Below are 144179 nucleotides of genomic sequence, written 5' to 3'. Positions count from 1 at the left end.
TCAAATTTTATGAGTTCCCCCTCTATCCCCTCATCCAAATTATTGATGAAGATGTTGAAGAGCACTGGGCCCAGAACAGAGCCCTGGGATACCCCACTACACAGTTCCCACCATGTAGATGCAGTTCCATTGAGGACCATACGCTGAGTACGACCACACGCTGAGTACGGCTGAGTACAGCTATGAATCCATCTGATCCCTCTTACAGTTGCTACTATTGAGTGAGGTACCCCCTATACCAGCGGTTCTCAACCTATGGGTCGCAACCCCATTTGGGGTCGATCGACCATTTCACGGGGGTCGCCAAACCCCGCTGTCCGCCATTTTTTTCCCCTTTCTAACTGTTCTACTTCCTTATTTGGCTATATAGAAAGTGCCGTTCCTGCCTCCCTCCTCCTTGCACATGCGCAGCTTTTTTCTATTTAAAGTTAGGAAGTTTCGGTTTTGGAGCACGTGGAGGAAAGCAATACAGAGGACAAGCGAGAGAGAGCAAGCAGCGGAAAGCAAGAGAAAAAACAACTAAAAACAGTAAGTTTCCTCTCTGGCCTGCCGCTGAGCTTCCTCTGCTTGGCAGAGGAATATATGTACTGTATTTTCCGGCGTATACGGGTACTCTCTAATTATTTTGTTTGCCTCTAGGTGTTCGCTGATTCGTTTTTGGTATCTTCTTTTAATATCCTTTTTAGAAATCCTCTTCTGTTTTCCTTTCCATTAGACTCTCCTGCCCTAGAATTCCTTGTTCCGAGTTCATAAAAAATATGGTATTTTTACTTATGCATTTTACTAACTTTGTTTTCAGTTTTCCTGAAAATCAAGAACATGATCATTTTTCCATAATGTTCCTGTTACTTCCACTTTCATGACTAATTCTGCTCTATAATTTATTTCCTATTAGTTAAGATACTGATCTTCTTCCACATTCTTCTGAGAAGGAGCGTTGGCTTACCTGAACGCCTTTTCTCAGCATGATGATGAAGAATCCACCAATGGGTTATTTCAGTCCTCCTGCCCAATCAGACTAAGTTGTCAAGTTGTCATGCCCCTCTTTGTCTGGGACCTCCCAGTTTCATCGACGGCGTAGCCAATGACAACAGTTCAACGTGATGACTCTCAAGCAGGTATCCAGAAAAAAACAAGAAGAAGAACAGGCTCCCAACCCAGTCCTAACTAACCACTAGGGCGTGGATTCTTCATCATCATGCTGAGAAAAGGCGTTCAGGTAAGCCAACGCTCCTTCTCCAGCATGATGACTGAAGAATCCACCAATGGGACGTACCAAAGCTTCCCAAGTCCCTATGGGTGGGGTTCAGTTGGGGCCGGTCCCTCTGATGGTGTGACTACTTGTTGTAAAACACGTCTACCAAAAGTGGCCTCAGCCAACGCAAATTTGTCCAGACAGTAATGTCTAATGAAGGGGGAAGGTGAAGACCATGTCGCTGCCCTGCAAATTTCTTCAATGGATGCCTGGGTTGCCCACGCCGCCGTTGTGGCAGCACTGCGGGTTGAGTGATCCATCACATGAGTAGGAACCGGCAGGGCAAGTGAGCCGTACACACTTGCAATACAGGCCCTGATCCACCTACCTATGGTGGAAGCTGACACCTTTTGGCCCATTGAGGAAGGCTGAAAGGAAACAGGGCTTCCGACTTACGGAAAGGTGCCATGCGCTTGATATAACAGCATAAGGCTCTCCTTACGTCAAGTGAGTGCCATTGCTGTTCCAAGTCATGCAACGGATTAGGACAGAAGTCTGGAAGAATGACCTTCTGTGCCCTATGGAATACTGTATTTATTTTTGGAATAAATGAAGGTCTAGCCTAAGAACCACTCTGTCCCCATGAAACGTGCACAGATCCTTTCTGATCGATAAGGCAGCCAATTCCAATATGCGCTTGGCCGAAGTAATTGCAATCAGGAAGGAGACCTTGAGTGACAAGTGCCGTAAGGAACATATTCTAAGTGGTTCAAATGGCGATGAGGTTAGTGCCTGAAGAACCCGAGGTAAGTTCCAAGAAGAATACCTATGAACCACAGGGGGTCTACTATTAGTGACTCCCTTGAGGAAGGACCGGATGGTGGGGTGCCTTGATAAGGACTCTGAGGAGTCCCATGAGAGAACAGAGGAAAGTGTTGCTAATTGTCTGCAGATAGTGTTGGGCGCCAACCCCTTTTTGATGCCCTCCATTAAATATTCTAGCATCCTGGGAATGGTTACCTGTGACAGACTCACGTGATACCTGTCACACCAGCGACAGAAGTTCCTTCACGTATGGTCGTAAATACGATTAGTCGCCGGTCTCCTGGCAGCCTGGATCATATCTATCACCTCCGCCGAATACGATTCCCCAGTCAGGGTGCGGCGTTCAAGTGCCAGGCGGTCAATTGAAGCCACTGGGGGTCTGGATGCTGAAGATCCCCCTGCATCAACCGTACTCGGTTGTCGGGAATCCTCCACGGGGTTGAGACTGAAAGGCTCACCAGGTCTGCGAACCATGGTCTCCTGGGCCAGTGAGGAGCTATAAAGATCACTTCCACCTGCTCCTCCAGGATCTTCCTGATAACTGCTGGAAGCAGAGGCAGTGGGGGAAAAGCGTACAACAGGCCTTGCAGCCACCGGCTGCGCAGGGCATCCACCCCCTCTGCTCCCCGGGAGGGGAACCGAGAAAAGAATCTGGGCAGCTGGGTGTTCCCCGGCGAGGCGAACAACTCCACAATCGGATGACCAAATCTCTCCGAGATCTCCCTGAAGATATCTGGATGTAACATCCACTCCAAATGATCCACTATCGACCTGCTGAGGAAGTCTGCCTGCTGATTTGCCTCTCCCGAGATATGCTCGGCCCTGATGGAGAGCAGGTGTTTCTCTGCCCAGGAGCTCAATGCTCGAGCCTCTGTCATGAGGGACTTGGACCGGGTACCCCCTTGCCGATTCACGTGAGCTTTTGCAGCCACGTTGTCCGTCAGGACCAACACACGTTGCCTCCTGATTACTGTGTGAAACTATTTGAGAGCTAAGTGGATTGCTCTGAGCTCCAACCAATTTATGCTGTGCCTCAGGTCTGTCTGTGACCACTGACCCTGAGCCATCTGGGATTGGAGATGTGCACCCCAATTGAAGAGACTTGCGTCCATGGTCACCCTGACTCGACTGGGCTCTTTGAATAGAGTCCCCTGTGAATGGCCAATGAAGTCCACCAGCCGAGAGACACACCTGATGAAGAACACTCACAAACTGGTTGTACGTACTGGTGTGCTGTCTCTGGTACAGGAGCAGGAACCACTGAAGGTCCCGCGCATGTAACCGGGCCCACGGCACTATTGCTATGCATGATATTAACTTCCTCAGGAGTTGAGAAAGTGTGGCCAATGACACAGCCCTGCTTCTGCGCACCCTGAGTGCCAGGTCTCTGATGTTCCTGCGCTGCTCCTCTGATAAGTACACGTGACAGGAGTCCGTGTCTATCACTGCACCCAGATGTAGCAGGCAGGTGGAGGGAGTCATCTGGCTCTTTTTGAAATTTATCAAGAACCCGTGGTTCTGTAGGGTCCTTATTGTGAGGGCCAAATCCGACTGGGCGGCTGAGACTGACAGGAACTGGATCAGAATGTCGTCCAGATAACACTGGACCTACAGGGACCAACCTTAAATGAGCTGCCAGCACTGCCAGGATCTTGGTAAAGACCCTGGAGGCTGAGGAGAGGCCAAATGGTAGAGCCCTGTGTTGAAAGTGGCGGTTGAGGTAACAGAATCGCAGATACCTGCGATGGTCCAGGAGAATAGGAATGTGAAGATATGCCTCCTTTAGATCTATTGAAGTCAATAGATCCCCCCTCCTGATACTGGTTAATATGGAATGCAACGTCTGCATTTTGAACCTCCGGTATTGAAGGTGAAGGTTCAGCCCTTTGAGATCAAGGATTGCCCTCCATCTCCCTGAAGATTTTGGAACTACAAATAGAGTGGAGTAATACCCCAGTCCCACCTGGTTCAGGGTACCTCCTCTATGGCCTTGATGGTGAGTAAGTGTTGGATGGTGTCTTCCATGAGCCCTCTTTTTACAGAGTTTCTCATGGCTGGGCAAGACACGAAATGATCTACTGGCATGGATTTGAACTCCAGGGACGGGCCTTCTCTTATGGTGCGCAAAACCCAGGAGTCTGTGATCATGTTTTCCCATTGGCGGATAAAGAGAGTAAGTCTGCCGCCAATGGGAGGAGTCCCCTCTGAGTCACTTGGTGCGACGGAAAGGGTGACCCCCTCTGCCACGAAAGGAATGTTTATTTTGGGGCTGGTACCAGGTTCTGTTCCTATAGCTTGCCCTCTCAAAGGAGTGCTCAGTCTTAGGGGCTGGGGGTCAGTATGGTTGTCCAGGCTCCATCGCGGGCCCAGTCCGAAAGGACTGTCGGCGACTGTAAGGGAGGAAACGTCTGTTAGTTCTCCTTGCCAAATGAGAAATAACCTTTTGTTTTTGTTTGTTTTCGATGAGATATGGCGTTAGGGCCTCCCCAAATAATCTGCCACCCGTGAAGGGGCAGTGGCCGCACACCACTTATGTTTGCTCTCAGCTCTCCAGTTTTTGAGCCATAGAAGCCTCCTAGTGACCACGCTGGAAGCCATTGCTCGGGCTGAGTGCTTGGCCGAGTATAGGGAGACATCCGCCATATACTCAGATGTGGCTATTAGTTTGGTTAAATCCTGATGGATCCTGACCTCTTCCAACGGAATTCTATCCTGCAACTGTCGAAGCCAGGTAATTGAAATCTTGGCAAAGAAAGAAGTGGTAGTTGCCACCTTTGCTGCCCATGCAGATGCCAAGTGGACCTTGTGTAAGGCCATTTCAGATTTTTTATCTTCCGCCTTAAGGGCGTCCGAGACATCTGCCAGGAGACTGGCAGTCGAAAAAAGCGGAGCCAGTGATTCATCTACTTTGGGCACCTCCAATAAATCTGCCAAATTCTTTGCCATGTCCACTATCTTGCGCTCAGCCACTCCCTGGATCGGCTGAGCTGCCGGTGACTCCCACTGTCCTTGAATATTTTTGAGGAATAATGGGGGACAGGGAATTTGGAGGTGTTTGTCTACAGGCTCAGCAAACAGGCTGTGGGGTTGGGGCCAGATGGGAGGAAAGCTTACCCACTGCACAAGCCCTGCACAGCAAGGAAGGAAATAGCGAAGCATTAAAGAGCTCTGCCATGGGCTGAGATTCATGGGTAGGTTCCTCACAATCAGACCAATGATCCATACCTCCCTCATAATTCGAAACGTTGGAAGAGTCGGATTCAGGAGAATGGGATGGGGAAACCATACCTGAACGATCCAGTGAAGGTCGTGCAGAGGTGGCTGGTGCAGAAGAAGGCCCCGGAATGGGAGACGTCTGATGGTGACCCGATGATGCCATGGCTTGGAACACAGCCTGCGATTTCTACACTTGGAGCTGGTCAGAGAAGGACTGCTCTAGTGGAGGCCATAACCCCGCAGCAGTTGGTGTGATGGCAGCGGTGGGTGCCGTTGATGGGCCGGGCAGATCAAGGTCCTCCCCGAACAGAGGTGGTCCTCCCTGACCAAAGGTCTGTGTTGAGACCTGCTGATGTACATTCTCAGGTGACCAAGCTCTCGATGTGGACGGTAGATGCGCCCCCGTGTCAGGTGGTGTGGAGGTTGGCAGCGTATGACCTCTTTCAGCAGTCAAGCGTTGGGCCCGGGAGAATTGCTTCTCCAAGTCTCTGTGTGTTCAGTCAGCTTGCCTATCGCTTGCCTTGCCAGCCTTCATGCCGTACTTTGATTTGGCTTTGGCCTTACCTCTAGGCACCTCGGATGCTGGCTCAGCTTGGACAGAGGTGTTGTCTGTGTCCAAAGGCTGTGGCTCAGTGGTTTCTGCCATATCGATTGAGATGCAACCAAGAGGCGACTCTGGAACTGACTCACTCTGCAAGGGACGTCAGGAGGCCCCCCTGAAGAGGGACTGACTGCACATGGATTAGCATGAGCCGGCCCACTGGCTAACCTGGGCTCATGCTTGGCGCTCGAAGCACTCATCACCAGGGCAATGTAGTGGACCTGAGGCCAAGTTGGTGATGAAATCACATGTGTCCCACAATAGTGGCAATGGTCAGGATCTTGAAGCAACCATTAGATGCAGAGTGGCAGATATAGGCAATGTGGTGAGCAGGGCCTGAAGGACCGTCGCTGCAGCAATGATTCCACACTTTTGTTGAGATGAGATGTCTTCAATAGGAGTAATAGGTTCTGAAACACTTAAGCTCAATGATAAAGTGAACATAGGTAATGCAAGAGCGTATGTAGAAATATATGTAACTATACCTGTTAAAACTATGCAGAACAAAATATAACTGCAGAAAGTTATGTGAACAAGCTCACAAAATGGCGTCCTAGCCTGGGTGTTAAATGGGTGTTTCCCTGTGGAAATGTGCCTCAAAATGGCAGACACCCTGAGCTCAGATGAGGAAGGAAGGGGGGGAGGGAAAATGACTCTTAAAACAGTCAAAGGTACACAGAAGTTAATAAGGTAAAATTCAAGGCTTTTCCGAAAAGCAGAAAATCAGTTTAGCAAATCGCGCCTAACAGTTGTTAGGCTCGCTCACCACTGTAAAGTGAAGCTTCGTCCTCTTCAGCAGCAGCCAGAGAGAAATGAAAAAATTTTAGGCAATATTCCCCCGTCGCCCACTCCAAACGATCAACTCAGCTGCTCTTCAGCCGGAGAAAACTTCGGTGAAAGCTGAGCTCCGCGGATTCAAAATGGCGACGGTTATGGGGAATCATTAACCGGGCCTGGTCAGAGAAGAAGCCACGTGGCCTCAAAATGACGGCCACTAGCCAGAAAACATGTGCACTTGCCAGGAGAGTGGGAATACTCAATCCCCCTCTAACTATAATGAAGGGAACACTCCCCCCACTCCTATTTAGCAAGGCTTTGGGAACAACTACGCAGATTGCTGAATTCAGGGAAAAGACACCCCCCCCCCCATCCTGGAGAGGAATGTTACTCTAGCCCTTAAGGGAAAGGGAAAAAGGATTCAGATCTCCCAGAGAAGGGAATAATCACCACTAATTCTCCCAATCTCAAGAAGAATCCACCAATGGATTGATAATATCTAGTCTGACTTGCTATCCAATGAACTGAGAGTCAGATTATCATGTCCTCATGGGCGAAAGACTAAGATGAAACTGGGAGGTCCCAGACAAAGAGGGGTGTGACAACTTGACAACTTAGTCTGATTGGGCAGGAGGACTGAAATAATCCATTGGTGGATTCTTCAGTCATCATGCTGGAGAATTAGTGAATCAACAAAATTCTAGGATTTCCTAGAAGGACTATACTTGGTAGTTTGAGTCACAACTGATGTCAAGATAGTTAAAGCCCACCCAACTAAAACTGCCTGAAATATCTTTCAGCTGTTTCTGGAAAGCATCATCCAGATTTTCTGCTTGGATGGGTAACAGTAGACAATAAAACAACAGTACTGCTTTTATTCACTCATCCAGGCTTTTTCACCCTGATGTTCTCTCTATAATATAGCCTCAGATTTCAAAACATGTTCAAAAACTTTTGGCACAGAATACAATCTCTCTCTCTTTCTCTCTCTCTCTCTCTCTCTCTCTCTCTCTCTCTCTCTCTCTCTCTCTCTCTCTCTCTCTCTCACACACACACACACACACACACAGAGTCTAACATCTGCCTTCTTTTACTAAGAATTCAAACTCACTTTGCTTATTTCCTACATTGTGAATACTAGGAAATGAATGGCATGAATCTTATGAGCCACTACTTCTCCCACACTCCAGAACTTCAATTTCAAAGAAGATGGATTTGGTTCAGCCAGAGCTTCAGCAAATCCTTCAGTTCTCTACAATGTAACCCATGTGATCCTGGAGATTTGAACTAATTCGAGATCAGTAGATATTCCTCCACTGTGGATTGTTTTTTTTTTATTAAACATGTTGGAATCCTGTGCTTTCCATTAGGTCTTCACAATTATGTTTTCTCTTTCCTTTGCCACTGAGCTATTTTTCTTTTTACTTTCATCATATTTGAAAAAAACTATTTTCTTTTGCTTGCCATCCTTCTCCAACCTCATTATAAGTTTCAGCTTTCCTAACCCCTACAATATATGCTTCTTATATATACTTTTCCTTAATTGTTTCTCCTTTCCTTCATCATTTTAGATTTTCACTAAGATTTTCTAGAAATCATATTGGTACTTATTGTCCTCCCAGCATTACAGTTATGGTACATTCCCCCAACGTTTCCATTACTATTCCTTTTTTTAAACTAATTCTTCCAGAACAGCTAAGATCAAGTAAAGGATAGTTGCTTTTCCTGTTACTCCATCCTTTGCAGGTTAAAGTAATAATCGAGAGAGATCAGGAATTTCCCGAAGGACATTGCTTGCTAAAGTTTGTCTCCCAGGAGATAATTGGAACTGGAAAGTGAGGCAGAAGGCCACAAAAGGTGAGGTCATGGACACAGGGTTGTTGGAGAGGGATTAAAAATAAGAATAAAGACAGAAGCTATGTGGTTGGAGTTTTGGAGAGTCAGGTGGGCTGAATGCAGAAGCTGTGGTGAGGAATAGCAGCAATGGAATATGTGCAGTGTCATGTGACTGAGTCATGTTAAACATTTGTCTTACTGGGTGAAGATTTTGGTCACTCTTTATGCATTTGATGTGCTCTTTGATCTGTGTGGTAATATTGAACTCACATGCCTTAAAAAAAAAATCCACTGATCTTGCAATTCCAGAGAGAACATAATATTGATGTCATCCAAGTATTAAAATAATTAAGGCGTATTCATGGATGCATGGCAAATCAAGGATGTTATTTTCTTTGGATAATGAATTGACGTACACTCAGCCATGAAGACATTGAAGCTTTTATGCTCAGCTGTGTAGTCCCAGTTCTGGTGCACCTGCAGTATTTGTGGTTTTGTTTTCTGATCAGAATTTCCCACAGTGATAGCATGTCAAAAGCAACACCCTCTGAAATTTGTAAGCTGCATTTTACTTTTCGTATGGGCTGATTGAGTTCCTTGAGTTATCCAGAAGCTTTGAGTTTTTAAAAAACAGCCTACCTAAAAATTTATTCCCAAACTTACCATTTTGAGCCCACTTTAGATGTTCAGATTCAGCTGAAAAAACATCACTTGAAATTGGATATTTTAGCCATCATCCATGTTATATTATAACTATTAGCCTTTAGCTCTGGGCAATGTTTCAAAGGGGCTACACCGATTCACTGAATTCTTGGTAGAATGACCCCATTGGGAAAAATTCATAAAATATAGTAGGGATCCATATATAATATTTTATTAATAATACTATTTTATTAATTTTATTTTATTTATTATTTTATTAATTTTCCAATTTTACATGTAAGTATTTAAAAAGCAACTGGTGGCTGGATTACTCAATAGTCAGATAACAAAATCTTTAGTACAAATCTCAAGTTATAACATCAAATATTTCCCCTCTTTTTCCTTTAATATTTACTGTCTCGTATTTAAGCTAATACAGTTCTTATTATACTAAGTTCTTGATATATCTTATTATATCAAGGCAGGACAAGAAGCAACGGATGGAAACTAATCAAGGAAAGAAGCAACCTAGAACTAAGGAGAAACTTCCTGACAGTGAGAACAATTAATCAGTGGAACAGCCTGCCTCCAGAAGCAGTAAATGCTCCAACACTGGAAGTTTTTAAGAAGAGACTGGACAGCCATTTGTCCAAAATGGTGTAGGGTTTCCTGCCTGAGCAGGGGGTTGGACTAGATGACCTCCAAGATCCCTTCCAACTTTACTACTATTACTATTACTAACTCAGTAAAAACAGCATTATTACATTTATCAATAAATTTTTAGCTTATACGTATCTTAATTATTTTTTACATTCAATCTTCATAAACAATCCATATCCTGTTATTAATTTTTCCCAATTTTTAGTTTCCCATCAATATTCCAATTTAACCTTTGATATTTATAATTTTCAGGCTTTAGGTAACCAAGATTTCCCTTATCTCAATTCATAACAGAATCTAATATCCAAAATACACATTTTATTTATTTGAATATAATCTTGTTCTATTTCCTAAAGTTATCTATTTCTCACCACATTAAATCATCTACTTAATAATACAATATCCCCTTTAATAAATCAAAACCATTATATATATTATCTGGGTTAATCAATAAATCAAACATATTCATAATTATTTTTTTTCTTTTAGGTATAATTTTTAAGTATTAAACAAATAAAATCCTTATTTTCAACTAATTTCCAAATATTTTTAAATCTAATGACCAAAATTCCCCTTATCTCAACTTCTCCCTTTAACTCCCTAATTAATAATATGAAATCCCCTCTAATAAATCAAAACCCCAATTTTCTTCAGCCTTATTCTGGCTTTCTTCCTTTGCCAACTAGGCTTCCATATCAGTGCTTTTAGATCATCAAATAGATCTCCCTCTATTATTATATATGTTATTTGAAATAAAGGAGACCATTTACTTACCATTTTTTGGAAGGAAGCCCATTTGTATTCATTAAGTTGTCTCTCTATTATTCCAATTCTCCATGATTGCCCTGATATGTTTATCTTCCATTCAATCTGTTCTTCTTCTTTCTCAAATTTCTTCTGATTTATATAGAAAGATTTTTCCATTTTCAGTGTTGTCATTCCCTTTTCTGGATTTTCCATTAACTGTATGTGTTGGTCAGTTGAGTCCTCTGTCTTAATATTTGATTCTTCCACTTCTCTGTTATCTTCTGCATTGTTATTTCTTTGGTTGTAATCAAAGTTTGGGTTTGTGTATCTAGGCTGGCATCTTGATCTTTTATGTTAGGTTTTATTTTACCAGAAGCTGAAAGAATGGTTTCATGTATTGCTTTCAACATGGAAAGGATCTTTTCCTGGTCTTCATCCATCTCTTTCATGTGTTTATAAATAGTCTTTATGGTAGAAGTAGCTTGTCAAGCAAGATTTTATAGTCCAAGGTATTTCATCATCTCATATAGTAACCAATATTCCTCAAATAAAGAGATAGGAAGGCAATTCCCCACATATAACTCTGAAAGTCAGTAAAAGTTTACATTCACAGTTCAAGTAGGCCAGTTATGCCGCCCAGCTGTTCTCTTACAGCTGAGTTTCTCACAGGTGGTACCAAGGTCAAAAGAGTCTTATCTAAGGTCTGGGCTTTGAGCCAAGTCTCTTTTAGGAAATAACAAGTTGTAATACCAAACATCACCAAAAAATGTCACCGATGCCGTTTAAGGTTTTTTAAGTCCAAAATGTTTATAATCCTTTTTCCAATTTTCTTTCTTTTTGTAGATAAAAGCAAAAGTCTCCAATAAAAATAGGAAAAAATTTGGTCCCCAAGTTTCAGGAACATATAAATCCAATTAGATTAAAGTTGTTATTTTAATGCTTTATTTCCCCTGGGTAGTCAGTCGCCACTATTCTTAGAGGGTGAGATAGAAATTCCCTTCCCTCTCTTCTCACAGGAGGAAAGATACTTCAGGCAGCTTTTACAGGAAAAGAAAGAACTTAGGGTAAAGAGAAGATTGGATCTCACCCATTTTCATCCGCATTGCTTTTGAAGTGTTTGGTGGTAAGTTTGACTTCGCCTGTCTGCAGCCTAGTGATGGGCCATATTACTATGGCCGGTCTTTCCTCCGCTGGTTTCGAGGGCTGCCCCGGATCGAGTGGAAGGGCTGCTGCCCTCCTGTGATCAAGCGGGGTCCCCTCCTTGCTGGTCGTCCCTACAGGGCGACTTTCAACCCTTTCCAGGGTCCCCCACCAGAGCGAAACTGAATGCGGAAGACGGAGCTCGCCGTCCAGTGTCCGCGGCAGCCACAATGGCAAACTGGAAGTCTAATCACATATTTTCTATATAATTTACCTGGTTTGCATCATAATGTCACGAAACACATTTTGATTTTTGTCCTTTTTTCCTCCTTGCTCCTCCAGATACCTCTAATCCCAGGAGAAAATAATGCATAGACCTGCAATATGACTTTCTTGGCTGCAAGAAAATTTTATGGATTGTATCTACACCAGAAGTCGAACTCAAAGGAGACTTGATCTCTTAGGATGATGTTTTGCTGTAGCCTTCTTCATTCTGCTGCCTTCTATGAGTGTTGGGACCAACTCTGTTGGGAATGCTGAACCGTAGGTTGTACACTATTTTGTGTCACCAGAACTAATAGACAGAAGAAATGCGCTTCACAGATTTATTCTCTCTGGCATCCATAAACAAGATACATTCAGAAAATAAACTCTTTTTACTCTCTTCTCTGTTTTTCTGCTATTCTAATTTGTACTCCTAGATTACTCTTGTGTTGTGTTTCTCTAAAATCTGCAGCTTCTCCATCTCCAGATTTCTACATTTCCTGTACTGACAAAAGCTGCAATTCTGGCTTTTGTACCTATCACGTGCTTTCAAGATTGGAAGGCAGGCAGTACTTAAGTTTGACATGTTAACAGTAAGTAAATCAAGGCATAGTTTAAGGGAAATCCCCAATTATGTACAATAATACCCTTATTATGATCAATCCAACTGACATAAAATATGAAAATCTGATGATCTGATGCTTTCATTAATTCTAATAAAAGTGCTATACAGCAGTGAAGTTGTTTTTCTAATGAATCAACAAAATTACAATTACTTTGTAATTTTTTCACTTCCTAATTCCCTAATCATTATATTTCAGTTTCCATTTCATTTCAATGAAGAATCCTTATAATCCAGCCCTTAGTTTGCCTCATTCACCCAGTTTCTTGTAATTATAATCCCTAATTATAAAGCAGGGTGGTTTATAAAGTACAAGAAGACAAGTTTCTGACCACAAAGTATACACAATCCAAATATCTCTGGAGAAGCAAAGATAAACACAGAAAAGGTTTACCTTTCTTTCAGTTAGGCACCAAGCCTGTGAAACAGAATTGTCATCTCTTATTCTTTCAAGGCTTTTTATTTCTAAACTCTAAAGTGATCTCTGTATGAAGTAATAGCCATCCTATGGCTTCATGGTCCACTTATAGGTTGTGGAGGGAAGAATGGGAAGAATGGGAATTGGAAGAATGGGAATCTTTCATAATTCCTGCTTTATGTATAACTACATCCACAATCCACAAAGTTCTAGCAATTTTCATAGTTTCTCATAGCAGTGCTATGAGAACATATCCTAAGCTATTCCACAGGTTAATAGTTTGTTCTCCGCTTATGCATTTGAAAGGAGAGCTTTTCCTTGTTTAAACAAGTACATTTTTAATTAAGTACATTCATTCCATGAATAATGTGTAATTTCCTATGGAGAGAAGCAAGTACTGACCTTTTTATATGCCAAGAGCAACCCCTACTTACTATTGTAAATCTCCTGAGCACCACTGACTTCTGTGGAGCTATCCTAAATCACAGCAGCTCAAAATCTGCCTCCCAGTATGCCATCTGGGGCCATTCTGGCCTTTAAAGTCAGCAAAGGAAGATTAATGTTGCCCCTAAGGAACCATGTTACCAAATCTCTCAATGCTGATGGCTAACTTTCTATTGGCTTTGCTAAGGTTAGGACTGTCTTGTAAATCTATAAGTGACAACAGCAACGTTTTTTCCAAGAACCTGTGGAGGCTCTGAAGATTTGCTTCATCTGTCATGTTGCTCTTTTCGTCTTTCCCATTCCAAAGATTTAAAAAAGGAAAATGTCCTTCTTTCCTAATTATTTCAGTATGTTAGAACATGAAAGCTTACACAGCTTAGCCAGCTATTTTGGGGCCAACTTGGCCAGCTTTCAAAAAAGGAAAAAAATATTGGGGGACAAATAGGGTGGAAATAGGGATTTTTAAAAAGCAATCCATGTACAGAAACTATTTGTATTAAAGATGCTAAATACCCCACCTGCCTGCAACTGTTATTTTACATGCCAGTTTTTTGGGATAGAGTCTGTGAATTATCTTCATCATGTACAATTTGCTCTGTCTTTCTAAGGAACTCTCTGTCCAAAATTATGTACTTAATTGACATCCTTAAGCAGAGTTTTAGGTTTTTCTTCTAGGTAAGCAATTATTTTGAGGCAGGGCATGTGCAGAACTTTGAGAATCCTCACAAAATAGGTAAGAAATTACTGAGACAACACAACACCAAGTAATTCAATTCCCCTGGACCAGATCGATTGCATTCCCAGAATGTTAAACGAACTGGTGAATGTCATCTCAGTGCCCATGACTGAAATCTTTGAGAAATCCTGGGGCACAGGGCAAAAAAATTAGAGAACAGCTAATGTTATTTCAATATTTAAAAAAGAGAAAAAAAGGAAACTTGGAAAACTATAAGCTTGACACGAATACCTGGAAAAATTCTAGCAAAGAAAATTAAGAAGGGTACTTAGAAATGAACAGTGATTATCAGAAACCAATATGTATTTGTTAAGAACAGGTTATACAATAAGACAAATCTTATTGTTTTCTTTGAAAATGTGCCTCGATTAGAGGACAATGCTCTAGTTGTTATGTACTCAGCCTTAGTAAGACTTTTAATAAAGCAGACCATAGTCTCCTTCTTGACAAATTGGAACAATGTGGGATGGATAGTGCCACTACCAGATGGATTCACAGTTGACTGAACAACCATAGCCAATGCAAAGTCCATAATGGGCCATATGTCCCCATGGAGGGAGGTATACAGTGGAAATTTCAGGGTTTTACCTTTTTTCGAAGTTGCATATGATCCTCTGGATTTAAGGAGATCATTCTTTAATGATAATGCAAAGTAGTATCATGGGTGGTAGAGAAGGATTGTGTTTCTTGCTCTTGTGAAAGTAGAAATATTTGTTCTGATCATTTTCAAAGCACGACCAATATTATCTGATGTATATTGATTGACTATCAATTTACAGATTTTGTCAGGGTGACATGCTGGTGAGGATGATGGGAGTTATACTTTATAGCTAGAGAGTGCCAGGATGCAGAAACCCACTTTATACAGTATGGCTTCCAATAAGAGCTGTTTATAGACTGATAAATTTCAAGTGACTATTATGAAAACAACTACTTGCAGATTTCCTCATTATGGAAACAGTTGTCTATTTTATGATGTACTGAAAGGCCTTGAGAAAGGCATTCAAAATCTCTTCTTTAAGGTACATTTAAATATATTGGCTCTAAATTGAAAACAACTGACAAGCTGGAATTCTTGTAGCATCACTCCTTTAATCTTAATCTTGTTAAAGAGGACCCTGTGAGCACTGTGCTTGGGGAAAAAAATCACCTTCATTTCAAGCAACTGCCAAAGAGATCTCACCCTGCTTGAGTTCATTAACTTGGAGACCTGGAAGAATGAGAGCATTTTCTTTCTTTACAGTTACCCATTTAATGCTATGGACTGAGTCTCATGTAATCATCTTGGCCTAAGAAAACATAATTTGTTAGTAAAGAAGAAACAAGCCTGTGTATTTCCTATTCTGCCCATTAGATTTGTGTTCCTACCATAGTTTGATTACACAATAGTTACCTGTTACATTATACTTTTGGATTACACATCAGGATATGAAATCACCCAATCTTATCAGTCATTACATTATTCTTATCTCATGGACTAAGGGGGGAAAGAAAATTAAAAATCCCACCAAATATTGCCTATGACTTCACGATATGTCAGCAGTAGTAATCTACTTCATTCGCTCATAGAAATAAGTTTCCCCAGTTCTGAGAGCCAAAACAATTTCATTTCAAACAGCTGGGTTTACTGAGAACATTATTTATTTTTACTTGAGGAAAGTAGATAATCATTTTATAGGATATCACATGCAGTAGGTTCCTATCTACTTAAAAATTGATTCTGCCAAATAAGAATTATATCTTATTATACCTCATCATTAGTTGAGGTACCCTAACAAGTAAAATCACTTAATTTTATTACTGCTTATTTTTACAAATGATCTGCTCATTTACTTGGTATTGCTTCACAACAGTTTAAAATTACTATTAGTAGACATGTGTCTTCCATCTTGACCTTGATAATCCATACTCTTTCAAGAAAGTTCCAGTTATCTTCTCAATCCAGGGCATTACCCTTATATTATGCCTTCTCTTTTCTGTATTTTCATGAACCCTGTCAAGTACAATTGCTTTTTATTGTGCATCTTATAACACATTGCTTTCTGATCCTCATCTCAAGAGAACAGCCAGATTTTGTTTTTATAGGGCTAATTGATTTTACTTTTAGCCCATGGTACTCTTTGTGATCATGTCCAAATCCAAATGTGAACCCATTTATTTTAGTTTGTTTGTTCTTCCTCAATATCTTATTTTTATAGATACAACTGGGAAAAACATTGTATTATCTATTCCATTCTTTGTTGTCACAGAATTATCTTTATATTTCATTATCTTATCTAAGTTTTCATTGTGTTCCTCTCTATGATTAACTCCATCTTTTCTTTTCCAGCAAACTGTCCATCTTTATCTGCTGTTGAGCTCAAGAAAATAAAACTATCACTTCTTCAACTGTGAGTTTGGGAAGTACATTTCCAAACGTACTTGGTTATTTCACACTAACCATGATTTTTCACTGAATATATAAATCATGTTTTAATCTCCAATCCTGATGCCAGATGTTAGCTCTTCAGCATTGTTGTACTTAAAAATATATTTGTTGCATTTATTAACGATACAGGATAACATACATCTTTTCTCACTCCCTTCTGTTCTGAACCACAGATTTTCCACAGTTACCGCAGTACCTTCTCAGAGGAGAAATCAGGTGTTCTGGCAAATCCATTTTTAATATAGTCCATATTTCAGCATGACCAAAATCCCTTACTGAAATCAGTAAAGCAATTGTAAGCTTCTTTCTTGAATTCTCTTGCTGTTCGTTCTGTTCTTGTGCCCCTTCACCTTTTCTAAATCCCATCAGTTTATTTGGCTTTTCTTTCCACATAGATAGCTCTATTCTTTTTTTCCTAAGATCTTACCTTAAATTATACTTACAATTTGGTAACTGGCATATTCTCTTCATCTCCCTTCTTTATTATAGCAATATACGCTGATATTTTTCCACATTTAGGCCACATAGTATTATCCCTGCTAGCACACCAGCTTTCTTTTCTCCTACAGCTTTCAACAGATTAATTTTATCTGCAACTGGAAATTTCCAATTTGACTGTCCCAAAGGTGCTTTTTCAAAAGGCAGCTGGATTTTGTTTTTCCTTGAAGACTTTTTGCTTCACATCCAAGAATCTTCTTCAGTTTTCAGCTTCTTGGATAAGAAGTGAAACGTCTTCAAGGAAAAACAAAGTCCAGTTGTCCTTTTGAAAAAGCACCTTTGGGACAATCATGACCCAGATGATTGAGAATCTCTACAGACATTCCAATATGACTGTTGTACATCTCTTGCACCTCAGAAATGGGACGTTGTCTTACCTGAACGCCTTTTCTCAGCAGGATGATGTAGAGTCCAAATGGATGGGTTCTATGACGGCCTTCCTGCCTGGCAGACTGGGTAAAAACTTCGGCCACACCCCTTCCTTTGGGCGTGACCCCAGTTTTGACTTAGGCGAGAAACTTTGTTGGAATTAACATTGCAGCTCTTTATTATATCATTATTACATCCCTGCCTAGACCTATCCTCTGGGTGGGCTTGGACTCTACATCATCCTGCTGAGAAAAGGCGTTCAGGTAAGACAACGCCCCTTCTCCAGCAGGATGGCTGTAGAGTCCAAATGGATGGGACATACCAAAGCCCTCATGTCCCCCTGGGAGGGAATGTCTAGGCTACCGAACTCTGAGCAGATACGACTTGTTGAAGAACTCTTCTGCCAAAAGCCGCGTCTGCTGCTGCTAGGGAGTCTAAACGGTAATGTCGGATGAAAACCGAAGGTGAGGACCAGGTTGCGGCCCTGCAAATCTCTTCCACCGGAGCTTGCGTTAGCCACGCCGCAGATGTGGCTGCGCTCTGAGTTGAGTGGGCAGTCACCTGAGTGGGTGCTGGCAAATCCTGTGAGACGTATGCCTGTGCTATGCAGGCTCTGATCCACCTGCCTATGGTGGAAGGAGATACCTTCTTTCCCATAGTTGATGGTTGAAAGGACACAAATAATGCTTCAGTCTTTCGGAAAGCCGATGTGCGTTTCACGTAGAAACACAGCGCTCTCCGCACGTCTAGCTTGTGCCATCTGTGTTCTAGCCTATGTTTGGGTCTTGGACAGAAATCAGGAAGCGTAAGTTCCTGAGATCTGTGAAAAATGCTATTTACTTTCGGAATGAAGGTCGGGTCTGGTCTAAGAACGACCCTGTCTTTGAAAAAGGTACACAGATCCTTCCTTACTGACAGTGCTGCTAGTTCTGAAATCCTCCTTGCTGAAGTAATTGCCACAAGGAAAGCTACCTTCAGTGATAGGTGATGGAGTGAGCATGTTTCAAGAGGTTCGAAGGGTGCTGATGTCAAGGCTAGAAGGACCTTAGGCAGGTTCCAGGACGGGTACCTGTGTATGACTGGGGGCTTTGTGTTAGATGCCCCTTTTAAAAAGGCACTAATCGCTGGATGTTGTGCTAGGGAAGTTAAGTTGTCGCAGGAGAGTACAGTTGAGAGGGCCGCTATCTGTCTGCAGATAGTATTGACTGACAGGCCCTTATTAAGACCCTCCAATAGGTAATCTAGGATATTAGGGATAGATACTGCGGTCGGGTCTAGGTGAAGCGAAGCGCACCACCTACAAAATCCCTTCCATGTAGCGTCGTAAATCCTATTAGTGGACGCTCTTCGTGATGCCTGTATGATCGATATCACCCCTGCCGAATAAGATTGTTTTGTTAAGCTTTGCCGCTCAAATGCCAAGCGGCTAGATGTAGCCACTGGGGATCTGGGTGTACAAGCTTGCCCTGACTGAGTTTTACCCTGTCCGGGGGAATACTCCACGGAGGTGATATCGAAAGGTCCACGAGGTCGGCAAACCACGGGCGCCGTGGCCAGTGAGGGGCAATGCAGACCATCTCTGCGCCCTCCAGGATCATCTTGCGTATGGTCGCCGGTATTAATGGCAGCGGTGGGAAGGCGTACAGGAGTTGCGCCGGCCACCGGCACCTGAGAGCATCCGTTCCCTCCGATCCCGGGGACGGGAATCTGGAGAAGAACCTGGGGAGTTGTGTGTTCTTGTGGTTGGCAAATAGATCTAGGTGCGGTTGTCCGAACCTCCGGGAGATCTCCTCGAAGAGAACCGGGTCCAGACGCCATTCCGACTGGTCCACCTTGGCTCTGCTCAGGGAGTCTGCCTGGGTGTTTGTCTCCCCTGAGATGTGTTCCGCTCTGATGGAACTCACATTGGTTTCTGCCCACCGAGCCAGAGCCAATGCTTCCTTCATTAGTTCCACTGATCTCGTTCCTCCCTCCTTGTTTACATGTGCCTTGGCTGCTACATTGTCTGTTAGCACGAGGACGTGCCTCCTCGTTACTAGGTGAGAAAAATGACGGAGGGCCAGGTGTATGGCCCGGAGCTCCAGCCAGTTGATGCTGTGTGACAGGTCCTTCTGTCCCCACTGGCCCTGTGCTATCTGGGCTCCCAAGTGGGCTCCCCATCCGAACAGGCTCGCGTCTGTCGTGAGTGTGACCCTGTTCGGTTCCCTGAATATGCTCCCCTTGAGTGTCGTGGGGGATAGCCACCATTTTAGTGATTTCCTCATCTGTGCTGGTACCAGCACTCTCCTGTTGGAGGTGCTGAGGTTCCTCCTCTGGTAGGGTAGGAGGAACCACTGCAACTCCCTCGAGTGGAGCCTTGCCCATGGGATGATGCCCATGCAAGATATCATCTTTCCCAGGAGCTTCGAGAGTTGTAGCAAGGGCACTCTCCTGATCTTTTGAATTTGGTGAATTAACTTGGATATGCTGATCAGTCGCTCCTGGGAAAGGTATACCCTGCACTGTGACGTGTCTATCACCGCGCCCAGGTGTTGCAGTCTCCTTGAGGGAATGAGGTGGCTCTTGTTTAGATTGACCGAGAATCCGTGTCCCTGGAGGGTTCGGATGGTGGTCTCGAGATCTGCCCTTGCTTGTTCCCGAGATCTGGACTGAATCAAGATGTCGTCCAGATAAAACTGAACGCGAACCGGGATCAACCTGAGATGGGCCGCTATTACAGCTAGGATCTTGGTGAATACCCTTGGTGCTGATGATAGTCCGAAGGGTAATGCCCTGTATTGGTAATGCCGACCCGCGTAGGTAAATCTGAGGAATTTCCGGTAGCTGGGATGGATGGAGATGTGTAGGTACGCCTCTGTGAGATCTATTGAGGATAATAGGTCGTCTTCCCTGACGCTGGCTAGGATGGATTTCAAGGAGTGCATCTTGAACCTCCTGTACTTTATGAAATAGTTCAGGCCCTTCAGGTCCAAGATTGCTCTCCACCCTCCTGATGTCTTTGGGATAACGAAGAGGATAGAATAAAATCCTCTTCCCTCCTCTTCCTTTGGTACCCTCTCTATGGCCTGAATTGACAGGAGGTGGGCTATGGCCGAAGTTATCAGCCTCGTCTTGTGTACTCTTCTGGAGATGGGACATCTGATGAACCGGTTTGGTGGGGGAGAACAGAAATCTAAGGTCAGGCCATGCCTGATCGTTTCCAGAACCCAGGCGTCGGTCGTGGTCTGCTCCGAGACCTCGATGAAATTTCCTAACCGACCCCCAATGGGAGTATCCTGTTTGGCGTCACTTGGTACGCTTAAAGGATCTGCCTCCCGCTCCCCTATATGGGCGTCTGGACTGGAACTGGCCCCTGGCTCCCGGGCTCTGGCGATCCTGGGTTCGATCCTGCCTCGGGTAGAAGGATCGTGAGCCTCTGGGCCAGTCCCAGGATTGCCTTGATCGAAAGGGCTGTCTCCATTCCCAGGGGCTTCCTGGGCGGGAGCCCTGTCTCCAGAAGTCCTGACTGCCTCTCCTGTCTAACTTCTTTGATGGATGTACTAGGATTTTTTTCTTGTCTCTGCCTTCGCTGACATGTGGGTCCAGAATGGAACCAAATAGGGCTACTCCACTGTATTTGGACGTCGAAAGACGCCATTTGGACCTCAGGTCTGTCTTCCAATTTTTGAGCCACAGTAGCCTACGCGAGGCCACTGTGGCCGCAATGGATCTTGCCGCATACTTTGTTGCGTACAGGGAAGTGTCAGACACGAATTGGGAGGCCGCGAGGAGCTTGGCCAATGTTTGGTGTACTCTGACCTGGTCTGGAGGCACCGTGCCTTGCAGTTCCCTCAGCCACATGATACTGGCCCTCGCGAAGAATGATGATGAAGTGGCTGCTCTGGCCGCCCAGGCTGCAGCCATATGGGAACGCCGGAGGGAGTGTTCAAATTTCTTCTCCTCAGGTCTCAAGACCTCCGCCATGTCTCCTGGAATCGCGGAGGTAGAAAATAATGAAATCAAGGGGTTATCTACAGTAGGAACCTCTAACATGTTAGAGAAGGAGGGAGATAGGTTGAAAAGCTTTCTTTCCGCGCTGTTAGGTGCCGGTGGGCTTGCAAGTGAGGACCATTGTTCCTCCAGCGTGGTCATAAAGACCTCCGCGCATGGAATGTACTTATCTTGTGGAACCTTTTTGGCAAATAGAGGATTGGCCTCCTTGCTTGTTGAGGGCTTCTCATCCTGTACTGATGTTAGGTTGACTGTGGAAACTGCCTTTATCAGGAGTGATTTTAGGAGCGCTGGGTTAAAGAGGCCAGAGCTCGTCGTCTGCTCAGGTGTAGTCTCCTCGTCCTCCGAGAGGGGCATGTCTGACATGTCAAGGTCTACTGAGTCACCCTCTCCCAGTTGAGAGGAAGTTTCAGAGATGCTGGTAGGGGGTGGCCTAGCCCGTCCCTTACGGGGTGTGTGAAAGGCCACTTGCCCCTTAGAAGCCATGAACTGGGAGAATGCATCCTGCATGAATGCATGAAATTGTGCCGACCATATGTTCTCCTGCGCCTTGTCGCTGGGATGAGGCGCTGGAGTGTGGTCGGGTGAAGAAGCTGGTGAGGAGGGATTGGAGGAATCTAACTGTTCAGTTTCCCCAGGAGGAGACCAAGTCTTGAGCACTTCCTCGGCAGTAGGTTCTGTGCTGGGCGCCACCACTGGGACAGGGGAAACCAAATTTGTCCCATTGGCATTGGTTCTCTGTGCCCTGCTAATTTGCCTTTCTAAAGCCAAATGTCTCCTCAAAGCCTCTCGCTCAGCCGTTTTAGACTGTCCCTTCTGAGAAAGGTGCTTTGTTTTAGCTTTCTTCTTCCCCCCCACCTCTGATTCAGAAGATCTGCGTTTTTGTTGTTGCTGTGGGGGGGACAATTGAGGGACCTGTGTGACTGAATACGAGACATTGTCTGCCATTGTGCCAGACACCCCGAGTAGGCAATGCCTGGAATGGGGGAATGAGGTACGCAGATCAGATGCAGATGCTTGGGGCTGTGCCCTCTTCTGCCTATACCAACAATGGCCGGACAGACAGGATTCTTTGGACAGAAGATCCTGCAAGGCAGTGACTAAAGGTCACTATAGGAACAGTTAGGACAAAAAATATTCCTCCTCACCTCCTCACCTAGTCCAGACAAAAGTGCAGTTTATATCTCTCTTTCCCCCGGTCTGTGGCTGTGGTAGCAGACCACGCTCAGAACTGATAGCAGTTCTCTTCCTTTTATTCCTCTTCCTTCTTCCTGCCCCAATGCCTTAATGTAAAGGGAAAAAAGAATGGCGGGCTAAACTGCTCGTTTAAAATGGCGAATGGGAGGAAGCCCCGCCTCCCAATAGTAGCCGGATGAGCCACGAGGCTCCAACAATGGCGGTCCTTAATAGCCAGCGGTAGGGTAATTAACCGGCTTGAGTGGCTCTTTTTGTCCTTAAGGGGCTGCGCCTCTCCGCTGGGGGAGAAAAAACGGCGCTGAGGCTCTGCTGGTCGGTTTGGGCGCGCTGCGCTTCTCGCGCCGCTCAGCTGATCAGCGGCTCCGTTGACCGCCGGTTGTATTTCCCGCACCGCTCAGCTGTTTGGCGCTGAGCGGCGCCTCAGCTCCTCCGCCGGACGGAGTGGCGTCCGTGCCACTCAGCTGCCCGGCGGACCTGAAAACGGCGAGCGATCCGGGAAATGTCCACGCCAAACAGCTGTTTGGCGGGTCGAGAATCCGCGGGAGACCCAGTGACCGGCCCGAGCCCCCCTGGCTAACCGCCCTGACGATCTTCTCACCACTCCGACGATCCTGGCTGGGAGTCCGTCGGTGTCCTATTCAGCTGCCAGAGATCCCTGCTTGCTAACGCAGAAAGAAAGGGGAGGAAACTGGAAGAGGAGATTCTCTTTTTTTTTTTTTTTTTTTTTTTTGATGAAATCTCTTTCTTTCCTAAGAGCTGCTTCTCGCACTTCTACCAGGCTACGAGACTGAGTCAAAACTGGGGTCACGCCCAAAGGAAGGGGTGTGGCCGAAGTTTTTACCCAGTCTGCCAGGCAGGAAGGCCGTCATAGAACCCATCCATTTGGACTCTACAGCCATCCTGCTGGAGAATAGAGTATTTACACATACTAGACAACAATTTCTTGGATTTTTTTTTAAAGTATTTAATTTTCAATTTCTTCTTGATCTATGTTATCTGATGCTAAAGTCTGTGCTCACCCTACATCTTTCCCAGGCTGTCATAACAGCTTGTTCTGAAATTCAGTTGGGCCTTTTTAATTAGGGGGGGGGGTGTTAAAGTGGTTTGGTTTTCACAATTTCTCATCTCTTTCCATTGCAATGCAGATTCCCTTTTATTCAAGTTAAACACACTAAATCTATTCCTTATACTGATCTTATATTTGGACTGTGAACAGTTCCTTGTGGCCATGTCAATATACATTCCCGCAATCCTTCAGTCAACAGAAAACTACGCTGGCAATAATTTGTGCTGCCCCAGAGACTGAGAATTATTCTGCCTCATCAATGAGGCTGGTGACTAATATAGACATTACAGTTTTAATACTAAACAACTTAAGAGGGGTCCTTGGGCAGTTGCCTTGATTACATTTCCGTTCCCACCCAGTGGCAACTGCTGATGGGAAAAACAACCATCAATCACTGTCTTTAAAATGTGGTAGAGGCTCAACTCTCTGTTCATTTTTCCAGGTGCTGCTTCTCAAAGCCACACTACTTCAGACTGCAGCTGCACAACATCCAGTGCATATGCAATTTTTTGCCTGAACCATGCTATTTTTCAAGAAGCGCAGGAATAGAAAAATTTACCTTCTCCCCATTTTGGCTGCTGGTATAACTACATGCAGCATCTCTCTCTCTTTTCCAGGACTGTCTCTCTAGAGTTTTTAAAGAGATTATTCTTTTTTAATTAATTTATTTAATAAATTTATATGGCCACCCATCTCACATAATGTACATGACAAGCTACTAGCTAAAGTGAAACAAAAACGGAACAGAAACACAACCAATAATTAAAAACATAAATAACATAACACAGCATAATCAAAAACCTCCCAGACAATATAACCAAAAAGTGAGCTCAACCATACTATAAGGACCCCAGGCTTGATGGCAAAGCAGGTTTTTAGCGCTTTGCGAAAGGCCATCAGGGTTGGGGCAAATCTAATCAGAGAAAGAGGGAAAAAGACATTCCAAAGGGCAGGCACCAAGTCACAAAAGGGTCTCCTGGGGTGCTGCTAGGTGGCACTCCTTAGTGAACAGGTCCTGGAGCATACCTCACCTGCCAGAGCTAACAGGACAGGTAGATGCTATTGGGGAGACAGTTCCCTAAATAATCCACATCAATGAAGAATTTGTGCCTTGAATTGCACAGCCAATGCAGCTCATGGAACAAAAGTGTCATCTATGCCATCCATAACTGCCCACGCTGCTGCATACTGAAGAGTAAAGTTGTAGCCTCTGAATACTCTTCAAGGACAGCCCCATGTAAAATGTATTTCAGTAATCCAAATGGGTTGTATCATCAGTGATAATGTTTAGCTACATTGGCTCCTATTGATCTCTTTTAATGGCATCTGATACTTTCAAGCATCAGTGTTTTCTCTAATGATTCTTGCTTTCACCTTGTGTCTAACTTCATTATTTATGTTTCTAGTGAGTAGTCTGGTTTTATTTCTGGTGCTGAATGATTTATTTCTTCTTGTGGTCTAAGGTATTATCAACCATTTTCTCTGGCATTATAATTTAAAGGCATATTTTTTTCTTCATTTGGCTTTTCCAATTATCCTTACTTTAAACAGAGATAATCTGGGCCTTTTTCTATTTCATAAGATGAAAAATCATGAGGTAGGTACTTCCATCACTGGACAAATTAACCAGTCTTTCAGAAATCAGACTATCTGGTTCCATCTTAGCAGATTTGTTTATAAGTAAGCATCAATGAACTCTATACACCATACTATACTTCTAAGAATATATTTTCAAAGTTAAGAGAAATTTTACATTTTTTAATGATATAGTGAAAATGCCCCTGGTGGCCAAAACAAAAAAATAGTCTATTGGCATCATAAAGAGGAAGAAAACCCTGTTCTGGGTCCAACTCCGTATACTGTTGTGTGGTAATTATAAGTCTATCAATGCAACCTACAATTGGATTTGCTTTTTTTTTTTTTTTTTTTTGCAGCCTTGTCACAATCCCAGCATAGGTTCAGTTTGTGATTAACTATAATTCCAAAAACAAGTATAACAACTACTCTTGGAATTGGCAATGAAGATATTAAAGAGGTGGATATCTTCTGCCTTTTAGGATCAGCTATCAGCAATACAGGAACAAGCAGTCAAGAGGTATGTTACAGACCAACATTTAGTAGAGCATTCATGAATGCCTTGGAAAAGATTCAAATGCCATGATGTGTCTATATCCACAAAGATCAGAAACATGCAAGCCATTATATTCCCTGTGATATTCTATGGAAGTGAAAGTTGGACTTAGAAAAAGCAGGAAAGGAAGAGTATTGATGCCTTTGAACTCTGTTGTTGGAAAACATTCTGAAGAATACCATGGACAGCCAAGAAAGCAAACCAATGAATCATTGGACAAATCAAGCCAGAGTTCTCTCTCTGAGGCCCAAATGACCAGACTCAAATTATACTACTTTGGACACATTCTGTGTAAACTGGATCACTGGAAAAGCCTCTAGTGCTGGAAAAAGTGGAAGAAAAGAAGAAGAGGATAGCCAGTAGTACTGTGGATGGACTCAGTTATAGTGTAAATGAATACACCACTCAAAGACCTGAAAGAACTGGTTAGATATAGAACATCGTGGAGTAAATCTTCTGTATATCAGGTCACTAGGAGTCAAAAGTGATTTGATGGCACTCAATCAATAAATCAATAAATCCAGACCAGATAACTTTCATGCTCCAGCTGTGTGCTGAATCCTTGAAGACAGGGGTCCCCAACCCTCAGTCCATGGATCAGTACCAGTCCACAACCCATTGGGAACCAGTCTGCGCAAGCAGCAGTCAAGCAATGCGGAACTTTATTCGCATATGTACAGATTTAGGTTGTGCACGTGAAACCATCTCTTCCCCCCACCCCCCGCCACCAGTCCACAAAGCCAAAAAGTTTGGGAACTGCTGCTCTAAGATATTTTTGCTAGGACTTTTGCCAGCAGAAATCAGACAGGCTGTTAGAATGTGATCTTGATAGAATTGTTGCACATTTGTTCTTTTGTTAAGGATGTAGAATAATTCAAATGCAGAATGCTTTCAAACAAATGTTGAAGTTTTGCTTCCAAAGTCACTTATTATGATAATTAAATGCTAGCAGGAAACAACTCTACCTACTGTTTGTTGTCTTCTTATAAAAAAAAATATTCTAAAAACATTTGAGACAGCTGACAGATATCATCCAAATTATAGTATAGTCATTCTAGGAAGCACTGGAGAAAGCATGAAGCTTGTTTTACAAAGAACCTGGCGCTGAAATAGGCATGCTAGGTTTATGAGAAATTAAAGCTAGAAGTGATCCCTTGAACTCCTTGTTTATTGTAAAACAACAACTATTACTACTCTTCAATCTGGTCAGGCATTTTTTTCATTGGACTTAAAAAACTTTCCCTCCCACCCAAAAGAACTTGCACTGGAAAACAGCTTCATGAAAGTATAATAGAGCAGGTTTTCTTTTTCTTTTTGGATAATTTAGAGATGAGTTGTATCAGTCTCAAGAGTTGGCAACAAAGGGGCAGCTGTTGAAGCCTGGAACTCAGGAAACTGAGATGAGTTGCCGACAGAAGGGAAGCACATAATCTTGGGCAAAATACACAACTAGTCTGTGTAACTTTTAGGTTTTCCCATTCCTACTAAAAGTTTTCAATTTCTTGAATGTGTTCCTTTATGAAATACATAATTAACAAACTCTTGTAGTTACCATCTTATGTTTAGGAACCAATAGCCAAATAATCCTGCCTCAAGCAATGTTTGTTTCATACATTTCTTTTCTTGCACCTCCCTATATTTTCCCTATTTAGCAAAGATATTTTCCCTCCCTGCCTGCAGCTTTAACTGTGATTCACAGAAGCATCATCTCCTTCCTTAGCTACCACAGTCTAGTCATTAGTTACTATATTTTGGGTATTCTTCAATTGTGTTCCAGATATCTGATGTCAGGATCATTCCACATTGGCTTTTACCTCCTGTGTCCAATACAATCTCTTTTTTTGTTTCTGATTCCAGAAATGCTCATTTTCTTCATAGTCATGGAGCAATTGTGTTCATAATCATCCTTGCCCTTTATTTACACCCCATCTTTATTATTTTTACAAATAGCTCAAAATAGCAGACATATCCAACACACCCTCCTGTTTTGTCCATAAGAACAACCCTTTGATGTGAGTTGAACTGAGCATGTGTGACTGGCCCAAGATTACCCAGCTGGCTTTCATGGCTAAGGCATTACTAGAACTCATGGTCTCTCGTTTTCTAGCCTTGTGCCTTAACCCCACTAGACCAGGGGTGTCAAACTGCCGGCCCATGGGCCGGATACGTCATACTGAAACCACGCCCACCCCAGCTCCGGCAATGGGGAAAAAATCGTGATACATCGCAACACGTCACGTGACGTTGCGAGTTTGACACCCCTGCACTAAACCATGCTTATCTTAGCTCAGCTGTCATGTCTTGTTTAAAATGTTTTTAGGGAGTCTCTGAAGTACAATATACCTGAAAGACAAAATCTTTGTTTATCTCCTTGCTTTCCATGTTTACTTTCAAGTGGTATTCTCAACTGAAAATCCTTTAGAGCTTATGAAACTCATAAATACTTCTGCACATTCACCAATGCTGCTGTTAAGTTGGGAATTATTAACTTCCAAAATGCTTCCTTGACTGTGTTGTCTTCATGAGATATGTCTTCAAAACTTTTCTCTGTTTCTTTTCTCATTGCTCCTCTAAATCAGTTCAAAAGTTAGAGTAAACTACTGTACATGTAATGTTAGAATTACCTTATGTACAAAACATCTAAAATCAGAGTTTGTTGCTAACTTTAAATAATTTTCTTTGTTTTATTTAATACATATTACTGTATTTTATAATGAGACTTTGAAAGTTAGCTTCAACATGTCCAGAATGAAACAGTAAGATATATTTTTAAAGAAAAGGACAAAACACAAAATTTAGGAAGCAGCAGCTGCTTATTTTTCTTGGGTTTTTTTTTTTTTCATCTTTCTTTATCATAGGCTGGCAAGTAATGGGGGAAGAGAAGAAATCAGTATATTTGCTTTTCACAGCACCAATGAAATTGAAAAAAATCCGAAAACATACATTACCAGTACAAAGCTGCTATTTGATCTGATGTACATCAAATACAAATTTGCACAGAAAATTCATGATCATTTTTAACAAACTCTGCAACTCCAAATTTTCAATATGTGATAGAACATAATGAGCATTTTTTAAATCACTGTGTTGCTCTACAATTAAAATAAGTAATAATCAGGCTTGCAAACATTGATGCCCTGTGGAAATGTAAAAAAAATCCAGGAATTATTCCAACATCTGGAAAGTGAAATTGAATCACTAATAACATGAGTGTATTTCAGAAAGTGAGCTTTTGTCTCCTGGTCATTTTCTCTCTCTCTCTCTCTCTCTCTCTCTCTCTCTCTCTCTCTCTCTCTCTCTCTCTCTCTCCTCCTTTGTCTTTTCAGTTCCTGCTGAATGTGAGATCTTGGGAAGATGCACTTTCACACTATTAGCAATCTCCAAAGGGACCCTGGCAGCCAATTAGAGAGGCCAGTGGAGGAAAAGGACAAAAGAACCAAATGCAAAAATCAATATCAATATGAACTATCTGTGCCCTCCTGGCCTAAGACTTGCAACCCAGAGACTTACATTTCTTAAGGGATTAGGATACACTTATGAGAATCTCTCCGGTAAAATAGAGATGGGGAGGTCTAAGGAAAGCTTTCTGAATTTCAATGAGCAATGTGATCTTTTCAACAGGAAGATTTTCCCTGATTTCTTCCTCCATACACAACTAACTTTAAGAGTTACCATGTTTCTTCCATAATGTTCGGTCCATGCCATATAGACAAAGAAAAGAAAACAGACAAAACCAACCCCATTACTTGCCCCTTTCAGATTTCCTGTCTTATTCCAAAAGCCGGAAACAATATACTTGGCTAAGGTTACCCTGCCAATCAGCTTGAATTATTGACTTCTCCTGCAAACTATTTACTATGGTTCTTGGTGGATGGCTGGAGACAAACCAAAGCTCTTCTGGGGGTAAATGGAAAATGCAGGTTATCACCTAGAGTGAATGCCCTTCAGGTTATTGTTGCAAAAAGCTATTCATCCTAGATTCCACAATGCTGCTGATAATTTGTACTTTGCACGTCTGTGTCTAGACCTCCTGCGTAGTTACCAAACACCTGAAAAGTCAAGAGGTCCATTCAGGTGCAGTTAGTTAACAACTTCAAATTTTAAAAACAGCAAGAGTGGTTGTTCTTTTCTCGACACATACCAAAACAATGAAGGTTGCTGCCTCATTCTCTGGGAATGCTTTTCATTGATAGGCTTTTAGCTGACTTGAAATAACACTCTATAACTGTTATTGCAGATGTGGGCAATGTTAGTATTCAGAAAAATACTGAGAAAGATTCAGCCATTATCTACAGCAGTGGTTCTCAACCTTCCTAATGCCGCGACCCCCAACCATGTGGTCATAAGTCGAGGACTACCTGTATTTCCCTGTGGGCGGGGCAGGAGTAGGTGTGCACGCTCTGCCTCCTCTCCTGCGGCTGGAGCGTACGCTGGGCAGGCCGAGGGTGCACACAGGCCGTCGCCCAGCAACCGCCTCGGCCCGGGAGCACCGCACATGCGTGGTGCTGCCCCCTGCGCCGGCCGAGGCGTAGCTGGCAAGCGGCAGTGACGGCGCAGGCCAACCACCAGCTGGGCCACCAGCTGGCCCAGCCCAAGGGAGGTAAGCCACCCGCCGGGCCCCACATGTGCCAGCAACCCTCCCTGTGCCCGTCGCTGCCCCGTTAGCCTTACCTTGGCCACCGCACATTCGGTGCGGCAGCAGGCAGGCCCAGGCGCTCCTGGGCAGCCATGGCACGCGGCAGCGAGGGCGCAGGGCGACCACCGGCTGGGCCACCAGCTGGCCCAGCCCAATGGAAGTAAGGCACCCATTGGGCCCCACGCATGCCAGCAACCCTCCCTGTGCCCGCCGGCCTCCCACCTACCACCCCTGGCCCTCTTTTACTTACATTTAGTAGTTGCTCAGCAGGGAGGGGTGGAAATGTCCAGAAAGCTCGCCTTAGCTACAGACAACTTGCAGCACCGTTTGCAGACTGGGACTTCTGGCGGTCTCAGCAGGGCAGAGACAGCCTGGACAATTCCTATTGGCTTTTGAAAGCCAATAGAATTATACTCTATTCAAGAGAGTCTATTCTATTGGCTTTCAAAAGCCAATAGAATAAGAGGGAGTAGCACAGCTAAGGAAAAGGGGGAAAAAATGGCGGACTGCATTGTTTGGCGACCTCTGTGAAATGGTCGTTCGACCCCAAATGGGGTCGCGACCCACAGATTGAGAACTGCTGATCTACAGTGATGTACTTACAGATTAAGAAGATACACAGATCAGCATTTTGGGAAGGGGGTAATCAAATCAACAAAATCTGAATTTCTGTTAGCTAACTATAATAGAAAGGCTGTTGTATGTACTTTTGTAGAGGTAACATGTAAGCTATGTTGAAACTAGGTGGATTGCTTCAATGAACAATTATGCACATTTTCATGTTGACATTATGACTTCATGTCATGAACTGTAGTAGACTTTTAAACAGAGCCGCGGAGGTGCAGTGGTTAGAATGCAGTATTGCAGGCTGACTCTGCTTACTATCAGGAGTTCGATCTGATCTGCTCAAGGTTGACCCATCCTTCCAAGGTTGGTAAAATGAGGACTCAGATTGTTGGGGATAATATACAATGGTTCTCAATCTGGGGGGCCACAATGTTGTCACAGAGGGTCCACAAACATATGAATAAATTTTATGAATTAAATCTTGAATTAAATCTTGGGGGTCCGTGGCCATGGTCTGTAGCCACAAAAGGTATTTAAGGGGGGGTCTGTGGTGAAGAAAAGGTCGAGAACCATTGGCTTAAAGAGTGCTGTAAAGTATATAAGTCTATGTGCTATTGCTATTGAATAGATATATTCCATGATTGTAATAAATTGGACCAAATCATTTAAAATACATTTATTTATTGTTATATTTGAACAGGACAGATCCTGTATTTCAGATACTGATCCAAACCAACTTTATATATTTATGGACTGCAGTAGGTATTTAAAACTGCATTTGTTAGATTACACAGTACAATTAAAGCCATTTTCACAATACTTACAAGGAATACTTATGGGAAATAGCTTGATCATTTTTATTTTTCTGTTCTTTTCATTATGTGCAATTTAATAAGCATAGAAGTGTTTTTGTTGAGAGTCTTATTTTGTTTGTTAAATATTTTTAAAATACCTTAATGTTTAAAAAGTGTTGAAAATTGCATTAGAAAATGCTTGATGAACAACAGAAAAACCTGGACACCTAAGGAATTACCCCTCTCTTGTAGTTAACTGCTTCTTCTTGAAAAGTAACTTGCCAAACCTGTTATTGGTCAAACCTTCTTGTGATGCATAGTTATTGCATCTGTGGGTAGACAGGCAGAGTATGCATGTCCTCTGACTGCTCTCAGAGTCAAGCTCCAAGAATTTTGGTGGCCTTGATAAGTAGCCATTAACTGTGCTCACTCTTCCTTCTTTGAAATCCTCCAACAGACACAAACGACCCAAGGGAGGAGAGAGGTTGCTCCTGTTTTGCAGACTTTCCAAAGCAATGAAAAATTATCTTGCCAATTTCAAGTTACTGCAGATCCTAGTGTAAAGTGAGTGAATGACGCAGCCTGTCCCCTTTCCCAAGTTCAAAAGCATGGCCGGTGTTTTGTTTTGTTTTATCTTCACAATGAATATTGCAGAATCTTTAAAGTATAAAAAAATAAATGTAACATACACACACACTACGATTCTTACTTATTTCTTTCCTGTTGGCTCCAAATTATCTGAACATCTTCAAAAGTTTTTGTTTTGTTGCTCTCTTTCTCCCAACAAACCTAAAGAAATTTTTCTAAATGAAATTAGTAATTGGGCTGAAAGAGTGTTTGCTACTGTATGACCAGACTCCTCCTAACCCAAATAGAGATATATTCCAATTTTAAGTGAAATCTTAACGGATGTAAAACTTGTCAGTGACCAGCCATTCATCACTTCGGAAGCTTCTTTCTTTGTCTGCAAATTTCTATTAGTAGCAGAATTTGTTTTGTGATCAATGGGTGATTATCACTCAATACGGTTCTATTTCTTGAAAAAATTGACTGGGAATGACATTATCACACAGGAATCATTTTCTAGTACTTATCTCTTGGGTATACCCTCCAGCTGTAAAATATTTTTTTACCGTTTTCCATAAAATGTTTCAAACTTTAACTGCATTGTTCTAACCTTGCTAAAAAAATACCTTCACAGAAAACTTGACCCTATGAAATGAATAATCTTTTGCAAAATACTGCAGACTGTGATTGTTTAGCTGCTGGAACTTGCGACTGATGGCAAAATTAATCAATCCTTACTTCTTTAGGCCACAAAAAGTTTTTAATGATTTTTTTTAATGAAATTTTATCCCTACATGAAATAGCAATGAAAAAATTGAGTAACTCAATTTTTGTCTCTCTAAAACAGGGGTCGCTAACCTATGGTCTGTGGCCCGAGACTGGGCCGTGGGCTCTTGGCCAGCCAGCTGCAGAAATGGCTGGCTGGTGCACACATGCATGGGCACGCATTCCGCCCACTCACACTAGTGCCCACGGCCCTGTTTGTGCATGTGTGCAAGCACAAATGGGGACGCTAGCGTAGGGCGGGTGTCTGCAGCCTGTTTGTGCATGTGTTGCTAGCCCAGGTAGTCTGCTCAGCCTGTTTGCGCATGCGTAAATTGGCTGCTAGCCACCGTGGGGGTGCGTGGCCATTCATGCATGCACATGGCAACAACGCATGCCACATGCATAGACAGGGCTGATAGTGCTGCGCGCAACAATTTTGAAGCTGCTCTCCTTCCCTCTGGTCCATGAGCCCGGAAAGGTTGGAGACCTCTACTCTAAAGAATCAAAAACAATAGCTGCCTTTAGTATTAGGTCATTGATTGGGAATTTTTGCTTTATATGCAATAGGATATTCTTATAAACTTCTTTTGCCTCAAGTTTGAACTTCATCATCAGTTGCAATATACCAAAACCTATGAACAAACTTTGGTCTGACTTCTGAAAATGTTCTTTGGTGGTATTAACAAATCATGAATTATCTTTGTTCTCAGGTATAATCAGGGATTTAATAAAGCATTCTAGCAGAAACCACATACAATTTCATTGTTGCAGGATTTGGTCTGTGGATCAAAGACTCCTTGCACTGAACCAACTAATTAAAATTAACATCTTCAGATATAATTGCATGCAGAAACAGGATATACAGTTAATTAACTGATCCATTAACATGCTGTTTGCCAGCTAATCTTCTCTAGTTCTAGATATATCTGCTCAGACTGCTTTGTTGTACTTTTGTGAAACAGATTCAATATCTTAATGCAACGAGATGGGAAATAACATTTAAGGTCATTGCAAATGTTTAGGATCTTTTCAAGCATGCAAGATGTGTTTAATCACTGAACCACAAGTTTGAGAGCTTTTTTACCAGCTTCATTACAAAATTAAACAAGTTAGCTAAGAAGTGCTTTCTTTTTGGCACTAAGGATTCAATAGAAAATTTTGTAAAAGAAAATGTTTTATTGCTTAACCAGTGATGAGATATATTAAATGGCACACAGTGCCAACAGCATAAATTTTTATACTATTTTCTTTTCAATAGAACAGCTTCTCAAACTCTAATTGCTACAAGGGACACATAGAGTCTAGCTCATTAGCCAAAAAGCAGAAATATATGTATACATTGATACAAAGCCTTTAGTGAATTAACAATAAACAGTACCACAGTGTAGTATTAAGCACATTTTTTAAACAAAACTTTATTGTGAAATGCAGTAATGTGAAATCTCAGCTGCCAATTCTTCAGCAGGTATTAGCCTTCATTTGAATTGAGTTCTTCCTAAGAACCAAGGATGTTATAAAGTATCAGTGCAGTAGATCCAAGCAGTGTGCTTTTGGTATTATTTTGCCATTTCATGTGGCCACTTATTTGAAATTTGACAGGATTTAGCCCCTCAAAGGGGACAATTATGCCTGAATATTTTTCCAAATCTTTGAGACAAAAATAATATTCGCAACTCTCTAATGACAATTAAAATCATATTTTGTCTTCCATTTGGCATATGCCCCTATGAAAGGTTACAATTATTGCTAATATAGCTGAATTTCATAATAATTTTAATGGTGTTAGCTAAAATTGATTAAAGAAATATTTTCTGTCACATATACATAGCAAAAAGGGTTTCTATGTTTTCTAGTTATAATTAATAGGGAAGCATGCTGATTTGGGGATTTGCATCAGGTTTAAATCTAGGAGTCACTTACTTCACTGGGCTGTTGCAGAAGGAAAATGATCACAGGAGGCAGAAACTGGGACAAGCTCCTCTAGGATACATGGGGTACCTTTACAACCAGGAAAGGGATGGGGCATGGATCAAGGTACAACTCCTGAGAGACAGGTGAGGGACAGTCCTAGAAGAGGAGTTCTGTAAAATGCAGCAGCTTCTCTTCACTTTGGCTGAAGAGATAGAGGCTGGCTGCAAAGGCCCCACTGGAGCATGTCCTCCTTCCTGCCACCTGGGCAGAGGCATTGTTTTGTCTCTCTCTGGTGGTGAGAGACACACTCTGCACCCAGCCTGGTTCTCCAGGTATGCTATGAGATGTCAAGCCTGGGCTGCTTCCTGCTCCTGACCTATTTTTTCTGCCATTTACTCCCACCTTCATCATGGCTGTGAATGCAAGGAGGCTCCAGGCAATTGCAATGTTACTTCACCCATCCTATTGTCCCCCAGCTGGAGCAGACAAAAAAAATCCCCAGAAAAGAAAAACTGTTTGGCAAGAAATCACAGAGGGTGGAGTAGGAATCCCTACTTACCTACTCCCCTTGTGACCTTTAAACTCCCTCTAAGCAGTTTCTTTCCAGCTGTCCCAGCAAGGTAGGGTTTAGCAGTTTAAGTAAGGCAAGGTGCCAGCATTCAGTGCTTCTTATGCCCCCACAACTCTTTCACAAAATGGTGGGAGCAAAAAAGCAGCAGCATGATATCTCTGAGCAAACCCCAGCAAACCTGCCTGGGAGGGGAACATGATCCTGACCCCAAGGAGGGTAGAATATCATACCGTCCTCGCTCAAGGCCAGGGCAAAGATGTGCTCCTTTTGAGAGTTATACTAGTGATGTCCGCACAGGCCTCAGCTTGAACTATGGTGTCTGGAAGATGACAGGATGATCTGGAGGGCTACATGTGGCCTGTGAGTTTGAAATCCCAACTACAGAAGCTTTGGAGTTCCATTTTGCTTTCTAATCACTATAAAGTCATTGTCTGAGCCAAAAGACGCAAAATTGACAAAATTCTTATCAGATATATATTGTTAAATGATCTTACAATATTTTTAATTTTGATATGGTTCACTTAGGAAATATTTAGACAGTAAGTATCAAATGAACCTTGAGAATCTTCAAAGGTAATAGATTCTGGAAATAACTCCCACAATTCTTTTTTTTTATTCATCAGAACTTTGTGGTCATGGGTTTGGAGAGCATTTATGCTTTCTTTCCTAACATAGTGTGTTGCTTTTTTGAGTCTTCATACACTGTCCTTAGCTCATTCACCAATTTAATTAAACTGTCATTTAATAAAGTATGTCATTTAGCAAATAAAGTATGCTGCAGTGGAAACAATCGCTATCACCTGAAAATGTATTTCTATCTATGGCTTATGTGAATTCAGCCAAGAGATCATCAGTGCTCTGAGTGTTAAGCTCTTGATTTTCCATATTTGTCCTATGTCTCTTTGCATCACAAATTGTACCATGAGGTATTCAGAACCTACTGGTATATGTCACATAGAAGTCTTCTAAATGGTTTAATGTAAGGGCAATTTGAAAATAAACCTCTGTTTGAGCATGTGCGAGAAATAGGCGGGGATAACGACACCTGTCCTATGGCGCCATGCGCAGTAGTTCAGTAGACAGTGAGGAGTGGAAGGAGAAGGTTGTATTGCAGTTGATTCGTCCGCTAGATCAATTGAAAATGAACCCTGCCATAGAAAATCCTGCCAAATGTGAAGTGCATGCAACTTTCAGCAGCTACAATTCATCGCAAACTACGTAATGTTTACGGACCAAACATGATGAATGAAGGTGCCATATGTCAATGGTGTCACATGTTTAAAGATGGATGAACTGACATGCACGATGAGGTAAGAAGTGGCCATCCATCTGTAGCCAGTGATGTACTCGTGCAGGAAATTGACAAAAAGGTCCATGGTGTCCGTTGGTTCACGATATCTGCATTTTATTTACACTTTCCCCAAATTTCTTGGGACTGTTTTGTATGAGGTAGTGACAGAAAATTTGGGATACCGCAAGTTCTGTGCTTGTTAGGTACTAAAACTCCTTTCTGAGGAGTACAAAACACACCGAATGGGTTCTGCTTTGGCTTCATTCCCAGGCAGGAGATTTTTTTGCAGAAAGAATTTCAAACCTTGTAAAACATTATGACAAGTGCCTCAATTATGTCAAAAAGTAATGTAATGTTGTAGTTTTCTAATGTGTATAATAAAAGTTCTGTATTTTTGAGTGTCTGTCATTAATAACTGAATGGAGGTTTATTTCTGAATTGCCCTCATAAATTCTGCATCCTCATCTTCTTTTGCTTCAATTTCTACCTGGACACAAATCTATCTAAAGAAAGTCTAAGAAATACTGTTTTGGATAAAAAGGTTCTTAAAATAGAAAATAAGCAATTTTGGAAAGTAAAATCATGGGGAAAGAAAATAATTTCATCCCTGAAGGTAACTTTGGGTATAAAATAGTGTTCTGAATGAGGAAGACTCTGGTCTGGAGGCAGATCCTGGAAATAAAATGCTGATTTCAAACAGAAAGGTAGTGAATATGTTTGAAATAAATATTCAAATAAATATTTCTGTATTTAAGCAAGCTATCTTATTTATATTAAAATGGAAATTGTATTAAATTTCTTGTATTAAAATAAAAGCATAATTTAGATAATGAATCTCATTGACATCAAGCAATTACCAGGTTCATATTTTGCTCATGGAAACAGCCACCTAAACCATTATATTGGAAATTCTTGCAGCTAATGGCCAAAAATGCAGGCCATTTTTCCTACTTTCATTCTGCCCACTCTCCCCGACATGACCAGGGAGTCCTGAAGCTTCCCTATGGGTAATAAAACAGAAACAGCAGCTATATTATTGCTTTAGACTCTTCCTGACCCAGGAGACAAAGGGAGATTGATTCTTTAAAAGAGATATCATATTGCTATGATCCAAGTAAAAAAACCAGCTTAGTAAACTAATTAGATTCATCCATTTTATTTCCTTAAAGAATGGCTCATTAGATTAACAATATATGCATTCTAACTGTATGGTTGTTCTACATCTTTTTCTCACTTCTTACTGGTCCTATTGTAGATTTACAAAACAGATTTTCAAAAATAACACTGATCCATTTATATTAGCACAAGAATAAAGCTTCCTTGCTGTTTCCTTTTTCCACTCTACCTGTATAACTCGCTTGAAAAGACTGATGCTGCAGAGCTAGGTATACAATGGCAGATTCAAGCATTTAGCAGAATTTGATTTTAGAGTAGGACTTCATCTTGAAAATTGGAGAAAATAAAATATTTGACAAACATTGTATTAATGGGGCAAATGTATCCTGGCCAATTGAAATTGTTGGTCAATCCATCCACTATCAACCATTTAGGATGAACAGAAACTTTTCCCTTGTTCTAGCTAATTATTTCCATTGCATATCAAAAAAAAAAAAAAAAAAAAAACAGAGGAAAACATTAGCTATATTTGCACAGTATAGTGAACCACGAGCACATTTTAGCCTAACATTGTGCAAAGTCAGCTCATAGGGTTAATTTATGCTTTACTGTGTTGTGGTAATTTATTATTCTTGCTGACAGTTCAGCTCAAGGGAAATACAGTAGTTTTGCATCTCATTTATAACGTGAATGGAATGAAATGTAAAGTTTGAATATACTGTGCTTGAATATGTATATATTTAAATGTATACATTCATTTATATTTAAACACATAAATATAAATATATTGTACACATGTTTCCTTAAAACTGGCTGAAAACTATTCTCCATGGTTTCCAAGAGCCAGGGGTTGAACTGGGGTCTTTATATATGAAAAGCATGTGATCTACCATTAATGCTTTATAGAGGTACTGTATCTTTTTATCTACAGAAAACTTCTAAATAAGTCATCCAAAGGCTGCTGCTGTTGCTACCACTAAAATCATACCCACCAACACTACCTCTATTAGAATTTATGTAAACTCTGCAGAATGAATAATATTTTACTTCTGGTGAGATTATTATTCAATGAACAAATAGGAGAGAAACAGCAGAGTTCATGGGCAAAGTGTAAGAAACTGAACCGCTAACCACTTCTATCCATTAATCACAAACATAACAACATAAGAATGTTTCACATATTACAGATTAATCACATAAACCACGGAACTCTGTCTGTCTGTGTCTGTCTGTCTGTCATTATATGTGGAAGTGACCCTGGCAGACAGGAGGGATTGCTGCAGGCTGGAAAACTGGTTTGTAAGAGGTATTTCAGCCCACAGAAGGAGAAAAGTCATGGGATACATTTCAGAAGGGACCTCCCTAGTTATCCAATAAGAAATAGGAGAGGAGAGAAATACTTTCAGTCTTGCAAGATTTTATTGATATAATTTACAGTAAAGATAGAGTTGAAACTCTTGCCATATAGACACACATAGTATGATGTATGAAGGAAAGACCTTGGGAGATTGAGCCAAGGGCTTAATCAAATAGGAGATAGCACAGCCCACACTGGATAGTGGAAGGGGCAAGAGACTCAGAAGAAATGCTCCCAGTTTTTCAGGCTGTAAAGGAAACTGGGGGGGGGGGGAAGAGAGATTGTATTTTCAGACATGCAAGATTCTGTCAATATAGCTTTACAAAAATTAGCTCATCTGATTGTGATTTGTATCTGGTTTATCCCACGAGGCTAAGACATACACAGGAAAATATTATTCGTCCTGTACTTTGCAAATTTCATGCAAAAACACTTAGATGGCCATGCCCATCTATGAGAGAAAAATATATCGTTGGATAACATAAAAATGTCAGAGACAAGTACTGTACGCAAGACTTCATCAAGAGAGAGAGTATAAAAATCAAAGCACAAAGAAGCAGCAGGAGGAAAGAACTCAGAAAAAGGTAGTCATTAGAAGCTGAGATCATTAGGTCCGGTCATCCCTCGGCTAGAAAAGTACCTCATCATTTGATCAGGCATTATTTCTCAGCCCAATTTAATTCATAGGGTTGTTGCGAGGATAACATTGGAAGCACGGTGTGATATAAGTAAAGCAGGGTACAAATGCAATGAAGAGATCGCAAATCTCCCTAATTCCAAGACCCAGTGAACATCTGGAGACAACTAACTGCCCAAAGACTATTTTCACACATCTTTGTGGTTCTGCTCTAGAGAAAAAAATTAGCTGTCCAGGCAAAATTACTCTATCACTTGAAAGTCAGACTTTAGTACAGTCACTTCAATATTGACAACCACCAGAGGGGCTTAAGCAGGCAGCTTGGCTCCAAAAGGTGTGTCTGTCTCCTCTAAAACTGAAGGCAGAATTGTAATTATGTCTTGAAGCCTAATCGGGAGACCGAAACTGTTTGATCTCTCTCCCCTGCCTTCCACCCAAAACATCTAATTTTTGTGAGGTATGCATGCTTAATAAGGGGGTAGGTGCTGGTGTGAGTGACTTATATGGCAACTAACTGGTACTGTGGGGTGACTTCCTTTGACTTGTGTTCTGATATGAGAAAGAGCTTCATTAACTGCAGCTCAGATCTCCCCAAGGCTTTAGTTACAGATCTTACAGCAACTTAAATGCCTTGTTAATCAAACAGGTATAAAGTAAGTAGCATGCCTGCTAGATTGCATTTTTTTAAATAATTCAATCTAAACTAAGATATGGAAGGAACTTGCTTGTAATCATTTGACGAAAAAAAGATCCTTGTAGCCCATTATTGTTCTGAAGCAGGAGGATTAGTTAAGGAAATGAACAGTATGACTGCTTAAGGCTGGGAGTTCTGTGTGCTTTATAGCTCCCCCTTTTTATGGTGATTATGAACTCAGATGCTAGCCGCTATCCAATAATGCTTTTTAATTTGTTCAAATATGGACAGAACTAGGCTGGTATCAACCCCTGCCATCTCTGGCCACTCATCCCCAGCATGGCTACCGCTTCCGCCGTTGGCCTCCCATTAAAAAAAGTCCAACTGTGAGGAACGCTGCGTGGTTGAGTCTAATTGCCATATTAACTTCCCACAATGCCTTTAGTGCAATATCGTATTTTAGCGGCAACAACATTTGAAATTTTGAGAGAATGTAGTGGGCATTCCCACAAAATGACTACCCTGGGGTGCTTGCCTGCTGTCAGATTTCACACCAGACACTACAATAAATCTCTGCTCTCCAGGAATTCATTTCTGTATTCAGCAGTTAGCTAGCAGCACAAAGTTCAACACAGCTTAGAAAAATGACTTTATGGAAGATAAAAAAGAAGGTATACATTACGCCCAAAAAATCTGCTTACTGTAGAACACAGAAATCTTCATAAAATGGCACGATAAGCCTATTCAGTCACAAAGAGCCATGCAACCTGTGAAGATAACAGCTTGCCTTCAGAAGTTGTGGAGGTTTTTAAGAAGAGATTGGGCAACTATTTGTCTGAAATGGTACAGGGTCTCTTGCTTGAGCAGGGAGTTGGTCTAGAAGACCTCCAAGGTCCCTTCCAACTCTGATGATGTTCTACATTCTATATGTTTTACAATTCCTTCTAATATCCATGGATTGTCTCAACTTTTCATTTAGCATTTTCTTCTTTACAGATGGGTTGGTACTGTTCCAAACAAATGTAGTCATCTGAGGCCTAGAAGCATTACTGAATATAAACATGGTGTTAGAAGCTTATTCTTTGCTCTGTTGCATGCCAGTTTCCAATTATTATGGTTTTAAAAAGTAAAATGCTGCCATTCAAATGCAGAAGGAAGTCTTGCTTGCTTCAAGGGAGATTTCTTGGGTGCTGTGTTGTTAGCAATTAAGCTAGCATAGGAGAGACCAGTGATTCCCTAATGAGAACCAACATTTTAACAAATCCCAATTGCCATCTGAACAGGACAGGCAGGACAGGACACAATTAAAATATCCATTTTAATTCAGAAACGCAGAAGAAAAAAGCCTAACATTTAAATCTTGGTGCACTGACACAAACGTATGCTTTGATTATATTTAATATTTATCTGCAATACATGTAGTCTTCGACTTATGACCACAACAGAGCCCACAATTTCCATTGTTAAGCAAGACAGTTAGTTGTTAAGTGAGTTTTGCCCCATTTTGCAACTTTTCTTGTCACAGTTGTTAAATGAATCATTGTAGTTGTTAAATTAGAAACACGATTGTTAAGTGAATCTGTCTTCTCCATTGATTTTGCTTGTCAGAAGGTCGCAAAAGGTGATCACATGACCCTGGGGACACTGCAACTATCATAAATACATGCCAATTGCCAAGTTTCTGAATTTTGATCACGTGATCACAGGAATGCTGCAACAGTCGTAAGTGTGAAAAACGGTCATAAGTTAGTTCTTTCAGTGCCATTGTAACTTTGAACGGTCACTAACAAATGGTTGTAAGTCGAGGACTATCTGTAATAACTGAACAGTATGTTCAGTTCTTTTTAAGACTGTACTGTTGAGAAACCTAATCTCTGAATGAGGGTTTAAGAATCTAGGGAACCTAGATTTATGCTCATGTCAGGTCACTGGATGGATGGATTGACACAAATACACATATTTGTGTATTATTTGCGGTATTTTATGTAGAAATTTAGAAATTTAGCCTTTTCAAATCCAAAACGGCTCTCCAACCCCCCGAGGGTTTTGGGACCACGAAGAGGATAGAATAAAACCCCTGGTCTCTCTGGTTCATAGGCACCGGCTCTACGGCCCGTATGTTTAGAAGGTGCTGAACAGCCTCGTTCATGAGCCTTCTCTTTGTTGGGTTTGTGGGACAGGGGCACGGGCGGAAGCGGTTCGGGGGCTTTGAGAGAAATTCTAGATATAGACCATGACGTATGGTGTTCCTGACCCATACGTCCGTGGTGGTCTCTTCCCACTGGGGAGCAAACCCTGCTAGTCTGCCCCCTATGGGAAGGTCTGGGCGGGAGTCATCTGGTACGGCGGAAGGGGCGGTTGTTCCCCCGAAAGGGCCGTCTTCCCTGTGTTTGCCTATGTCTTGTGTTCTGTCTGTCCCCCTGTCTTTCCCTATCCTGTCTAGCTTGGAAGGGTTGGGAATTTTGAAAGTAGTTGACCCTGGCTTCCGTACGAAAGGATTGTTTCCTTCCCCAGGAGCCGGGTCTCTTGTCCTGCCTTTTAAGCATGTGTTTAAGGACCTTGCGCTTGTCCTTGTTCTCTGTCAGGTATGGCGTTAGTGCCTCACCAAACAGCTTTGCCCCTTGGTACGGAGCCGAAGCCAATTTCCACTTGGATTTGGTATCCGCCTGCCAGTTCTTTAGCCAGAGGATGCGCCTGCTCGTGTTGTTTGCCGCCATTGCCTTGGCTGAAAACTTGGTCGCTAACAGTGTTGCGTCCGAGGCATATTCCGTGGCCGCTACCATTTTGCTGAGTTCCTGATGAGTGCGTATATCTTCCATGGGAACCCGGCCCTGTAGCTCACGGAGCCAACAAAGTGTGGCTCTGGTGAAAAAGGACGCGGAGGTAGACGCCCTGGTAGCCCAAGCTATTGCCTGGTGCGTTCTCCTGTAGTTGGACTCACTCTTTCGGTCCTCGGCTTTAAGAGCCTCAGCAAAATCTCCTGATATGGCCGTGTCCGATATCAGGGGACCTATGGGTTCGTCCACCACCGGCACCTCCAATGTTCCCTCTAGCTCCCTTGCTACGTTAAATAGCTTCCTCTCCGCATTGCTAGGAAGCGGTAGGGAGGTTGGCGCTGCCCACTGTTTCCTTATTGTGTTTAGGAACATGGTCGGGCATGGTATGCGGTGTTGAGTGGTTACCTTTTCGGCGAACGTCGGCTCAGCCTCCGTGTCAACTGTGACAGGCTCCGCTGGTGTCCCATGCCCCAGATGGGCTGTGGCCTCAGCCTTGCGCAGAATAGTAACAAAAAGAGAAGGGTTAAACAGGCCGCTGAAGGACGGCCCTTGAGGTGAGGTGTCCTCCTCCTCCTCAGACATTTGAATCCCTTGTGACGTACCTGGCTGGTCCAGGTAAGCTTCCTCAGAGACCGACGAGTCTGAGACGGAGGAGAGGTCCTGATGGTCCTCCGTTTCCTCCCGATGCCTCGTTCTAAGTCCTAGAGACTTGGCTTTTGAAGTTTGAGCCCTGGCCTCAAATGCACGGTCCACTGCCTGTGCTATTAGGGTAGCTAGCAGATCCCCCGTCAATGCAGGAGGAGTGACCATTGCCTGCGACCCTGCAGGTGCTGTGGTTAGCATGGTCCTCGGGGTTTCCTGTAACCTCCGTGGGGAGGGGGATCGGGAGAGCGATGAGAATTCGCCTATCCCACCCTCTGTTTGGGACTGTGATGAGCTCCCTAATGACCAAATGGCCCGTGGGGATGAAGGGAGACCCAGCGGTAGATCAGGACCTATTCCCCCATTCTGCCTATTTTCAATTCTGGCCCTTTTCTGGGCTCTGTCGAACTCTTTTTCTAGGGCTTGGTGTCTTCTGATTGCCTGTTTGTCAGCCTTCTTTGATGACTTCCTTGCAGCCTTTCTAGGGGCTGCAGAGGATTCCGAATCCTCTGAAGCAGGTGCTCCAGAGGATGAAGGCGGGGCTCCAGTGGAGGGAATGATTGCTTCCTCCATTCTCCACTAACGCTGGGCCGCGATAGGGGGGACCCAGGTAGTAGGAGAGCTCCAACTTTGAGTAAGGACAGGCGCACTACTGGGGGCGTCTGGAACTCAGGAGCAGACTCTGCCAAATTGTCAGAGTTAGTCACTGTGCACGGATAAGAACAGGCACGCTAATGGGAATGCCTGGAACCCGGCTTGACTATGGTGGGTAAGGACAGGCACGCGACTGGGGATGCCTGGAACCCACCACTAAATCCAGAGGCGTACGGGCCACTAATGGGGGACCCGAAGTCTGGAAGGAGCCAAAGGCAACTAAACACAGTTAGTTATGAAAGGTTCTTATTTACTTTAGGTAGAAGACACCAAGTCCTGGAACCAGTAGCTATGTGTCTGATTTGAATGTCTCTGAATGACTAATAGATGCTTTAGTACCCCAGTACTGCTTGCCTATTATTCACTCCAGCGGCTGAACCTAGCTTTCTTAAGGAACTTTAACTCCCCTGTTTGGACAAAAAATATGGCCGCCGCTGCCAGGAAACTACTGCGCATGTGTTAACAAGGCTGCCTATGCCACGTGCGGTTGTAACAAAGAGCTGCGCGTGCTTCCAGCTGTGCAGACAATGGCGCCTCGTTTAAAAAATCCTGAGCAGCCTGGAGTGAAAAGACTGCTCCTTCGCACGCCAGCTGTTTCCCTTAATCAATCTCCCTCCCAGCATGCGTCCCCTTTGTCCTCCGCTTCCCTCGCTAACTGCTTGCCTTTCTGTCTTTTTTTTGTTTGTTTGTTTGTTTTAAACGCGAGGGGTTGCCCGAGCCTCCCCGTTTGTTTAAGGCGGCTGCTGGCTGCTGGAAGGTGGCTGGGGTTGGTTAGGGAGGGGAGTTAGGGATTTCCCCCTTTTAAGTGGGGGAGGTTTCCCCTGTAGGAATCTGACTTCCTGAGTTTTACAATTTAGCAAGGAAATTTTTGAGTGGTCAATTAAATTGAATTAAATTATCTCTAATTAACTTTTAAACTAAGCAATTTCAGCTACTAGAAAAAATCCCCCCTAATGGAAAGGAACTATACCTGCCCAGGAGCCAAAAGTTGTAGATGTCTCTTCATGGCAAGATCAGTCAAGACTGGAGGATCATGGTCCAAGACGGGGCGTGGCAACTTTGGCTGACTGATCTGATTGGCCAGGAATACAGTCTCAACCCACTGCGTGGATTATCCATCTCCAGTGCTGGAGAATTACTAGCTAACACAAACTTCAGACTCACAAAGGTCACTGACACTCCAGTTCTAGATCCTGCTAGTAGGCGTTATAAGCAAATATCTGATTTTGGCATGGTGGCCCAAAATCACAACTAGCAATAGCACTTAGATTTATATACTGCTTCTCAGTTCTATACAGCCCTCTCTAAGCGGTTTACAGAGTCAGCATATTGCCCCCAACAATCTGGGTCCTCATTTTACTGACTTCCGAAGGATGAAAGACTGAGTCAACCTTGAGCCCTTGAGAATCGAACTGCTGGCAGTCAGTAAAATTAGCCTGTAATACTGTATCACAAATAAAGCAGAGGTTGCTCTCAAATATCAGAAAAATACACTGTATTATAATAAATCACCCTGAGAGAATTCCCCCAGCCATTCTACTATGCAAACCAAGAATATAACAATAATAACAACAATAATAGTAATAATAATCTGTTAAATTCTGTGACTAGCAGCTTTTCTCTCCATAGATATGTGGATAAATAAATATAAGTAGATATTTACCCCCAACACATTTTCAAAATAGGTAATTTATCAGTGCCCACAGCAGGAAAGAGAGCAGCATGACAAGATCAATTCCATAATGGGTTATACTATATCTCCATCAGCTCATTTTGATATTATTTTGATATGTATCCGTTTTCTTTTTTTCTAGATTTTTCTTTTCTGGAGAATTTTCTTTTCTACAGAAATTCCCATTAAAGAAGGCAATGTTACAGTATTATTTTATCTCACCATTTATTTATAATACATACGCACACATAACTCAAGGCAGCAAACATATATAACACTTCTGCTCTCTATTTTCTCCACAACAACAATCCTATGAAGTGGGTTGGGCAGTGCTTTTTTTCTAAAAAAAAAAAAAAAAGTGCCAGAACTCACACACATCATACAACCTGCCTTGCCTACCCTACAAGGTTCCATCCAAAAAAGGTGCTGGAACTCCATTCTGGGCGTTCTATGAGAAAAAAAGCCCTGGGATTGGAATAAGAGAGAATAACTGGCCCAAAGTCATCCAGCGAGCTTTCATGCTTAAAATAGGCCTAGATCTCATAGTCTCCTGGTTTCTTGGCCAGAACCTTAACCACTACGCTATACAACCATTGTACGGGCTGTCCCACACATTGGATCCCTAAGCCTGTTGCCAAAGCCATGTCTTTACAGCTTTGTGAAATTGTCCCTTGTGATTACATGATGCTCTTTGTGAATTGCAAATAAAGGTTAACAGATACTTCATTGCCAGGGTTGTGGGGCAGAACGCTGAGAGATTTTTCAGTGAAGGCAAAATTAAAGATTCAGCTAATAGTTGAACAGAATAAAAGAGGGAAAAGAAAGGTAAAAGGTAAAATCAGTATGTAACCAAAAAAAAAAAAAGATATTGGTGGTCCTTGTGATAAAGGAAACTGTCATCCTGTAAATGAGCAAGGAATTGTTCTTTAAAGAGAAACAATGAACATCGCATATTAAATATACATGTAACACTATTTATTGTCAATATCTTAATTTTTTTTTTTTACAAAGAACTGGTCTATGTAAATGGGAGATAAAATATACTAACCCCTATGCCTAAGAATAATAATAACAACAACAATAACAGTAGTAGTAGTAGTAATAGTAGTAGTAATGTTGAAAGGGACCTTGGAGGTCATCTAGTCTAACCCCCTGCTCAGGCAGGAAACCTTATACCATTTCAAAAAAATGGCTGTCCAATCTTTTCTTAAAAACTTCCAGTGTTGGAGCATTCACCGCTTCTGGAGGCAGGTTGTTCCATTGATTAATTATTCTAACTGTCAGGAATTTTCTCCTTAGTTCCAGGTTGCTTCTCTCTTTGGTTAGTGTCCATCCGTTGCTTCATGTCCTGCCTTCAGGCGCTTTGGAAAATAGCCTGACTCCCTCTTCTTTGTGGCAGCCCCTGAGATATTGGAACACTGCTATCAGGTCACCCCTACACTACCTATCACACTACTATGAAAAAAGCTGATAAGTAATAATTAATCCCAGAATAAGAACTCCTTATTTATTATTTAGGATAGTTGCAACAAGATTTTGAGTTATACATATCCCCAAAATGAACATGAATCCAATATCTGAGCAAATTAATTGCCTTTTCTTTAAGAAGCAGCTCCCAGCACCAAGCTTACTAGATAACTGCTTAAAAATTCAGCTTTTCTTCCCTTCTATAAGCAACATAAACATTGCTCTGGGAGTAATAGACCATTTTAAATATTAAAAGGGAATAACAGCCACAGCCACATGTGACAAGAAAGAATAGGATATAACTTACAAAAAAAAGGCTTCCTTGGTTAGAGGAAAAAACACCAAACAGGTGTTTCAACAAAATTAAAGGGGGGTAATTTGAAATAAGTTTTGCAATATACCAATAAAGCAGGCAATTGTGCCTTTGGCTCAATGAACAACAGCTGTGCATGCAGTTTTTCACAAAACCTTGTTGTACGCTTCAAACCAGAAACAGTTCAACCTATAGGTGAGCACTGTAAAGGAGACATGTGTGTAGTCCAAACCAGATGATTAAGAATTTGGCAATATCACTTTCTGGTATCATTCCCAAGTATAGGAAGAGCAGAAGATATGCCAACTGCAGTGTGGTGTACAGGAATTTGGTTATAGCAACTTGGACACCAACCCAGACAAACATATGAGGTGAAGGCAAAAGTGATTTGAAGCTCCAGTATTTGGTAAGAAGAATGTTCTGGTACTCAACTCTCCAAAGTGCAAAAGATAGTACAGGAGGAAAGGCAGTATTGAACCAGAAGGCAGCCATAGAACCTGAATTATTTCCTAGGTACCATCTGCCCCCAAAAGCTCCTAAGATGAACAAAAATTAGCGAGATTAAATGAAAGAGGAAGTTACTGATGAGGAGGTTGGTTGGGAGGGAAGAACCTGAACAGCTGGTAAATCAAAGTGATGTTTTTTGAGGCACTGGGAAATGAACCCAGATAGCAGCACATCATATCTCTCATAAGGTATACCTTGATGCACTTCAGAATTTAACTAGGGTGGGAACTTGCATCTCTCTAAGTCTTGCTAAACCACATGTTTTTGCATCTCTCAACACTGACCATGCTGCCTGGACTACTGATTCTTCATCCTTCATTTAGTGGCATAAATCATTTGATATTTTCAGGTGAAAATATTTCATTTTTTGAAACATTGTAGGCTTTGCACTGTTATATCTTCCAAGATCCAAATTAGTTTTTTCATCTATCTATCTATCTACCTATCATCTATCTATCTATCATCTATCTACCTACCTATCATTTATTTATATTCCACTTTTATTATTTTTCAACTCAAGACAGCAAACATATTTAAAAGTCCTTCAATGTGAAGTGTGTTGGGCTGAGAAAGTGTGACTGGCCCACAGTCACCCAACTAGCTTTCATTCATAAGGCAGGACTAGAACTCACGATCTCTGATGTCTACGCTGGTGCCTTAACCACTCCTCGTTTTACACAATTTATTCCAAGCCATCCATTTAGAAGATACAAAATGATTAATTTATATAACTCCCCCAGCTGTCCAAAGTTTTTTTTAAAAACTTAGTTAAATGCCTCAGAATATGAATATGTTTGCACAATCACAACCAACTACCCGTTTATAATTACTTCTAAATATTTCAAGCGGCTTTAATGTATCTTCACAGAAATCTTTGAAACAACCTAAGATTGCCAAAGCTTTTTGCAAAAAATGTACTTTGTCTGCCTGTAAGCTTCCCAGCACCAAAATTCCTTCAAAAAAAAAGTAATGCATGACTCTGGTGTGTTAGCTTTCACAGGAAAATTAACAATCACAGCCTGCATGAACAGAAGCAGCCCACTTAGAAAATATTCTTTTGCCCCAACACACAAAACACCTGCTTTCTTGTTAAAGTAAAAACAAGCCAATAGTCATAGCAAAACCATGAACAGAAAAACCACAAGTGACCAAGCACTTCTGAGTCATCACCCTACCCCACCCCCAGCTTTCCTCATATACTGTGACATTCCTCTAAAAAAACTCTCAGCCACCTGCAGCCTGGCCAAAAACTGCTGATCAGCAACTCTTTTGTTTGCCTTAAACACCGGCATAATTACATGTCCGTATACTGCCCAGATGGCTGGAGCCTTCTTCAGAAAACATTCACCCATAAGCTCTAATGATTAAGGAAAACTGGCAGGGGCCTCTCCCCCTAGGCAGAATCCAGCAAAAGCTCCCGCAAAACCATTTTTCTTCTTTTTTGAAAGATAAACAGAGCAGTGTGGTCATATCCAAAGTTTTCAGAGAAGCCTTTGTTGAAGAGCTTCCCTTCCAAAACATTTCCTTTCTTTTTCAAGACGTGCACAGTTCTACAGTTTTTAACATTTTCTCTGTACATGAAGAACATACACGATCTCTGTACATGAATAGCCAAGCTCCCGCAAAACCATTTTTCTTCTTTTTGAAAGATAAACAGAGCACTGTGGTCATAAGCAAAATTTTCAAACATTTCTCCTTCAAAACGTGCAAAGTTCTACACTTCTTAATGTTTTCTCTGTATGCGAAGATCGTAAAAACTTAATCAAATAATTTCCAATGAGTCCAATGTAATTCCAAAATATCCAATCCTGTCCTCTTCCTGCTAAATTTACAGAAAGGAAAAAAAGCAGAGCTCAACTTTGTCAAAATTTTTGTCCCAGGGGTAATATTCGGGTACAAAACTTACTGTAAATTTCATGTATAAAAAGCTACAATAGCTATTCCCCAAAATTACCCAGAAATGGTCACTGAACAGAATCCTACCTTTTCCTCATGTGTAGTAGATAAAGTTGTGTCAGGGAAAAAAGGTAAGTGTATTTATTTATGTAACATTTTTTTTATAATCTGCCCCAATCTCAAAGAATTGTATGCAATTTACAACTATAAAACCTAAGTTGTATATAAAATTCCAAGTACACTTCTCCAATATACACTACCAATGTACACTACCAATCACTCATGAGAGCTGAAGTCATGCTGAAATAAAACAGCTAAATTATGTCCAGAGGATTAGAGCTGTTATGAAGGTGGGGGCTGCTACAGAAAAATGTCCATCTAATGCATGTCTTTCTCTTGGGGAAGAATATCTTCAGCAGGCCCTCTTTAAATGAACAGGCAATTCAGTTCTAGCAATAATATATGCCCTAAAAGGCTTTAAAGGTATTGATACTTATCCCAAATAATGGATTGGGATGTTAAATAGCATATAGAAGCTATATCAGAATACCCAAGATGCCACCATTTGTCCTTGTGACCATCAAATGAATCTACCTATCCAGATAGTAGAATTGCCATGAAACAGTACCCCAGCCATTGAAGGTGATCAGGAAGAATACCATAATTTACTACCGTATATTCAACCTTACCAAGAGAACTGAGAACATGCACTCCCTCCATTCAGGTCTGGACAAAGGTTATCCATCAGAGCAACCAATGCTGTTTCTCTCTCCATGAATGCCAACTGACAAGGATCCAGATAATTTGCTTCCTCTTCCACCTTCTGCTACCACCTTCTCAACAACCTTCTCTATAAGAGGAGATTGCAATTCAGCTAAAAGTTGCCAAGCATAACTAGTTCTATATGTTCTTTTTATATATCGTTTTACATTTTTATATGTCTGGATCCAACATACCCCCAGGGTATTTGTGTCTTCTAACCATAGCTGACTTTCTCTATTTCAAAAATGTACTTTATTTTTTTTAAGTGGCATGCATCAACGTATACCAGTTTCCATCACCATCTTCATTTTCAATAATGCATTAGAAAATTAAAAAATAATTAGAAGGGAAAGTCTTTTAGGTATAATGATCATATGAATATACATCTGTAGAAGAAACAAAGATGTTTTTTTTTTTTTGTGGACCGACAGCTTTCAGGAAATTGTCTCAAGAATACGGCAGACGTTTGTGGATTGCTGAATCCCAAGGATTTCCTGTTTGCCCATGCCTTGGGTATTATCTGAACTTTGATGTGACCTTGTGACTAATGTAGATCTTTTTCCTTTCATGTTTCCTAGCTGTATGAAACTTGAATTTCTGGTTGAAGAGTGTCCAAGTAACTAAGTTGATTTCCTTCTCACTCCTTGCTCCCTCCACAGCTATACAATTGTAAACAATTATACTTCCTCAAGAGAAATATGACTGTCTATGCTTACAAGTTCAGATTTAATAGTAATTAAGTCTAGAGAACTGACAACCATCTGGATTCAGGCTCTCTGATCCTTTTTGTTTCATTCACCAGTCATACAAGGCACTAGGGTCATAGATTGGACATAGATAACTATAATAGAGAGAGGGCCCCAAAATACAATTAGAGTCCCAAAAGTGATCCAATCAGTGAAGATTTAAGTTTGAAAACAACCAAAGTTCAATATATTTCTAGTCAGCTAAGGATTATAGGACACCATGGAGGTTCCAGAAAGCAAGTTAAAAAGTTGAAATAAACAACAGTATCTACAAGTCCAAAAAAAATGTAAAACACTTTAAAGGCAGATATAAGGATTGGAAAGTAAGCAACTATCTGGCGTAAGTAAGATCCAAAAATTAAGTGGGGTGGTCCAGAATGCAGAATTGGAGAAAAAGATTACTTCAGATTCAGAAGTAATCAAGCCCTGGAAGCACAAGACATATAGTGGAGTCCCATTAAGATAGGAAGCCATCTTAAAATATATACTTCTGTCTACCTAGGAGGAACCAAAACCCATCCTGAGCCCAGCTGATCCATAATTTTTCTCTGAAATTTTCTCTGAAAATCTTTAATGTTATGAAGCAGATTTAGTGAACAAAAACCCACTGAAGATAACATATACAACTCAAGTTACGTTTTGCTTGGATAATTGCCTTCCTTTCCTCTTGATAGTCTAATCCAGCCACCATAATTTTAATATTTTTAACTTGTTTACTTTTTATATTATTGCTTTTTAGAGTCATATGCTGTGAGATGGGCAGCTACATCATCACCATCATTTTAGCCATTGTCTACCCACTGCAGGATGAAGGCCTCTTCCGCATGTTTCCAACCAATACGATCCTGAGCTTCTTTTGCCAATTGGGCCTGCAATACTTGCTGATGTCGTTGATCCATCTTGTTTTAGGTCTCTTTTGTGGACGCTTTTTATCAAGTGGGATCCATTCTATGATTGCCTTGGTCCATCTGCAATCAGTTCTTCTTGCTATGTAACCAACCCATTTTTATTTCAATTATTTTACTCTCTTGATGATATTGTAAACTTTCATTTGTTCTCTAAACCATGTGCAACTCTTTCTATCTTGTCTTGTAATACTGAACATCTATCTTTCCATGGCTCTTTACATCACTCATAGCTTTTGTATCGATTGTGAGGTTAGTGTCCATGTTTCATCAACATACAGTATGTTAGAGTAGGTAGCACACAATGATCGAAAACTTTTCTTTTCAGGCATAGGGGGAGGATGTTCTTGAAAATTATGCTTAGCTTGCCAAATGCCTGACAACCACATTTAACATATGAATAAATAAACTAAATAAAATCCTTCTGATTAGTCCAATAATCCAAGTTAAAGCATAATGGGTTTGGCCATATTTCATTGGCTGTGACAATGCTATGAAGAAATTAGTTACCTTCATTCTTGTAGCATGACAAGAATGGGTCCACCGTTGAATTAATATTTTCTGGTATTGGAATTTACTTTTCTGCAACTTAAATCTGTTATATCCTGTCCTGCACTCTGGACATACGTAGATTATCATTTATATAACTTCCTTTCAGTTATTTTAATAGTTTATCACAGTCATTTTCTCAAGGCTAAAAATAACCTTTAACCTACTTCATTTCCAGATTATTGACATTGCCATTCTATGAAACTGTTCAAATGTCTTTTTTATTCTTGTTAACATATGGTGCCCAGAACTGGACATAGTAAAAGTAGAGTCTGATTAACGTGGAATGAAGTCAATTACTTTCCACAATATGAAAAATATAGTCGTGTTGATTCAGCCCAAAATTTCAGGTGTCTTCTTTGCAACAGCAACACTGACTTGAATTTGGTTTGCAATCAACTGCTATTTAAAATTTTCTTCACAACCACCAAGTAGTCCTATAACTGTTTATTTCCTAAATGAATAAACTTTGCATTAAGCTTCTTTATGTTCAACCTATTTCTCTCATCTATTAAGATCATTTTGAATTTTATTTCTCTCATCTATTCATTGTTTGACAAATGTTTTCTCATCTGCTAATATAAATTACTTGAACATCTTCATTCAAATCAAAAATAAACCAAGAATGACTCTTGTGGCACTTCATTTGATAGCTCTGTTCAACTGAATGAAGAAGCATTGATTTGCATAGTCCGAATACAATTTCCCAGATTTGCTACCCAGCTCACCACAAAGTGACAGCTTACAATGTTGAAAGAAGAAAACAATACAAAAACATGTATATAATAAAATGTCATAATAATAATAATGGTGATGATGATGATGATGATATTGGAAGGTATCTTGGAGGTCATCTAGTCCAACCCCCTGCTCAGGCAGGAAGCCCTATACCATTTCAGACAAATAGTTGTCCAATCTCTTCTTAAAAACTTCCAGTGTTGGAGCATTCACAGCTTCTGAAAGTAGGTTGTTCCACTGATTAATTGTTCTAACTGTCAAAAAATTTCTCCTTAGTTCTAAGTTGCTTCTCTCTTTGGTTAGTTTCCATCTGTTGCTTCTTATCCTGCCTTCAGGTGCTTTGGAGAATAACTTGACTCCCTCTTCTTTGTGGCAAGCCTTGAGATATTGGAACACTGCTATCATGTCACCCCTTGTTCTTCTCTTCATTAAACTAGACATACCCAATTCCAGCAACCGTTCCTTATATGTTTTTAGCCTCCAGTCCCCTGATCATCTTTGTTGCTCTTCTCTGTACTTTTTCTAGAGTCTCAACATCTTTTTTACATCGTGGTGACCAAAACTGGATGCAGTATTCCAAGTGTGGCCTTACCAAGGCATTGTAAAGTAGTATTAACACTTCGCGATCTTTATTCTATCCCTCTGTTAATGCAGCCTAGCACTGTGTTGGCTTTTTTGGCAGCTGCAGCACACTGCTGGCTCATATTTAAGTGATTGTCCACTAGGATTCCAAGATCCCTCTCACAGTTGCTACTATTGAGCAAGGTACCACCTATACTATCCGTGTGCATTTGGTTTTTCTTGCCGAAATGTAGAACCTTATTTTTTTACCATTGAATTTCATTTTGTTAGATAGCACCCAATGTTTAATTCTGTCAAGATCCTTCTGTATCTTAAGTCTATCTTCTGGAGTGTTGGGTATTCCTGCCAGCTTAATGTCGTCTTCAAATTTGATGAGTTCCCCATCTATCCCCTCATCCAAATTATTGATGAAGATGTTGAAGAGCACTGGCCCCAGAACAGAGCCCTGGGATACCCCACTACACAGTTCCCACCATGTAGATGCAGTTCCATTGAGGACCACACACTGAGTACGACCACACGCTGAGCACAGCTGAGTACAGCTATGAATCCATCTGGTGGTCATCCTGTCTAACCCACATTTTTATCTTATCAAGTAGTAGAGTGTGGTCTACTTATCAAATGCCTTACTGAAGTCCAAGTAAATTATATCCACAGCATTCCTCTGCTCCACTAAGTTTGTCACTTAATCAAAGAATGCAATAAGATTTGTCTGGCATGATCTGTTTTTGACAAACCCATGTTGGTTTTAGCTAATGACTTTGTTTGCCTCTAGGTGTTCGCTGATTTGTTGCTCGATTATCTTTTCCAAGATCTTCCCAGGTATTGAGGTCAGGCTGATAGGTCTGTAGTTTCCTGGATCCATTTTTTTTCCTTTTTTGAAGATGGGAACTACACCCGCTCTTTTTCAGTCCTCTGGTAGTTCCTCAGTGCTCCAGGATCTTTGAAAGATATAGTTCAGTGGTTCTGAGATCACATCTGCCAGTTCCTTCAGAACCTTGAGGTGTACTCCATCTGGTCTGGTGATTTGAACTCATCTAGGATGGACAGATGCTCACGTACTATTTCCTTGCCTATCTTAACTTGTGTTTCTAATCTGTTTTTTACAGTACTGTTTTTGATAGGTTGGACTGTTTTTTCCCTTTGTGTAAATATGGATGCATAAAATGAGTTGAGTAGTTCTGCTTTCTCCCTGTTGTTTGTCACCTTTGTGCCACTTTCTCTCACTAGTGGACCAATCATTTCCTTAACTTTTTTTCTTGTTTTTTACATGGTGAAAGAATCTTTTGTTATTTTTTACTTTTGTTGCAAGCCTTAGTTCATTTTGAGCCTCAGCTTTCCTCACTCCATCTTTGCAGGCTCGGGCTATTTGCTGATATTCTGCTTTAGTTATGTGCCCCTCTTTCCACTTTTTATACTTGTCCTTTTTTGTCTTTCAAATAATTCATCTGGCTCAGGAAATTTAACCTAATCCCATTTCTATTAATCTCACACTTGAATCCTGCTTTCAATGATTTCCTTGCAAATACACATAATTCGGGGGGGGGGGGGTTTGGAAACAACAACCCAAACAGGTTTTCAGTATTTCTACCTTGCCTTTGTTACTGGTAGCATTTTGAAGTCTTCATCAATCAGCTAATATATTGCTTTTTTGTTGTGATGGTTTTTTGGAAGATTTTCAAGAAATTAGATGAAAACATTTTAAAACATTTGGATGAAGCTGCCTTACTTGTACTGCTATCAGATATTTCAACTGCTCCCACTAGAAAATATTGCTTTCAAGTTGTTTATGCTCCTCTCTCCAGAAACTAATATTGGAAGATATCAGATGGGATGTGTTCCAAAAGATTACTGATGTTGGCCCCAATACAGCCTATTCTTCAACTTGGCATTTTATGGGTACATTCTCCATGTGTGGGATTGACATATTGGGATGTTCCATCTCCAGATGCAGCTTATAATTAGGGATGGGGGAAGGATTGTACTGAAATAGATTACACTGTCCTCAACTACAACTCCTTACTTAATGAAATGTAACTTTTAACAAAACTTGGCTGTGAATGGACTGGTATATGTATAAAAGTAGATGGGAATTAACATAAGCATGTGGGATCTGATGGTGAAGAACACACAAACATATGATCCTAGATTTTATTTTATAATAGCAATAGCACTTAAACTTACAGTAAATATCACACAGGACAGATCAAAGCACAGACTTTTCTAGAGAGAAGTTCTCTGAAAATGGGCTCCAGTATGAGTCCGAAAGCTTGGAAGATAAAACCGCTGGTCCCAGTCACCGATCCAGATTGGATCCTGCAACATTATCCTGGGATTCATACATGTGCCTTCATTTGTGAGTATCTCTTCATAAATATGGTAAAAATAAGGAATGCAATGTGAAACAGAGATATAAATATAAATGTACAGGTATACATAAAATTTACCAGAACACTGTAAGATATTGAGAAACACTGGGTAATAAACAAGATAAAAACAAAACATTCCATTAAATTAATAAATAAATAAAACAGTACCGAGGCTCAAAACCACAAAACCACCAATTATATATACCCATGCTAGAAAGTGTATGTTAACACACACAATCCCAACCCTTGGGGGAAGAATCAGGTCTTCACAGCCTTATAAAAAGTCAGTAGAGATGGGGCTGTATGTATTTCAGGAAGGAGGCTGGTGCTAAGTGCCATGGCAGAGAAGTCACACTTCTGGGGACCCACCAGATAATGCTACTTTATCAATGGTCCTGAAACATGGCCACTCTTCCAGTTCTGGTGAGGTAGACAGAAACTACTAGGAAGAGACAATTCTGCAAGTAACATGGTTCAAAACCACACAGGAATTTAAAATGACAACCAGATCCTTGAATTGCACACAGAAACCCATTGAGAGGCAGTGCAGATGATAGGACAGCAATGTTACATGAGTATATCATGGTGTACCCCAAACTGCATGTTGCTGCATTCTGGTTCAGCTGAAGTTCTGAGTGTTCTTCCTGGACAACCCTGTGAAGAGCTTGAACACTAAAACATATGAAGAATGGTTGCAGGATTTGGGTATGGCTATCATCTCCTAGGCGTGAGCAGTATTCCAGTATTTGAGGGGCTGCTATAAAGAAGAGGGGGTCAACTTATTCATCAAAGCATCAGCAGGCAAGATAAGAAACAATGGATGTAAACTAATCAAGGAGAGAAGCAGCCTGGAATTAAGGAGAAACTTCCTAACAATGAGAATAATTAACCAGTGGAATGCTTTGCCTTCAGAAGTTGTGGGTGCTTCATTACTGGAGGTTTTTAAGAAGAGACTGGAGTCCTAGTGGACAATCACTTAAATATGAGCCAACAATGTGCTGCAGCTGCCAAAAAAGCCAACACAGTGCTAGGCTGCATTAACAGAGGGATAGAGTCAAGATCACGTGAAGTATTAATACCACTTTATAATGCCTGGTAAGGCCACACTTGGAATACTGCATCATTTTGATCACCACAATGTAAAAAAAATGTTGAGACTCTAGAAAGAGCAACAAAGATGATCAGGGGACTGGAGGCTAAAACATATAAGGAACAGTTGCTGGAATTGGGTATGTCTAGTTTAATGAAGAGAAGGACGAAGGGTGACATGATAGCAGTGTTCCAATATCTCAGGGGTTCCCACAAAGAAAAGGGAGTCAGGCTATTCTCCAAAGCACCTGAAGGCAGGACAAGAAGCAACGGATGGAAACTAACCAAAGAGAGAAGCAACCTAGAACTAAGGAGAAATTTTCTGACAGTTAAAACAATTAACCGGAGGAACAACCTGCCTCCAGAAGCTGTGAATGCTCCAACACTGGAAGTTTTTAAGAAGAGATTGGAGAGCCATTTGATTGGAGAGCCATTTGTCGAAACATCATCATCATCATCATCATCATCACTATCACTATCATTATTATGGATCATCGCACAGTCAGCCAGATGTTCAGACTGGATTTGGCATTTTGTCTACCTATCGAGTCCTTACCCAGGACCTGGGACCTCGGTCTCTTTCTTCAATCTTCCTGCTCTTAGCCATTACCAGGTCTTGTTATTATCTGCTTTCCCAGCTATTTTTTTAATGTATTGGCCATGTAGTGCTTTGTCTTCCCATGCCTCTATTCTGTTCTTCATTTGGTCTTTCTTGTAGGCCAGTTTGGTCTCTCCAGTAGTTAGTAAGCCTTCCTGATATACTATTTTCAGGGCATCTTCATCATTGTTCTTCAGATATTCTTCCAAAGCTATTTTTTCTTCTTCAACCATCTGATGTACTTGTAGCATTCCACGCCCACCTATTTGCCTTGGTAGATAAAGTCTATCAATGTCACTGCGTGGATGAAGGGCGTGATTCATTGTCATTATTTTTCTGGTCTGCCTATCCATTGCTTTTAGTTCTGCTTGAGTCCAGTCCACTATTCCAGATGTGTACCTAATGACTGGGATTGCCCAGGTGTTGATTGCCTTTATGGTATTTCCTCCATTGAGTTTGGACTTTAAGATCTTCTTCACTCTCTTGATGTATTCACCACTAATCTTTTTCTTGACTTCAGTGTGCTTGATGTTGTCAGCTTGAAGGATACCCAAGTATTTATAGTAATCTTCCTCATCCAGACTCTTAATGTTATTTTCGTGGGGCATCTTGATTCCTTCATTTTCACTACTTTTCTTTGTTTGATAGTAAGTGTGGCACATTTGTCCAAGCCAAACTCCATAACAATATCTTGGCTATATATACGGACAGTGTTGAGCAGCGATTCTATTTCAGATGATGTTTTTCCATACAGCTTCAGATCATCCATGTAAAGGAGATGGGATAGTCTGGCAGATGTTTTTGATGTTTGATAGCCATGTCCTGAGTTATTCAGTATTGTTGACAGAGGAAATCTGCAACTGTGTCTTCCATTGTGCCATCGATCTTTGCACAAATTTTCTGATGTTTCTACTGACTCCTGTTATTTCTAGGCACTTGATTATCCAGTCATGTGGCAGAGAGTCAAATGCCTTTTTGTAGTCAATCCATGCCACATGCAGGTTGGTCTTCCTTTTCTTGCAGTTTTTCAAGATCATTTTGTCTATTAGGAGTTGATCTTTTGTTCCTCTGCTATTGAGGCGGTTTCCTTTCTGCTCAGGTGGAAAGAGATTGTTTTCAACTAGATGCTGTTGTACTGCATCAGCTACCAGTTAGTAATTTGAAAGTTGTTGGTAAATAATAATAATAATTATTATTATTATTATTATTATTATTTCTACTTTACTGTAAAGCTACATTAACAGAATCTTCAAGTCTGACAGTATAATTCTCCCACCATCTCCTTTACAGCTCAGGGAATTAAGGAGGCTCCGTTCTGATCCTCTTGCCACATCTACTGTCCAACTGCTACCTCTTACCTGTTTTCTGCACGTCTCTTCACCCCAGCTCCTAAAGTCACTCCCACATAACATAGTGAATGACAACAAGCAGAGCCTTCCAATCTTGAAATTAATCTCTAACTGAAATTTAGGTTATCTTGTTATTGGTGTAGTAAATTAATAAAGTTTTTATATTAATATATTATCTAATATGGAGAAAGCTTAAAATCTAGCGTCATATTGACCACTGATAAGTGACTTAATCTGCTGCAATAATTAGTCTATGTGTTTGTGTGTGTATACACACCCATGTATGTATATATGGTTTGCAAGGCATACTATGTATCTACATATATTGAATGTGAGTGTATGTATTTTTATTGAAATATAGAACAAGAAAAAGAAGGCAACTCTATTGCCCTCCCATCTCCAGATTTAAGTAACTTGTCTTTCATGAAACTTGAGGATGGTGTCAAAAGCCCACTGACTTCTCTACTTAAAGCTCTGCTGCCAAGTTGCCAAGAAGGACCAAGATCTAGCAGCAGAATCCCTGCTGTCTTCTGAGAAAATTATTTCCTCTGACCGTAAATACAGGAGACTGCCAGCTCCCAGACACACTGAGATAAGACTTCACTCTCTAGATAAGCTCCTCTTATTCAGCCTTTTGACTGCTGTTGGCAGATAAGAGGCTCTGGATGGTTATAACAGGCCTGTCAGGGGGAGAGAGAGAGAGACATAGAGGGAGAGTAACTGAACAGAGAAACCAAGAGTTCTCATTGTAAAGAGAGGCAAAAGGGACTGAAATAGGGGGAAAGCCTTTGTTTTTATAGAGATCATGTTTCTCTGCTCATTCATGGTTGGTGGAGATTAATCCCTGGCTTGGAAGGCATAGTGACCAGCATGCACCGAGATCATCAAGGGATAAGGGGCAAGATTGCAAGAAGCTAGCTGCTTGACACTACTTGTAGTTAAGCAGAACTGGGAACATTTTAGACATCATTCCAAAAACTCACACCAAAATGGATAAAACCACAACCAAATTAAAAATATTGGAAAACTAAGTATTCTTCCCTAATTAGCACAATATTATTATTAGGCCAACCCAAAGCTTTCTTGCTTTATTTATATTTCGCTTTTTTTGGTCATTTCAAGATAGTATACATACCAAAAGCTCCCACCTGCTATTTTCCCTACAACCACCCTAGTATGTAGGTTGGGCTGAGGAAGATAACTAGCTCCAGCTAGTTTTTATGCTTAAGGGAGTGCTCTGTCAGTTTCTAGCTCAACATTTTAGCCATTGCATGGAACATCTGCATTCTCCAGAATTCTTCCCCAGTCATATTAGTAAACACATTTAAGAGACAGAAAAAATAAAGCAAAAGTGTCTTTTCTAAAACTATTATAAGCTACCTTTAGTAGTTCTGTAGAAGAATGAGGGGGAAGTTGCAGACATCACATTGCATGCATTCATTGGAATAGTTTCTAGTTGTAGCTAAGCCTTCTGGGATGAAAGAAAAGCAATTCCATCAGTTTTTGGAAATAAAATTCAACAGTTACTCAGATCTATCGCAATCCTTCAGTGAAATTCATTAGAAGGGGCGTTGTCTTACCCGAACGCCTTTTCTCAGTACAGAGATGGAGAATCCACCAATGGGTTTTCTCTGTCTGCCTGCTCTTGAGACCAAGTAGCCAAACTTGACATGCCCCCTGTGCTAGGAGATCCAGTCTTGACGAGGGCGAAAGTGGCTGATGCTAGAACAAGGTGTTGGCTCTCTAACCCCTAATAGTGGCCTAACGGACCTTAAGGGAGTGTGTGGATTCTCCATCTCCGTACTGAGAAAAGGCGTTCAGGTAAGACAACGCCCCTTCTCCAGTACAGGAGATGGAGAATCCACCAATGGGACATATACCAAAGCCTCACTGTCCCAATGGGTGGGAAAAAGATAAGGCCGGATCTACGTCCCCAGCAACCACCTGCTGGAGGACCCTCCGACCAAAGGAGGCGTCCGCGGAAGCGAAGCGGTCAATCCTATAATAGCGTACAAATGGGGAGGGCGAAGACCATGTTGCGGCCCTGCAAATCTCCTCAATGGATGCCTGAGTGGCCCGTGCCGCAGATGTCGCAGCGCTGCGAGTGGAATGGGCTGTGATATGGGCAGGGAAGAAGACTGGTACACCTCCGTGATACAAGCCCTAATCCACCTGCTTATAGTGGCAGCGGACACCTTCTATCCCAGGCAGAAGGAAATAAAGAGGGCCTCAGATCTGCGAAAGGGTTCTGTGCTCTTGCCCTGCAGACGTCCAGTGTATGCCACTGCCACTCCAAATCATGGGAAGGATTGGGGCAAAAGTTAGGCAAAATGACTTCCTGTGCCCGATAGAAGAGTGAGTTGACCTTGGGCGTGAAGGTGGGATCCAACCGAAGGACTACTCAGTCTCGATGGAAGATGCAAAGATTGTTCCTGACCAAGAGAGCAGCCAGCTCGAAGATACACCTGGCTGACATGATGGCGATTAGGAATGCGACCTTGTGAGATAAGGCTCGCAATGGAATATTAGCAATGGGCTCAAAGGGCAGTTTCATGAGTGCGCGAAGCACACGAGGCAGCTCCCAAGAGGGATACCTGTGTACCACGGGAGGCCTAGTGTTACATGCGCCCTTGATGAATGTGCATATCCTAGGATGGTGAGCTAGAGGGACTGAATCCGCGCAAGTGAGCAATGTCAATAGGGCCGCCACCTGCCTACGAAGGGTCGCAGGGGCCAGGCCTCTGTCCAGACTGTCGAGAAGGTAATCTACAATCTGAGGAATAGTTAATTTGTAAACCCCCAGTTTCTGCCTTCCGCACCAATGGCAAAAATTCTTCCAGGTGGAATCATAAATGCGATTGGTCGCTGGCCTATGAGAGGCCTGAATCATGGTGGATTGCCCATGGTGAGAACAACTCTTGTATCATGATGCTGCGCTCAAGCACCAGGTGGTTAACTGTAACCACTGAGGGTCTGGATGTTGGAGGACCCCCTGGTGTAAGGATACGCAATGCGGGGGAATCTTCCATGGAGGAGAACGGGACAGATTCATTAGGTTGGCAAACCAGGGTTTCTGTGGCCAGTATGGGGCCACGAGGATCACTTCCACCTGCAGTTTGCGGATGGTCGCCAGAATGAGCGGGGGGGGGAAGGCATAAAGTAGGCCCCCCAGTCACGGAGTCTGCAGGGCATCTGTCCCCTCCGCTCCTGGGAAGTAATAGTGGGAGAAGTACCTGGGAAGTTGGGCATTGCTCAATGACGTGAACAGGTCAAAGACCGGACAGCTGAATCTTTGGGATATCTCAGAGAAAAGATCCGGATGTAGTTCCCATTCCCAGGGGTCTATCGTAGAGCGACTCAGAAAGTCTGCCTGTTGGTTCTTGACCCCCGAGATATGTTCGACTCTGAGGGAGGCCAGGTTGGACTCTGCCCAGGATCCCAGCAACCGGGCCTCGGACATGAGGTACTTGGACCTGGTGCCCCCCTGCCGGTTCACGTGGGCCTTGGACGCCACGTTGTCTGTGAGGATCAGTACGTGACGGCCTCTGATCCGGTGGCGGAATTGGCGAAGAGCTAAGTGAATGGCCCTGAGTTCCAGCCAATTGATGTTGTGTCTCAAGTCTGCGTGGGACCAACGGCCCTGCGCAAACTGAGATTGTAGGTGGGCTCCCCAGCCAAATAGGCTGGCATCTGTCATGATGGTGAGCCAGTTCGGCTCCTTGAAAGGTGACCCCTTGGTTACTGCTTGTGAGAACCACCAGCGAAGAGACCTGAGGGTGTGGACAGGGAGCCTCACCTGCCGGCTGGATGCATTGGCGTTCAACTGTTGGAACAGTAGGAGCAACCATTGGAGCTCCCGCAAGTGGAGTCTGGCCCAGGGAACTATGGCTATGCAGGAGACCATCTTCCCTAGAAGTTGGGAGAGTAAGACCAGTGGAATGTTGCAGTTTTTGTATACTCAGTGAGTTAGGTCCCTGATGCTGACCACCCGCTCCTGGGAAAGATAGACCATACAGTTTGTGGTGTCTATGTTGGCTCCCAGATGCAGAAGCCCGGATGAGGGAACCGTCTGGCTTTTTTGGAAGTTCACCAAGAACCTGTGCTGTTGGAGGACCTGAATAGTTGCTTCCAGGTCCGACTGGGCTGCCTGGAAGGAGGACGCTTGGATCAAGATGTCATCCAGGTAGCACTGGACATATACCGGTATCTTCCGTAGATGGGCGGCCAGCACAGCCAGGATCTTGGTGAACACCCTGAGGAGAGGCCAAACGGGAGGACCTTGTATTGGAAGTGATGACCCCTGTAACAGAACCTGAGGAACTGCTGGTGATCTGGAAGGATGGGGATGTGGAGATACGCTTCCGTGAGGTCTATTGACGCCAGGAAGTCTCCCTGTCTGATGCTTCCCAGGATGGACTGGAGTGATTGCATTTTGAATTTTTTGTATGTGATGTAATGATTCAGACCCTTGAGGTCCAGAATTGCTCTCCATCCCCCCGAAGTCTTGGGAACTACGAAGAGGATGGAGTAGAATCCCCTTCCTTTCTGATCTGGCGGTACCAGTTCTATGGCCTGAATTTCTAGTAGATGTTGAATGGCCTCCTGCATAAGCCCCCTTTTTATTGGATCCCGTGAAGTGGAACAGGTGATGAAGTGACCCGGGGGACTGGCCAGAAATTCTAGGGACAGGCCAAACTGGATTGTTTGTAAGACCCAGGCGTCCATGGTTGTGAGTTCCCACTGATGGAAGACGTGTGGTATGAGAGTTACTTGGACCTCCTGTAGGGATGTTCTGCCCCTCGAAATGACCGATTGTTCTGGTTCTGCGGCCTGTGAAATCCCAATCTGTCATATGGACAGTCATATGGCCGGTCCGGTCTGGGTGTGTAGGGACGGGAGGGCTGGGTGACTGCTGAACCTGCTGCCGGCCGAAAGGGCTGCCTGCGAAAATAGGGTGTGGCACACTTGTCAGGCCGTTTGGTAAGATGAGCCATGACCTTCCATTTGTCCTTGTTTTCCACAAGATACGGAGTCAGGGCCTCCACAAAGAGATTGTTGCCCAAGTAAGGGGCAGTTGTGAGGCGCCATTTGGCCTTGGCGTCGGCCTGCCAGTGTTTTAGCCATATCATCCTTCTGGCTGTAACAATGGAGGCTAGGGACCTGGAAGCAAAGTTGGCCGACTGTAGAGTCGCGTCTGCAGTGTACTCCGTCGCCGCAACTATTTCGCTTAGATCCTGGTGGGTCCGAATGTCCTCGAAAGGGACTCTGGCCTGGAGCTGACAAAGCCATAAAAGTTTGGTTCGGACAAAGAAGGACGCACAAGTGGCCATTTTAATTGCCCATGCAGCCGATTGATGGGTCTTTCGAAAGGTTAAGTCCCATTTTCTGTCCTCCACTTTAAGTGCCTCCGCCATGTCCCCAGAGACCATGGTCTGGGACACCAGAGGGGTCCAGGCTTCGTCTACCTTGGGGACCTCCAGGGCCTCAGTTAGATCTGTGGAGGTACTAAACATCTTTTTGTCTGTCCCGCCTACAGAGGGAAAAGAAGAAGGGGAAACTCATTGCTTCTTGATCCCCTTAAGGAATATAGAAGGACAGGGAACATGGTGTTGGGCTGCCACCATTTCAAAGAATATCGGATTTGGGCTGGAATCCAATGTGGCCTGTGGCTGAGGGAACTATATTAGCCGTTTTGGTGGCCTTGCGGAGCAAGGGGAGAAACAGAGCTGGATTGAATAGGCCTCCCTGTGGAGAGGGTTCTGGGAGAGATTCCTCCTCCTCTGACAGGTTGAAGTCTGGCTGGTCACCACCCTGCGGAGATGAATATCCGCTGGCTGAGGAATGTGCAGGAGATGTGGGTTCCTGATACATAGGAACCCCCACTGGAGGGACATATGGTAGTATAGCTGATGTAGGAGCCTCCTGTCCGGACGGGTGGTAGGACCGTTCTGCAAGTGCGCGGTCCACCACCTTGGACAGCAGGGCCTCCAGGTGGCCATCGGAGAAAATGTCTCCGAAGTCTGGTCCCCTGAGTCTGGCAGCTGTCGGAGTGAAGGTGGCCTCCGGAACCGAACCTGAGGGGAGGGTCGGTAGACTGGTTGCTGCATGCTGAATTAGTGTTGCAGGGGGGCAATGTGTGGCAGAAGTTTCTGCCAGGGACCACACGCTCTGAGCAGAGGATGAAGGACCTAAAGGAAGGTCGAATTCAGGAACCACCAGTTGATCCGTCTCTGATCCTGCCTGTCTCTGCGCTCTGGAGAACTCCTTCTCCAGAGCCTGGTGCCTACGGCTGGCTTGCTTCTCTGCCAACTTGGAAGGCTTCTTAAGGGTGGCCTTAGCCTTGTTCTTGAGCTTGCCTGCTGCCTCCTGTTTGAATGTTTTGTGCCGGCCGTAACTGGAGGACGGGGAGACAGTGCTCATGGGTTGAGGCACTGTGGAGTCCTCCATCCTGGGTCGAGCTATCTCAGGAAACCTCTGGCAGGCAAGCGGTTGGCGGGAAGAGTAATTGGAGCAAGTAACGAGGACTGCTCCCCTGACCACCTGACCAGATAATATTTTCTCTCTGGGGCTTAGGTCATGGCTGTTAAGATAAGACTGAAGGCACAGTTGGGACCTGCTATGAGCAATTTTGGCCTAGTCTTGTGGCTTACTGGGGCTGTACTAATGGACTCAGGTTTATGAGGCCTAGAAGGCAGTCACTGGCTGGTATGGGGTCTAGGAGGAGGACCGCGTGGCATGTCCAAAATGGCGGCTGTGGTAGACCCGTTTTGAGCTATTCAGGGATGCAGTGGGGCCGAGGAACCCTAATCCCCAAGAGACGAGAGGCTCAGTTGGGTTATCAAAGGGAAGCAACCAGAAAGCGGTAAGGAGCTCCGTTTGACTTTTCGTTGCCTTCGATGGCAACCAAAATGGTGGCCGCTGCTTTCTGATCGTTGAGGACAGCCTCCGGTGGCTTCAAAGGCAAGTTTCCCGAAGTTGAGGAGGGGAACTAGCAGCAGCACTAGGCGCTGCATGAGGGGTGTAGCCAGCGAGCAAGTTCTGATGGACAGAAGGGGAGGGCCTTGGTATGCTTTTTTAAAAGGTTCATTGCCTTCGGTGGCAACTAAAATGGCGCCCGTGGCTGTTCTGAACAGTCGGAGACGTTCCGGAGGTCTCGGGAGTCAATTTAGAAGCTCGTTGAGGCAGCGCTGTAAGCTGATCAGGAAGATCTAATGAGGGAAGTATCGTTAAATGGAAAAACTTCCCCAGAGCCGTGTAAGGGAAAACAGGAAGGCTGCAGCTGCCCCCCCCCACCCGACCTCAGAAGCCTCAAATCAGCTGCTGCAGGGGAACAACAGGGAGAAATTCCCAGGCTGCGATTGCTGTTCTGAATTGCTGGGGGAACTATTAGGAGGGCAGGATTCACAAGTGGGTCTCTGACCTGCTAATATCCCTGAGAGCCAAACCTGACACGTCTTCAAGAACTTGAGACCAAGTCAAGACTGGATCTCCTAGCATAGGGGGCGTGTCAAGTTTGGTTACTTGGTCTCAAGAGCAGGCAGACAGAGAAAACCCATTGGTGGATTCTCCATCTCCTGTACTGGAGAATTTTTAAAAAAAGATATTGGCAATTTTTTCTTAATAAAGGTAGAGATCATTTTAGATAGCTACTGGAATGACCTCTGTAACATCAATATATGTGCTAAAGGTATATTGTCATGGTTATTTATTAACCTTAATATTCCATTCCTAAACAAAGTAATTGTTCAAAATAGTTTTTAAAAATCTAAATTTCTTTGCTATGGTAATCCAGTAAAAGAATCTTCCTAAATTCTAAACAGAAAAAGAAGATATCAAAATAACTGTATCTTTCTGGGAATAAAAATCTAAATTCAGCCGGGATTACTTCTTATGGGACAAGCATATGTTTGCATGTAAAACTGTGAACAATCTAATAAATTGGGTTTCCATAATCCAGTTCTATAGTCATTTCCTTATCAACCATGACATAGAATGGATCAACACAAAGGGGCCAAATTCTTACAACATCCTTAACTGGAAAATAGGTGGTTAGTGCATTGTGAGGTATAAATTAATGCAGTCGATTGCCATTGGATTAAATTTAGTTTAGTTTTGCACAAGGTTAAATTAATTCCACTTAGCCATATTCTGAGGACACCAAAGCCCAGTCAATCATTCCACTGTGCCTAAAACTAAGACCAAAGAGAGAGAATGGCTGAAAAAGTGAAAGTAAAACTTCCCTGTACCAAACTATTTATTAAGATCTGATAATATTAATCCCATCTTCCAGATACAGCTTGAATACAGTCACAAAGCTATTATATAGCTGCTGGTTGACCAATGGAAAGGACTAAGTGATATAATGATGTACTCTATAAATACAAGGGCCTTTATCATGGAAAAAATAAAGGAAGATCTACATTCCTTAAATGACATCTTCTGACTAATAACTTTGACCATGTGCTTCCAGAACCCAATGCCAAGAGATTTGACTGGCCTTGCAGCTGACAGGGCTAGATTTGTTATATGAACAGGGCCAGTGATGGAGAACTGCTTGATTGTCAAGCAAGGGTGATATTAGTCTTACTTATATTACAACAGTCTTACTTATATTACAAGCTGATTTATTCTGCCTTTGGAAATTGAACTCATCTGGTAATTCCATCTTCAGGTACATGCCTTGCCCAGTGAGTTTGCTAAACTTTACAGAGATCCATGAAACTCTTCAAAGTTCCATGAAACTGTTCTAATGTGCAGAAGCAGGACTTTTTGTTTTCTGTGTGATGTGAGGGCTATTTCATAAAATTTTCTAAATAGTGCCTACTATTAGGTGTGATGAAAATTACATAATCTACAAGATTACAAGTGAATTGATTAAATAAGCACAAGTAATTTACAATCTACAAATACAATCTACAGATACAAATCCCAGTCTTTTTGTAAGGACTTCAGGTGACTAAAGGTATTTATTAGAGCATTCATGCTGCCATAAATTAATCTGGTTAATTGGACTCTTACTAGAATAATGTGGTTACCTGAGTAATAAGAATTCTTTCCTGCCTCACACATAATCAGCATGAAAACAAATCTTTAGCTTCATTTACATTCAGAGATATTGTCATACACCTAAACCTAATTGAATGTTGTAATCCTATTACTTCATTGCAGAAGACTAGTTCATCTTTTCTCAAAGCTCTCCTTTTGTCCCAATTTACTTGTGGGTGAAGATCATATAATGAAATGTGAAATACAGATATTTAAAGCAGCATTTAAAGGACTACAACGTCTTAATTCATACCAATAGTCCTATTTGTGTTTTACTTCATTTTATTTATATAAGGCTTCTAAAATGCAATCCCTATAAGAGTTTCTTGTAATAAAACAATCAAAACTACATCTATTAAAGCATGTCAAAAATAATGTTTAATGTACTAAAAATAAGAATGTAAAAGATATACACAACAGAAATGCTTCTTTCCTAGTTCTTGTGTCTTTCTCTTAAGGCTGTAGCTGCCTTAATATCAAACACCCATTGGCTCAGTGGAAGTCTGACTGAGATTAAATATTTACAGAAAGGCCCTATCGGGATTATTCACCAGTTGCTTCACTTCTGTTTACATGAATCATGGAGGTTTGACTGCAAGGCTCTTAAAATTAGAGCTCCAGAGGAGAGTTTTTGTTATGTTGATTTTTTTAAAAAAAAATTGTCCTCAGAAGACCTTTTGGTAACTGTTCTGTGGTTCTGATCAGAAGTTGCAGCTGCTCTTTGGCCTCTCTGTTTACAGACATATCATGTGATATGGTTTTCTGTGTGTATATGTGTGTATGTGTGTGTGTTGAGAGAAGAGAGAGAGAGAATGTGATTCTGTTTTGGTCTTAAAAATATCAACCTTCCTTGTTCAAGGAAAACATAAAAAACAAAACAAAACCAGAACACAATCACCCATTCCAAGAGTAGTGTGTTGCTATTGCCATCTACTGCTGAAAAATGCAACTGCTATATTACTCTGGTTCATCACCTTGCAAGTAGACAACTCTAAGCCATGAAATACTGTTCTTATATCTAACAGAGGAGGCATTCAAACCATTATGTTCTACTGATTTTTGATTATGAGCTACTTCTATTTTAGTTTATTATAGGTAATGTTAAGACAGATAATGGGAGAGAATGCCTGACAGCTATGACTCTCTGATTACAGTGTAATGTGAGAAGGAAGAATACCAGCAATTAGAGGTATTTTTCAAATATGATACTTAGTGGTCTGGCTTGGCAATCCTGAGAAACCATCATTTCCCATTCAGTATATGAGTGCTGGTGAATCTAAAAACTTCTGCCTCCCTCTTCCCTTCCTTTCGATACCAGCCAATGTGTGTCTGATTCTGATGTTAAACGTCTGCTTTATACTATACATCTAAACAAAAAAATGTGGTTGGTTGTTTAAGGCAGAATCATAAAACGTGTGGTCCAATTCTGATTTCTTTAATAAGTTAAAACAAATACACAGTTCCCCAAATTTCAACATAATGGGAATCTGTGGCCAGCCAGATGCTGCCAATCTCTTCCTCTTTCACATAAAACAGTAAAGGGAAGTTTGAGTGTTTGAGTTAAAACTCACAATACTAAGGAACTAGTTCTCTTCCATTTGTGTACAAATGCATTTAGTATCATACTTTTCAATCCCTAAGAAGCTTAAAATAAATAATTCCAAGAACAGTATTTTAACATGAAAAGTAGAGAAAGCAAAACATTGCTTTTAGAAATTGTAAGACCTATTAAAAAAAACAACATACCTGATTTTTATCTGAAGCTCAGAAAAAAGAAAAAGACTTAACCTGCCACTACATCAAACAGTTTCCTCAGAAAAACTTTCCAATCTTACAAGCCCTACTTAAAATGCCCTTGCCCCTGAACACAGGGCTCATGTTCTTAATAACTGAGCTGGTAAACTAGGGCATAGATTTTAATAATGGTAAAGTAGTTTTAGGGAGAGTATCACAGTGGCCTAGAGATGAAGATATTTGCCTCCCATTCGGAAGGTTGAAAGTTCAATCCTAGGTAGCAACAGGCATTTCTATATCAGAGCGCAAAGAGAAAATATCTGCTGTGAACTCCATATAGGCATCAGGAAGGGCATTCAGCCAGTAAATGCTCAGCGCCATTCAGTCGCCCCAGCTCTGGCCCGATTGAAGGGTTGTGAAAAGGGGGGGGGGAAGTAGCTTTAGGGAAAGATAAATTATAATTTGGAGAGAGCCCTTCTGTCAGCCTTATTGCCTTTATTTAAAGGGCTTCTGAAATAATACGAAGTCTGTAATAACACATACTATTTTACTAAAAAGTATACACTTCAGCAGGATCTTACTTTTAAAGCATCTTCAGCAATATGGGGGCAAAAGGAAATTCTACTTACAGTTTTATCTTGTAGAATTTAGAAGAGACACTTAAAAAGAATTTGGCCTGTGTACAGTATGCCAGCTGGACTTTGGGCCAGTCACTCTGATTCATCCTTAGCCCAGGAAATTGAAAAACATTTCTCTACCAACACAGAAAGCACCAGTATGGTAGATTACAGTCCATAAACTTCCAAGAAGAGGTCTTCATCCTGCAGCCTAGTGGACTTATGTGGGTTGATGATGATGATATTCATTAACAGAAGAGATTCTATAAAAAGTTACACTTTTCAGCCTCTTTAGCCATATTTTCCCCTCAGCTTAAAACAGTACAGTAATCTTAACTACCCCCACTAGATGGCACCAAGTGCTGAAGGGATTGAATAATACTGTAGTGCAGTTAGGTGGCAAGAAAAAAGCAACTTCACACTCCCACAAAAAAATCTGAAAGGGCGAAATATGGTATCCAATAATATAAACAACACTACAAAAACATATAGACTGCATGTAGCTGCTCCTCTTATAACAACCAGAAATTCTGCAAGTAACTAGTGAAGACATAATCCTTTTTTTTTTTCTTGGAAAAAGGAAATACCATTCCTTAGACTACAACAGTGTTTTTCAAATGTGATAATATTAAAGTTGCCAAGTTTGAAAAACACTGGACTAGAACATTAAAATGATCTAACAAAAAGTTTTCTCATATTTTGAAAATGTTTTTAAAAATCTGAATCTACAAGAGGATTATAATTTTTAAAATAAACATCTTACTTTCGCCTACATAAAGTTTTGGTTATAAAATATTATCAGTTGAGGCAACATATATTGATAAGTACATATGATAAAGTTATTCTTTCATGACAGAACTAGATCTCAAAAGTAGATAGTAAAAACTAATGAGTGGTTACCAAATGTCATAATGATTCATCTTGATGTCTTATAAATTACTTTAAAATGCCCTGCTATTCATACGTAGCAAGGCATTAAACTTTTTAAAAGACACACCCTAGTTTACAAATGAGCAAATTAGAAATGAGTATTAAATTAACCTGACATATTAACTGCTGTTTAATTGTCAAAAAAAATCACTATAATACAATGCAATAATTTATATAAACCCAAGGTTTCATTTTTGTTCAATATTTTCATAATGAAAGAATCTATGCCTACAGTGAATTACTTTTTAGCAAGGATTAAAAAGATATAATACCCTTTTTTCTGTCTTGAATTTCATAGTCAACAATCATGAGATATTCCAAAATATTCTTTTAAACATCTGACTTCAACCCTAATAAAATGGGATTCTTGACTTATCTTTGCTTATTACAAACAAGCAGAAGGTGACCACTTCTGATCCTTAAAAAATATAAAAACAAAAACTTTTTAGATTTTGAGATTCTTCTATTTAAAAAGATGGATTTTTCATTCTCGAAGGCTTATGGCATTCATTTTGCCCCTTAAATTCCTCTCAATTAACATAACCAGTGCCCCTAACTGGGCAAAAAATATTGGCCTTACCTTGTCCAGTTGTACTTTAAGGAACTGCATGAAGACTGAGGGTTGTCCATAAGCTCTGGGAAATTAGATATTTTAAAAATCTCAGCAAATTTCTCACATTGATAATTAAAGTACACTATACACATCAAGTATTTTTTGCAATCATTTGGTAATGGCCTTGGTTGTCATAGATTTTTCCTTATTCTAGCATTTATCTCTTCTCTTGATAATCTAATAGAGACTGTACCATTAGAAAATAACATTAAATAATAACCCCATTGACACAAAAACAATTAGGATTTGGGGGAGGAAGTGTATTATATCAGAAGACTGGAGGGAAAGATCCCTGTAAAGTTGCTGAATGCATTTAGGCAAATCTTTTAATCACTAAGAAAATTATACTAGCAAAAGCTTTTCAAAGGACTGTAGCAGTGAGTTTGGGTAAGGAGAGAAATAATACATGATGAAAATGTCAACTATGAACATTGTTAGTGCTTTTCATAGCACACCTTGACTGGCACTAAAGGTAGCAAATCATAATCCTAATTTGTCTTCAAAAACAGTTTCTGCAGTATGCACAGAAACCCAATAGAAAAGGCCAGTCACTTCTGATCAGTTAAGAAAATTCTTGCAATGATAAATGTAAAAAGTGGGTTTCAAAAAGAACTGCATTACTTAGTGTTGCCTGAGCCTTCATACTTACTCCTGCTTGTTAATAAGGACTTGAGCTATTAAAAATCTGGGTGACCACTAGAGGACAGTAAAGGGATAAAGAAACCTTTGCTTGCTGCCATCTAGTGACTACTGAGATTTCTGTCGCCTAGATCTAAGAGCCCTAATTTAAGCACAGACTGAAAAGAGGAAGATAGCTAGAGGAAACAGAGGTTTTGAGCTAAATAGGGGAGTGCTCAAATTTTACTCTTTTACCTTATAAGGACACTAGTTCCCTTCTTTGATTAGGTGAGCTTTGGAAGATATAATCACGTAGTCACAGATGTAGACCTGGGGTCACCAGAAGGTCAAGCTCTCTCTCTCTCTCTCTCTCTCTCTCTCTCTGCACAAAGATTTCTAAGATCTAAATTAGCTTTCCTTTAAACTATTACCAGACCCTTCCAGAAATCTTGCATTACAATTCCCATCATTTCCAACCTTCATGGCTGGGAACTGGTATAGATTCCAAAATATATTTACAGGTCAACAAGTACATTCACGTTCTCAGTTTCTAATTCTCACCTAAGTTACAGATAATTCATTATACGATGAAGAGGGAAGAGAGGAAATTATGTCAAGATTGCCACGTTCAATATTGTGTCTCATATGCCTTAGCCTGCTTGCTCAGGTTTCACAACCTGTGGGGGAGCATGAAGTGATGCATCCCTGCAGTAATTCTGGTTTCCAGTTCAACTTTCCATTCCAAGAAGAAAACAAATGTTAATACTATTATCACTCAGTAATATTACATCACTGGCTGCAACTGTCCTGCTGTTAGTACTGTAAATCAGCATCAATTGACTTTAACCAACTGATGAAGAAAAAAATCACCTCACCGTATTGTATGTAAATAGGTAAGATCAGCTAGTGGCACCAACTAATCATGAAAAAGATCAAGAGTATAAATAAAATGGCAAGCAAACCACTACTAATATATCCCACCAAAAATACTGATATGTGCATAGAAATGGGACTAGCCTGAAGCTGAGACACAAAGCCCTTACCCCACCCCATTCTCAGCATCTTTCTTTCAGACTGATCTTCAAGTCTATCTTTACCATCAGATGCTAAGCATGAGTGATGGCATGGACTACTATAAGAATTACTGGGGATTCCCTGAAGAAGTTTCATGTCTAACTAACATAGTAAGATAACATGCATTTGGCTAAAATACAACTTGCTAGCCGTCTTTCACACAAATGCTTAACCTATTATTAAATTAACCACCTGTGCTATATTTACACAAGTAAAGTTAGTTCAGGAGCTTACACCTAAAGTACTTTTTTATTTTTTGGAACAGAAATTGGAAATCTATGACACAAGTAGTCCTCAACTTATGATCATTTATTTAGCGACCATTCAAGTTTACAACAGAGCTGGGAGAAATGATATATGACCAGACCTCATATTTATGACTTCCGCAGTGTCCCTGCAGTCATGTGATCAATAATTCGGATGCTTGGCAACCAGTTCACACTTATGACAATTGCAGCAACCTATGGTCACATGATCACTATTTGTGACCTTCGCAGCTAGCTCCCAACAAGCAACGTCAATGGGGAAGCCAACAAGTTGCAGTCACGTGATGTCTTGCATAACAACCAGGTGATTCATTTAACCACAGCAAAAAAAAAAAGTCATAAGTTAGGGTGTGATTATCACTTAACAACTGCACTACTTGATGAATTTTCTGATCCTTATTGTGGTTGTAAATTGAGAACTACCTGTAATCAGATACTGTTGATATGTAACTCAGGGGAATCCTCACGTTGGCATGAACTAAAAATGTGGGCCTGGCAATATTCAGTCATAAGAGTAATAAGAACTGATCAAGAATATGTTCAATATGAGTGCTGCAAATAGATAGATAGATAGATAGATAGATAGATAGATAGATAGATAGATAGATAGATAGATAGATATTATGCATTCGATTTAAGGTGGATTGATTTTCTAATTTGCATAGTATAGCTAAGGATAAATTCCTTTATCAGTCTGAAGCTCCATTTGAATTTGACTCTGCTTAAAGCAACAATAGTGTGATTTGATCTACTGCTAGCAGTAAGGGGATTATCTAGAATCTAAGAAATCTAAAATCTTATTCTTCGTTGAAAATGAAGCTGTGGTTCTCCTTCAGATTCATTCGAGGGTGGTTTACGGAATTTACCAGATTTTTTTTACTACTTTTGTGAATTAGACCTGATGAAAAAAAGTATCAATTCTGAGCACAGAATTTATTCTGGGTATATAAACTGAACAGATCTTCCACAGACCTACTTAACTTCTTCCCCTCCCAGCAGATCTTTATTTTAAATTCTTCTTTTGATTCAATTTAATTTTTCTAATGCAATTTAGGGCAAGGAGAGATTGTTGCTATTTAGTAGTGGAAATGTAAAAATCTGATTTGGTAAAAAGAATGAAATCTCTAAGATTTCATTTGTTCATTCTTGGATTTTCTGAAGTCTTAAAAATCAAAACATTGCAAAACAGTTTGATGCTCATTATTGAACCTTTATCAATAGCTTCACAAGCTAATTAAAAAGTAAATCCCACTCTATTTGTGAAGCAGACTGCTCAGTTATCTAGAAAAGTTGATTTCTAGTTGACTTACAGAATAATATCCAGCAGGATTGGTATTATGCTGATAAAAGGAATTTGAATTCTCAGGGGGGCAAGTCAATTTAGGGTAGAAAGATCAGTTTTTTTCCCAACAAGTCCTTACTACTTTCTCTCATCCTCCACAGGTTCAGAATTTTACTTCATAATCCCACAAACTTCTGATTAGTACCAATCCCATTCCAGTGAAAAACATAACTGTTTGTAATAGTGACAAATATCTGTAGCTCCGGTATATGATGAGAATTCTCACACACACACTTCCAGTTGATAGTTACACTACGGTATATCAACTGGGATCCTCCAATACGAACAATGTTATTAAGCAAGCATCAGCCGGCGTAGTGTAGACCAGACCAAAGCTCATGACTTAGGAGGCAGCCCCCAAAAATCGATTTTAAAGTAAAGGAACTCCATCTTACCGAATATCGCTTTCTACTAAGGGAGTCTGATCCCCGAGCCACCCAGACGTTGCAGCTGTCGACCACTTCATACTCAGCGTAGCTTGGAAAAAAACCAAAAGCGGGCGAGAGAGCAGCAAAAGGGGCGCCTTCTCCACGTGTGTGGAGAAAGCGCAATAGCCGCGTTTGTAACGGGCGCCAGAAATGAAACTCAGCCTTCCCTGCCCCAATCCGGGCCACGTTACCGGCTGCTTTCAAATCTGACGACAGCTACTTCTCCATTTGTTAAATGAAACAGGAAGCTTCCCTCTTGGGGCTGCGCGCAGCAGCTCTTTTCGCTTGTCACATTTTCTGAGAACGTATTAAGTCGAGTAAAGAAGACTGTATTTCCCCGCCGTTTATTTTGGGAAGCGTTTCTCTTTTGCAGCGATGCGCCAGAACCGAGAACTTTGATTCACGTGCAGATTTCACGCGAGAACGAATGGGCTTTGAGAAAGTGGAAGTTGCCGCTTTACAGAACCGTACGTACGTATTTTTAAACCACGAGTTCATTTCGTGTTCATTACGATGGCTGGTCGCGGAGTCAGCCCGGTGTTTACACTGGATTTGGCATTTTTGTTCACCTATCGAGTCTTTTCCAAGGACCTGGGATAGGCAGACGTTGTTTAACAATGTTAAAGCTACCGTGGTAGGATGCAAGCTGTTCCAAGAAAGCTGCCTTTTGCAGTTGAGCGATGGGGGTTCTGTCAATGCCTGTTCATCTCAAGGCGCTATTACTATTTAGCACTACTTTTGCTTTTTTGCAGCAGTCGTTCTACTTCTGCTTGCAGGTGTTTGCATTTTGTGGTTTCCTCTTGTTCTTTCTCTTCTGTTCTGATGTCTCCACTATCCAGACTTTTTGTCTTTCTTATCCACAATTGTTAAGTCTTGGGTGTTGCGTGGCAGATGTTTGAACTGTAAAATCCAGAGGACTTTAATCTCACCATTTTCTATTACTTCGTCTGTTTCGTGGTCCTATCGATTCTTGCTTACAGGCAAGTGATATTTCCTACAGATATCCCAATTCAACATAATTGTTACTTTGTCATGATGTTGTTTATAATCTGTGTGCGATCTTTTTTCAGCAGCTTGGTAGACCGTTTCTTCAGCTTCTTTGCTTTGGCTATCTGCTCCTGTTTTCTTAACTCTGGTTTTGTATGCATTTGTTCTTCCAGCTTGGTCTTGTGCAGTCAGAATTAGCCTCTCTATTATTATGGCTGGTATTATATTTTTATCCCACCTTTGTATATGTATTTATTTGGTCAACTCAAAGCAGCAAAAAAATACTCTTGCTGCTGTTTTCCCCACAACAACCTTGTGAGTTGGGTTGGGCTGAAAGAGAGTGACACTAGTCCAAAGTCACCCAGCTGGCTTTCATGCCTAAGAGAGGCTTAGAACTTAAATAGCATGTTAAACATGACAGCAAGTTGATGCTCTTTTTTATTACTATCTCTATAAAAAAATGGAAGAAATCTGTTTCTCTGGTGTATTTTAAGACGTGTACAAAATCCTTTGTGGGTATTTTCCCAGACATTTTCCACAAATGTTGCTAGTTGGTATTTCTTAGTAGCAAATTGAGAATACATACAGTACTTGGTTACAAACTTTTGACATACAATAGAAAGGCATAAGATTAGATGGGATGGGAGGGAATCTTGTATGTGCCTCCCTAGATCAGTGTTTCCCAAACTTGACAATTTTAAGGCATGTGGACTTCAACTCCCAGAATTCCACAGCCAGCGTTGCTGGCTGTGGAATTCTGGGAGTTGAAGTCCTCATGCCTTAAAATTGTCAAGTTTGGGAAACACTGCTAGATAAATATCACAGACTTACTGCTGAATTAAAACATGCCAAGCCTCAGTATGGCTTATGGATTAATGCACTGTGAAACCAACAAGTATGATTTGTAAATTATGTTTTAACATTATCTTGTATAAACCTGGAAAAATATCAATAGTTTATTTGTTAGATTTATAGGTCACTTTTTAAATAGGAGTGCAAGGGAGCATCTTAAATATTCCATCTGTCAATTTTTCCCTCAACAAGCTTGTGGGATAGGTTGAGATGAGTCATCTAATGAGCCTTTGATTGTTGGTTGACTGAAATCAGATCTAATAACTAATACATGCTAGAAATGTAAGAAACGCTGATTTATTTGGAAACCATGATTAAGTAAATGAATGAGGCCTGAATAAATGTATATCATATTGTGCTATCAATTTGTGTACCATCTCGCTTGTAAACAATTAGGAGTAATTGCTCATCAAACTCATTCTTGGAGCATGCAATAAGAGTTTATATTAATTTCAGTTAACATTAGTGCTATTTATTCATTTAAAGTAATTAAGCCCTAATAAGGTGCAAATAAGGTCACAAAACATGTCCACATGATCTTGAGACACAGCAACTGTCATAAATGCATGCCAGTGGCCAAGCATCCAAATTTTCATCCTGTGATCATGGGCATGCTGCAGTGGTCATAGGTGTGAAAAATGGTCATAAGTCACATTTCAGTGCTATTATAACAATCACTAAACAAATGATTGTAAGTCAAGAACTATCCATACAACTCCAGTCCTCTGGGAAGAGTGCTTTTGTGTTTATTCCTGCATTAACAAAGGTTTTTGACTCTATGGACTCACATGTATGAGGGACCACCGTAAATGTGGCTTCTACAGGTGGCCCACAACATACCACTATTCATTTAACAACCATTTGAAGTTACAATGGCACTGAAAAATGTGACTTGCAACTGGCCCTCATATTTACATTCCTCACAGTATTCCTACTGTTGCATAATTAAAATTCAGGGCACTTGGCAACCAGCATGTATTTATGACAGTTGCAGAGTCCTGGGACAGGCAATCACCATTTGTGACCTTCCCAGCTGGCTTCCAACAAAGGATGCCAGATTCATTTAATGACCACGTGAATCACTTAACAACCATGGCAAAAAAAAGAGTTCTAACATCGGATGAGATTCACCTTGCTTAGTAACAGAAATTCTGGCCCCAATGGTGGTCATAAAATGAAGACACATAAAATGTTATGTGTTTGGCTGCCTTGGCAATGCAGGGCATGAAGTATCGGGATGTGGCGCTCCTGGAGCTCGTGCAAATGGAGCTCGCCTGTTGTTCGCGCAGGTGAAGATGCTCATGCGCACGTGTGCTCATCAGCCATTCCTGTGGCCCAGCTGCAATCCTCTCATGGCCCACTAGTGGGCTGCAGCCCACAGGTTGGGGACCCCTACAACAAAGCAAAGTAGCCCAGAGGGAAAGATTGAATGTCCCAAACTACTTAAGTAAATGTTCTTCTTGAATACTCACAGAATATAGGAGTAGCACAGGACACTGCCTATGTTACTAGATTTTTGTATTACTTTTGAGCAATCTGAGACTTTGGAGATTTATATCGAAATATTTCAGACAGTGTCTGCATTTCCCCGACTGGCCATTCAAAACTATTAACTATCACTTTTGTTTGTATGTTGTTACAATTAGACATGATTAAATGCCATTGACCAAAGGATGCTGCACTGCATGGCTCTGATATTTTACTTCCAGATGGTCTGTTTTTCAAGTGTATCATCAAGACATTTTTGTTTTTTGCAAACAAATTTTATTTACAAAAGTAAATGTATTAATTTGCACTGGCATGTCAGCCGTCCAACAATATATATAAACCTCTCTTGATCACTCTGAAAACATAAAAAGGGAATGAAAAAATGTGTTAGATGTTAAGTTTGTGAACTTGAAAGCAAAGGTATATCTTTGCTATGTATCTTTCATTCCATGTAAAATACTACATTGATACTGTGTCTGGTTACTCAGATAAGTCAATCTTGCGTAATTGGTTTCACAAAGTCATTGCCTGTGGATTTCCCAGCAAAAGAGGTGCAAGCCTCAGCAGTGCACGAACTGGCATCTTCAGTGGTTTGAATTTCAAGAGGAGCTCAGAAAAACTTGTACTACCTAGAAAATATATTGAGAGAAAACAATTTTCCAGCTGTAAGAACATACGTACAAAATTGCTGTGTTTTAGAAACAAATATAGGTAGTCCTCAACTTACAACAGTTCATTTAGGGACTGAAGTTATAATGGTACTGAAAAAAGTGACATATGACTGTTTTTCACATGATCTTTGCCACATCCTCATGGTCACATGATCAAAATTCAGATGCTTGGCAACTGACTCATGTTTATGATGGTTGCATGTCCTGGAATCATGTGATCACCTTTTGCAACCTTCTGACAAGCAAAAGTCAATGAGGAGGCCAGATTCACTTAACAACCGTGTTACTAACTAAATAACTGCAGTAATTCACTTAACAACTGGACAGAAAAGGTCATAAAGTTAAGGGCAAAATTCCCTTAACTACTGTCTCTCTTAGCAACAAAAAATTTGGACTCAATTGTCATAAGTCAAGGACTACCTGTATAGCCCTTTGTTGATGTACAGCAGTTTTGATTTTCCTATTATTTAAAACACGGAGATCAAATAGGCACATTTTAACAGGGTTCAAAGATCTGACTGTGACTTAATACATTTAGATAATCACATCACCATACTTTAAAAATCTTCTCTAGCCTCTTTGGTTTTACTTATCCAACAACATTAAACGGTGACAATGAATCTAGTCTTCATCTGCTGTATCATAAATTCATTCTCTCTCTCTCTCTCTCACTTGTGGCCCCGTTTGTGTGTGTGCACGCGCACATAAAATGCTTCCCCCTCTCTTACCCTGCGGTCTGCCGACTGAGAAAGGTTGGAGACCTCTGCCTTAGTGTTAAAATATTTTTAAAAGGATCAAAATGGTAAATTTACCTTCCAAGCCTCCAGCTAACAGCTGTCCTGGAATTGGGACTGAATGATATATAAGGAAACATGCCAACATACTTAATTGAGATTCATCAATAAGTTGTCCACTTAAATAGGAATGCAAACAAATATCACCGCCAGCTGAAATACACACGAGGGAGATATTTTAGGGGATATAAATGGGATCTGCACCAAATATTGGAAAGTAGAGTTCCGTTCAAAATCCTAGCAAACTGACTATATCTTCCTCTGTGATAATTCATACCTTTCACTATCACCATTACCCATTTCTTCTTTCTTTACTCTATTATCAGTTTAAAAGTATTCATTATGGATTCATCATCATCAATAGGTGAGCATCTCTTAGTTTTTTTCCAAAGTGTATTTTTCCTTGGCTAACACTACCTTGTACTTACTGATACTTCCCTTGTATGCCTAGGCCTCCATTTTCAATATATACTAACAAAGAACTGTTAATTACCACGTTAATTTTCTTCATTTCTAGGGCAAAAGTCAAAATTAAAGTAGAAACCATTTTCATTTTAAAGAACTTATTGTAGCCTTCTACCAGTACAGTAGATAATGAAAGCTTTACCTTGCAGCCACTGATCCAAGGTATTATCGATAGAACATTTCATCACAGGTAAAAATTCTGAATTCATGAAAAGCCCTGCATGTGCATTTTTCCTTATTCTTTCCTGATGACTTCTGGAATTAAAAAACTCTAGAACCAACTTTATTTGCCACAAATCAAATGTCTCAGACATTTCTTTTTTTTCTAATCGTCTCACAGCCTAGCACAACAAGAAATGAAGAGGGAATTAAATTAATACAGTAGGGGCAAAGGAGTTACATGTAAAATAATTATCACAAGGTGATATTCCACTGAATTTGATTTTCCTCAGATATATGTTTGTTATAGATAATAACGGAAACTTGAATTCTAGAAGGCATAAAATAAAATGTGACTGAGGATAAATTATTACAAGTAAATTTTTAAAGCATAATTCAGGAAATCAAAATAATTGTAAATTCACTTAATGTTTGTTTTCTTTAAACTAAAAAATAAGTGTATACATGAATAAGAACATATGCTGAGGAGAAAAAAATACCTGGTCAATTGCTATATAAGCTGGCAACATCTCTGGATTCTCCTGAGTAACACACTCATACAGAATGGATGAAAAGAGGTCAAAAACTTCCTGTTTCTGAAATAAGAAAAATATATTTTACAAAGCACACCATCTACTCTCTTAAACATTTGCCCTTTTCTAATTAGTCCAATTCAAAAACATACTTGGGAGTATTTTCTGTTTTACAGTATCTAGAATACAGCATTCAGTTCAGACTTGAATTACATGTTCTTCTTGGATCCCAATACTAGAAAGCTAGAATTAAATGCAAAATGATGAATCCCTTATTCATTTATTTAAAATGCAATGTGTGCATAGATATTAAATATTTCCTCACGGTTGGGAACTCTTTTCGGAGAAACCAATTCCCATAGTATTTTCACAGCTTCAGTAATGAAAGCATTGGTGACTTGGCAATCATGTTCTCCATTATGTCCCTAACCTGGTCTTTTAAGTCTTTCAATGATCTGTCATCACCACTGTAATTAAGTCTATCCACCTTACTGCCCATCATCCTTGTTACTCCCTATGTCTTTAACCACAGTTCCCATAATTTCTGGTCAGCATATCCTCTGGCTGCCAATTAAGAGAATTGTGGCCCAATATAGCTGGGAAATCCAAGTTGGATAAGGATCATCTATGTCATTAGACACTTCAGAATTTTTGACCAATATAACTAATTCCCTTACACACCCTTCCCCATTTTCCCAGCTAGGTTTACATCTGACAACGTACTTGCCCCATAGTAGCAGCTGGCTTGCAAAAATAGTCAGCAAATGAAAGCAGTGCTGGATCAGATGTGAAAGCAGAAATAGCTTCTGGCTAAAAATAAAATGATATTTGAAATTAGAAGATTTCCCTTTTTTGGTTACAAATTATTCTTTATGAGAAAGTACATTTTACATCCCCCACACCAACGGTGTCTTGGTAAGAACCTCTTGAAAAATAGTCATGCTTCATCTCCACATGTTTAGATTACTGGAGTACACTCTGTGTGGTGCTACAGTTATTACAGAATACAGTGGTCTGATTGCTGATGCACAAGATGCACTTTGACTACCTAGCACTTGTTCTTAAGCCATTGCATAGTAATCTATAAGTTTCCAAGCCCAATTCAGAATGGTAGTTATTACATATAAAGCTCTATATAGTACTATGTTGGATATTATAGTATCTTCAGAATGATTCTTCCTGTCCCATGAGATCATGAGAAACACACTACTTAAGAGTCTAACCTCTCAAGAGCTGAGCTCAGGATGGGGGTTTTCTGTGATAGTTCCAATGCTCCATAATTCTCACCCTGTGCCCACCCCCCAGCATGCCACTTCTGTTATCTAGGTGCCATTCAAGGTGCTGCTTATTAAACTCTATATGGCTCAGGCCCTTTTGGATCTTAGAGACAACTTCTCCCAAACAGATGCTGCTCTCTTGACCTAAGTGAAAAGGGAATGCCCGCTGAAGGTCCCTTCCTAACATGAGGGAGAGCAGGAAGTAGTGGCTGCTCCCTTCCTTTGGAATTGCTAATCCCCAAGGCAAGGGTGGTCTGTATTCTTATCACCTTCTGGAGAATAGTTAAAATTTGAGTTTTCCAGAAGTCTTTGAGGGGATCTGGATCATTATTGCTTACATTTTTTTTAAAAAAAAAAACTTCTTTAAACACCACCTAGATTCTCTGGAATGAGGTGGTATATGAATCAATCAATCAGCTTAGTGGTAACCTGATGTTTTTGAGTTTTAGGCTATTTCTCAGAGATATTGCAGATTTGGTTTCAGATTACTACAATAAAGCAAATATCGCAATAAAGCAAGTCACACAATTGTTGGGTTTCCCAGTGCACGTAAAAGTTATGTTTACACTATACTGTTGTCTGTTAGATGTGCAATAGCATTATGTCTAAATAAATGTACATAACTTAATTAAAATAATTTATTATTAAGAGTGCTAATTATTATCTGAGCCTTCAGCAAGTAACCTTTTTACTGGCACAGGGTCTTGTAAAGCAAATAACAATATCTGCAAAGAGCAATAAAGTGAAGGGAAATAAAATGAGGCATGCCTGTACTTTGCAGGTACCATTAATCTCCTGGTGACTGCCTTTCTACCATATCTCTGAATTCATTTTCCATTACCCAACTCAGCTTTCTAAGCAACATCTTTTAGTTAAAAATTCTTTCAAAATGGAAAAAGTTTTATCTAGCATCACTGCTGGTACGATTAGATGGCAGCAGACAGCACGGTAATTTCAAAGGGGGAGAAGAGCTACCTTCACTGCATAGGCATCTGCATTTCGGTGAGTTACAGTCTGTGCTAGCAAGCTTCGCCAGCCCATGGGGTCTTCTTTGTATGAAAGCTGCCCAGCTCTGAGTTTTACATAGAGCACACCATCCTTTGAAAGAATTGATCTGGGGGGAAAAAAGAGAAATATTGAGTTGAACTCTTTTATTTATTCTTTTAGTACTCAAAGTGCAAAAAGATATGCCCTATATGGTGGTTCATGTAATTTAAGAATGGTCATACAGCACAAATACTTCCATATACAAAAATATACTTCCATATACAAAATACTTCAGTATACTAAGTATACAGTGAAAGGCTAGCAGGAGGCCTGAAACACAGAGGGTCAACAGGGCATAGAAGGGAAGAGATAGTGGCTGGAGGGAATTAAAGTGCCCCTGGGGTCCTAAGCACACACAGGTTGCTAAGTGCCTGAACTCTGATCATGTGAGTGCGATAGTGCCACAACAGCTGTAACTTTAAGGACCGATCATAAGTCATTGAGAAATGGTGTTAAGTACTATCTGTAGCACACTAGAAAAGCAAACAGCTGTTTATATTTGGATTCCAACATTTCTCCAGAGACAGTAAAATTGCAAGACAGAGTGCAACTATTCAGAATGTTCAGCATGACACTTACTTTAAATGATGCAGCCCTTTGCTTAAATCGATCAGCAGTTCCCAATATCGGGGACCTTTCACTCTGATCTGGAAGGATAACAAATTTAAGTTGTAGATATAAGATTACAAAAAACCTTAAAGTTCCTTATTTCAGGGGAAGTCTCCATACTTTCCAAAAAATCCTTCCTCCTGGCAAAGTCTAGAGCAGTGGTTCTCAACCTGTGGGTCGGGACCCCATTTGGGGTCAAACGACCATTTCACGGGGGTCGCCAAACAAGGCTGTCCGCCATTTTTCCCCCTTTTCTTTGGCCACACCCCTGGCACCCGGTGATGTATAAGTGGTTGGGGGTCACCACAACATGGGGAACTGTATTATGGGGTCACGGCATTAGAAAGGTTGAGAACCACTGGTCTAGAGAGTCTGATATATGATGTTTTGCCCTTGAAGAACATATCACCTTCTTAAACAAGTATTTTCAGAAATGCTGTCTGCACGTGCAGGGGTTTAGGAGCTACATCTCAGCAACTTTGCAAAAAAGAATCATCTTGCATACCTGCTTCAGTAAGTGAAGTTCAGGGAGAAGGGTGGGTGCCATAAATTCCTCAGATGTTTCTTCATACCACTGAGTTCCCTTTGAAATACAAAACAGTTTAGTAAAAAAATATGAAACGTACATGTAGAAACCACATAAGCTTAGGTCAGGGGTAGGCAACCTCGGCTCTTTTATGACTGGTGGACTTCAACTCCCAGGATTCCTGAGCCAGAATGGCTGGCTGAGGTTGAAGTCCACCAGTCATAAAAGCCAAGGTTGCCTACCCCTGGCTTAGGTGGAATGTATAAAGCCCCCATCTCAAATTCAAATGATTACTTTTCTCATTACAGGCATGAAAGATGTTTTCTAAATCGCATGGGATGAAGCAACCAGGTTTCAAGAAAGTAGATGGATTACATGGAAAAATCTTCTAATTTTAAGGCCATGGGATATTTCTGCCATAGAAGATTCCAGGGTTTGTGCTTTACTTTCTCCTTAGTACTACAAAATAAGGAACTGATCCTGCAGATATTGTCTGTTCTTCAGAATCGTACTCTTCATTTCATGTGTTTTATCTTAAGGTTATGCCAAATTATGTGTGGAGTAGAGCTATTTCTTTAAGCCAACCTTTCTTAACAGGATCTGCAGGACCCTGGGGTTCCGCAAGAGGTCGGAAGTGGTGCTATGAGAGCTTGTGATTGGGAAAAAAAAATACATTTTTTAAACTTTGCACTTTGACAATTATTATTGGATGATTATATCCACAACTTAATGGTCACATTAATGTACTGTGAACTGTAGATATTTTTTATGCAGGATGTCCTTGAGATCTGAAAATTATTTCAAAGGTTATTCCAGAGTTAAAAGTCTGAGCAGTCTGTTTTAAGATAATACACTTGGAATGCACCAAATGTTCCAAGGCTAGGAAGCAGGGTACTCCCTGAGATTAACTTCTAGTGGTGGATAGTGGTTTAAATTGTACCAGCTACATCAGTTACATAGCAATGTTGATAGTCTAATGTTTTACATTACATCAACAAGATATGTAATGTTTTACAAAGACATTACATACCTTGGATTTTTTATAGCAATATCCTTTTTAATTTTGAGAAAGATTTGATTTACCTAACGCAAAACAGCAATTGTGAGTTACCCTCCCTCCCATTCTTTCAAAGAATAGCCTAGCTTTCTCCAGGTCAGGCAGCACTGTGCAGTTATTTCACCTGCCCTAACCAGCATTTCAGAGAATAAAACCTTTTTTTCTCCACGTGTCACAGAATTTACATACCTTGTAGGTAACCTCCAGCAATGCATAGCAAGGGGTGTCTGTATCTACATCCACAGGGACAAGGAGTCTGGGTTCAGCTGCCAGGACATACAGATGCCGCAGGGCTTGGAGGTGATACCTGTGGCAGAGAAGAAATAATCTAGGCTATTAACTCTTTCTGTATGAATCCATCCATCTTTCATGAATAGCCAAAGATCCATTTAAATATCCTTTCCCTCCTACTTTTGGAGAGATGTGGTCTTGATTCTGTGAAACACTTTTTTTAAAGTGATCCAGATTTCATAGTTGCTGAGAAAAAGAATATGCTCTGGAGAGCCTTGAGAAGGAATCAAAGATAAATTTGGAATTAAAATGTCTGAAATTAGAATTTGTAGATTTGTAAGGGTGTAGGCATAGATGCACGCCTCAAAGATTTCTGAGTTGTAACTTTTCTTTTTCCTGTGAGAGAGGGAGAGAGAGAAAGAGAGGACACATTTGCTCCTTAGCCAGAGGACAATTGTGCTGGCATGGAGACTGATAGGTTTTAGATCTTCAGTTTCATAACTGAAATAAAATATATGCTTCATTCATTTCAATTGAAAGATTCATTTAAAGAACTTGCTAAAACTATTGTGGTTTTAGTGCATTAGTATTTATAGATTGCAGAGGCTGGGTATTCACAGTCACCCTGTGGTAAGATATGTGGCCAATAAATTAGGTAGGTAGGTAGGTAAGGAGGGGGGGGGCAGGCAGACAGACAGACAGACAGATTTATTGATTTAAATTGTATTTCAGAGTTGGTGAACATCATTGGCCAGATTACTGTTGAAATAGTTCAACGGGACTATTCCAACAGTAGAACTTCAGTCTCCAGTTTAGATTCTGTCTCTTTTTGCATAGTATGCATGGAAAAAAACTAAGATATTTCTAGTTCCATGATGTTTTATAGCTTTTTCATATTTCCTCTTCCTTCCACAATTTGTCCCAAGTCTTCTTTACACATACTGAAAATTATTCCGTTTATTATACAGTATTAAGTAAATATGACATTAGGCAGCTAATAAACTTATTGAAGAACTAGCAGAGATATCAAAATGTTAGGCTTCCTCTAGATCTCTGCAATTGCTACACGAAGATTTGTTTTTAACAAATACATATTCACCAGACATTACAAGTTGAAATCCTATTTGCCAAATGACAAACATATCAGGCCAAACTATTTGTATCTACCTCCTAATCAGATCCCTTTACCTGTTATCAGTACTGTGAACTGGGAAATGAGGGTAGAGCGCACAAAGAAGAGCAGCAATTGATGAATTTGAAGTGCTAAGTGAATATCTGTAAAGAAACAATATTTTCCCATGAGACAATAAAAAGCATTTCCTTGTCAAGCCAAAATATGGTCCCAACTTATAATGACTATAATATCACTTCTATGCCAAAAGCCCTATTAGAATTTTTAAATAGAGATGACAGGGATTTCATTCAAAATTTGCAAGCAAAATATGCTGTCTTTACATGGACAGATGGAAGAATAACTCAATATCATTGGCTTGCTTTTAAAAATTTATTATATGCCATCAAGTCACTGTCAGCTCTTAACTTTTTCTTCATGATTGATTTGCTTTAGTTAAACATATTTACAGAAACATACTCTGCATATTTTATTTTTCTTGTAGGAAACTAGCTTTTGAAAGAAGTTGGAATTACTACTAGATGCATGGAAAGATCTATATCATCAAACCTAAATTTCTGGGACACTGTAATGTCACTCAGTCCTGCTCTTTATTCTAGTTTTATTTTTTGATGTAACAATTTATATCCTATCTTTCTATTACCTGTACTTACGATTTCGCAGCATGATGATAAACTATAAAGCCAATACAAGAGGATGTGATGTTTAAAAGTTACTAAGAATTACACCATAAAGGTGAGAAAGTAGAACATATACATTAAATATCAGATAACATTTACACACTGTTTTATTAAGTCAAATTTTAACAAAATAGTGGAAGACCATCAGGGAAAGTGCCATTACTGAAAATGCTCTTATGAAATCCTTTTCAATGTTTCTGTGTTTTTGTTCCTCCTAGGAACCAGGAAGAACTTTTTCTAAAAACAACCAGTCTAATGCTATGATTATCCTAACTAAATGCTATGACAATCCTAAACTCATATAACTAAGCAATACTGTGGACATGATCTATCCTTCTTTGCAGCCTATAACAATTAATCAGTGGAACAACTTGCCTCCAGAAGTTGTGAATGCTCCAACACTGGAAGTTTTCAAGACAAGATTAGAGAACGATTTGTCTGAAATGGTATAGGGTTTTTTACCTGAGCAGGGGGTTGGACTAGAAGACCTCAAAGGTTCCTTCCAACTCTGTTATTCTATTTCTTTATTCTATATATGCCAAGGTTAATAGCAAAGAGATCCTAGATTCTTCAGGTTTGGGGTTTTTTTTGTTTTCTGGATGTTTATATGCATGGAAATATAAAGGATTAAGGAGCAGAAGACTCTTTCTCAAACCACAGATTACCTTCCTCCTCCCAGAAAGAGGAGTCCCAGAGCCATATGGTGTGCCATATGGAATCCATAGTTCATTTCTCCACCAGTCTTCTTGTGTAGAAAACGACAGAGCTGAAGGATCTTCAGGTTCCCAGATCCGGCCATCACCATTGAAAGGGAAAGCAACACCACACTAAGACAAGTCTCTAGGTTATAGTGTCCAGCCTAAGAAATATGGAACAGATTGTTTTTATACCTAATTTGCACTTTCTAAATATGCTTCTAAGCTGGCTAGATTGCAATCTTTAGAGGAACTAATTTTAGCAAATAACAGACTATATAAAGCACACCAACTTCCGCAATACTTACTCTGAAAAAAAAAATCATTTATACCAAGAATAAGCAACCCACATCCTGTACATACGCGCCCAATATCCCATCATTATTCAGTGGGAAAATACTGATTTTAACGGTCAAGGTTTTTTTTTTCTTTTGTGGGTGCAAATCAAATGAAATGTTAAACTTCTTCCCCATCACCTAAACACTGAAAGAAACAAGCAGAAAATCTCCCTCCCCCCCCCACCTCCACCCCAGTAATGTTACCCTATCACAGCCATATAACTACAGCCCCTGGCAGGTAAAAATAATAAAAACACCAGCTCCTAGCCAACACAAAATGCCTTTTGCAATCTAAGCAAAGAGGAGCTAAAAGACAGATTGTCTCTACTAGTAATCGTTAAGGGATTTGAGCTGCCAACCATTTAACTAGCAATATTAGTACTGTTATTTGTTGTAAATAAAGTTGCAAAAATTAAGAACCCTTGGAAAAAAGAGAACGAATAGATATTACTTTTGAGAGGAATATGAATTCCTATTAGCCTGATAAATCTCAAATGCTGTCCAGTCTCTTCTTAAAAACCTCCAGTGATGAAGCACTTACAACTTCTGAAGGCAAGCTGTTCCACTGGTTAATTGTCTGCCCTCACTGTTAGGAAGTTTCTCCTTAATTCCAGGTTGATTCTCTCCTTGATTAGTTTCCATCCATTGATTCTTGTCCTACCCTCTGGTGCTTTGGTGAATAATGTGACCCCCTCTTCTTGGTGGCAGCCCCTAAAATACTGGAATACTGCTATCATGTTACCCCTAGGTCCTTCTTTTCTCTAGACTAACCATACCCAGTTCCTGCAACTGTTCTTCAAATGTTTTAGTCTCCAGGCTTTTACTCATCCTAGTTGCTAATAATAATGTATCCTAAATGCATTATTTTCATTTCTCCTGCCTCTTACTCCCTAGGAATTGCTTTATATGGCATCTGGTTCTACTATATGTCTACTAGATCTCAACATTTATTTACTATGATTATCCTGTATAATAAGACTTTCCTAATTATTTGATAGAATCCCCACTAAGTTACTTCCTCTATTAAAATGAGGACCTGTGTTATTAATAGTGCTAAGACATAAAATTCTCTCTTAGTATTTGGCTTACACCCTATCTGCTAAAAAAAAATCTGATACTTTCCAGAAAGAATATCTTTTTTTTTACATTCATATAACTGAAGCAACTTGTATAGTTTACTATTACAACAATTACCACCTAATAAGCAAGTATTAGACATGATCCTTTCCACACAACATGCTCAAAACATAGATGCTTCCTGCAATAAACTTTCTGTCATTCGTGCGAAAAGCTATTCACAGGATCCGTGTAATGTGCTGCAGCACAGGGGTGGACTGAAACACATTCCATGAATTTTAAGTACGTGTGCATGGACATGGAAAGATAAGGCAAGGTAGAGTTTTCTGTGAGCCAGTTTGATGATCTAATAAACCCCAACTGATTTAAACAAGAAGAGTAGTATACAACTTCACTTTTACTAATACAGTAATGAATTTAAAGAAACTTACAATGGAAGCTGTGGCTGATGATAAACATTTCATGAAGTCTTTTGCAAATGCAAACTAGAAAGAGAAATTTAAGATGAACAAATATATTGTGGCAATGAAAAAACAAGCACAGAATGGAAAGAGAACTCAGAGATTCCAATCATGCAAACTAGACCTTCTGGTACAGTGCTACCCATAAGGAAATTCTCCTCTTTCACAAAATCAATGTTAAATATATTTGAGGTTCATCTGGCTAAGGCAAGAATCTTTATCAGGCAAATGAAGAATATCTCCTCATTTATGGTCCTCATGAACTTCTCTAAAAACAAATACAGATATTCATCTGCACAATTCTGTATTCTACAGTATGCTACATTTTGCAGTGTTGTGTTTTTAAATATATTGAAAGGTAAGCATTGTCATTACTACTCCATTTTAAAATGTTGGCTGATAGTTAAGGAATAGACATTATGTTAACTAGCTGTCCAACAAGTACAGCTAGTTAAAAGACTAATTCCACCTTCCCTAACTTAGTATTCTCCAGATGTTCTGGACTGGAATTTCCACTATCCCCAGACATCAACAAGAATTTGACTGGGAAATACTGAAAAAACTGATCATTGGGGAACAGCTCTGGGAAGAGCCAAAGAGAGAAGAGTTTAAAACAGTGGTTCTCAACCTTTTTAATGCTGTGACCACCAACCAGTCGTAAGTTGAGGACTACTCAACCGCTCGTAAGTCAAGGACTACTCAACTGGTGCAGCACCGTTTGCAGAATGGGACTTCTAGCGGGCTCAGCAGGGCAGAGACAGCCTGGACAATTCCTATTGGCTTTTGAAAGCCAATAGAATTATACTCTATTCAAGAGAGTCTATTCTATTGGCTTTCAAAAGCCAATAGAATAAAAGGGAGTAGCACAGCTAAGGAAAAGAGGAAAAAAATGGCGGACTGCGTTGTTTGGTGACCCCCATGAAATGGTCATTCGACCCCAAATGGGGTCCCGACCCACAGGTTGAGAACCACTGGTTTAAAAGAAGGCAATTGTATTACTATAGAATAACGCTATGTATTAAGAAAAACAGATGTATCCAGTATCTATTTATCTAAGTTAACTAAGTATCAATGAGCTCATCAGTCATGAGATGCCCAGACACCATCATTACTTTAGCCACAAGCTAAAGGAGAGTTGTCCTTTCTCCAGCATGAGGATGGATAATCCACAGATGGGTTTCCTGTTGTCCTTTCTACCCAATAAACTAAGTCTGAGAGTTTGCCACGCCTCCCGCTGGTCTTTGCTGACCCAGTTCCGATTTAGTCTGATACCCAGCAGGACGCGTTGGTTCCATCTCAGTGGCAACAGGTTATATTATCTGTGAATTATCCTCCCTTTTACTTAACAATCTTTAGTTTTGTTGGAAAATCATTAGTTCTTTCCCAGTTTCTTTCTTTCCTTCCCCTTAGAACTTCAGATTTACCTCCTCCTTCTCTCCCCCTGCCTTTCTGAGCTGCCACGGCTCCACCAATCGACTTAGCTGATTGGCGGACCTCCGCGGAGCCCCTAAATAGCCTGATCATCAGCTGGGTTTCAGCCTGAAGATTTTTGGATTCCCCGGCCTGCCGCACGGACAGCGGCCACCATTTTGGGGGGTGCAAATGGTCGTTTTTCCTTATTAGAAGCCTCCCAAGGGATTTTCTTCTAGCCTGCTTTTACAGCGGATAGAGGGAGAGGTATTTAGTATAACGCCTGATTTTTGGTGGGGAGCTTACCAATCCAAATTGGCTATTTAGAGGGCCTTAAGGAAGCCTTGATATCGCCTCAGGCGTTGACAACCGCCATTTTGAATACCTTTTTTGGGTGCCATTTTTCCTCAGCCTCAGTTTTACCTTCCAGAGCATTCAGGCCCAATAAAATAAATACCCTGCCACATTGGATTAACATTGCCTCTGGCAATTTTTCAGCGATTTGGAAGTCCAAAACCTTCCTCCAATTGCAATCTTTGCCTTGCTTCTCAGGCCTTAAATTGCATCAGAGTGATTTAACCCAATATATTCCTATTCCAACGAACATTTTGCCTCTCAAAATACACTGTGATTCACAGTAGAATTATCAGGAGCTTATACTGGTTTTACCAGTTTTCAACAGTTAACAGTCCAGGCCTCAGCTCCTATTCCCATAGAGCAGGGCTTTTCAACCTTTTCACCCATTGTACCACTTTTAGGATATGGCAACAACTGAGTACCACCAGTCGCCTAGTAAGGTGTCAAAAACTTGATGCCCCCCCCAAAAGGAAAAAACTGTTGTAAGTCCTCGACTTACAACAGTTCGCTTAGTGACTGTTCGAAGTTACAATGACAATGAAAAAAGTGCCCCCCAAGCCACAGCCGAGCAAGACACCTGCCTGCCCGCCCGGCGGCGCTCTTCCTCCTCTTTCATTGTTGTGAGCATTTCTGTTGAGGATTGGCAGCGAGGGTGGGTTGGGGGGCGTTTGGTTTTTATACCCTCCGTCTGTTGGGTGATTGTAGCAGGTTTTGACCACTTCACATGACCCTGGGACACCGACGGTCATAAATATGAATCAGTTGCCAAGCATCTGAATGTAAATCACAAGACCCTGGAGAGGCTGCAACATTCCAGCTGATTGGCGCTTCTTCTGGGCTCAGCAGAAGCACCAGGATCAGCGCAGAGCTCCAGCTGGAGCCTGGCGCTGATCCTGGCGCTTCCACAGCCCTGACAGCCCTAAAGAAGTGCCGATCAGCTGGAAAGCGGCACTGATCCTGGTGCATCCGCTGAGCCCTGACAGCCCTGCAGCTCCAGCCATCTCTCGCTCAGGCTTGTGCGGTGCTGCCATCGGTTCAGCTCATTCCCCTCCCCCACTACCACTTTTCTAGGATGGTCGCGTACCACCTGCCAGGTGCCAATGTACCACAGGTGGTACCCGTACCACTGGTTGAAAAGCAGTTGAAAATAGAGGTCCATTCTCAATCCTGTACTGAAGGATCTCCAACAAAATGGCAGAAGACAAACAACCCCAGATTGCCTTTTCTACTACCAGCCCTCCAAGTACAAAGAGGCACAAATGGAGGCGGCAGGGAAGCTGAAAGCCAAGGCCAAAGCGTTATCTAGCAAGGCCCCATCCAAAGCGGCCGAAAAGGAGGCCACAAGGAGACACCTGGCCCTAGAGAGACAATTTTCGAAGGCCCAAAGGGAGACTACACCAGGGGAGATTTCCCTTCCTTCCATGGCTACATCAGAGGGCTCCCTTTTCGGTCCTCAACTGGCAACGTCAATTCAAGGCCGGAGATCATTGTCCCTCAATGTAGAGACCAGGCAGAGGCCCATCATTCCTATGGTTTGAGATACAAACAGCAATTGGGTAGCCCCTTCGCCCAGTACTCAATCAGGGCCCTCAGCTATATTCACACCCATTGCTGCTGGTCTCCGTCCCAAGGTTCCTCAAGCAGTATGGCCAGAACAGTTCCAATCAATGCTCACTCAGATGTTAGCACAGAGCATTGCTTCATTGCAGAGACCCAAGCCTTCATCCACCACTCACATCCACTCCGAGTCCCCGGAATATGCCTACTCCATTGCCTCTAATCATTCATCTCAAGACAGAGAGTCATATTCGGATGCTGAGGAAACACAGAACCCACCTTTGTCAGAGGATGAGGAAAGTATCAGGAACCCTCTCCCTTTGTGGGATTGTTTGATCCCATGTTATTCAGATCCCTTCTAAGGCCACCACAGCTGCCAAGATTGCACCCGACCAAGAGTCACAACCCACCCCTTCCACCAGTCAAGCTCCAGACCCTCTATTCTCCAAACCGACCATGACTCAAAACACATTCCATGCCCTCCCTTCTTCCTTAATACCATAAAGAAACAATGGGCTAGCCTCAGTGCTCCCCCTGCTCCAGGGGTCACTGATAAAAAAACTTTTCAATGTTATTCCGTCGCTGACAGATCTGCTAGAGGTCCTGGCAGTAGACACATCCTTAACTCCTATCTTTTCCCCCTCCACCATACCAGGTGATATGGCGGAAGCCTTGAGACTGGAGGAAAGAAAATCAGAATTTTCTTTGTGTAGGTCTCATCAGGCATCCGACTGGGCAGTGAAAGCTTCCACTTCAGCATCTTTCTTTTCCAGGACCTCCATCATTTGGGTTCGAGAGCTTCAGGCCATGATTCCCTAGGAACAGGTACGGGCTCACCAAACCTTGGGTAAGTTGCTTGCGATGGCAGAATACATGGCTGATGCTACACTTCACGCAGCCAGGTTTTCGGCCAGGGCAATTGCTGCTATGTATCAACTCGCCGACTGCTCTGGCTGAAACAATGGTGGCGTCTGGCCACAGCACTTTACACTGGGGGTCATTTGTTTGGGGCAGCTCTCGATCCCTACTTGATGAAGAACCGGGACAAGAAGAAGGTGTTAGTCCACCAGACCAGGCAGTCAGACAAGAAAACTAGCCCGTATTCTCGTAAACAGTCATTCTGCAGCACTTCGGGGATGGAATGGTCACAACAACCGCGATCCTTCCCTCCCAGGGCCAATCACCAATCAGACCGATCTGGACCCAAACCCAGACAACAATTTCAGTCCAAACGGCTCTTTCAAGGTGCCTGGGGCGGTCCCTTTAGGAGGAATAAGTGACTCCAGGGAAGGACCCCTCATTGGTGGCAGACTTTCCCTCTTTATTCACAACTGGGAAGCCACCACCACAGACGTTTGGGTTCTATCCACCATAGAGAACGGCCTATCGCTGGAATTCCTATCCAGACCGCCAGACTGGTTCAGGCCGTGCCCAACCCCTCTGAACCCAACCAAGAGAAACATGAATGAGGCTATAAATCACCTCTTGGAAATAAAAGTTGTGGAACCAGTCCCAGCCAAACAGACCAACCTCTCCTCCCTCAGGGCGGAACACATCTCGGGAGAGACAAACAAGCAGGCAGACGCCTTGAGCAGAGCAATGGCGAACCACTCCGAGTAGCGCCTGCATCCAGAAATATTCACAGAGGTAGTGGAAAGTTTCGGCCACCTGACACTGGATCTGTTCGCATCTCCGGCAAATTCACAACTCCCGAGGTTCTTCTTCCATTTTCCATCTCCGGGGGCAGAGAGAGTGGACGCCCTACGCAGCCCATGGCCAAGGGATCTACTTTACGCATTTCCTCGCTCCCTCTAATGCCAGCAGTCATATGCAAACTGTTACAGGAGAAAGCAGAGATCATACTAATTGCTCCGCACTGGCCGAGGCGTCCGTGGTTTGCCAACCTCATGAGTCTTTCCATCTCAACTCCGTGGAGGATCCCTTCAGATCGCATTGCGCTCAGTCAGGGCGCGCTTCAACATCCAGACTCACAATGGCTCCAGCTAACCGCCTGGCATTTGAGCAGCAACGTCTGACTCAGGAGTCCTACCCAACGAGGGTGATCAACATGATCCAGGCTTTGAGACGCCTGTCTACCAACAGAATTTATGACTCCACTTGGAAGAACTTTTCCAACTGGTGTACCAGGAATCAAATTGATATTTCATCCATCACTATCCCTAGAATTTTAGAATATTTGCTGGATGGACTTGACAAAGGCCTATCACCAAATACCATCAAAAGGCAAGTAGCAGCCCTGGCTACAGTGCTATCATGTGACGGTTCTTCTTCTCTGGCCCATCACCTGATGATCAGCAGCTTCATCAAGGGAGCGGTCAACCCAAAACCACCCATGGTCCATAGATACCCCTCGTGGGATCTTTCTTGTATATTGCAAGCTCTTACCGCGACACCATTCGAGCCCCTTAAGACTTGTGATTTGAGACTCTTGTCCATGAAGGTTGCTTTTCTTGTGGAAGTGACTTCAGCCAGGCGCATTTCCGAACTGGTAGCACTCTCTGTCAAGGAGGATCTATGCGTCTTTCGTAAGGATTGTGTGATTCTTAGATTGGACCCATCATTCATTCCTAAGGTAAACACCTTATTCCATAGATCATAAGAACTTATACTACTAAGCTTTTGCTCTCAACCGTCTTACAACCTGGAGCACCAGTGGCACACCTTGGATGTGCGCAGGGCGTTAAGACAGTACATCAAGTGGACTTCTGTCTTCCGCAAATCAGAAGCGCTTTTCATTTCCTTCCAGCCCTCTTCCATGGGGCAGAAGGTCTCGTCATCCACCATTGGCAGGTGGATCAAGGCCTGTATCGCCAAGGGTTATCAATCCTAATCCTTATCCATCCCTAACCATATCATTACTCATTCCACCCACAGCGCAGCAACTTCAGTGGCTTGGGCGACTCAAGCGCCCATTGACGAGATTTGTTGAGCGGTGACTTAGTTGTCACCCTCCCCGTTTATAAGGCATTACAAAATTGATAAATTTGCCTCCGCACACACCTCCTTTGGCCGGAGAGTGTTACAACGAGTGGTATTGTCCGGAGGGACACATGCCCTGACTGTTTCCCCCCCATAGGGACAGAGCAGGCTTTGGTATGTCCCATCTGTGGATTATCCATCCTCATGCTGGAGAAGGGGCGCTGTCTTACCTGAACGCCTTTTCTCAGCATGATGATGGATAATCCACTCCCGCCCCTTTAGTGGCCGTCAGGTCCTGTGTAAAGGGTAGGGGAATCAACGCGTCGGACTTCGTCTGTTGCTTCGCCTTTCGTCGGAACTGAGTCAGCATAGACCACGGGAGGCGTGGCAAACTCTCAGACTTAGTCTATTGGGTAGAAAGGACAACAGGAAACCCATCTGTGGATTATCCATCATCATGCTGAGAAAAGGCGTTCAGGTAAGACAACGCCCCTTCTACTCTCTTCAATTTTTTTTGCATGCCAACACTAGATTTTCACAGGTAATCTTGCATTCATGAAGCTTGACACTCTCATTTGTCTTTCAACCAAGTGGAAACAAGTCTTGGAATCATAGTAATGTACTCTAGACTTGCATAGTGTCCCAGCTGTGTAGATCATGTCAAATACTAATTAGCCATTAATCTACTTACCAAACAGTTAAATGCAGCCAGATTTTCTGAACCAGCAAATCGAAAACCCAGAGACAAACAGGCCCCAGCAATGATATAGACATGAGCCTGCCTAGAAAGAAACATTTAATATAAAAGTTTTTGAAATATTATGAAAAATCAATCATAGCATAGCTGGCTGAGGAATTCTAGGAGCTGAAGTCCACAAGTCTTAAAGTTGTCAAGGTTACAGACCCCTGGTATAGGAAAAGGAGTGACAAGCCTGAGGGTGGAATCGAGAGAATCAGCCTAGAGTCTCCATGTTGCCACAAGCAGACTATGTCCCTCTTGAATCCGTTAACTCTTATCTAATACCAAAATAATGCTAACTATTAGTCGACTAGATTCCTGAGCATAGACATGAAAAATAAATTAGTTTAACTGGAACTTAATGGGTGGCCCTGGTTTTTCATGCCATTTCATACAGTCAGAATATACTGAGGGTGATTATGAATGGAATTTTAAACTTAATGTAATTGGGGAGACTCCTATGGGTTATGCATTGATAGTTGATATAGTTAATATCAATGGATGGGAAAGGCCCTAATGTAGAGTAAAAATACTTACTCCATGTATTATTATTATTCTCCTTGAGAAATTCAAGAAACAAAAATATCTGTATATAATCATCTCCAAGGGTACTTCCTCATATTGTATTTGCAGTATAATAAGTGCTATACTCCATTTAATCTAGTTAATCACTAGTCTGATTTCAAAAATAGTTTATGTATTCAAGTTTCACAGTCACTTTGTAGCAGTTTTTACACAGAAATGAATGTGTATAGAGCCATAGTGGCACAGTGGTTAGAATGGAGTACTTCAGGCTGACTCTGCCAACTGTCAGGAGTTCAATCCTGCCCAGCTCAAGGTTGGCTCAGCCTTCCATCCTTCTGAGGTCAGTAAAATGAGGAGCCAGATTGTTGGGGGAATTAGGCTGACTCTGTAAACTGTTTAGAGAGTACTGTGAAGTACTATGAAGTGGTATATAAATCTAAGTGCTATTGCTGTTGCTATAAACCTGAAAGTTATTCTTTATTTCACCTGCTTAATGATTCTGCAAGACAGAACATAATTACTTACGCCAAAGTCTCCAAATTAAGATCTTCTGATGAGGGCATCTCAGTTGCATGGAGCGAGACACTGTTCTCTCTAACAATCTATGGAAATGTAGTAACTGCAATTGGTGACTCTCAATTTTATAAAAGGCATCCTGTCTTAAATTAATCTTTTATTAAAAAGGACACAATCAACCAGCCTTCTGTGGCTGATGGAGATGGTACAAATTGCAATACAATATATTGGGAAATTACCAGACTGTCAAGGGCAAAGGTGGAAGCAATTTTAACATATTCTCTTCCCTGTCTTACCACAGAACATCCTCTGCAAGAAAGGATCTCTGGAGGAAGAGAAATTAATAAAAATTACATTCTCCCATTGCTACCACCTAGAACTCTGTTCAGGGAGGGTTCTGGTTAATGCAAGCAACGTAGTCTGGAACGTGTTGTTTCCAACTAAATTATTAAGACACAGAAAAAAAGATGGGCAGATTTCTCAGATTTCCAGAAGGTTGACTTTTGAAATCACCACTCACATTTTCTTCAATTTATGAATTGTTTATCAAATGAGAATAAAGTGAGATTCTCAGCATCTTGCAAGTCTACATTATACAGCCACAATCACAGTAAGATCTTATGTACTGCTTAACTGACTCCATATAAGAAAAGTGACTTTCAGTCTATGCTGAAAGAAATTCTGAAGTTTCTTGGGAGATTAATAGAGATTGTACAATTGTTGCCCAAATAATGTTGTCCACTTGCTAGCTTTATATCCAGTCATTTGTTCAGTAGCTCAAGGCAGCATATAAAGCTCTCCATCTTCTCATTTTATTCACAAAAACCTTCTTGGGTAGATTTGGCCAGGAGAGATTGACCTAAAGTGCCCCCCTCACTGTCCCTGGTTGAGGATGGACCTGAAGTTGGATCTCCCAAGTTGGATCTCCCAAATGCCCATCAAACATTTTAATCATTTCACCATACTGTTACTCAAACATTTTGCAATGCACAGCCATATGGACTGTTCTAAAATGCACTTTAGTATATGTATATACTCAACTAAGACCTAAAGAAACTAAAAAGCTTTTCACACAAACTCACGAAGTGTCATGGAGTATTCCTTTCCTCCTATTCCTTTGTAGTGCCATATGCTAAACAAATAAATTCATTTGTAGTAGGTTGAGATTTAGAAGCAGATATTCAAGATCTGAACAAAGCATTCTTGAAAGGCAGAAAATCCAGATACCACAAATTATATATAACAAGCATACTGAAAGCAGCAACTTACTTGTGGCACATTGCTATCAATCCACTTTGAACTGGGCATTATATCATCCCACAAAATCAAGCATCGAGCAAGTGTCTTCAGGCAAGAAAAATGACAATCAAAAGAGGGTTAAAAATTAAGTTATGATAAGGAGGTCAGATACTACAGTAATTTAAGAAATCAGAAAAAATTTAAATCTATTAGAATGATATATACAGTCCACCAATCCTTGAGCTCTCAGAGCAAATACAGATGTTACATTATGCAATGCCCCCATGTACAGAGTGTTACGTTATTTTCAGACTCATATACATACCCCTTGGAACAGAGAGAAATATCTCTAATTTTGCACAGAGTAATCATATTTGCTGTTTTCAGTTACAATGACCACCAGGAGACAAGCATTATATGACCAGTTTCTATCCTATTTGGGACTTTTCAGACATAAGAAGCCAGATGTTATTCTTTGGACTTCAACTCTCTACTGGAAACTGAACCCATGAATCCCAAGTAGAATAAAACGAGTGGCATGATATCTATCTCCCAGTGGTCAATGTAAGTGAAGAAATCAAAATGGAATCAATTCATTGAAAAGTGATGGAATACCCATTTTATATTTATAAATGAAAAATGCCCTGTATCTGTATAACTGTACCTTATATTATACCTGTATAACTGTAATTAAAAGGCATATAATTTTATGAAATATACCTCACTTCACAAAAGTTTATGACATGTAATGTTAGTTTGAAAAGATACCAGACTTCTGAATTTCATGGATTGATTGTTGTTAATTAGCAAATATGTTTTTTAGACAAAAATACAAGACACATCTGCCTCGATTTAATCCTGATTTCTGTGCTTCTTTTCTCACTGTGGGAAAATATCAAACTGCTTTGAGTTAACTAGATATATTTGAAAGCACATAACTAAGTTAAATTGCCCACATCATTGTGGTGATTTTTCTTAAATGTGTATGGTTAAAAAGGTTTTAAATACATTCCTATCATTGCCAGCATAAAATTTTAAAACAGGCAATGAACACTTCTTAAGTTTAATTCAAGAATATCTCAAATTTGAGCATAAACCTCACAGAAAGAACAATGGGGGGGGGGGGAGAATGTGCCAGTCACAGAACTTTCTAATGGTGTTTGTAACGACATAGATGGAACCATCATAATTTTGCCAAGCAGATTAGATCATAGAAATATATTTTGTATTTTGGAATAAAATATACGTGATGCTTTATTTTTCAGACAACAGCTTTATTTGATACAACTAAGCCATGCGATTCTGATTTAAATTTATGTTGCTGAAAAACTTAAAAAGATGATTTCTTAAATGGTATGAACTGTACTGAGTGAGTCACATAAATATGATTATATAGTAAGATATCACAGAAATGTGGTGTTTTTCTGCTATTATCTCTGCTAACCACATGTGATATGGCAAGTCTTGCATGCAAAATGCAAAATGAGCTTAACTGGGGCAGGATGGAACTCTATGTGCTCAGTAGATAAGCAATAAAGTGATTGAACTACCTGGCAAGATAATCTGTAGCACATTTAAACAGATTAATATAACAGTGCACGCTATCAGTTTATTTTGAGCTGCTTCCTTTCCTAATAGAATAAAGGCAAAATAAAAACATACCCTCAATAAAAGGAATTCTGGTTTTACAAAGTCCAACAAATACATTGTGTCTGGAGCACAAAGCCAATCAGCAATCGATCTACAAATACAACATAAAAGCAGAATTGTAAATTAAAATGGCTTGCCTAATGAAGCATGGGAAACTACTTCAATGCATCTTAAATGGCTGAGTTTGCTATTGCTATACAGTATATATTTTTCTTTAATCTCCCAGATCCACTGCCCAGCTACTACAGTCCTTATACATTAAGAAGGATATAATGGGGTCAGTACCTCTTGCTCAGTTTGAATTGCAAGTATTTCTTATATTTACTGAATACCAAAGCCTCTAACATATCCCAGAGAGAACATTCTGAAGGTGGAACTACCCTTAAGCATTAAGCATTCATACCTTAAATTACCACTTTAATGAAAACAGTAACAGTGGTTCAAACTGCTATTTTGATACTAGTATATAATAAACAGTGCAAATGCTGTATAAAGGAAGGTTTTAGGCAAATTCTGTACTGCACTCTTTCACCATCTACAGCACAGGTGTCAAATTTGACGTATCGCAACATTTTTTGCCTTTGTGGAGCTGGGGTGGGCATGGCCTGCGTGTGACGAATCCGGACCGCAGGCTGCCTGTTTGACACTCCTGATCTACAGCTTCCACCCAATTCCAGGAAAAAAGATTGCTACTTTAAAAAGTTCCAGACAGGTGCTTGAGCAATAGCATGCTCTGAAGCAGAGCTGTGAAAATGAATCTACCAATGCAGTTACCATTCATATTTAAAGCTAACTAGGGTAGGAGCAGATAGTCTGCAAAAACATGATTGTTTTTCTCCTAAGACACAAACATTTGTACTATTGTAGCTTACTGTGGTCTAAACAAGAGACTAGATTGATCCTCTGAGTGTGCCTTATATTGTATTTAACCAGATCTCCTAGCTCATACCTGTTGTTGGTCTTGAGATAGATCATGGCTAATGCCAAAGTTGCACCTGGGCAAGTTACATCCACATTTATAGTATCTCCTTCCTGTTAATAAAACATACATTCAGTTTAAATACTATAGTGATGAATACTGCAGACATCTATGGATGAGAGATACTTTCATTTAGTTTGCTATGAACTAATTTACACTTCCTTGTTCAATATGGGAACCAGATTCTTTACTTTTCCTTTTTTTTGTAATATTTTATTGATTTTCTAATTTTACATTTAAGTGTTTAAAAAGTAACGTGGGTAATCGATAATGCAATAACATACAAAAATGTTTAGTACAAATCTCAAGCTACCACATCAAATATTTCCTCTCTTTTTCGCTTAATATCTATGGTCTCATATTTGAACTAATACAGTTCTTATTATAACAATTAAGTAATAAATTTTTAGCTTATACATATCCTAGTTTCTTTAACATTCAATCTTTATAGACAATCAATGTCCTGTTGTTAGTTTTTCCCAATTTTTAGTTTCCCCTCAATATTTAAATTTAACATTTGATATTTATAATTTCCAAGTTTTAGGTAACCAAAGTTTTCTTTATCACAATTCATAACAAAGTCTAATATTCAAGATACACATCTGATCTATTTGAGTATATTCTATTTCCCACCATCTTACATCATCTAGTTAATAATACAGTATAACATCCTTATTCTCAACTAATTTCCAAATGTCTTAAATTTAATGACCAAAATTTCCCTTATTTCAACATCAAATATTTTCTCTCTTTTTGCCTTAATATCTACTTCTCATATTTAAGCTAACACAGTTCTTATTATATCAACTAAGTAAAAACATGTTTATTACATTTATCAATAAATTTTTAGCTTATACATATCTTAATTACTTTTACATTCAATTTTTATAGACAATCAATATCCTATTTATTTGTTTTCCCCAATTTTTAATTTCCCATCAATATTCAAATTTAACTTTTAATATTTATACTTCCAAGTTTTAACTGACCAAAATTTTCTTTATCTCAATTCATAACAAAATCTAGTACTCAAAATACGTATCTTGTCTATTTGAGTATATTGTATTTAAATTAGTAATATAAAATCCTCTCTAATAAATCAAAACCCCAATTTTCTTTAGCCTTATTCTGGCTTTCTTCCTTTGCCAGCTCGCCTTCCATGTCAGTGCTTTTAAGTCATCAAATAGATCTCCCCCTGTTGTTATATATATTATTTGAAACAAAAGAGACCATCCAGTCACCATTTTTTTGGAAGGGCTAGCAAATCGTCTCTCTATTATTCCAGATCCCCATAGTTGTCCTGATATGTTTGTCTTCCCTTCGGTCTGTTCTTCTTCTTACTCCTCAAGTTTCTTCTGGTTTATATAGAAAGTCTTTTCCATTTTCAGTGTTGTCAGCCCCTTTTCTGGATTTTCCATTGACTATATTTGTTGGTCAGTTGAATCCTCTATCATAGTATTTAATTGTTCCACTTCTTCTGTTATCTTCTGCATAGTTGATTCTTTAGTTGTAGTCAAAATTTAGGTTCGTATATCTAGGCTGACATCTTGTTCTTTACTGTAGCATCTTATTTCATCACAAGCTGAAAGAATGGTTTCATATATTGCTTTCAACATAAAGAGAATCTGTTCCTGGTCTTTATCCATATTCTTTTAATGGTGTGTTAAATTCAGAGCTTTAAAGTCAGAGAATGAAAATAATTTTATAACTGAGTATAGAACACAATTGAGCTTCTCACAGCTGATATTTGTCAAAGCTGAAAAAGTCTTATCTGTAGTCTGGGCTTCCAACCAAGTCTCCTTGTAATATCAAACTTAACCACAAGATGTCACCAATGCCATTTAAGGTTGTTTAAGTCCAAAATTTTTTATAACCCTTTTCCAATTTTTTTTCTTTTTTGTAAATAAAAAACAAAGTCTTCAGTAAAGATAAGAAATCTTTTGGTCCCCAAATTTTAGAAGCATATAAATCCAGTTAGATTAAGGTTATTCTTTCAGTGTTTTAACTTTCCTGGATAGTCAGTTGCCACTATTCTTAGAGGTTGGGATAGAAGTTCCCTTCTCTCTCTCCTTACAGGGAAGAAGATACTTTGGACAGCTTTTACAGGAAAAGAAAATACTTAGGATTGAAGAGAGGTTCAGATCTCACCCAGTCTCATCTGCACTGCTTTAGAAGTGCCTGGTGGTAAGTTTGACTTCAGCTGTCTACAGCCTAGTGACGAGCCATATTTCTATGGCTGGTCTTTCCTCCGCCGGTTTGGAGGGTTGCCCCGGATCGAGCAAAAGGGTTACCGCCCTTCCACAATCGAGTGGGGGTCTCCTCCTTGCTTGTCGCCCCTACAGGGCGACTCTCGACCCTTTCAAGGGTCCCCCAGTGGAGCGAAACTGAACACAGAAAACGGAGCTTGCCTTCCAGCGGCCGCGGCGGCTGCAATGGCAAAGTGGAAGTCCAGATTCTTTACTTTTCCATGAAGTCTATGAAGCAGTTCTCAAGTCGAAACTATATATTGTAATTAGAAAGGTGTTTGCAAAAAATGCGTGTGATGAAATACTGCATTGAAAATTAAACTTGCAACATGTTTATACGATTACAGTAACAGACTCATGCAATTTTATATGTGTCTCCCCACTCTATGCTTTTATCCTAAACAGAACTAGGGAAAAAGTGACACTTTCTCAAACTTTACTCCTGCTTTGGACTCATATTTCTCTTATCTGGTCATTGCTGTGTTTGCAGTTCTTCCTTTTCCTTGAGATTATTCTCACAGCCAATTATAGGTAGAATGTAACAAGGCTTAAAAGGCATGGAAGATACCTGAGGAAGTTCAATATTAAATAAAACACATCTCAGCTTCACAAGTGGTTATGTGGATAGCATGTGCAAATAAATAAAAGCTCTAGCTAACACAAAAGGTGAATGGGACAAACAGCAGAAGTGCACAAAAAAAGTCCAGGCGATGTAGATATTACTGAGGTAAATAGACTGATTGTCTGTAAAGTACAATATTGGAAAACTAAAAACATTACCTTAATTTGATAACTTGGAGATTTGTGTTTCTCACGGTGCATTCCAGCTTGAAAACGCCGATGGCCACCAACCATATATTGATAGAGCTGCTCAGGCACATTCAGGTCTGACATGCCTATCAAATTGCTGCCATGCTAAGGAAAAAAATCAACAAAGTTATTTACTTTCTGTATGCGAAGAAAATGTGACCCAATTCAATTCATATATTTGCAGAGAAACTGAAATATGCAACTTGTTCAGCAAATTGACCTTTGCAGGTTTCTGAAGGAAATTACTGCAACAATTTGGCATGACACAAAAATTGAGAGGAAAAAAAGCACACTTACCCCAAGACAAACCATGCCCAAAGCTAAGCCAGCTGCCAGTGAATAGGACTCTCTATCAGTGCAATATTCCATTTCAGGACCTGGGGGACGCCCTGAATAAGTATATGCATAAATCCAACTATTAACCAACTTTTAAAATGAGGAAGCTAACTTTCTATTTTTATTCAATATATCTGAACTATTTTTACCATTAAAAAACTTAGACAAAACTTCACATGTTCAGTCCATTTTTCACATTTCAACTCATTTTATAAGATAACTGAAACTATCCAACGTCTCTTTCAAAATCCTGGTAAAATGGGAAACCGTGTATTTTTTATGCAAAGTACTTAAGAACAAGAAACAGTGATTACAAATAAATTAAGAACAAGTACGGAAAAGTACTAAGCACTAGTGAAGAGGGAAGAAAATAGTGGAAATGGAGGAAGCAGCTAGGATGGAGCAAGGGACTTACATTTGGTAGGTAGCAGAAGGTGTGCTTTTGCTGCCATGGCACCCAACTTTTGGAACATCTCCCCCCCCCTCGTGAAATTAAGTTATCTCCATTCCTTTTGATATTCCAGAAGCTCCTCAAGAGCTGATTATTTCAGCAGGCCTTGGGGTCCCAGACAGTCTGCGATACATTTGGCTCCACTAAAGAGGTGGATAATATATTCATTCTTTCACTGCCTGAGGTTTGTATACTTTTAATTAACGTCTATTTTTAAGGTTGACTTTTTATACTTTTCAGGCTTGTTTTTATGTATGTTTTTTATTAGATCATTGCACAGCATTCAGAGTACTTCTCATGGGATGGGCATCTACATATATTTGATTGATAAATAAGTTAAGCATTCACCTCAGCCACTTTAATAGTTTCCCTTGTCTTAGTGTGATACATTTTGTCAAACAACAGCACATAAATAATCCAAATCATGGTTGCTTTGTGTAGACTACAGATATAATCCCAACCAGCTTCCTCCTTACCTATTTCTGACAAGAGAACTTCAGCAGTGTGCCTATGAGCCGTCCCTTGGTACACCAAGCCTATTCCTATCACAGCCGCCACTTGCACATTATGAGGAACATCCAGTTCAGTGGAAGTCGGAGGCAAAAGAGCCGGTATGTGGATACTAAGCAGCCGGGTGATAGACATATCCATTGTGCCCAACTTGGCAGCAGAAACGCCTAGCAATAACCCAATGCTCATCATCTCATGACCCTGCCATTAGGGGAAAAACATCTTGATTAGAGGCATGAATGAATCCAAGGCAATACAGGCAGTCCTCGTTTAGCCTCTGCATTGTTTTACTGATCATTCACAGTTACGCTGGTGAAATAAAAGTAACTTTACAAGCAAGTATTGCATTTATAATCTTTGCAAGTCAGTAAAGCAAAGCTGAAGTAAGATCATATAAGGATATAGTCATGGGTTTACTCAGTGACTGTTTTGCTTAACAACTAACTTCCCAGTCCCAATTGCGGTTGCTAAATAAGGTCTGCTTGCACACAAAAGCACACATACTTTAGAGCAGGGGTAGGCAACCTTGGCTCTTTTATGACTCGTGGACTTCAACTCCCAGAATTCCTGAGCCAACTGGCCAGCTGGCTCAGAAATTCTGGGAGTTGAAGTCCACGAGTCATAAAAGAGCCAAGGTTGCCTACCCTTGCTTTAGAGTATCATATGCTCAAAATTAAAACTCACTGCAAAATGATTGTTACTGACTTTTACATTTTATATTTTACTTTGGGAGCAACAGGGACTCTCTGTCTCATAGGAAACATGTCCATGTAAGGTGAAACATTCTCTAACTTTCCATTTAAATAATTGTAGTTCTTTTTGCTGGAGAAATTTCTGATGGGGAAAAACCACAATGGAAAGGAAGAGAGCCACAAAAATCAGACACCATATCTTGTTTGAAGAGAAGTACTTTTATCAGCCACCAAATGAAACAATCAAAGAGCTTATTTTAGCAGTTAGTGACGTGGTTCTTAAACTGCACTGCAATTTATATTAATAATTATATATTAATAGTAGTTCACTATGACATCCGAACAGCAGTCATAAATATAAAAACTGCTGTCAAAATTGGAGAACAGAAGATTTTGTAAAAATTCATAAAAGGGTTAATATTCAGTATATTTCTAAAGTTTGCATTAGGAACCATCAATATGAGACTATCAATACAAGAAAACTGCCTACAGAACAGATTCTGCATTACAACTAATAATGTAATTAAAACTGTACAACTAATACAAGTTCAGTGCCAATCACTACAGTGAATTAAATGGTTAGGAAATTCACTGTTCAACTAATCAGTGGCACTGTTTGGCTTTTAGTGCGATAATCCTATCTATCTCAATATAAAGAAAGTAACATATATTGGCCCAAAGAAAACATTGTCTACCTCTTACTTTTGAATTATGGCCTCACCTTTGTTAAGTAGTCATGGATATTGAGTGTTGCAAGCTTTGTGAGATGGCCATTCAAACCCAGAGCCATGAGAAAGCCCGCATATTCATTGGCAAGTTCAGCGTTTTTGGGTTTGTTGTAGACAATCCATGCAGAGTCTATTTGGGAAGCTGGAGCTATCTTCAACCCAGCAGCCACACCATTGTGAAAGTTTGCCCAGCAAGCCATATTAGGAGGCACATCAATGTTCCCACTGTTGAGATCCACTGTGGTATTCCTAGGGGGAGCCCGGCCTATATAGGATAAAATTTAAAAATAAATAAATAAATGAAGTGTAAAACAACGAGAAAGACAAATTTTGTTATTCTCTTTTTTTTTAGTGTATTAGGCTTTCAAAACACTGATAGCAGCACTTTACAAATTACTTTGAGCAATTCTGTTGAGCCCAAGGGGCTTCGGTGCTTCAAAACATGCACCACAAAACAAAGAAAATAATCCAAAGATTATTTAATACAAAGGGAAAATAAAAAGGGAAATCACTTGGGACCGTTTGAAAAAGGAGTATTACAAGTGGAAGATAGGAGATTGAAGGAATTATTCAGAGAATTAATCTGACTAATAGAACAAGTTTGGATACAGTTTCTTCTCCCCATCCTACACATGTACAGTTCAGGAAGAGGCAGCCATAATGAGTACATCCTCCATGCATCACAAGATACAGTGTGGATATACATGAGTGTACCTCCTAATTCTATAGCATATGAAACACATTTCAGGTTCCAAAAGCAAGTAAACTGTACATAAACAAAATTGTTTTAGCAATTGATGTGGAGATTGCTGTAGCTGTCTTGGCTGGCTCTCCCTCACAGTGCATTCATCAGTTTAACATCTAAAGATCCTGGTTTCTAAATGTCCCTTTCCACAAATGTACTGAAGGCCTGGGATGGACAAATGTGCCATAGCCAGTGGCTGCACTTAACATGGGGCTGGAGGTGGAGGCAGGCTGGCTCTGCAAAGAAGGTAAAGCTGAAATTTCGGATGTTCTTTAATAGGAAAATGCCTATTTTAGGGATCACACTACAATTTATCATCATTCCCCAGCTAGCATGGTAAAATACCATTGAAAGTATGATAAAAACCCCATTTTAGCATAAATAATTTCACATCTTAACCCAAGTATGCATCAAAGTATGCATCACTCTGTTGAATATACCTGTCAGGTTCAATTTGGGAATAGGCAACGGCTCTGTTGGAACTGGGTGATAAGAAAACAAAGTAAACATCCCCCTTCCCAAAGGGAGAGCCATAGTTCTTTGACACAATTGCAGGAGCCTGTAACAGAAAAGAGGATGTAAGCAACAATATTTAAAACAAATGGAAACTTTTTTAATGGCAAACTGTGATATTAATAAATATGGGGCAGGGGTGGAGTTGTGTTTTTAAGATAGTGTTGACTCTTAGCAACTGCTTTAACAAATCACTGCAGTTTTTGTGGAAAGGCATTTCAGAAGTAGTTAGTCATCGCCTGCTTCCTAGAAAGAGTAACTGGCCCAAGGTCACCGTTTCTATCATGGTAACCTAATCGTTACACCCAACTGGCTCTTAATAAATACGTTACACAACTTATATATGGACCAAAGTTCTTCCTTTTAAAATGTATATTTTGTAAGCTGCTTTGGGCAAGTTGTTTTATGAATGGGAAAAGCAGCATACATATTTCTTTAAAAATTCAATAAATATGAACGAATAAAAAGTACAGTACAGTACAACTGTAAAACAAGCAAGAAAAATGTTTAACAGTCTAATAGGCTGCTTTACAATTGCATCAGTCACTTAAGAGAAAGACTTTAAATCTAAGTGTTGCTGATGCATGAATATGCTTAAAGATACTTTTCCCAGCTGCTCACAGAGGATTCTTAAGGGGACTCTTATGAGTTACATTCTCAGAGTTTCATTAATCGGATTTATTGAAAGGAGTCTTGAAAATGGCTGTGTACCTAACCTTCTCCTTTCCCATTTATCAGTGAGTACATTAAGATGGTGCCTCTTAAAATAGGGAAGAAGTTGCACCTCCAGCTGTCATAGATGCAAGAAATGTATATGGTAAGGTTATATGAGCACCTCTGCAGTGAAAATATCCTAATATAAAGGAGCCACCCAGAATTCAATATAATAAGGACTGTATAAATAAATAAATAAATAAATAAGTTCAGCATTGGCGTTGCAATCATCAAGTGACAAACCTACCAGGCTAAAGTGTACCGCATGTACTGTAGCAAATAAAACTGAAGGCAAACCTCTCCCTAAGCAAGGTGAAGATTGTCACACTGCAAATTCTCTCCTCTAACACTACCCAAAAGTCTGGCTCTAACAGAAGGAATCCAAGGGTCTTCTCTGCATGATCAATGCTCTTGCCTCTGGGGAGGGAGGGTTGTCACATCATACCAGAAGCAGACAGCAGCTTCTCATGCTATCTTAGCAGCTCAATAAAATTCCCTAAGATTCCTATAACAACTACCCTTCAAAATTTTTAAATATTGCTTAGATTGCTTCTCCACAACCATTTCCCCTCTCAAGTTTTAACTGGGCCATAAATACAGCTGGGTGAATCACTTCCTTTCTCTTCTCTCCTACATGAGCTGTGTAAAGCTACATTGATGAATTAGATGCCCACAAGATGTTGTGACTCCATCAAACATAACCATAATCAAGTTATTGGTTTAATTCAAATTGTAACCGAGGTACATCACTGCTAAGCTTCATAAAAAAATAAACATATAGTCTGCAAATACTAATTTCATGTTTCATTTTTACATTAAGACCTTGAATAACTCTCCAAATATTTGCTAAAAGCTCAGTGGCATCTTCATTGGTTACCTCTGCATATTTGAAAATATTTCAAATTCTATTCATTGATACCAACTGCTGCTTTTAGTAGTGACTACCACTGATTAATTATGGAAATCTTATTTTCAAAACCATTTTTTTTTTAAAAAATTTTTTTTACTTTGTCAAATATTTTAAAAACATCAAATGACAGCAGAACTAGTGGAGTTTTAATCTACTGTATTTAGCATAATGTTTATATTGTGCTCTGTTACATTATGCCAGATTCCTACAACATGCTAGACTAAAACATGTTAATTTGGGATTCACTGTGCTGTGTGAACACTGCTAGGGTCACTTCAGTGCATTTTTTAATATTCAGACTTTAAAAGGTGTTGTGACCTCAAGTTCATCCATTTCCTCCCTCAGACAAACATGGGCAGTGGTCGGCATGATCTAGTAGACCAAATGTCCCTGGGATAAAAATTTACCCCATGCACTGGCAGTATATCAACAAGGGGAGAAAAACCCATTTTCAGTCCTCCCAGGACTTTGGAAGCTATCTATTCCTTCTCCCCTCTGCCTTCTGTCCCTCACATGCAATAGCCAGTAAGAAAGAACCAACTGAGGATGGGGCTATTGTGAGTAGTAGTGGAAGTGATTCAGCCACCATCCATCTCTTTGTTCCCATTTTCCAATTCTTTGCAAAGATATAAACCATAAAAAAACCAGAGAACCTGAGTTTCTAAGGGCAGCCCCATTATTCTGCTGTCATTGCATGTCACTGTTTCTGTATTGGCAACAAGGAGACAATGTTAATTGCCAGTCAATGACTGAGAGGATCAGATTGCTTGGTTTCCTTCTATTAATAGCAAATGCAAAACAGAGATCTATTTTTCTGCCAATCAGCGGACTCTGTTGTCTAACCAGCAAGGGAAAGAGTGGGAAGAACTACTTAACAGTGCAAGGGCTGTAACTATCATAGTGGAGGCGCATATGCAGTGTCTTGGACAGGATGGTAATTTACTCCAGCAAAAGTATACGAACCAGTACTTCCCAGTATAATGCTCTAAAGTATAGAAACTTTAAGAGGCAAAAAAAAAAAAAAAAATTACCGGTTTTCTTTTTCTTCAATATATTCATGGTCACTGACTTCTGGCATCTGAACTACATTGACACGGACTGGATGGGCACTTTGTAGAAGCCTGCGCACCTCTTGCACTCTCAGGTCTTCACTCCATATCAGTGACATCACTTCCTGGTTCATATCATTCATCCCATCGTCCTCCTCCTCTGACTCCACTGTGGCAGGCATATCAGATGACAACATTTGTGGGTCAGACTGTGGAAAAGAAAGATAGTGTCATCCCCACTAGATGGACCTGACCAAGAAATCAATTCTAAAAGAAAGCTACATCTGCTTTAACTGAGAGGAGCTATTATAACAGAAACTTGCAAATCTAACAATAATGTATCTCTTCCTCATTCTTATAGTTCAATGAATTAGGGAGGCATGTATTAGTTGCTTCCTAACATTATCTGGTTATTCTGGACTTAAAAATTGCTACAGCCCCTTTTACCTAGGCAATAGCTCCTGCATTGTCCATCAAGGTCATCTTACTTTCTACAGATATGCACTTTGACTCAGCTGCTGAATATAAGGATGCACATGCAAGTATTTGTTCAACCTTCTTTCCAGCAAAAAGTAATTTTTATTTAAATGACAAAAATACTAATCTACATCTAACTACGTCAAAGCTAAACTTAAAAATGATCTTCTCGATTTTGCTTTTTTGAAAGTCAACTACTTACCGCTTTACATTTTGGCAGGTTTCCCTCACGAGCCTGTTTGGAAAGATCTTGACGACCAATCAGAAGGCAGACTGCTTCTGGCCAATCAGAGGCAGGCTGTTGTCGACAGTGATAGATGGCATCTCTGATAGGAAGAGCAACTCCAAACGGCAAAGACTCCAGGTCTCTTAAAGTGAATCCTGTTTAAGAGAGAGAATGAAAATCATTTCACATTCTATATTCTGTAAGTCCATATTCACAGAATATTCACATATTTTATAAGTCCATTCAAAGCTCCAGGAACAAAGAGACAGAAAATTTTCCATGGAACCGAACTTCAAAGCCTATTCTTAAGCTGGGTATACGTATTTCCTTTATCCCACTATTTTTTCTATACTAAATTGGAATAACCAAACTATAAAATCTGTTTTGGCCTGTGACAACAATGGGGTATTTTACAAGCAGCAGTCTACCATTCAAGTTGCCACTGGTTCATTAAAGTTACTATCTCTTTCTAGCTTCATATATCAGTCATTTAAAAAGGAAGTTTCCATTCTCCATATATACTTAGGAAGTCTAACACTGCATGCCAAATCTACTCAAATGTCTTTGGTTTGATGTACAAAATCCTTATCTTTAACAACAAAAACAGAAGATCTCCTTACCTACATTTGCCATCCAGACAACTAGTTTTTCTGCAAGACCAGAAGCAGATGGGCTGTTCCTCACATTGCACCTGCTAAAAAAGAAATAAATATAATTTACTGATTCTTTTGACACCCAAATATATATCTGTTGCATCCTTTCCCAACATACTGCCCCTTTAAAAGGACTTCTATTCCCTACTTCCTATTGTATTATGGGAGTCATAAAACAATATTTCTATACTAAAGAAAGTACCCAGAAATTTACAAATGGGGAATAAGGGAAAGGCAAGTCAGGATGCTTGAAGATAAACTGCTTACAAAAATTTCCAAGCACTTACAGCTATGAAATTTGGGCTGCTGAAGAGGGCAGAAGGAAAATTTCTTCTAGCTTTGCTAGTGTTGTGTAACAGATAGTTGATAAGAAGGACTATAACTTCAACAAATCAGAATATATAATTTCCAGAAACTTTGAATCCCAACACTTTTAAATATTGCCTGAAAAGGGGAAAAATCTCCAGGTATGGAATCCTACAAGCCAATGTAGAAGAATAAGGGCAAGATCCCTCTTCTTAGCAGTATACATGGGTCTTAGTCTCTCTGTTCACCTTAAAGCATTCATTTTGCAGCCTTGCAGGGAAATGAAGTACAGCATACTTAAATAGTGAAGGAAGAAACTGGAGAGGGTGCAAAAACACAAGGGAGCCCCTTAAATATCCTTAGAGCTACATTCTAATGTTATTCATGAGAGCTAACAAATGGGAACAGCTTCCAAATGGCAACATTTTCTCCTCTGCCAAATAACATACCTAGATTCTTCCTGTTCAGTTTGCTGCTTTCGCTGTCCTAAAAGAGAAAAGGAGAAGCAATGGAAATGCAAGCACTCCTATCCTTTTACAGCAGGGATGATGCATCAAATAATAGGCAAAAATATCCATTTCAGAATCTGTGTAGCTCTGAAATTGTATTACCTGTTGTTATCCTGGACAAATAGTTGGAGGCTTCATTTGAAACAGCACTTTCATCACCAAGTATATACAGTACAACGCTCTGCCCAGGAGAAAGCAATGCTGCATTAGAGTCTGCTTACATAAAAGTCAGCAAATTCATCTTAGCGGGAAAAGAGATGAGCCAATATTTGGGCTTAAAAGAATCTGGAGATCTTTACTAAATATACATGAGGATGTACTTCTACATTCAAGACCAAATTAAGCCAGGCTCAATGGCAAATTTACATGAAGATATGAAGCAGCATTATTTAGATCCAGACTATTAACCTATTAAAACCAATATTATTTATAAGCAGTAACCTTTCAAGCCCTTAGACGGTCTTTCTAATTCTGCACCTTCAGATCATTTCAGCTGGTAGTACCAAGAGCATTATTTGAAATCTGTATGTAAAACAAATGTTGCCATAGGCAGGAGACACTGTTGGGGAGTCACATCCTGTTGCCATGACATCAACGTCACAAGTCGCATAATAGTGCTATAATTTAGGAAGGGTATCCATACTAATACCTAAATTATGCTTCTAGAATTTTAGCTTCAGCACATCTGATGTAAGGTTACTGCTCAAAATCTTATTTCAAATGAATATGCATACAACTTTTTTTGTTTTTGTTAAGGAAAACAGGTGCATTTCTACATTAGGGATTGAAATGTAATAAATAAGTAAAATAAATATTGAAATTCCAAATTCCAGTATATATTTCTCTCTCAGAAAATAGAAAAAAACTATTTAAAGGTACATTATGAATCTGTTCAACTGCAATAAATCTTTGTTTAGAAAGCATCCTGAGTTAAATAAAGGAGGGAGGAAGAATATATCCTTTTCTATATTAAGTAATACCCAAGGTATTTTCTGGCAAAAACAGACTAATAAAAGTGACACCTGTCTATCTGTACTTTTTTCTTTTTAAAAAAAGCCTCCAATAGTTGATTAATACCACAATAATTGTATGCATAAACATATCATTCAGAACCACATGCTGAGTAGCTGCAGTCAAACATATCTGAGTAGTTTATACAAATTTCTCCTTTATTTGAAGTAGAATTATAGCATAACAGCAACTGATTGTTGAGTAATTCATTCTTAACAAATCAATTCTTTGTGAATTCAGCCAGTCTTCCTCTCTTCCTGCAATCTATCTTTTTCTTATATCCAGAAAATATTAGGTAGCTTGCAGCTGAAAACTTTTTTTCATTTCTTAAGTATTTGAATTTATATTCAATGAATCAAATCACTTCTCTAGCATGTTAGTTTAATACATACCAGCACTACCAGCTTGCTCCTTTTACAGATTCCAGGCAAGTAAGGATAAGGTGGCACACTTTCTCCCTTCAAGCAAGAAGACAGCCACTGAAAGATACTTGGCGGCTCAGCCGAAAAAAAGGAAGGATGATGCATAAAGCCTGTTTGGGCTTAATCATAAAGAACTGGAGTCATTCATATAGCATTTTAAAAATTATATCAAAGCTGCCTTACTGCCTGTACAAATGGAGAACCAAGCTACTTTTTTTGGGCATTAGACTTTCTATATATAAACCCAACATTTTTCAAAGCAGGCAACTTTAGGATATCTGGACTTCAACTCCCAGAATTCCCTAGCCATTGTGGGAGTTGAAATTCACACAACTTAAAGATGCCAGTTTCAAAAAGCACTGATATAAATTGTCATTGGTGATACCTAAGTCTTTCTTGAATGAAAAAAAGTCACCGTTTAAAAAACAGTGCTAATTTCCTTGATGGCAGGGGTACTTATTTTCCTTGCTATTATTATAATGGCAATCTCTTTGTTTTTCTTGGGTATCACCTATTATACACAGCATGGGCACATTCTCAAATTATAATAATATTCATATCATCTGTGATAAGATTGTTTTTTTTTACTGACAGACTTCAAAAAAGTTGAGCTTTCTCCCACATTTACTCAGAAGGCAAAACAATGTCACCCAAAAAAACCTCCTCAGGATTCTCATTTTCAAAATTCACGTTTATGAAATAAATGTTCTGAGACCAGCAGCTATTTTTAAGCAGAAGAAAAAACCTATTATGTGTGTGCTTAGAAGAAATATAATAAGAATTGTTTATGATGGGTTATAATAACCATAAAACATTACATATTTCTTGTTCACCTTCACAGTTAACTAAAACAAAGTTACTAGATTTCCCACAAAAAGCAGAAAGAAAGCTCATATCAGCTGAGATTTGATTACTTTAATACCTCTATGATAAACCTGGGAAAAAAATTCAAATATTTTTATTAAAATTATTAATAATGCACACTATCTTCTGTCAAGAATTCTAATTGTTTTCTTGATACTTACTAGGATCAATTATGCAAGTTTGCTTGGAATCCTTCACAAGCATGGGATAGTCTCTGTAGTAATAATCAAGATAAGCTTCCAGTTTTAAATCCCTAAAAGAAGAATAATATAAAAACTGAATGATGAATACAAAAAATATAAGACATATATTTACTTATTACATTTTTAAATTATCTGATACTTCCCTTGTTAGAGTGCCTATTTGTTAAAAGCATGCAACATATAAACTATGGTTTACAATAAAAATGCCAGCATTGTATAGATCATAACAAAAGTAGTGATTACAAGAGCATGCAGCAGCACAAATTACAGTAAAAGTGGATCAAAACAATATTTAATTATTCTAAAATGGTTTTTTAAAATGTTGGGGTAAACAAAAAAATATTCTCTTGGTACCAGACAGACCATAATGAAGGCATCAGATGAGGTTCTCTGGGACATTGCTGACATGGCTTTTTCTTTTGTGGAGGGAAATTGCCTCATTGGAGGAAGCATTTGGAAAAGACCTTGGTTGAAAGTTCCTAGGTTCCAAGTAGGTAGATATCTGAGAAAATGCTTCTTCAGGTAATTAAGGAAAGGGGAGAAGAGAATGGGGATTCAACTATTTTCAAAACTCCAGGTCACAAGGACATAAGGAAAGCAAGAGCAGGCAGTCCTTGATATTTGGGCACCCAAGGCAGAAAAGCCAGTTGATAGCTCATGGGGATAAAAAATATAGTTGCCAGTTTTCTCTCATTTTTGTAATAACCAAAACTATGCCTTTATATGTTGCCTAGTGATAAGGACAGCCCTGTAGCTTCTGACTGATTTCAACAGATTTCCACCTTAAGATCACAATATACATTACATTTTCTGCAGTGCCGAAGCAGGCACAATGCTATAGGCACCTTTTAGAAAATGTGCATTGCAATAGCTAAACATTATTGACTTTTCCAGAGTTTATATCTTGTTACATTCATGCTTACAAAGGTTTACAATAGATCAAATAAACCTAAAAACATTAATGAAAAAAATAATTCAAGAAACATTAAGAGGTTGCACAAAAAAAAACTGCCAATTACTCTACCGTCCTGGCTTAGACAGAACACAAGTAGTCCTTGATTTAGAACAGTTCATTTAGTGACTATTTGAAGTTACAACGGCACTGAAAAAAGTGACTTTTGACTTACAACTTAGGATTTACAACTTACAACCACTGCAGCATCCCCCACTGTCACGTGATCAAAACTCAGACACTTGAGAACTGACTCATATTTATGACAGTTGCAGTGACCAGGGGTCATGTGATCACCTTTGGCAACCTTCTGACAAGCAAAGTCACTGAGGAAGCCAGATTGACTTAACAATTGTGTTACTAACTTAACTGCAATGATTCACTTAGTAACTGTGGCAAGAAAGGTCCTAAAATGGGGCAAAATTCACTTTAAAATGTCCCACTTAACAATATAAATGTTTGGGTCAATTGTGGTCGTAAGCCAAGGACTACCTATACTCTTCCCCCCCCCCACCCCCGTTTTTAAATTCAGGGGATCAAATACCATTCCGAATCCACTTGTCTCACTTTTGGAATACATCTACCACAACAGGTGGAGCACTAACAGTTTTCCTAGCCTGTAAGCTAGCAAGATCCCCAGAATATTATTTCCTCTGTGGCATATTTCCAAGATTTATAAAATGGCAGCCTATAGCAATGAAGCGGCAAACTAAAATGAACCAGGCAAAAGAAGCCTTATCTCCTTTCTCTTTGAAGCTCTTGTATTCACTCCGCTGACTGAAATGCAGCAGATAAAATTCCGATTAAGGTATATCTGCTTACAAGTTTCATTCCAAGGTGTCTTAATTACTGCCAAAGAACACAACTAGCCCAAATTTCTTTCAAGAAGATCTGACCTTGCCAGTTGTACCAGAAGAACAACAAGAGAACGAATTCCTTCACTCATCAAGCAGTTCAGCTTGAGTTCCTCATAGATTAAATGCAGCACACAGAAAATTACAGGGATGTGGGGGAAGAGAAGAGTGGTGGAATCCAAGCAGTGATTGTGTGAAGGATTATCCTTAGGGAATTTGGCTTCCAATGGATCCAGTCGCAGAGCTTTAGCCAAAGGGTGAGACTCAATATTTTTATGATAGTCCGAATTTAGTAAATATTCCCAGTCCTGGTAAAACAAACATTAACAGGTAATAGAGTGCTTCGTACTGGATTGTTAGGTTGAAGTAAGCATTTTGACACAATAACAACTGAGGTCAGAAGTAACAAAGATGTTTAAAATGTACATATTAGTATTATACTGGAATTTTAAAAAATTGAGGCATCTTAAATATATTTAGTTAATATTTATTGTTTTAATGTTTCATCTTGTTGCTTTTATTTGGTTGTAAACTGCCTAGAGCAGGGATGTCCTACAGGCTGGTTGCATCATGCGGAGGCCACGCCCACCCCAGCTCTGGCAATGCGAAAAAAGTCGCACACACATCACGTGATACAGAGTAATTACCCGTGGCCTAGAGTAATTTCTAAGTGACATGGGCAGCATATAAATTTAATAAAAAATAATTAATATCCTGCAGCATGGTACTCTATTGGGAATAATAATTATAATAAATAATTTATTAAATTTATATGCTGCCTGGCCTCCAGCAACTTTGGATGGTTTATAAATTGTTAAAAACATTTAAAAGAAGGAACAAAAATGAATACAAAAACACAAGGACAACACAAAAGAACAGAGATGGCAGAGAAAATAATTCAAAAGGAAACACTGGCATCTCTTGCTTGGACTACTGCAATGCATTCTACAAGGGGCTATCCTGGAAGAGTATCTGGAAGCTACAACTGGCACAGAATGCAGCCATAAGGACAGTTCTTGGGATCTCTAAGGCAGTCCATATTCCATCGCTGTTCCATCGCTGCACTGATTGCCAGTTTGCTTCTAGGTCCAATTCAAGGTGTTGGCTATCACCTTTAAAACCCTTCATAACATGGGTTATCTCAGGATATCTCAATTTCTAACCACTGTACCAAACTAGTCTCAAGATCAGAATAGCCTGTTTCAAACTCAAAATAATTGTTTTGCACATCTCTATGTCAATTTCCTTTAGTAACACATAGAATAAAGTTGCTACTCATTAAATCATAAATCAACAAATTATATTACCCTTACAACAAAAACAAATCTCTTTTTTGCTGCGTGTATAATGATCCATTAACCTGTCTGGAATGATTAATTAATTAATTCTTCTCTTACTTCATCTGATCCTGTCTCTGAAGGCCGAGCTTTTTTCGGAGCAATGACTGGCGAAAGAGATCCTTCAAAATCAAGCTGAAGTGAACAGAAAAGTAATCATCACATAGAAATTCAGGATATCACAGGAATATTTCAGATCCATTTGTGATGAAATTCAAAACTTCTACATAAAATTTTCCATTATTCCTTTACATATTTTCTGCTATAAGCAATTTCAAAGAATGAATACATTACTGTATCTCCTAGTCCACAAATTATGGATACAAGGATTCAAAACAACTCTTTTTAAAAATTCAATACCCCCAATTTAATGGAACCAACTTGGAAATAAAAAAAGCTGGATGTAGTGGGGCTAAGGAGAAGCAATCAGGTGTAACCATCTTAATTGGTTGGTGAATTGCTTCCAGACAACAATTTACTACATAGACACTTGACCACAATGTATGCAACAAAGATGGATTCATGTAAGGCAGTTTATGAATTGCTTCCATGTATCATTTTTGGTATAGTAACACAAATTTAGTGTGAATGGTTAGGGCAGTAAGATAAGAATTTCTATTAAGACTACCATGCTAATCTGTTTAAGGAATAGCCACTGGGAGACTGTAGATGAGATTTGCTCTGACAGCAAGTCCAAATCAAGTTGTGGACTGTTGCTAGTATTGTTTATAAAAACATCTTTCTGAGTTTCACACACAAGGAAAATATTTGTAAATTATAAAATAATAGAAAATTCACACTTCAGTGTTACACTTACATTACATTCAAAATAATGAATAGTAACTCTATGTATCACTTCTGTTTGGGCACAAAAAAAATCATTATGAGCAAATGTTCCTATAATAGAAATTCATATGCATCTAAGATTCCTTTTAATCTAAGATCTATGTAATACCAAATGATATTGTGTATTCAGTCAAATAAAAAGCACTAGATTTCTGCAAAATATAGGAGTTGAAAGTAAAACATGGGGAAGAGATGAAATGAGGGGAAGAAGAGTGCAACATTATTTCAATAGTCTCTTTTATTAATATTAGCAAGGCAAGTAGTATCTTATTGAGGGTATCTGAAAATAATAAGCACTTATAGAGAATGACTTTTCTGAATGATATTAGCAGATGACTTGAAATCAAGAATCACAGAATGGAAGGATTAGAAAGGAACTTGAAGATCAGCCCACTATTAGTAAGAATCCACTACTAAAGCATTCTAGATAAATGGTCATTCGGTCATTGTTTAAACACCTACAACAAAGGTAATACCATCACACTTTCCAAGGCAGTGACTGTCATTTATAAGATTGCAAGTTTACTTACGTTGCGTGTCCATGCCACTCTCTCTGTGTTATAACCCATCATGTTCAAGAGACAGGTCACAAATAAGGTCCACTCTGAATAGTAGCTTGGCCCTCCAGGTGCATTGTAGGCATTATACCATCTGACAAGTATTTGGACAGCAGTCTCTTTGGGAAGGATACTCTTAATGCCTTGTAAACATGTTCTGACTATTCAAGGTAAAGCAGGAAGAACACAAAAAAGAATGTTAGTAAGTCAGTAATCCAGAACCCAGTTATTTATAAGCCAAAGGCTTGTTCTATGCTTCATTTGGCATATTTAAGGCCAATACAGTTATTTCAGCAAAAGATCAGCTTGCATATTTCAATAAAATCAAGATGACTAAACTTCATATTGCATGTGGAAGAATGCGACAGGTTTCCAATGAAATGAGATGAACAATAGCATTTTTTAACACTAGCTGGTTTTTTTTTTAACTTAATTAGACAGAGAAATAGATTGTTAAGGCCTCAGATTCAACAGCAGTTCTAATGATGGCTGGCTTTTAATTTGTTCGATTCCACAGCAATTCTTAATAAAAAGAAAAGGAGAGTATGGAATTAACATCATACCTAATTCTGAAGTTGCAATTTCAGGAATGGTGATTCTAACCATTGAGCCATTATTAAATTCCTAAAAGAAGAAAGATTCATTGCATCATTCCACAAGGAGTACATTCAGCATCTGCAATATGTATTATTATATAAACTATAGCAGATTTAAGATATCCTAAAGACAATTAGAAAGCTGTTATCTCCAGCCTTGTGAGGGTTTTAGTTAGAAAGGATTCATTGTTATCCTCCATTTAAATTGTTCAAGAAAGTTAATACATCAAGAAAACTAAGTAAAGCACTAGGAGACATCTCTTTATAAAATAATTTAATGATACAAATATTAATTGCAGGACACTTTTATAATTGGTGGGATTAAAAATCAATTAATCCTATAGCAGTAAATCACTCTACATTGTACCATGTTGTAAAATGTACTTACTGTAAATACAGTAAAAGAAATTTGCCCAAGTACCTAAATACTAGCATGACTGTCAACGTTGCTAATATTGAATATTCTTGCTTTGACAAAATATGCAGAACTATCTGGTACTTTTAGAGTTAATTCAGATGAGAAAGAGAGAGGAGAAAAAAGCCCACAGAATGGAAGTGAATCTTTGCCCTCCAGGTTAACTGGAAGATGTGAATCATGACCCCAAAACAGGGGAGGGGAATGTTATGTGAAAAGGAAGGGAAATTCAGATCTTGGCATTCTCCATGCCGTGCTGACACTCCTTTTACACTAATAAAGGCTTTTTAGGTTAAACCATGCCTGAAAGTTCTTTGAAGTGTTTCATTAGTCAAACTCATGACAATGACAAGGAAACAGACAGGGTTCCTTCAACCAATACTTTCAAATGTTCTGATCTTTCTGTCTCAGATAATCACAGTAGATATATGATATGTGTATATTATGTCCTACTTCTAAAGCAGTTTAGGCTCAAACCTTATCTATTCAGATAAGTTTCCAGTTTTCCAAGCATTTCCCAGTATTAATAAATCTCTTATTTCCTCCAGATACAAGCCAGTTTAACACAAAAACATTGAGTTAATATTTACATCCAAACCACCAACAATAGAGTAAATCCTTCAAACTACAGTTTAGAGATTCAAATACAAGCGATATTTGAGCAAATCATTCAACTTAAGGAGTAAAATTTACCAGAGTCACTCTGTTCTGAACAGGATCTCTTACAGAATGAATAAAAGTTGAAAGTTGCTGAAAAGTACAATCATCAATATAAGAGGAGTCTTGAAGTTTGGAGGAATCCCTCAACTCTGGAACAGGGGACAGCACACCTTGCTATAAAAGGAGAAAAGGAAAAACCATTACAGGAAATCATAGTTGGAAAAAATCTAAGATGATGTAGTTCATCCCTCTCTCAAATTAGCAACTCTCACTGACTGCTATTTGAATCGAACATGAGTAACATATAGCTCAAGTGAACATGCTGAACTTCAGTGGTGAGTAGCAATGGGAACTGCAGTCTACCAATACATTGCCTGAAGTCCTAGTAGACTTCCGTGTACCGTAAATGCCGGCGTATAAGGCGACTTCCGCGAGCGCTGAAATCGGCGCCAAAGACGGGGGTCGTCTTATACGCCGAGTCGTCTTATACGCCAGAAATACTGGTAGTTTCCGGCGTATAAGACGACGTTCTAGGAATGCGGCCCGGCTATAAAGACGGGGGTCGTCTTATACGCCGGGTTGCCTTGTACGCCGGCATTTACGGTTGTTTTCTTAACCTATAATATGGCCTAGATTTATAATTTTTGGACTTTGTAATAAAAGACCATGGACAATCCTCAATATACACCAGTGTTTCTCTGCCTGGCTAGGGAATTCTGGGAGTTGAAGTCCACACATCTTAAAATTGCCAAGTCTGAAAAGCACTTGAATATATTAATTACAATCTTGGGTACTGACAATTGGAATAAGTGATTTGGCATCTATGTACAAAGAGGTCTGATTGACTGCTGATACAAAGCCACCCTAAGGAAAGCAAGACCACTCAGTAAGGCAAAATTTCTGAACTGATTCTTTAATATTAATATACAAGAGATGTGGAAAAAATATGCAATGCAAGCTTTGCAAGCTAAAGAAATGCCATTATTCCTTACCTCATCTAAGGGACCAAGGAGTTTATTCAAAGGCTTGGAAGGAGTGCTGATACTATCCAGGGGAGTGCTTGGACGAGGCATTTGATTTGACATTGTCATTGAAGGAGCTGGTAAACCAGGTATAAATACTTTTCCTACCTTTTAATAGGAAACAAAGCAGACAGTTGTTTCAATATAGGTAGTTTTTAAAGGTAAAATATTCTTAAGACATTAAGCCTAAGCAATTATTCTAGAATAGTTGAACAGCTCAACATCTTAAAGTTGTCAGGTTTGAAGAACACTGATCTAGAATGCTGGAACAAGATCTATATTTAACAACTATTGTGATAAAATGTCCATTGGACAGAACTGGATGTCTTATGTGTGACAGCAAAACCAAGCAAAATCTGAAGATACATGGGTGCCAATCACTTCTCCCAATGAGAAATGAATAATTGCCAGTTCATTACATAGTAAGGATGAAAGAAATAACCTGTATATGGAGCTTAAATATTAAGAGCTTTGTTATTAAGATTTTTCTAATATCTACAATAAAAGTATTTAATAAAGCTGTTTTCTTGAATCTCTAGCTGCAGATCTTCTAGTTCAATTCTGAATGAATCCTAACAATACGCAGCTACCTTAGATTTTACCTTAACTACTACTTAACCTATTAATGCCTACTCAAAGAACTGGCGATTTTTGCACATATGAGATATAGCAAAATAAATAAATAATGCCCCAAATCTGTCTCCGCTCACTCTGAGACAATGCAAGAGTATATGTTTATAATGTGTATTTAAAAATCTTACAAAATTTTTGTTTATTCTTTTCATTATTGAGCTGAAAGAAACAGATATTCCCTAAAGCAGGGCTTTCCAACCTTTTTACCGATTGTACCACTTTTAGGATATGGCAATATTCGAGTACCACCTAGCAAGGTGTCAAAAACTTGATGACCAAAAAAAAAAACTGTTCAAAGTTGCAATTGCACTGAAATGACTTATGACCATTTTTCACACTTATGACCATTGCAGCATGCCTAGGGTCATGTGATTTATATTTGGATGCTTGGCAACTGATTCATATTTATAATGGTCACAGTGTTCCAGGGTCATGTGATCCCCTTCTGCAAACCTTTTGACAAAATCAATGGCAGAGCTGCTGGTGGCCAAGTGCTAAGGTGGGACCTCCTTTCTTCCCTCCCTTTTTCTCATTCCCATCTCCTTCTGAAAAAAGAATTTGAACCCCCCCCCCCATATTTTCCCTCTTCCATATATTGATCAAACAAGGAAAGGCCCCCAGAGATAGAAAAGACAAGCTGCTGAGTGAACTAGCTTAAAAAGGCACATTCCCCTTTAAGAATTAGCTACTGGCTAGAAAGGAAAGTAAGGAGCAAAGCTGGCACTTAAGAAAGGAAAAAAAAAAATGTAAGTACTGGCTGCCCGCTAAGGCAACCTCCCCAAATAGCTCCATTCATAAGAAAAGGAATGCTACAGGCAAAATCCATTCAGGAGAAAAATACTTCAAAATCCCTTGCAGCAAAACTTACAGCTAACAACAGCAGAGCAATAGAAGCTAACATGAGACATCAGCCATCAGCCAAATAGAAATTGCCAAACACTCCTTAAGAACAGGAAGCCCACATTGCACAAATCCCAGAACTTCAAAGTCACAAAAGCACATAAGAATCCTTCCACTCTCCATCTCCTTCCCTCCTCCGTGCCTCAACTCCAGCCATTGCTGCCTTTTTTCATTCCTCTTGGAGGGTGACCCCTCCCTCTCCCCCCGCTGCATTTCTTGCCTGTTTGCTGCTGCCAGCACAGGTGGCTGCCACAGCAGTTGTAGATCGGCTAATGGCCAACCTGCTTGATCTCCTCTCTCCCCCTCCCCCTCCCCCTTCTTCTCCCCCCCTTCGGTGCAGCTGATTCTGCCTCCTCCCAAGACTGCTGCTTTTTTTCTCTTTCTCCCTCTCCTGCCCAAACTGCCTCCTTTTATAGGCTCTCCTGTCTCCGTCCCCCTCCTCCTTTCTCATGGGGGAGGGCGAGCCAGAAGTGAGCCTGGGGCCTTTGCAGCTCCAAAGGACTTTCACTGCAAGTCCTTGCCTGTGATGACTCTTTCCCTCCCCCACTACAATTGGCTAGGCAGGGCTGCATACCACCTGCCACTCATCAATGTACCACAAGTGGTACACATACCACCGGTTGGAAAGCCCTGCCCTACAGTACAACAGAGGACCTGGTTCCTTCAGGTAAATGTTAGCATCCCTCATAAGCAGCTGATTTAATGATCAGCTTTTGAATTTCCTGTTCCCTTATTTTAATATTTTTTTTCATCTTCTGGAGCATTTTCTATTGGAAATTGCCCTTTTTGTGTTGGTTGCCCTGAGCAATATGATTTCTACTATAAAAGAAAAAAAAGCTCTCTCAGAGTGGAAAAATTTAAAAGGCACTTCCTTTTTTATTTTTGATTGCAGCTTTAATTTTTTATATTGTTTTCAAAAATAAGTGGGAGTAGGAAAGAGGAAGAAACAGACATGACTGTCACATGTCTGACCCTAAATCTCATTGAAATAGAGGCAATAGAGTACAATAGTGCACATCTGAAGAAAACAAGATTCACACACATATAATGAAAGGGAAATGGAAAGAAGAACAGAATTGCTATTACACATAGGGGAAATACTAAAGAAAAAAGAGGACACATAAACAGAATAGAAAGGACTTGCATAAGATAAAAGAGAGAAATATTACAAAACAAATCATGGATAAACATATATAAGCTATTAATGAAGAAAAATAAGTTACATACTCGAACCACTCCAGTATATAGCACTAAGTTTCCATTGCCTTCCAGAACCAGCATTGTTTCAACGTTCTATAAATCCATCAAATGAAGAGAATATATTAATCTACAATAATCTGGGTAAATGCTGTCAATTAATACAAGTTACACAAAAATCACACACTCATACTTACATCAACTGGAGCTGCATCCTTTGCCTGGATATTGGTAATGGCACCAAAGATCAACTGTGACTTGTCATTACTCTGCTGAAACTTTACACACCTAAAAGTGGAGTTGGGGGGAACAGAACAATCTTACATAAAAGTGACTGTAATAAAATAGGAGCAAATTTATCTAGAAACCAAAAAATATCTATAAATGAGATACAATACAATATGCATAAATATTTGACCTAGGCCCAGGCATCAGATTAAGATGGAGTGCATTTAGCTTCGACAAAAAAAAAAAAGCTTTCCTTTGATTTGGAGCAAATGTCTGAATTGGCAGGTTATGCTTTGTTATCAGGCAATGACTAAGAATCAGAAATGTGATTTATACATAGGTTATAAGCCATGAATTGTTAAGTATAGTTTGGCATGATAACTGAATGGTAGGGCATAGGGTATTCACTTTAATTCTAAAAATGAAACTTCTGATCAGATTCACTCAGATAATTACAAATTAGCAATAGTATTTAGAGTTATATAACTGCTTCATAGTACTTTACTGCATTCTCTACGTGGTTTACAGAATCAGTACATTGCCCCCAACAATCTGGGTCCTCATTTTACCGACCTCGGAAGGATGAAAGGTTGCATCAACCTTGAGCCGGTTAATACATGAAATGTGAAAGAATTCAAATATTTTCCTATGCATTTGGAAAACTAAGCTGTATTTTTAAATGTATACAATATATAAAAATAATAAATATCAAAACATACTCACCGTAATTGGAGCTGGGATTCTACTAAATAGCACAAAAACTTTTGCCCACAAAAATCAGTTGTAATGAATACTTTTGAGGCTTGACAATTCTTCTCCCTATCAACATTTATAAGCAAAAAATAATTAATATAGACCTTCAAGTAAAAAACTTAAGTATGTCTTATCAGTCTAAATACTAAATATATATTTATATATATGAACTCAGAAGGAAATCACAGAGTTCAATCAGACTGAATGGGTAACCCATACTATGGTTTTATCAAGTTTCCATATGGGGGGGGACAACATTAATGCTCTTCACTGTTTCAGTGCAATAACTGTATTTTACTGCACAATAAGCTTATGATCCTGGCTTATTAAATCACAATGTGAATGTTCACTCATATGAACTCAATACTGTCATTATCATTTATACAAAAAGATAAACATATTAGGAAAAGAAAATGGAGATAGAGGCTTAATGCATTCATGGTTGCAAGAGAATTTCAAGTCAGAGGCTGTTGTTCCCCCAAATGCCTGGCTTATCATTACATGCAAAAATATGGCCACATAATGTATTCTTCCCTGAAAGTTAAATCATTTGGTTTGAGGAAGTCAAGATTCTGTAAAGATTACACTTTTAGATGGAATAGATTCTTCCAAACCTCAGGGTAGTGAAGGCTTCTGTCCATAGATGCTCTATGCAAAGTTCTGGAACAATGAGTTCAGTTTCTGGGGCAAGAAATGACTCAGTAGCACTGTTTGGAGAATGGTAGGCACTGTGCCTCCTAGGCGATTGAACATGACTGGAAAAGTTGAATCTCTGTACCCCTGAGAAAGAATGCACCCCTAAGGCTGGAGAATGAGATCGGCTGCAAAGACAGAGAAATATATTTATTTTCTCTATGAGAATACATGTACAGCAACTAACTTCCCTTTCCACTACAGGCCCAAATTCTTACATCTTAGGATTTCAAGTACTACAAATTAAGAACATGGCATAAGAACTTAAGCAATGCCCTTCTGGATTGGAACTCTGGGCCACCTAGTCTAGTAGTCTGTTCTCACACTGGCCAAGCAACTACACAAGGGAGCTACTAGTCTCCCAACCACTGGGGAGGCAGGAACACTGCCATTAAGGCTAACAGGCATCCCCATGACTTCAATAAATTGGTCCAATCCAATTCTGAAGCCAGCCAAATTGGTATCCAGTACCACTGGCCAACTACCAACTACTATTACAGAACAAGGACTCCTATATACCAATAAACTAAATGAAATAAAATACTGGGACCAGAGGTTTAGTCTTCTGAATTTCTGGACTCGTGCTAGAGCCCATCCTCAGGGAACTTTTCTCTCACCAGAATGTGACATAACTAAACCTCTGGTCCTGGTGACCGACCCAGATTGTATCCTGCAACATTATCCTGAGATGTGCGTATTTGCCTTCGTTCATGAAATATAATACTATAAGCATTTATGGCAATATATAAATATAAGATAACTGTGACACTGAAATTATTCAGGGTTACTCAAAAACCGAGAAGAGGAAATTACGGAATCAAGTACTTATGACTATAGCAAGAACTCCTAAAATTTAAAAATTTTGAAATCTGTTTCATTGTTTACAAAATAGTCATAAATAAAGGAAATGTAGATCTCAGCAGCATGCTTGATCCCTGCTATAATTATAATCCTGAGAGTACAAGGAGAGGAGAAAGTGAACAACCTACCTCAAAGCTGCCATGTTGGAAATGGAAGGTGAACGGGAATGGACGCTGGGGGATGATGCCGACCTGCTTTGGCTGCAAATGGAGGAATAGTTCTGGAATGGAGAAGCCATAGGTGAGTCACCCTTAGATAGATTCTTAAGATGGACAGTGAAGGAACTGCTGGCAGCTGCATGCTGTGGGGTCCATGTCTGCTCAGAGACCTTCAAGACTGCACTTTGCTCCTACACATAAATAAAAAATGTCTTTGTGTGATTCAAATAATCATATGCATAACTTCACATTTTAAGACAGGATTTTTTAAAAGATGGCCTTCCAGATGTTCTAAGCATCGCTTCCATAAATTTCCAGCAATCCAGACAATGATCATTAATCTAAAATCTTAGGAGGCCACTAAGTTGCTGACCTCTGTCCAATACATAAATCTTAGAACCCAACATACTGTATTTGGGTGACTGTTACAAACTATACAGAACAACAAACACTCACAGAATAGGCAAGCCATCAATTATCCTCCTTGTTTTCTACGATACCATGTTCACCTCACCCTTACTTTTTTTACCTCTGCTTTTACTCTTCGAAGGGCCCAGATGGAATGCAAGCACTGAGAGGCATCATACGTCATAAGAATGGAGGGCTCAGCATTGACAAAAACTATTCTCATGGAATAATCAGCAACATACTGTATTCTGGCAGAGGCAAACAAGGCTGCTAAATAGAGAGAGGATCAAAGTGATTACCTGTCAAGAGACATGATTTAAAAACAATTATCTGTGCATTTTAAATAGCTTTAGTTATAAATAAATCAACTGTTCAACTTATGCCCCTGTAATCTTTTTCCTTGGTATGTCTGTTATGTCCCTTTTTCTTCTGTAACTAAATTCCACCACTGAAAAAAATGGGATGTCAACTTTTTTTTAAAGTGAAAATTAGCCTCCTCCAAGTCTAGCTAGACTTTGAATGACTTCATGAACATGTCTGTGGGTTTTTTTGTTTTTGTTTTTTTTTTGCAAAAATACAAAAGTGGTCTGCTGCTGGCTTTTCCAGTATTTTTTCAACTTTTCAGCTTAGCTTAAAGCCCTATATTCCCTATAGCCTCCCATCCCAGTTTTGACCAAGTCTAGTCCTCCTTAACTTCTAACAAGGTTAGCCAGCTGCAGAGCTGCTTCCTAATAATCCTTTTCCAATTTAATGTCTTCCAGATGTATTGCACTACAGTTCTAATCACCCTAATCCACTGGGTACAGTATGGTGACTTATGGGAGTTTGCCATCTAAAATATCTAAAAGGTTGGGGAAACCTAAACAATTCAAACTTACTGTTTGTTCTATGTATTCAATTTCAAGATAAATATAAAATATGTATATCTGAACTCGTATTTATAAATAATTTAGTATGTATCCCAATATCTCATATTTCAAAAATATTTTAATATGCAGAGAATAGTCAACAAAGCTGAGTCTCTGATTACATCAGATCTAAAATTATCTTTTTGTACATTATGTAATTTACCTCCAGACTTACAAACCATTGGTGTTATTTCATCTAATGGGTGGAGCATGCTGAACATAGTAGGCAAAGGTTCTCTAAAAAAAATGAACAAAAATTCTATGTACTGCCACAAATGCTGTTAAACAACTACAAATTGAAGGCCACATCCAAAATTATCATAAGTTCCAATGTGACAATTTGCATATTAGCAATGAACTATGATTTGATCACAAATGTTCTAATAAGCTAGGCATATAAGTTAAAGTAGAAGGAAATATGATGGTATGCATACACATATGCACATTTGCATAATCCCCATCCATTACTCTGAACAATAGTTTGAAAACTGGGAATATGGCAATTATGATATTTTGTCTTTATATTTCATTTTTTTTCTCTGACTGCATGTAGCCTATTTGGGGGGAGTCTCCTCAATTTATCACTGTAACAACAATATTGGGAGATGTGTTGTGATTGACTGGTTAAGCAGTTGTCCGCTGTTCACGCAAGTGGGGATGCGCGCAAATGGAGTGCGCATGCACGTGCTCGCACACTGTTTGCACAAGTGAGGATGCGCCTCTCCTCTCCCCCTTGCCCCACCCCGTCCACAAAGCTGAAAAGGTTGGGGAACTCTAATCTAAGCAATGATCATCTTTCTTTACCTGTTTGGATTTAGAGATACTTCATGCGATGAACTACTACGTTCAAATAACAAGCCATATTTGGTTGGCCAGACATTTGCTACCTATAAAAAGTTATATTAAAATATATTTCATTATAGTGGGAAAATATCCAATTCAATCAAACTAACAGAAATTTCATGTTTTAATTATTTATACATTTTTATTTTGCTGAAAAATTTAGCAATGTTCAACTATAAAAAACATTTCAAAAAATCCAGAATCTATTACAGCTACTTTTCTGCTTAGAAAAGATGTGAAATAATACTTCAATACAGCTTACCTGAAAGGGTAAAGCAGCAGTGTAATCCTTTCCTTCAATACTGTGGATATTTATGCAAGAGCTCTGTAATATGCAGATACACTTTTCTACTACCTGACAGCTATCTAAATTGGGAGACAATTGAGATTCAAATTATCTTCCATTCATCTATTTTTGTCACAAAAAGGCTGCATTTTCTGCATTGAATTCTGAAGCAGCTTCATATCAATGTGGACAACGCTTTTCCTATTCCAGATCTTAAGTCAAATGGTCTAAAATATTACTTTTACCTTTATTTCTTTCAGGTTTTTCCTGGGGTATTGAGAAATCACACCACAATGCCTAAAAAAAAAAAAAAAATCCAGTGAAACTTGCTTTGTTTTCTTCTCTGTTCTATATATCTAAAACTAGATATCATCAATTATGCTATTATCATTTTGATTTTCAAATGCTTGCTGAATATAGCTCCACTAAAATGGCAACAACCATACATAAAAGTGAGATATTAGAAGGCAAAATAAAATGAAAAAAATATCCTGAAGGAGAAAACAATTTTCTACCCCCTCATCCCACCAAAGCACTGTTAATCCACTCAGTAGCATGGTACTTTAGCCAGTTACGTCACTCTTACTCTAGAGATGAGGGAAAGAGAAAAAACCTAAAGCTGCATGCTTTTCTTATGATTTCATTGATTAAGTCTGGAATGCCAACATTCTGTCCTGAAGTCTAAGGCCAAATGTGCAGGATACAGGAAATCCTCACTTAACAGTAACTGGGACTGAAAACTAAGCAATTAATAAGCAATATGGTTGTAAGTGGCAATATCACATGATCACACTGACTATCATGGTTCCGATAGATGAAACCAGTAGAAATAAGAACTCCAAGGCAATTGCTTTCCTCAAAGAACACATTTAATGACTACATAGTATCGGCATGTACAAAGGTGAAACCAAGACTGAAAGTTCCCTCCCCCAAGATTACGAAGTAAAAAGTTGGAACTTCCCACTCCTACAGTATGTCATAAATCACAATCCCCAATTAACTTCTTTGGCGGGCTGCTAACGAAGCTTCATCCACCAAAACTTGGGTGACTTGACCTTGGTCCCCACAGAACAGTTGTTGTTATGTCTAAACTAAGAGAATACAACTCCCCCTCCCATCACTGTGGCAACTGAAAACAAAGTGACGATGGCTGCAGCCAAAAATTGTTTGAAGGTTGACACTGACTTACAAGTTGCTACTGTTAGGTGACTCCTGTATGGTTGCAGCATCCTGCAGTCACGTAATTGCCAACTGAGGCCTCATTTCCCCATTGACTTTGCTTGTTAGAAGCCAGCAGTGAAGGTTGCAAATGGTGATCACATGAGGATGGGATGCTGCAATGTGATAATTGTGAGCCAGTTGCTAAGCACCTGAAGTGCAATCACATGATCATAAGGGAGCTGTGACAGCCACATCTGTGAGGACTTGTTGTTATCTTTGAATGATTGCTGAACAAGTGGACATTAAATGAAGATTGGCTGTCTTGCCTGATTTTTCTTAAAAGCAGAGATGTGGGACATTAACATTAGGTCAGGACTTTATGAGAAATGAGAAATCCTCTTCTTTTCCCCTATTTTCCTCCTGAAAATAACTTGTGTCTCATGCTTTATTTTATTTTGAAGTACAAGAAAGAGTGCTATTATTATTAGTAGGGCAATAACCATTTCAGGGGAATTTTTTTTAAGCAGGATACAATCTGCTGAGGGAAAAATCCCTTTTTTTTTCCAGTCATGCAGCCTTGTTCTCATATGCCACATTCTTCTGAACAGATTTTTTTTTAAGCTGAAGTATATATAAAAACCAGGAAATGAAATTATAAATCACATGGACATTGAGCAGTTTGTGCTAATGAAACTTTTTTTCCCATTCTCTGGTCATTATTTTCAAAACAAATTTCTCCTGAACATAAAACATAAAAGCAATCATGACCTTAACTTTCCTTGGCAACGTAGCTAAACAAACTCTACACAGTACCACTTTTCGTACCTGCAGAACAGAGCTGTCAACAGTAAATGCTTTATAAACTGCTGAAGATTGGTTTTTACTTCCTCTGCTCCAAATGACCATATTACCAGCCACATACAATTCTTCATCATACTCTACTTCTTCCCCAACCTCACTGATGCCCTTCCTTAACTTCCAACTTTCCTAAAAGGAAAAAAAATGAATATCATTATTATTGTACAGTATGGCTTAAAAAAAATGATACACTACGTCAGGGATCCCCAACCCCTGGTCTGTGGACCGGTACCAGGCCACGGCATGCCAGCAACCGGTCCACACAAACAAGCAAAGCCCCATCTATGGAATACAGGCAGCACACAAAACCATGCAACCTCCGGTCCACGGAAAAACCTTTCTCCACGGAATCGGTCCCTGGTGCCCAAAAGATTGGGGATCTCTGCACTACATAACCTAGTTGGTTGTTGAAAATTAGTTGGTTTAGCTTTCTAAAATGGCTAATGCAAAAATTATTTTAAAACCTAACCACAGCTTCAAAAGCAGTATGTGCTTTAAGTATCGCCATGCTTTCCTGAATTTCTCAGCAATTTCTGGTACTAATATAGTATGCTTATGGATAAAATATGTTTGATAAGTGAGACAGCACAATTACAGACATAATCTGTAATAATCTGATAAAAAAATCTGACAAAAAATTCAGAATATTTGTTTCTTTCAGAACAGAACTATTAATGTAGTCAAAAATAGAATGCAGAAGATATGAAACATTTTATTTTTATACCACCTTTATTATTTTTATAAATAATTCAAGGCAGTGAACATATCTAATAGTCCTTCCTCCTCTTTTTTTACTCACAACAACACCCCTCGGAGGTGGGTTAGGCTGAGAGAAAGTGCTTAGACTGAATTCATCAGCTGGCTTTCATGCTAAGCAGGACTAGAACTCAGTCTCCTGGTTTTTAATCTGATGTTTTAATCATTATTATCCAAACTGGATAATAGTCACAATGAAGTCTCAACAAATCATTATAGTACTTAATATTTTAACATTGTTACATTGTTTAATATTTTAGCCCTAACAAAAAAAGTGATAGCCTTCTTCTTTAGTTTATCCATAAATACCCTGGGGCAGCTCTAAATTTTGCTTTGGTAGAAGAAGGAAAACAGAAGGGATTAAAAGTATAGACTATAGAGAGAATAGGAGCAATTTGGCAGATAGTAAGCATTCCCAAAATAGAGATTAGGTCTTTATTGCTGCTGTTTATTTCTTATGTCCTAAGCTGTACAAACCTACTGTTTGTGCTCTACTGGTGTGATCAATGCTTTTAATTCACTTGTTACATGTTGTATCAATTCAATGTTTACCTATGTATTTCTAAAAACTCAGAAACATGTTTAACAGAATATATTTTCCCTATCCTGTCCCACTTTAGTGCCTTACCACTTTCTCATTCTATGCTAAATACAAGTTTGCTAAATATAAAATACTACTTTCAGAAGCATTTCTACCTTGTGTTTCTCATGGATGGTAACTTCTTGAAGTGACCCCACCAAACCAGCTGCTCCATCTGATGACCAAAGTTCTGAGGCTGGTTGCAGCTGCCGTAGTTGCAGGTTAAGCGCATTAGGATGATGTTTGCAGTGGTCACGGCCAAAAGGGACAAACTCCTGCAAATCCCCTGCTGCAATCATTGTTAACCTCTCTTCATAGATGTTCGACATGAGTTCCAAATATCAACATTATTTCTACAGCAAGTCCAAAACAGAAACCAGATTACACAGGATCCTTCAAAGCATACACGATATTATGCAATTCTTACTAATTTTGTTAGCCTCATTGATATCAATACTCCTGAAAATCATAAATTTGTAACTAAAGAAGCAACTAAACTAAAATCTCTTAACATCTAAGCCCATCTTTCATTGCACTGGAAATCAACCAAAATATTCTTATAAAAATTCTACCTAATAATTGATACAAATTGCTATCTCTAGTGATTTAGAAAAGCATATGAAATGGATTGCTGAATTCCAAAGATGCTATATGCCTTTCATTCGACAAAGTATTTGCAATAACACACTCCTTATTATATGTGCAGGACTATCCTTCAGAGATACAATAAAACAATATATGTTGATATTCTAAGATATAAAGTTGCCTGATAATCATAAACTATATGAGTTAAAAATTACTGTCAAATAAATGGGCATAAATTGTAGAATAATGCAAAATTGTTACACTTTTATACTGCCTATATTTAAAAATTGCAGTGAGATTCTTCTGCACTCCCTTTCAATACAAGTGTTGATATTGTTTCTACCTATGATTGCTCATTTGTAGTTTCAAATAAAAATATTGTCACTTTACTTTTTCCCCTTTGGTACATCCTTTGAAAATTTTGAAAAGAAAGCCTGAGAATGCCAACACATGCCAATTTAAAAAGAAGGAAAATAACTACAACTGCCTTCTATGTCAGTGATCACTCTGACAGCACAAATTTGTCATAACTACAAATAATGATGAATGAATGAGTTAGAAACACTCGGAAGAGTCCCTGGGCATGCAACGTGTAACCCAACCCTAGGTGGACTGGAAAGCTAAAGGAAGACGGGAACTAACTGTGATAAGCTGTGGGAGGCAGAGGGACTCACGGACCTGAGTGACACAGGAAAGGGCGATCGGCTGCGGGCCTAAGCTGCAGCGGCTTCTCCCCGTGTCCCCGTCTCCCCTCAGATAGCGATTGCAGTTGCAGCAGCAAATATGCCCGCTTCCAGATTCTCAAGCGGGCGCGGCCATCTTAGAATTCCCATAACCCTTCGCGAGAAATGAGGGGCGGAACTACAGCGGGAATTGATGACTGTGTAGGGTTGGCGAAAGAGAAAGGCTAGAAATCACCTTTCTTCCGTTTCGTCTTATTGGTAACAGGGCGCTGGATATGAAGAAGAGATCGAAGGAATGGAGTCTTTAGGCAGTTACTATGGTGATAAGGGTGAAACTCTCAGCTGTTTCTACGGCAATTGGTTGCTGGCTGTAGGGAAGGTCTATGTGGTTGGTTATAGCATAGTCCAATCTCTGCTTAGTGAACTCAAACACGGCCTCCCGCCTGTCATTTGATATGTAAATGATGATCCATGCAAACTGTTGAAATATTGGCCTGATATAATAGAATGAACTGAATGGTCTTAAAACCGTGTTTCTCATCCTTGGCAGCTTTAAGTGGTATGGATTTCAACTTCCAGAAAGGAAAGCTAGGGAATTCTGAGAGTTGAAGTCAATACCTATATTGTTCTACATTAATGTGCTTCATGATTTTTTGTTATTTGCAAAAGTTATTTTGTTTTTGCGAATGCTTTTTAAAATAAATTAGATCTTCTTGTAATCTGAAACAATATGCCCATTAAAATGTAATGGATTGTGCAGATTAGGCTTGATTTCTAAAATCAGACATGTCAAACTTGGATTGTTTTGCAACCAAAGCAGTTAGGCCACTGTACTTTGTTGCCATATTTTGTTTCTAAAAGAAGTGGTACTCAGACCTTAATAGATTTGTTGGGATTATGTCTCTAATTGCCCATGCTGTGAATGAGAGCTGTAGTTTTAATTTATCTGGAAAGTACCAGTTTGTTTGATGAATTACATGATATCTATTCCACACTAACAGGATTTTTGGCTGGTTATATGAGCAGAGATCCACTTTAACCAATCAGTGCAGAGAAAATCCTATGTTACCAACATGGCAACTGTTAATAAAGCTAATTACCAACTCTGCACTTCTTACCCCTTATTTATTTAATAAATGTATAGGCCTCCTGACTCCATCCCAACTTTGGATGGAATACAACATGAAACAAAAGTAGAAGATTACATAAGCTATAAAAAACAAATGTCCAAGAAACTCTGTCAGTACTGCCAAAACAATTTACACTGGGGGTATATCAATCAGCCTAGGGGTAGGACCAGATTTTAGGGCTTATTTAAATAAGATCAGGTATAGGTCTCACAAATCTTTGGTAGACATTATTCCAAGGGGCAGGTGCTGGGAGAGACTTTACTTCCCAGTTGACTAAATTCCCTTTGATCTCATTATAATCTAATCTCAACTAAAAACAGAATGTTGACTATTGGAGAAGATAATTGTACTATGGACAAATTGGATGTGTCTGATGAAATGGACTATAGGGCATTAAAGACTATGCAATAATAAGTTAGTTCATAAGATGCAGAAAAACCTTTGCATGGTTTTACATACCTTGCCTTTTTCCCCACTTAAATTGAAGTATTTGAGCTCCTCAATCATGTTAGTTGCCTGTTTTATATTTTTTCCAGTTATATTATGTTTTCTTTCAGAAGTGGAGACCTGAGTTATCTGCAGTAATGTAGATTTGTATAATGTATATTAGCCCATTATACAAATGGAAGCTATACAAGGGGGTGTGATGGCTCAGCAGTTAAAGACGCTGAGCTTGTGCTGACAGCCCCTATTCAAGACCCAAGACCCATTCTTTACCCTAGCTCCTGCCCACCTAGCAGTTCAAAATCATGCAAATGCGAGTAGATTAATAGGTACCACTTCGATGGGAAGGTAACAACAATAACAGTAATAATAATAGTAGTAGTAGTAATAATAGTAATAGTAGTAGAAGAGTTGGAAGGGATCTTTGAGATCTTCTAGTCCAACCCCCTGCTCAGGCAGGAAACCTATACTATTTCAGACAAATGGTTGTCCATCTCTTCTTTAAAACTTCCAGTGTTGGAACATTCACAGCTTCTGGAGGCAGGTTGTTCCACTGATTAATTGTTCTAACTGTCAGAAAATTTCTTCTTAGTTCTCTTTGACTAATTTTTGTCTGTTGCTTCTTGTCCTGCCTTCAGGTGCTTTGGAGAATAGGTTGATCCCCGATTCTTTATGTCAACCCCTCAGATAACTGCTAGTCATGTCACCCCAGTCCTGCTTTTTATTAAACTAGACATACTCAATTCCAGCAACCATTCCTTATACATTTTAGCCTCCAGTCCCCTAATCATTTTTGTTGGTCTTCTCTGTATTCTTTCTAGAGTCTTAACATCTTTTTTACATCATGGTGACCAAAACTGGATGCAGTATTCCAAGTGTGGCCTTACCAAGGCATTATAAAGTGGTATTAATACTTCACGTGATCTTGATTCTTTCTCTCTATTAACGCAGCCTAACACTGTGTTGGCTTTTTTGGCAGCTGCAGCACACTGCTGGCTCATATTTAAGTGATTATCCACTAGGATTCAGAGATCCCTCTCACAGTTACTACTATTGAGCAAGGTATCACCTATACTGTACATGTGCATTTGGTTTTTCTTGCCTAAATGTAAAACCTTGCTTTTTTTCACCATTGAATTTCATTTTGTTAGATAGTGCCCAATGTTCAAGTCTGTCAAGATCCTTCTGTAACTTAAGTATCTTCTGGAGTGTTGGCTATTCCTGCCAGCTTGGTGTCATCTGCAAATTCGGGTGTCATCTGCAAATTTTGTTCCATGTGCCTTTGCCATATAACCATGCTGGCCAAATGACCAAGGAAAATGGACAATTGGACAATTAGACAATGCTGAGTCCCTTGGCCAAGAAACAGAGATGAGCACTGCACCCTAGACATAACTGGACAGGAAACCTTTACCTTTAATATTAGCAGTTTTAGTTCAATTTCTTTTCTTTTGATACCTCAAATTTGCCTTTGTCAAAACTGTCATGCACCAAGTCAACATCTTCATTAAGTTATTTGCTATTATCCAAATATCTTTTTCCTATCTATTTAAAGAACAGCCAGACTCCATCAACAGTTTGTAAAAATCTAAACATTAAATTATTGTTATCAAATTTCACCAATGTGCCTGAAACAGATATAGGTAGTCCTTGACTTACAACCACAACTGAGCCCAAAATTTCTGTTGCTAAGTGAGACAATTGCTAACTGAATTTTGCCCCATTTTACAACTTTTCTTGCCACAGTTGTTAAGTGAATCAATGCACTTGTTAAATTAGTAACATCGTTTTTAAGTGAGTCTGGTTTGCCCATTGACTTTGCTTGTCAGAAAAGTGTTCTCACATTGCTGTTGTTGTTATACAGGTTTCAGTGATAATCCCAGCTATATATTGCAAAACCTTGAGTATCTAAATTAAATAGAGAAAAGTCTCGTTTTTTGGTTCAAGTGTATTATATTGTATTTTGTCCTCTGCAAGGAGAGTACATAAAGGACATAAAACAACATTATAAAAACTTGATAATCACACAGTCAGACTTTCTGGAATGGGGGAATTCTACTCCACTGAAATTACTCTAGTCAATATCTACCCTATAGAATATTCAGCACATTCCTAAATTACACAGTTTAGAAATCAAACATGTTTAATACCGGGCGTGAAAAACCAGGTCCATACTGGTTTATTGCTAAAGCTTATGTGCATGAATGTTCTCAATGATCAGCATCTGATTAGAGTTAGATAAGGGTCAGTGTCAATCAAGGGTTAGGGTTAGGGTTAGTTCACTTGATAGAAGTAAAGGAAAGGTCTTCAAAATTTAATATTGAAAGAGAAATTTAAAATTGAATTTGCTGCAATGGAAACTTACTGCCTGGACAAACAAGCTAACCAAAAACTATAATGGCTGGGAAACAGAAAAAGATGGCATAAAGGCGGGATGTATACGTAGGCAAAAATTAGCTGGGTCTTAGAGTGGGAAAGGAAGAAGACAAGCTATAAAAACATCTGTAAGAGGAAATGGCTAGCCAGGAAAACTTAACTAAATTGAAAAACAGGAAAGAACCTATTGCTCTAAGGGGCCCGGAACTCAAAACCAATAATTGAATATGTCTAATATTTTATATTATTAATGTACATGTGATATATGTAGCAAGAAATAGGTAGGAGGTAGTCAGAAAGAGTGTAACCTCATAGAACCTGAGCCAATGGGGAAAGAGGAGGGATGTGGCAGCCGGGACAGGGTTGTATAAAGAAGGGAATATTTTGGGTTGAAACTTTGGAGAGAACCAAGCTTTGATAGCTTCTCTCCCCGCTTATTGCAATAAATGAAACAAAATGCCTTCACTGTGTCTTGGCTGGTTATTGTTCAGGCAAACTTGCCTCTGGTCATGAAGGAAAGTGGCCAGAAGCACATAACAGCTTTGGCGGCTCCTCCGGATTTGCATCCGTTCCATCTTTGGCAGCTGGGGATATTTGAAAGGGGAGTACACACCTGGGTAAGTTTTTCCCAGCCCTAAAGGTCGGATTGCCCCTACTCAAACAAAGAGGAATCGGAAATCCTGAGACAAAAAGTCAGGACCCAATGAAAACCTAAGGGAAAGTCAGCCGACTCAAGGAAGGACTTCAACTCAGCCTTACAGGTAAGATACCAGAGGGGTATCTAGATACCAGAGGGGTATCCATGGCAATAAGAGTTTGAAGAGGAGGGCCGTCTCCCCGACCAGTGTGCCGGCCAATAAGGAAAAAAAAAGGAAAGGTATTTCCATTCTGGAATGAATCCCTTAGGAAGATGGGAATCCCTTAGGGAGAATGTTAAAGTATTTTAAGTAATTACACTGCTGGTGTAATTACATGGAGACGGCCAAATGGATCAAAACCAGGATCCACGAACACAAGTTGGCTGTCAAAAGGCAGTAGCAGTACTCACAAATATGGACACACATGATCAGCAATGGCCACTCGTTTGATTTTATGGGGGCGGAAGCCATTGCCCAGGATGCCTCCAAAGGAGGATGTCTGCTCAGGGAGGCCTGGCTCTCGGATACGTGCTCGATCAACTGACACATAGAGCTGCCCCCGGCATATCAAGCATTAAAAACATCTGAAGAGAAAGCTAGAATGTGCATTGCGCTCGCAAGGAGAGGAGCTAAAGAAGGCAACAACTGTATGGAAAGGAGACTGGACGCACGACGAATCGCTGAGGCTAGGGAGGGGGAAGAACGACAAGCGGAGGAGAATGACTTGTGGGGAAGAGAAGCAGAATGAACTTGTGGGGAAGAGAAGCAGAATGAACGGCCACCCGCCCAGTGCAGCCGGTGGGGGAACGATCCCACAAATACTCCTGCAAAAACATCAGCTGATCGGATACGGACGAGGCAGAGGGGAGAATGCGGCAACACACATGCACGCCTGCATACGGGGAGCAACCTGCTGGGCACGGATGATGGAGCAGATCTGGGAGCGATTCAGCAGTCATTCCAGCTGATTGAGTGCGGATGAGGCAGTGGGACAGGATATTGCTGTGTGCGCGCACGGCCAGGTGCGAAGGGAAACCGGAGGAAATAGGGCCGATAGGGATAAGCAGCAGAGGACAGGAACAACAGGTGGACAAACTGGGAAAAAAGGGGGGGAGCGGCAATGGAAGAGCACCCCCAATGCCGGAGCCAGACGTGCAGCCCAAAATGACCACAGGAGGAGGGCAATTGGAAGATACACCAGCGGTAATAGCATCAGGAAAGGTAGTGTCATGCCTCCATCCAAGCCTGACTCCGAGGAAGACATGGAGTTCCCTGTTGAGGCCCAGGAGGGGTTGTCTGGGGCTTCGGAGGACTGTAGGGAGGAGCAGGCTGAGGCAGGCCAGGGCCCTTCAGGTTTGGAACAGGGAAGGCAGAGTTCAGGCAAGGAGCAAGGCCCCTCCCCACCTGATCCTAGAGCGAGCAGAGAGGAGGAGAGAACAGCGGAGGCAGGCTCACTTGCTCGGGAGGAGAGCATCCCGCCTCACTCCACAAGGCACACCTGGGGATTAGGGTTTAAAGAGACGTTGTGGGGTGGGGCATTTGCTGGGAACAAACATGGGATCTTG

General features: G+C 40.1%; 1 protein-coding gene and 2 long non-coding RNA genes across 9 annotated transcripts; 1 reads left to right on the top strand and 2 right to left on the bottom strand.

The window, feature by feature from the left end:
- Window positions 1–34532: 34532 nt before the first annotated feature.
- On the bottom strand, window positions 34533–77037 carry LOC120299612. Its single transcript, XR_005554453.1, has 4 exons — window positions 76898–77037; window positions 73170–73224; window positions 61644–61734; window positions 34533–34626 (listed from the first exon to the last, which is right to left on the bottom strand). It is a non-coding gene; the product is annotated as an uncharacterized LOC120299612 (long non-coding RNA).
- Window positions 76928–114459, top strand: LOC120299611. 4 transcript variants are annotated; one of them, XR_005554452.1, is made up of 6 exons: window positions 76928–77401; window positions 86647–86771; window positions 89243–89493; window positions 105998–106105; window positions 107838–107948; window positions 108206–108324. It is a non-coding gene; the product is annotated as an uncharacterized LOC120299611 (long non-coding RNA). The 4 variants fall into 4 exon arrangements; XR_005554451.1 differs by lacking the exon at window positions 108206–108324 and adding an exon at window positions 114323–114459 and having other exon boundaries at window positions 77037–77401; XR_005554450.1 differs by lacking the exons at window positions 107838–107948; window positions 108206–108324 and adding exons at window positions 101744–101856; window positions 106264–106513 and having other exon boundaries at window positions 77046–77401.
- On the bottom strand, window positions 80447–138565 carry ANAPC1 (anaphase promoting complex subunit 1). 4 transcript variants are annotated; one of them, XM_039324584.1, is made up of 48 exons: window positions 138022–138559; window positions 136875–137111; window positions 135390–135551; window positions 133649–133700; window positions 133380–133483; window positions 133079–133161; window positions 132438–132511; window positions 131488–131636; window positions 130929–131149; window positions 129861–130067; window positions 129217–129312; window positions 128463–128553; window positions 128296–128361; window positions 125506–125643; window positions 124547–124687; window positions 123406–123466; window positions 122816–123003; window positions 121500–121574; window positions 120145–120410; window positions 118255–118346; window positions 117200–117348; window positions 115899–115977; window positions 115737–115773; window positions 114949–115019; window positions 114305–114483; window positions 113608–113834; window positions 110880–110998; window positions 109688–109959; window positions 108241–108475; window positions 107275–107366; window positions 106948–107082; window positions 103892–103974; window positions 102955–103033; window positions 101323–101397; window positions 100063–100139; window positions 98965–99055; window positions 91980–92033; window positions 90104–90297; window positions 88815–88901; window positions 87585–87702; window positions 86318–86395; window positions 85783–85850; window positions 85132–85270; window positions 83603–83689; window positions 82847–82942; window positions 82330–82528; window positions 81741–81875; window positions 80447–80886 (listed from the first exon to the last, which is right to left on the bottom strand). In XM_039324584.1, exons 2-48 carry the CDS (start codon window positions 137085–137087, stop codon window positions 80771–80773), a joined length of 5850 nt encoding a protein of 1949 aa, XP_039180518.1. In that variant the 5' UTR covers window positions 137088–137111; window positions 138022–138559; the 3' UTR covers window positions 80447–80770. The 4 variants fall into 4 exon arrangements, with proteins under 4 accessions (XP_039180518.1, XP_039180517.1, XP_039180519.1 ...); XM_039324583.1 differs by having other exon boundaries at window positions 114949–115022; window positions 138022–138558; XM_039324586.1 differs by lacking the exons at window positions 80447–80886; window positions 81741–81875 and having other exon boundaries at window positions 82387–82528; window positions 83607–83689; window positions 114949–115022; window positions 138022–138565.
- Window positions 138566–144179: the final 5614 nt, after the last annotated feature.

The sequence above is a fragment of the Crotalus tigris genome, unplaced genomic scaffold (assembly GCF_016545835.1).
Source record: "Crotalus tigris isolate CLP2741 ecotype Arizona unplaced genomic scaffold, ASM1654583v1 scf7180000024302.2721777, whole genome shotgun sequence".
Lineage (NCBI taxonomy): Eukaryota > Metazoa > Chordata > Lepidosauria > Squamata > Viperidae > Crotalus > Crotalus tigris.
Note: the sequence above shows the minus strand (reverse complement) of the source record. Positions and strands in the feature narration are given on the sequence as shown.

Excerpts from the sequence above, each read along its gene's own strand:
- ANAPC1 (XM_039324583.1), bottom strand. The coding sequence starts at position 137,087 with ATGTCGAACATCTATGAAGAGAGGTTAACAATGATTGCAGCAGGGGAT. Across the intron at positions 135,552-136,874 it reads CCATCCATGAGAAACACAAG|GAAAGTTGGAAGTTAAGGAA; the intron begins GTAGAAATGCTT and ends TTTTCCTTTTAG. Across the intron at positions 100,140-101,322 it reads TTGATAGCAATGTGCCACAA|ATTGTTAGAGAGAACAGTGT; the intron begins GTAAGTTGCTGC and ends ACATTTCCATAG.